The 144,179-nt window shown below is 34.2% G+C and overlaps 8 protein-coding genes and 2 non-coding genes across 15 annotated transcripts in view; 8 read left to right on the forward strand and 2 right to left on the reverse strand.

Annotated features, from left to right (window-relative positions):
- Positions 1–4,779: 4,779 nt before the first annotated feature.
- Positions 4,780–9,823, forward strand: LOC120772173 (CD63 antigen). Its single transcript, XM_040100619.1, has 4 exons — positions 4,780–5,007; positions 8,918–9,109; positions 9,190–9,354; positions 9,432–9,823. Exons 1-4 carry the CDS (start codon positions 4,948–4,950, stop codon positions 9,699–9,701), a joined length of 687 nt encoding a protein of 228 aa, XP_039956553.1. The 5' UTR covers positions 4,780–4,947; the 3' UTR covers positions 9,702–9,823.
- Positions 9,824–13,419: 3,596 nt separating this feature from the next.
- LOC120772076 (23 kDa integral membrane protein-like) lies at positions 13,420–17,467 on the forward strand. The gene is made up of 4 exons (XM_040100470.1): positions 13,420–13,488; positions 16,601–16,792; positions 16,871–17,035; positions 17,112–17,467. The coding sequence occupies exons 1-4, from the start codon at positions 13,429–13,431 to the stop codon at positions 17,382–17,384; spliced, it is 690 nt and encodes a 229-aa protein (XP_039956404.1). The 5' UTR covers positions 13,420–13,428; the 3' UTR covers positions 17,385–17,467.
- A 1,482-nt stretch (positions 17,468–18,949) lies between these two features.
- Positions 18,950–21,541, forward strand: LOC120771679 (23 kDa integral membrane protein-like). The gene is made up of 5 exons (XM_040099802.1): positions 18,950–19,102; positions 20,399–20,590; positions 20,717–20,878; positions 20,957–21,160; positions 21,239–21,541. The coding sequence occupies exons 1-5, from the start codon at positions 19,043–19,045 to the stop codon at positions 21,308–21,310; spliced, it is 690 nt and encodes a 229-aa protein (XP_039955736.1). The 5' UTR covers positions 18,950–19,042; the 3' UTR covers positions 21,311–21,541.
- Positions 21,542–22,114: 573 nt separating this feature from the next.
- LOC120770951 (23 kDa integral membrane protein) lies at positions 22,115–48,245 on the forward strand. Its single transcript, XM_040098664.1, has 5 exons — positions 22,115–22,233; positions 24,915–25,027; positions 46,523–46,882; positions 46,947–47,141; positions 47,206–48,245. The coding sequence occupies exons 2-5, from the start codon at positions 24,968–24,970 to the stop codon at positions 47,275–47,277; spliced, it is 687 nt and encodes a 228-aa protein (XP_039954598.1). The 5' UTR covers positions 22,115–22,233; positions 24,915–24,967; the 3' UTR covers positions 47,278–48,245.
- A 4,038-nt stretch (positions 48,246–52,283) lies between these two features.
- On the forward strand, positions 52,284–83,104 carry LOC120772088 (23 kDa integral membrane protein). Of its 5 annotated transcripts, none has more exons than XM_040100487.1 (6): positions 52,284–52,345; positions 54,472–54,592; positions 79,592–79,765; positions 79,910–80,071; positions 81,560–81,757; positions 81,863–83,104. In XM_040100487.1, the coding sequence occupies exons 2-6, from the start codon at positions 54,536–54,538 to the stop codon at positions 81,932–81,934; spliced, it is 663 nt and encodes a 220-aa protein (XP_039956421.1). In that variant the 5' UTR covers positions 52,284–52,345; positions 54,472–54,535; the 3' UTR covers positions 81,935–83,104. The 5 variants fall into 5 exon arrangements, with proteins under 5 accessions (XP_039956421.1, XP_039956424.1, XP_039956425.1 ...); XM_040100490.1 differs by having other exon boundaries at positions 52,290–52,615; XM_040100491.1 differs by having other exon boundaries at positions 52,294–52,345; positions 54,457–54,592.
- Positions 83,105–92,440: 9,336 nt separating this feature from the next.
- LOC120772679 (protein late bloomer) lies at positions 92,441–121,530 on the forward strand. Of its 2 annotated transcripts, none has more exons than XM_040101416.1 (6): positions 92,441–92,509; positions 93,157–93,246; positions 119,818–119,982; positions 120,132–120,308; positions 120,576–120,749; positions 120,873–121,530. In XM_040101416.1, the coding sequence occupies exons 2-6, from the start codon at positions 93,187–93,189 to the stop codon at positions 120,951–120,953; spliced, it is 657 nt and encodes a 218-aa protein (XP_039957350.1). In that variant the 5' UTR covers positions 92,441–92,509; positions 93,157–93,186; the 3' UTR covers positions 120,954–121,530. The 2 variants fall into 2 exon arrangements, with proteins under 2 accessions (XP_039957350.1, XP_039957351.1); XM_040101417.1 differs by lacking the exon at positions 92,441–92,509 and adding an exon at positions 92,528–93,034.
- A 5,701-nt stretch (positions 121,531–127,231) lies between these two features.
- LOC120771463 (protein late bloomer) lies at positions 127,232–135,250 on the forward strand. The gene is made up of 5 exons (XM_040099474.1): positions 127,232–127,294; positions 133,255–133,437; positions 134,399–134,566; positions 134,707–134,904; positions 134,968–135,250. The coding sequence occupies exons 1-5, from the start codon at positions 127,232–127,234 to the stop codon at positions 135,043–135,045; spliced, it is 690 nt and encodes a 229-aa protein (XP_039955408.1). The 3' UTR covers positions 135,046–135,250.
- Positions 131,746–131,818, reverse strand: Trnar-ucu. The gene has a single exon. It is a non-coding gene; the product is annotated as a tRNA-Arg (tRNA).
- Positions 133,565–133,637, reverse strand: Trnar-ucu. The gene has a single exon. It is a non-coding gene; the product is annotated as a tRNA-Arg (tRNA).
- A 5,372-nt stretch (positions 135,251–140,622) lies between the features above and the next one.
- Positions 140,623–144,179, forward strand: part of LOC120772693 (tetraspanin-9) — a 4,576-nt gene continuing 1,019 nt past the window's right edge. Inside the window, exons 1-2 of the mRNA XM_040101432.1 lie at positions 140,623–141,148; positions 143,930–144,112. Of these exons, the coding sequence (XP_039957366.1) occupies positions 141,089–141,148; positions 143,930–144,112 (243 nt within the window). The 5' untranslated portion in view covers positions 140,623–141,088. The remainder of the gene's footprint in view (positions 141,149–143,929; positions 144,113–144,179) is intronic.

The following is a 144,179-nucleotide window of genomic DNA, read 5'->3' on the forward strand; positions in this document are numbered from 1 at the left end:
ATGCTACAAGTATATCGAGTACATATGCATATAGTATATAGAGTGAGTCATAACACTTCATTATCACTGCATTATCGTTTACTTTTCTGCGACAACAACCTCTTGATAGTACAGGCATTAACACACCTTTCTCGTTTACTTCATAAACATTGAGTTAAAAATACAATGTACCGATACTTGCGTCAACTAATGCATGGGAACACGCTGGCAAAAAAGAGCAGTGTGATAATATAACTTGTAAAAGTAAATACTCAAGTATATGGAACCTTGCCGAACTAGTTTAAGTACATTTAAAGACATTTTTGGTACAATCGAGCTTCATCATTACAACTCCTTGGGTCCATGAAGGTCGTTAAGAGGCGCATTTGGCGTAGAACAAAAAGAAAATCGCCTACCCCCGCGGGTACTGCTTCAAATACTCTCAGGGCTGGAGTGTTTTTATCAATTCGGACGACATGACCTAGCCAAGGTAGCCGCTGTCTCTTAATTCGCTGAACTATGTCAATGTCGCCGTATAACTTGTACATCGTGCCATCGAATGCGGTATTCGCCTTTGTCTATGCGCAGAGGACCATAAATCTTCTGCAGAACCTTTCTCTAGAAAACTCGTTACGCCGACTCATCAGATGTTTCTATCGTCCATGACTCTGCAACATGTTACAACACGGGCGAGAATAATGAGTGACTTATAGAGTTTGGTCTTTGTCCGTTGAGAGAGGACTTTACTTCTCAATTGCCTGCTCAGTCCAAAGTAGCAAAAGCTATTCTGAGTTGGATTTCGAGATTGACATTGTTGTTGGTGTTAAAACTGGTTTCAATATAGACGAAATTATCTAGAACTTCAAAGTTATTACTGTGAACAGTGATGTGGGAGCCTAGACGTGCGATGACTGTTTTTTTTTGATGACAGGAGATATTTCTTTTTGCCCACGTTCACTACCAGACCCATTAGTTTTGCGTGGATACCAGATTCAGACATAGCGGCATAATTTCTCCTTTTCGTGCTGTTGAAAGCAGCTTTAAAATCGACAAAGGGGTGAAGTTTGTCGATCCTCTTTTCGCGGTTTGTTGTTTTTTTTTTGATTTAGAGTAGGAGGAAGCATCGAAAGTGGGGGACTTTAATCCGCTAAACCTAGCCACTGAACAATCTGTTGTAAATGTCTCAATTTTGTCGCACATAAGTGCAGACAAATGTTCAACCGTGAGACTACTTCCAAGTGTGGTTTTCAGCTTTTCCCTCATATATGAAAACCGAGGGCAATGATAGAGTACGTGTTCGGAGTCTTCTATACAATCTGTACACGTCGGACAATATGGACTGAAGTCTTGACGATATTTGTATTAGCTTCTAAAGCATCCATGGACGGTGGAAATCCAATCCTCATGTTGTCTATCTATCCACGGAATCAATCTGTGAGACCACCGTCCCTTGGACGAAGTTGGCCACCGTCGCTGCCACATTGGAATACTTTTGATTTTCTCCTCTCTTTTTGCTGCGTTAGAAGTCTCTAATTAGTTATATATTCGCGCTAGTTCGCCTTCCTGGATGTCAATCGGTGCCATACTGGCTAAGTCAATGGGCGCCATACTGGCATACTGGTCTGCCTCTTTTCACGGGTCTTTTACAAGATTTGACGCATGGTGCATATCTGGTCAGTTGTTGATTTTCCAGGCCTGAAGCCATACTGATAAGGTCCAATCAGTTTGTTGACGGTGGACTTTAATCTTTCACGCAATACGCTCGATAGAACCTTATACATTTTTTTTTAGGTATCATCCACTTACGACACCGGCGTCACTGTAGATTTGTTGAGCCCCGCTTCCACGCTAATTATTGTGAAAAGAGTTAGAATTGAAAAGAGAAAAAATTGAAAGTTTGTTCACGATATGCTAATTTAAGGCGGAGGAACTTTGCGCGAACATATAGTAGAACTTAAAAAAGTATGATTTTTATGGAAGAAACTACATCAACATCTAACCGGAAGAAATATTTAAAATTGACTTCATAATCGTCCTTTCAGTGGTTTATATGAACATTGGTAAGAAACTAAATTACCTTGCGAGTGCATATATTTCAAAATAAGCTAATTGCTTTAACTAATCTTACTTAAGAATCTCTTCCGGTATCCTAAATTTACCATTAATTATTACTACAGCTACACATACGGCAACTTTTTATTGCTCATAATAAAGATATTGCGACCTCTCCCAAAATATTATGTGAAATTATATAACTACTTATCGGAGGCTATAGCAATAGAGCTTGAATAACATATTAGAAATAAATAAGGCAAATTAGTTATTTCAATGGAAGACTTTTAAGATTTCAAGTGCCTTGTAACCGCTTGCAATTGGGTTTTTTGGTTATCATAAATAAACAAAATACATTGGGACTGATAACAAAAGTTTATATTGATAATATTAAATTAAAATTAACTCCATTTGGTACTCGCAAGAAGTGATTTTTAATAATAGCGATAAATGAAAATCTTACAAAAAAGAGAGAAGAATAATGACACAGTACCGGTTTCGGAGTAATATTTTGAGAAAGACCTTACTTAAAAAAAATTGTTTTTGAAAACATTTTTCATCATTGATAGGAAGTTGACAGTTTATTCTGGAAAAAAATTTGTATACCCTTTTCAGGGAATAAAAAGCGAAAATGTAAGCGTTCTATTGAACAGAAGGAAGTTTGGAGTGTCATCAACAAGGCTAAATCATCCAAGTCCATAGGCCCAGGTGTGATAAAAATGTTGATGCTAAAACATCTAGGCTCGACAGAAGTAACCTACAATACCAAGGTCTTTAACCTTAAATCAAAAGCCACCCCGTGAGAGGACAATCCTCGTAGCGTTGGAATAGTCAAAAGCTTTTGACACAGTTAATCATACAACGCTTCTTGAGGACAGAGAGCAATCCACGCTACCTCCTGCGCTGAAAAAGTGGACCACGAGCGAGCTGGCAACCACCCGTACTGCTTCGTTTTCCAAACTTTAAATTAAGAAGATTAAACAGCGGATTCCGCAGAATGGTGTTCTCTCTCCGTAACTGTTTAACCTCTATAGTTCGAAACTCCCTCAACTACCAGAGAGAATTTCCATCACCTCGTCCGCTGATGACTGCATGATATTGACTTTGTATAATGGAATCGATTGGATGTGCTTTTTCTTTTTTATTCTTCTCTGCAAGGCACTGAACACTTTCCCCAAATAAATCCACAGCGACCATATTTACGAACTGAACGAAGGAGTACAGACTGGATCTTAACATCACTGTTTATGACGTTAGAATTCCGATTGTCAATAACCTTACAATTTTAGATCTTATATTCGGCAGCGTGTGCTCCTTCATTCCTCATACGACCGCGATAACTGTCAAAGTCCAGAGCCGCAACAAAATCATGAAGTCGCTGGCTGCAGCTCATGGAAAAAAGACAAAAAACCGTTGCTCGCAACATACAAGACAAAGGTGAAACGCAGACGAGGAAGCTTCAGACGTGTCAAAATACTGCACACGGGACTATTACAGGATGTTTCTTGATCTCTCCTGTTGAACATTTGCACAGCAAGGCCCGCATGTTTCCGGTTAAGGAACATAATGAGTTTCTTTGCAAACAGTTTCTGCTGAGATGTTTTCGCAGAAACCATCCTTGCTGCTATCTGCTTGATGCGGGGCAGCTTCCTAAGAACATCAAAAGGCCTTACCTTGATTACGTCGACGACATAGATCAGTATGCCGACTAGATTTTGAACGCAACTAACTTTAGACACGCACCTCCACCGACTTTGTCTCTGTGAATGGCATAATTGGAGGTAAACCCCCACCAATTGCATATGGAGAGCTCGAGTTGCCACGAGAATCTAGAGTGACACTTGCGCAACTTCGTTTTGGATATTGTAGCATGTTAAACTCCAACTTATCCAGAAACGATCTCGACATATAGTATATACTATGACCAGCGTGCCCTTCATGTCTCTAAACACTTTTTTGCATGTCCAGCGAAGCCCTCCGACCCCGTTTCTTGGGCCTACCGTTAGATGACTTCGATGACAACCAAGATTAGATAACCGCTACAACAACAACAGAACTGATTTGAAATTTATTATAAGTGTTAATTAGATTCTTCCACTTTCTGTTTATCACATAAAGTACAATAAAAAGTAAAAAAAGTAATGATACTAAGGGAATTTACATACATATGAATAGATGTCATCCATTTCCGGAAACAAACCATAAATTGTTATACGTAATGAGACGAAAAGGAAGGAAGTCGTCAAAATTAAGATTAGGTGTATGATTCAATTTCGCCTATTTTCGGTGGTTACCTTAATATAATGTTCTCTACATATGTTCCATCTAGGCACTATGGGAAAATATATACCTTGATGTAATATCATTACATTTTTTTCACATTTATTCTGTGGAGCGTATTTCGTTTCATTACGATCTCATTATGAGCAATCTTAGTTTTCCTTTCATATATTTTCTTGATAAAAACATACAACGAAGGCAACAAATTATTTATCATACTGATAGAAGCATAATACTTGGTCCATAAATTACTGATAAAATATACATACATATGTATGTATGTAGTTATGTAGTACTTTCAAGATAATTACAATATCTCTCGCTTATTACCAATGCGGGAGCGCAAAAGACTTATCAGCAGTTAGCCCGTCTGACACTTTTGGCCTATATGTAACCAGTCTGTGCATACCTAATGTAGAGTACCCACGCTGGAGCTGGAGCAAGTGACACTTAAAAGAACACAACAACCGCTCTGGTGTGATTAATTCGACAAGAGAGCTCGACGCGTTTAGAACATTTGCAGCGACGTTGCAAGGAAGAAACGCGATACACAAGTGTTAAACGATAAATTAAAAAATAAATAATTTTATAATATTTTAAGTGAACAACGAGACTAGTAAAAAGAGGCATTCCAAAATGAATTTCTTTGCATCGATTGTTAAATATTTAATCTATATCGCCAATATAGTATTTTTGGTGAGTTGAGAATGTGTAATAGAAAAAACAACAAAAAAAAAATTTTTAAATGCAGTTGTGTAAAAAATTTACAAATATTAAGTCAACGTGTTCAGTTTATTACCTGAAATTATTTCCGTTAGGAATTTGTTAATTTTTTACATTTACAAGTATTTATTAGCTTTGTGCAAGTGTCCGTGTATTTTCGTATTTGTAGTAGGTGGGAAAACATGACATGAAAGTGTTTTTAACTTAATGACTTTAATACGCGCGAGCGATATTTTTGCTCCCCCTTATAATTACAGTGTAATTAACTTAAGTAAAAATATGCATACCGTGTAACATTTCTGAACTTGAACTTTATTATTACATCGTCCAACGTGAAAAGGATTTTAAAAAGACCTCAGTGTAAAATAAAAAATGTTGTTTTTTGGTTTTTTGTCATAATAAATGTGGCCCCTAATTCCTCAATCCTTGGACAGTAACTCAAAAAAATAAATTCAAAAAATAATTCCCTAAAAATCAAGTTTTAGCTAAACAGGAGGATTAGCTAAAACTTGACTTTGAAAAATAATTTTCAAATATTAAATTAAAAATAAATTATATAATAATTAAAAGAAATAAAAATAATTACTTCTCATTACGCATAACGTCTCAAAGTCATATGAGAGCAAAGCAGCTATCGAAGTGTTTACTCATTACTGAGATGTTATCAACAGTCATAGATTATTTTTTTGCCTGAAACTGGGCACAAATTTTAGTTTTGCAATTAATAATGTACATACTTTAAGAAGTGTTTATTGTGAGAAAATACTCTTTTTCAATCAAGATAAATTATTAGTAAAAAAACTCTATTTCCTCTCTCTATTATTTTTCAATAAAGTGTAGAACTGGAAAGTTGATTTTCATAAGATTCTCTAGAGGCGAACTTTTCACTAGCAAAATCAGTGGAAAGTAAATCCCCCCCAAAACCCAGTTGTTGCAGTATCAGGACCATAAACTCTAAAAGACTACTCACATTTTCCGCCGACTGGGTTGGGTTTTCGCATTTATGGAATAAAAACCGTAAAACATTTCTTTTTTTCTGCTTCCTATATTGGAGATATTCTCCTGACAAAAATTCATTTGTGAAAATTCTACTTTTGATAAATATTCTATATTTATTTGTTCTTAAAAAATATATAATAATAGTTGTTTGTTCGATTTTTCACTCAAGTGTTAAGGAGTTTACTATAGCTTTTATAACATTATTCAATTATTTAGGAATCGCTATACGTTCGTACTCATTCGAGGCTGTTTTGTACTTTTCATTAAGGGTGTTTTTTTTATGTGGCGGGTCCCAAAACCAGCGTACAACCCTGGGGAGGGATAGGATATTTCGCCTTCTTACTTTGACTCGCCTTCAAACTAATGTTAGGATACTTGGTCTTATACCGGAAGTTGTGAGCCACTTGAGCCATATGTAAAAGAATAGTTTCTGACCACTCACAGGTGAATGGTGCTCAGAGAACTTTCCGCACTTGCGTGAACACACGGCACTGTTAGGCTACCTAACTTAGAAGAAGAACATAATTTGTCTGCAAAGCTCATTTCATCCTGTAATTTCAGTTGAAGAACAATTAATCATTTAAAGCAACATTACTGCTTTGCGGAACCGGGATTCGCTCCAAACTACCAACTAAACTTAAAAAGTAGTATCTATAGTATTCCGTAGGCGATTGCCAACATCCGACTAAATTTCTGTCCTAAAAAGTTTGTCATACGTTAAAATCTAACAGATGTTTGAAGAACGATGCTCTCTGCGGTATAACTATATCGAACTGCAATAATATCCATCAACATTTGTATATCGGCCACTTTATATAAATATATAAGCATGTGTATTATCATGCATTTTTCGTACATTTTCCCTATATCTTTTACACTCATTTGTCGGCATTTAAGTGTCTATTATAATTGGCATGGCAGTTAATAATTGCTCACTCAGCCCAGACCACTCAGAATATCGGTGAACACCTCTGCTGCCGATTCGATAAAATTTAAATGTTTTTGCGAGCAGGAAATGTTTGACATATGTACACTAAAATAAATAGTGTTGGTAGAGATTAGATATGGGAACTGATTTGTAAGTAGAAGCTGGGTGTTATAGAAATATGAACATATGTACGTTGTACAAAATGGCGTTGGTAACTGCGTAATTTAAGCGTGTAATTTACATGCGGCAATTCATTTTGTATGTATGTATGTATGTACATATCTCTCTTGTGCTAGTGCCGCGAAAATCCCCTTTATAATAGGTTAAATCTAAGTTTTAATGACCTTGGAGCACGAGAGTAAGTCATGACTAAATTTACTGGTATTTTTGTACAGGAAAGTACTTTGGCCTCGGTCGGTCAGGGGTTCGGACCTAGATGATTCAAATTTCAAAGAACTCAAAAAAAAAATCCGATCAAATTTGACCCGGACTGACAAAAATATATTTATTTAAACTGACATATGTGCAATATATACATACATATTTTTGACAATGGTCATCTGTCTACTAATCATTATATATATGTACGAACAAACATTAATTTGCAAAGACTACAATATGGCTCGAAGCTCGTTTAATACATGATACGTAGGTTGCCTTTTATATTTTGGGATTAGAGAACAACAAAAATTTTATTCATCGAAAATCGCTTTATTGTTTTTCATAATATTCTCCATTAAGATCTATATACTTTTGCATACCAATTTTCGTAGCACTGTTGCCATTCCGACTGAGGTATCTCCAAAACATACTTTTTGAACGCTTATATCAACCGCTTCTTCAGATGACGAAAAACCTTGACATTTTAGTTTATTTTTTACGAACGGGAATAAAAAGAAGTCTTTCGGTGCCAAGTCAGGACTATACGGAGGATGACTCATAAAATCGATGTTTCCAATGTTTAAAAATGCAGTTGTTTCAGTCGATTTTCGATCTTCGAGACCACGCTCATCGTGGAGTGAAGTGATCCGTCGTCGGTTGGTTAACCTGATTTCTTGAGAGACAGCTGGCATACAAATGATTATGTACCACACAGATTTAACTGGTTCGTGTTATTCTAGTGGTAATGTTGAGATAAGTCCAGTTGTTCCAAGAATTTCGCATTTTGTTAACACTTCTCACGACCAAGCGGCACGTGCCTCTTTTTTCCGCGATCGTCAAATTATACAAATATTTTTTACCCTCAAATGTGGATGCAATATTGAATCTATGCTGGTCCTATTAATTCCTGTAGTTGTCTCTATCTCACGATAAGTCACATGACGATTGGACACTGTGCACAGCATCAATAGTTTTCGAAGCAGCGACTGGTTTTGGACGACCTCCACGAAATTTCTCGGTCGGAGTGATCTGCCACCTCGATTGAATTCAACAGACCATGGCTAAAAACTGGTCTTTGATGAAGCTTCATCGCTAAAAATTTATTTCAGTTCATCGATGAACTCTTGATGAGTTAGTCCACGCAAAAAGTTGTAAAAAATAATGTTCGCGACTCAATTCCATATTTTGACCAAGATGAATATTTCAAGTTACTGTAAACAACATAAATAGCGCTCGTATGTCAAAAAGTTTTGAGTTGTCAGTCACCATATTGCAACACTAGGATTGCCAAGTCCCGGAATATAAAAAATAGCCTACGTAACTCTTAGTTAAATATAACCTATAAATAGGAGTGCAGCTCCCACAATAATAAAGATTAGAAAGATTTAAGTGTATCAGAGTTTTATTTTTGCATACCTACATACGTTTATATATTTGTTAACTGATAACAGCTACAGTTTGTAATAGAAAGGTCAAAAGACTTTAGTCACGTATGCAACTCACCTACAAACTAATGGATATCATATAAATGTTCATACTATATTCTTATGTGCTTCATTATTTCTTTATTCATAGGTATGTGGCGTACTCATCATCGTGCTCGGCTCATTTATGGTGGGCAATCTTGGCGATATCTCGTCATTCGATGAGGCTATTAACGTTGATACACTGCCCATCCTAATAATTATACTGGGTTGTATAATATTTGTGATATCATTCGTTGGCTGCTGCGGAGCGATACGCGAGAATTCTTGTTTAATGACTACGGTAGGTTATAATATTATATAGATATACAATATAATCTTAGATAGATGTCAAAATTATTAACCCTTTTCTGTCTCCCACAGTACGCCGTCTTCATGTTCATTCTGTTCGTTCTGCAAGTGGTTTTAGTGGTTTGGGTATTTATAAAGCGTGACGAGTTCTTGAAAACTATGACAGATCTGGTTAGCACGGCATGGAATGAGAATGATTCCGCTAAAGGTTTCCCAATGGACGCGTTACAGCTTAGCGTAAGCATGCTATACTATAATTCTTACTTTTTACTACAAGAAGTTTCTAATCGTTTAATTTTTCTCTTCAAAAATAGTTCAAGTGCTGCGGCAAAACTAGTTATAACGATTATATAAGTGCCGGCAAGGATGTGCCAGTTTCATGCTGTGGCTCGCTCGACGCTACGGTGTGCACCGCAGATGTATACCAGACTAAGCCGGGCTGTACTGCTGAATTCGTTGGATTCTGGCAGACAAATACGAATATTATTCGTTTCGCGGGCATTGCTGTTGCGGCCATTGAATTGGCGGTATTCACAATAGCTTGTTGTCTGGCGAGCAGCATGCGCAGATCGCGCAGACAATAAGTGGACCAAATAGAATGAGAGTGTGTGTACAGCATGCGGTTTTGTAAATAAAGTACAGAGATATACATTGAATTCATTTTATTTGAAGTACAAATAATAATTGTGAATCGTGTATGTATGTATTAAAGAATGTAGAAGGCATTGCATAGGTTAAGTAAACTTAGTTAGTTATTTTATATTGTTAATCAATTATTATATATATTTTTAATATTTGTTGATGCATTTTATTTATTATGAATACACACAATTAAAAAAATTAAAGTTATAATTGTGTTCTTCATCGCTTTACTTATTGAAAATGAGTCTAAATCGCCGAAAATTATGTACCTGTAGGATCATAGCGACTTGAACCATGTGCTCCACGCTGACCTCGAAATTGTTTGATATGATTGAGGAAGCTTTAGTCGCAAATTAGGACCAATATACAGATGCGTGCAACTAATTAACAACGACTTGTCCCTATAAATTAAATGACGATTTGTAAAAAATTTTTAAGGGTACAAATATAATTTTATTTTGAATTATCCTCTATGAAAGTATGGCCAGGTTTAGCTGACAATTTTTTTTGCAAAAAATCCCGTTATTCTGAAATAGTTGAGGACTTTTATGCAATAGTGAGTAAAATGGTCGTGCATATAATTAGCAACGCGTGTAGAATTCTTAAGATTTCTTAGAAATTAGTTATGTTCAGGTAACTAAATCTTAATATTTCTATTGAAATATATTACTATTAAGAAATTAAATAATTTTAGTGAATAAAAATGAGTAAGCACAGGTCTTGTTATAAGGACACTAGGGATGTTATCGTACAGATGTACCAGGATGGGAAATCTTACGGAGACATTGAAAAAACCCTAAATTTCCCCAAGCGGTTGGTTTTATTTAATGCAGTTAGGTATTTCAACAGGAATAAAATGACAAAACAAGTTCCAAGAAAAAAGAGAGATCGAAAATCTACTCTTCGGAAGGACGAGTTAATTATCCGCGATTCTAAAAAGGATCCCCACAAGACGGCAAAACAAATTCGAGTTGCAATTTTTAGTGAAAACTCAGATGCACTATCTGTAGTTATCGTAAAAAGACGATTACGCGAGGCAGGACTCTTTGAAAGAATTTCAAGGATGAAGCCATTACTCTCTGAACGCAATCAAAGGAGTCGCTTAGAGTTTGCAAAGAAATACCGCCATTGGACAGCAAAAGAGTGGAAAATAGTATTATTTTTCGATGAAAGCAAGATAAATAAGATTTCTTCAGATGGAAAATCTTATGCCCGCAGGCCTCGAGGCAAGGAGTTGGACTCCAAATACACTAGGCTAACTTTAAAACATGGTGGTGGCTGCATAATGACTATGGCACCCCAAGTCATCGTGGTTAGGTGTTGGGCCTATTTGTAAAATAAATGAGCGCATGGACCAGTTCAAATACGTTTCAATCATGGACAATGAAATGTTACCATATCCTGATGACAATATGCCCGTAACGTGAATTTACCAGTAAGATAACGACTTGAAACATACTGCCCGTGGTACAACACAATGGTTTCAGGAAAACATGGTGCTTCTATTAGACGGGCTTTCGTGCATCCCGGACTTAAACTTAATCGAAAATCTTTGGACACATTTGAAGAAAAAAATTTGTTCCCATAAAGTTGGAAATTTCCAGGAATTATACTAAATGGTTAAACAATAGTGGAATAATACTCCAAAGGACATCTTACCAAAGTTTAGTAGAGTCAATGCCTCTTAGATATCAAGCCGTGATTGACAGTAATGGATTTGCAACCAAATATTAACTTTAAACCCGAAAAAAAATAATTCTTCCAAAAAAAAAGGAAAACGTTGTTAATTAGTTGCACGACCTAGTTCTGGCTTTGAAGTCATAAAATGCCTTTATTTTATAAAAGCTTTTTTATAACAAAAAAAAATAGCTAATTTACAATAACTAAATATGTACAATTTATCTTTAAGACATACAGTTGAAATTTTTTTTTCGAAAATGAAAATATCAACCGATTTAGATTTTTCCTACTAGCGTTGTTAATTAGTTGCACGCATCTGTATAATGGTTAATCCAACCGATTCTGGTATTTTCGAGCGCTTTATCAAAATTGTACGACTCTCATCTGAAAAAAATCATTCAGCGGACAGGCGTTTTCGGCTCAGCTGTCATGAAAAAATGGTCTTATTACATCTGATCAATTATGACTCGGACTGACAAAAAATACACTTTCATTTATTTTAATCAGAATCTTTGTTATCGCCTTCAAAATAGCCTGCTGAGCCATTACAAGCTTAACAAAATTAAATTCAAAAATGCACGATACCATTAATAATGTTTATAAGAGTTGTTGTGATCTTTCTGATCCTAAGACGACGATTTCCAAGCACTGTTTCTTGAACTTAAATTTCACGTTTTGGTCCGGTCGATTGGCCACTAAGATCGTGTGATATAACAACTTTAGACTTTTTGCCAAATAATGATCTTTCGACTGTTAATAAATGTTCCCCATTAAATTTAAACTTTCTGTGTTTTTTCTTTAAAAAAGTAGGGAACCTCGAAACCTTTTTTAAACAACACACAAATAAAGGCCGATTATTTCACTATAGTTTTTTTTATCTTCTCGATTTTTTTCTCGAGATAATATTTAGATAATTTCAATTAAATCGATTATTTCAATTATTTAAAAATGATTTGAGTTTTGTTAAATCTATTTAGAGGAAAACATTTTAATATCTAAACTATCGAAATATGTAAAAAAAATGTTATTTTTTTGTTTTTATCCAAAGCTCCACGCTGATTTTTCTTGATTTTTTCACTTTTCGATCTAAGTAGTGTGTACTTGTCAAGGAATTAAAACATTATATAGAATCTTTCTCAGCCAACATGATCTTGCGTTTGTTGTGGGCAAGTACGAATTCGTCTAAGCTGTGCCGAACATTAATGTAACGGGTGTCCCAATATTAATGCAAGATTTAAATTTGCCGCAATTTCCAAATCTCTTCACAGTTGACGAAGTTAAAAGATTATTCCGACCACATAAATAGCGGCAAATTTAAAACTTGCGTTAATTTTGGGACTCCCTGTATTTAAATTCAATCTTTCATTAATTTTAGGATACCCTTTAATACCAAAAAACAAAAAAAACTTGCTATCAAAATTATGTGTGTAGTGGTCATAATCAAGGTTTTACTGTGTTCCTCATTTATTATCGATAGGCCAAAATACTTTGAGCCCTGCATAATGTTTGAATTGGAAAAATTGTGCATATATATGTATACTATACATATTTGTACACATTTTTACATGGTTACGTGGTATGATAGATACCCCTGTGCCATATTTATCTAGTCGATTAATGCACAAAAAAATAATCAAAGATAAATAAGGAGTGATTTTTCGATATTTTATATATGCTTGGAGCCACAACAAAAAAATATTATAATTAGTTTTCTTAAAAAGCAAATATTCGGCCTAGAGTTCAGTCATTCGAACGAAAGTTACGCGAACAAACGAAATTGATTTTCGAAAGCAAACCGATTAAACATTTCTTTAAACTGTGAAAAGTTGTACAATATAAATTTATAATAATAATAAATTAAATAATAACAAATTAAATAATAGTAAATTAAATAATAATAAATTAAATAATAATAAATTAATTAATAATAAATTACATACATTAAGATACAAAATAAAATAATCGATTAAAAACAAAAAATATAGAAAAATGGGTTGGTGCGAATTTCTTGTAAAATGGCTACTATATTTTTTTAACCTGCTCGCAGTGGTAAGCTGATTATATTCTTACTTGTAGCAGTTACATATGTATATGTGATGTGAAAATATTTGGAAATCATTAAAAAAAAAGTCCTGCTGAAGTAATGCGCTTCAATTGCAAGATGTGTGAAATAAAATATTTTGGAAACAGATAATGTTGAGAACGAAAGGGCTACGGACTGCTTTTTGGATTACTGCGCTTCATGTAGATCGTTAGAGGTTCTTGATAAGGACTAGTTATATTGCCTTTTACTTGCATGTGCTTACTTTTTTGTTTCTTTTTTTATAAGTATGGTGCTAGACATGTTATTAAGAGGGCTAATGACGTTTGAAAATTAAAAAAAATTCTCAAAGTGCTGATGACAGTTAAATTCTTAAAATATAAAAGAAAACGTGTTTGAAGATCAGAAGTACATTTTGAGTTTATGCAGTGGAGCTTGGACAGTTTTTTTCTCTCAGAACACTTAGGCTCCAGAGTTGTTAACAAATAACTGCATTTAGACGAAACATCAGCTTAAGTCCTTTGTGAGTTCTTGATATCTAAACGATAGATGGAGAGGAGTCTTCTGCTATTAAAGTAATATAAGAGCAATCAGATCATAAGATCTTGGTCATAATTATAATCAGAATGACTGTCATGTCATTAGAATGTCAACGTCATGTTTGGTATGCGAGCCAACGTCAGCTAAGTGGGAATGAATGACGGTTATGCTGTTAGTTTAAGTGAATCTTAGAGAACCTAGAGCCGCTTGATGTTGTTGGGAATCCAACGAGATGTGGCGTGAGCACTACTGCTCTATACTTTTAAAAAGAACACAATAATTAAAGTCAAACGTCACTTTTTTAAGGCGGTTACCGTAGGTATGCTCCTTAAAAGCGTCAGCGTAGGGTAATCAGCACAGATAATATATTTTTTTTTTACTTTACGTCTATGTCTTTTCTTATATAATACTTTGTGAACAAGACACATGTCTGTCGAAAAAATTCCAATCAAGTTGAAAACTTTTGAGTTCACGCCTAAAAATTATAAAAAAAAATCTAGTTAGAAATCTCAGTCTACAAATTTCACTATACCTTGCCTTGCAAAATTGTATATATATATGTATGTATGTATATTATATACATAGCTTATATTTGCTATACGTATGTATGTTTGTTTGTATATTAGCCAATTCTGTTTGTGTTAAAATAGACGCCTTGAGTTATCAGTTCTTTTCGGAGTTGCGATAACAATATGGATGACTGTAATTACTTTTGACACATCATTTACACTTTTCCTGATTGAAATAGATATTCGCCATAAATATCATATACATATTCTATGCATGTATGTATGTAGTATGCACTGGGTACGACTTCGGAACGGAATGATTCATTCCGTTTTAAGTACACTCATTTATTTAAATGAATATCAATGTTCGATAATCAAGGAATTCACTTGAACTAATTAACGAACTAACAGTTGTAAGCATCTAAAATGCGGTTTTAGCGCTATAAATCTATTAATAATAGCAAAATATTACCACTTCATGATAAATCACAAGTTAAATCTAGGTTAGATTAGGCTAAACCGGCTGGCAGTCACGCCATTCGTAGCCCTACTGGTTCTTTGTTATACCAGAAATGGAGTTCAGTTTAATTCAGGACGTCAACGCTTTTTGCGAACCTTTAATATCTATTATTGATACTTCACCTAGTTCCTTGAACTGCGAAACTCCTATATTTGTAAGACGAGTTCTAGATAAGACCGGATAGTAGCAAAGGTGGTGTTTTAACGTCTCACTCGTGTCTACTTCTCTGCACTTCCAGCATGTGTAATCCTTACTAATGCCCTTCCGACTCGCATGTGATGCCAGTAAGTTGTGATCTATCACGAGACCAATAGTCGTCCGCAGACTTTTCGAGATCGTGTGGGTATAAAGCATGCCCGTTTTCCTTCGGTACTTTTACACATGATCTTGGCGATCCTACATTTGCTTAAGTCATTTCATCTTATTCTGATCCCTCTGTCAGCCCTTTCGGAAATTTCATTGTATATTGTTTTTAGTAACTCGCGTATTTCCTGTACTAGTTTGATAGCCCGACGGATGACACTTTTGGCGGTCTCAGTAGCTATTTACTGCATATTTTCAACAAATACCCTGTAGTTCATTAGATCTGTTTCTTTTAGCTCTCCTACTCTAGATATTCGATTGGCCTTAACTGGATTTCATAATTTTGGATTTATCTTGAAATTTTAGGTAGGTAGGTAAGTAGGTCGGAACGCAGCCCTGTTGTATTTCGGGCTCAATTAGCACTAGCTGTGTCATTTTGGTGCACTATTCGTAAACCTATGTTATTGCTATCACGTTTCACCTTCTCTTTCAAACCATTTTGTGGTTTCGATGAAGCTACTAATATCCGACATGCTCTTTGTAGACATCAATTCAAGGTTTGGTGCTTGATGGATTCCAAATGTTCGGTGTCGGATGTGGGTTAGGGCTGGGCATTCACAGAGAAAGTGTTAAATTGTTACCTTATTCCCTACTAGTTTGCAGCCTTGGTAGATGTTGTTGTAGGGCATACCAATTTTGGACGCATGTTCTCCAAATGGCCACTGCCACTTATTAAATAGGTCCAGGAAAAGTATCTACAGATACTTTAGTTCTTTTCTTGTCATATATTGGCCATATCTGTTTAGTTATATTGCATTTCGTTATATTCTTCCATCTGTTATTTGCTAATTGTTGAAATTGTATATTGAGCTCTCTCCTGATCGATCCGGGCTTGGTATCAACTCTGCCTTGGATCCGTTTAGGAAAGCTCCTGCCTTTGCCAGCTCGTCTGCTTTTCCGTTGCCGAAAATGTTCTTATGGCCAGGAACCCAGATGAAGTCTAAGTGGAGCTTGACTTCTAGTCTTGTAATTTTAGTCCTTAGACAAATGAATTACTACATTACCCCTAGGTTTTGATAATATCCCGAAATTATATCAGACAACTAAAGTTTTTTATATTTTACTGGACTTTTCGTCTCTTTCTTATATTGAATATTTCTATCAGATTTCGATTTCTAAAACATTAGAGACTTTCGTATTTGAATTATATATGTACGTATGTATATTTTTTTAAAAATAATTTTTTAGATAGTTGGCATCCTACTGATCATACTCGGCAGTCTTGTTCTGGATGGCATGGGTGATCTAAAATCGGACAGTAATATGGATTATACCAATGTCGTACCCATTATTGTTATAGTACTGGGTGGTGTCATATTTATTGTGTCCTTCTTCGGCTGCTGCGGCGCACTTAGGGAGATCAATTGGTGCATCCTATTGGTAAGTTTGAAAACATTTTTTTTTATTTTTACATACTTCGGTAATAAATAACAATATTTTGTCTTCCAACTTCTGCAGTACTCGCTTTTCATGTTCATACTGATGTGCCTGCAGATTGCACTTGTCGTTTGGTCTTTTGTGGAGAAGACAGATTTCCTCAACTCTATGAATAACATTGTTCATAATGCGTTTGAGAATAGAAATGATGATGCTGACAACCCTATGAACATACTACAGATTACAGTAAGTCGCAAATATGTTCGGGAAAAATGTAAAATTTTTTAATCATCTTTTTATGCTTTCTCCCTTTAAAATGTAGTTCAGCTGCTGTGGCTATAATAATTACACCGATTACACCAGCACCGTGCCACCGTCTTGCTGTGGTTTTGTGGAGACGGATGCTCCGTGTCCAGCGGTCATTTATGATACCAAACCGGGTTGCGAATCGGTGTTTTATAACTTCTGGTCCGATAATTTAGGTTATGTGCGAATTGGTGGCATTGTGGTGGTTGCTATAGAATTCTTGGCATTGATATCAGGTTGTGGTTTGGCGGGATGCGTACGAAAAGCGGAACGTAGAAACATGGCTTAGAGAATTGGCTCTACATCAATAGTTAATTATTTATTTTAAATGTTTCGTTGTTTGTAAAATAGAAGTTTGTTTTAAGCGCAGAATATTATAGGTTTTTTGGAAATAAAGTTTTATTTATAATAAATATGCTATTAATATATTTATAATTAGTTAAATAAATTATACACAAATCGGCTGAGATATATATATGTATGTATATGTCTATAGCCAGAGGGCAATTAAGGCAATAATGTCACTTCGCACTACGTCAGAGAATGTCCTTAGAAGCAGCGAGGCTGTAGATGGGATGGTACTGGGTTCAAGGTCACAAAGGAGTTCGGAGCAACGAAATAGCTGATGAGGTTGCCAAAGTACCATTCGTATTTTTACCGAACCAGAACAGGAAATACGGATGTCACAAAAAAAAAACAATGTATGTACAATGAAATTTCCGAAAGGGCTGACACATGGATCTAGCCGAGACGGAATGGCAGAATCGCCAAAACAATATGTAAGAATCCCGAAGGAAAACAACTTTTTACTCACATGGTTTCGAAAGAACTGCATTACGATTGCTGTTCTAATGACTGGTTACAACTTACTGGCATCACATGCGAGTCGGATGGTCATTAGTAACGACGATACGGGAAGTGCAAGAAAGTAGGAACGGGAGAGACGCTGGAACACCTCCTAAGCTTCTGTCCAGAATTATCTAGAACTCAGCTTTAATATCTAGGAACTTCCTAGTCCAAGAGACAAGATATCACATCGCTCTTAAAGTTCGCAAAAAGTCTTGACAACCCGTATGACGAATACTTGCGCTCCAATTAAACTGTACCTCCATCTGGCATTACTAAGGACCAGCAGATCCCGGTATGGCGTTGCAGTCAGGCAATATAACCAAACCTAACCTATATAAAACCGATGAAATCTCAAAATATTGGGTCTATAACTATTTTCGCCAAGCGATGGCGTAGCTTGTTTATTACTATTTTTCCAAAATTCCGAACATTCGATGACAAGCCACTGTCTTTTTCAGTAAATGCCATTACTTTGAATCCTAAACAACAATAAAAATAAAGTAAGAGTGCTATAAATCTGCAAATAAATGCGCCATAATCCATATCTCGGGACCTACACGACCGTTTTCAACTAAATTCGACCTCTTCACTATATCGAATAATTTTTCTTTCACTTATAATTCAGAAATTAAGTTTAGGATCCAACTTTTCATAGAAAAGATAAAATAATAAGTTAAAGGAGACTCTTGTGGACTATATGTATACATATATTGAGAAAACTTGGTAAAGAAGCCTGGGTGATTATAGAGCTCTTCAGCTCAAAATTATCGAGTACTACGAAGCTTAAAATCCAATGAAAAGTAACGAATTTCCGAATACCACTGCGCACTTCATATTCAACTGTTTTTATCTCCCAAAAATATACTACACATTTTTGTACAACAACCTTTCCACTGGAAGAAGCCTTAATGGGCTTATAGCGATAAGGCCTTGTGGCCTGGAAAAATTGTGCACTATATAAAATATACTATTAGATAGCGAATGGCAGTAATACGGGTGAGGTCTGCTGGAAAACGTGCATAGCAATAACGCATTACCGTTAAAAACAAATAAAGGAGATAAAGAGGAGGAAGGAAAAAAAGTTAATTATACGAAAATATGGATTGCGGTGGTGTTTTAGTTAAATATATACTTTTCATATTCAACATACTCTTCGTAGTAAGTAAAGACAAGAAAATATAACCTCAAAATGAGCAATATAAACAAGTGAAATATGAGTGGAATTTCGTCGGTTAATTTTAGACGGAATTTTAATTGAAAAAAGCGAAGTTGTGAGAACTGATATCACAAGGTACTGATAATAGCATTTTTTTTGCATCAGACGAGCACTCAATAACGGTTTAGATAGCTAGACAACGGGTTAGTCATTGAAATTTAATTTGCAGTTCTCAAATATTGAGTCACGGTGCGCGAACACAGCTTGCAAATTAGTTGCAGCCCATTTAGTAAGTTAATTTATTTTTTGTATTAGGTGATTACACGAAAACGAAACGATAAAAGGAAGAGAATAATTAATATTTAAGTTTCACACTTAAGCACAAGCTTTCAAACATGTGTCTTTGGCAAACAATATCACAAAGCAGAAGCCTTTTATCTACATGAAATAAAGCTGATTCGCTTTATCGATAGTAAAACGCTTCTATCTTATCATAAATGCCGACAAATTTACACAAAAATTAATTGAAACTATTTTTTTTCGGAGTTGAGGCTTTTTGGATTTTTTTGTGTTTTGTTTATACAGGTATAAAACGAAAAAACGTTAATTGCACCGAAGTTATGATATAAAAATTAGCTACTCATGTGTTGAGTATAAGTAAATACGTTTACTTTTAACTTGTTGTTGCTAATATAAATAATATTCTTGTATAGAAGTGACATATAAATCCATTTGCACTTCTTCATGATAGCGCTATCAATAAACTCATAATAGATCTTAAAATTTTGCTTTGACCACCCTGTATTGCTGCAATTTTTCTTCTACTTTTAGCAAATAACTACAGTGTCTACGCTTTCACCATAAAATAATTGAGAAATAATCCTTATTACGTCATGATCTGGTAGATATTGTTACTGTTGTTTGATACATTTCTCATTGAAAGAAATCGCGTTAGTTTTTGTCAATAAAATAAATCTAAAATTTTGAAAGGTTATTTATGCCTTGCGAGGTTATATCCACGTATGATGATCAAACTATTTTCTTTTGAATTTACATATTTAAAATGTACATATTGTATATATATTAGAGAATATTTTATGTATATATGTATTATATTTTGATATATTTAAAAAAAATCACAAGAGACGCGTGTTTTCTGACTTGCAAGTGGATATAAACCTTTAAGTGTCGTGCAAATCGAATTTCGTTCAAACTAAATTTACTCCTTTACTCAATTAACATTTACAAAAACAATATGATTTTGTATTTATAATAGTTAATAATATACATCTCTACAGGTATGCGGTATATTGCTAATTGTCTTCGGCTTTATATTAGTGTCACACATACAGCAAGTGGGTAGCTTTGCGCAAACGTTTGAAGCTAACAGCGTTCCCATAGCAATTCTTATACTGGGATGTGTGATATTCATAATTTCGTTTTTGGGTTGCTGTGGCGCAATACGCGAGGACACATGTTGCACAATGACGGTAGGTCACATAGTAATTATGTGCATATGTACATATACATGAACAAATATATAGTATGTATCTACTAATATATTAATTTAAATTAATATTATTACTTACACAAATTCGCACATCTTCATCTTGTAGTACTCCGTCATTATGCTCGTCCTCTTGCTGGTTCAGATTGCTCTGGTGATACTTGTTTGGACACAACGTGCCAAGTTCCTCAATTATGTAGATCAAATTGTGGAAACAATTTGGAAGCAGCACAAAACAGATCAGAAAGTAATGGACGCTTTACAATTGACGGTAAGTTTCTCACTAATCGGTTAGCGCTTAACCACAACTACATTAGCAACGTATATTAATAATATTTATTTCACTTAGTTTAATTGTTGTGGCGTGAATGGCTCAACTGATTACACCTTAAATCTCGAGTCGATCCCAAATTCCTGTTGTGGCACAAACGCCGTATCTTGTAGTGTGTTAGATGCTTTGAAGAAACCTGGTTGCGAAGAAGCTTTCCATTCATTTTGGGATAAAAGCATAAATATTGTACGTTATGCTGGCCTCGGTGTAGCAGCTATTGAAGTGAGTCGTTTAAAAGCACTTTACGCTATTAATTTACTTACTTAACTTAAACCGTAAATTTGTATTACGTATTTTCAGTTAGTTGCATTTATTTTCGCCTGCTGCTTAGCGAATCAAGTGCGCAACAACATAAGGAGAGCAAACTACTGATTTCAAAATGGAGGTCATGTGAAATGATGTGTTTACAAGTTTTAGCATTCCAACGATTATAGTTTGCTTGTCACCAATATTAGTAGCAAATATTTTATATATAAGAAATAACTATTTAACTTTTATAAAAAGTTTACGAAATCGATGTATGTTATAAAATGATTTGAATTCAAAACGATTAAATAAAACTTAACAATTTGGTGTGGAAACGGAAGCAGCGCCGAAACTAAACTCTTTGAGTATTTTTGACACTTTATTTAGATTCCACAAAGACAAATTAGGGCAGCACTGTAAAAAAAACAGTTCTGCTGTAAGGTTGTTGCCAGTTGTAAAAGATACTTTAATAGCACAAATTGGTAGGGCTTTCTGGTAAATAATGTAAATAATATATGATGTAATCCATAGTTAGTGTAACAAAATTATTAACAAATTTGTAAATATATGTTTGAAATTAAAACTAAGGGGATGACATGGGTCCTTGTTCTCCATATACACTTGTTTGGAATTCGATGTATTAAAATTATTCGATATTATTCTTTTTCTATTTTAATAATGTCATTAAATCACTCTTTCCTTGAAGTGAATGAGAATAATATTTCTTTGAAGTATAAAATTAAATATATAGTGGAGTTTAAATTTTTATGTTAATTATTTAATTAGAGCAAGATTGGTAGAAGTAGTGGAGGCAAGCCTAGATTTACCAGTACTTACCATCACGCGTACAATGTGCAACTTGGCAGTACTCGTATTTTTTTGTTGCCTCCACAATAGCATAGACATGTTGTTGGTTGGCAGCACATTGGCATTAAAATTTTGAAAGCGGTACGCATCGGTCAAGTTTACTGTTGGTTCGCGCGGTATATCGTGTGCTGCTGTTTAAATATTTTACCAAATTGAATTGAAAAGGCAACAAGTGATAAAAGGTATAATTAGTGAATAAATTTATGTTTGAATAAATAAATGTAAATAATGCATATTTGAAATTTTATATATATACTGTTCAAGTGTGTAGTGGCTGTAACATATCTTTATTTCGTGAATAAAGTTAAAAGTGGTGGGGGGCTGGGCGAAAATACTGCTCAGGATGCTGGGATCTCCCACCCTATCGTATTGTGGAACTGCGACGCTAAAGATAAATTAAGATAATTTAGACAATAATTAAATCAAGATAGATTTATTCCTGGCGACGCAATTAAAACAATATGCGTAAAAATGCTAAAGTATATTCAATAAAGCTTTATTTTAATTATTGCGATATTATTTATTTAAAAAAATGTGCACGATAGTAAATTTAAAGACTAGTTATTCATATTAACTGAAAAAATAAATACAAAGAGGGAATGCTAGATGTGCCAAATCACGTAGGTACTCTGTATATGAGACAAAGGACAAAGGCAAAACAAATAAGAGGGCATACATGCGCCTTTATTAACAAACAAGTGTCAATGAACGCATGAGAAGATGTGGTGCATCACCGTGTGAAATGATGTAAGTGAGAGACAGCACAAGGCCACAATAATTGGAGAGGAGAAAATGTATATATCTGTACATACTATGTTTGCAAGTAAATACTCAGTGGTAGCATTGGACCTTTAGCTGCGCATATTCATGTGCATATTAAGTGATTACCAGTGACCCATAATTACTTGAAGGTCGCCAATATATTTAATAATATTAATGGCACGGTAAACAAATATGCAATTATGTAAATATTCAAAAATCTACCAAAGGAAGATCAACAAAAACTAATGAAATCTTCAGAGCTTTTTTTGTTTATAAGTATTTACCAATTCGAATAGGCTACATACATATGTACATGTAATATGTGCTTATCGTACCTACAAATTAATATAGTTCAATTGTGCGGCAGCAAGTTATACCGGTTTTGCGAATATGAACAAAGAGTGAGGCTATAATATACCCATGTGTAAATATACACATATATTTAAATCGTTTTTATGGTTGATACGGAATGTTTTGCAACATGCATCTGTAATATTATAACATTACCGGTATATAATAAGGCATGTGGAGTGATGTAACTTAATCTGCATCGACATGGACTTAAAAATATTTCAAAATAATAATCTGAAATGATCAGCAGTAATCTGCTCTGTATTTAATTATATATCGGGTGATTTTTTAAGAGCTTGATAACTTTTTTAAAAAAAAAAACGCATAAAATTTGCAAAATCTCATCGGTTCTTTATTTGAAACGTTAGATTGGTTCATGACATTTACTTTTTGAAGATAATTTCATTTAAATGTTGACCGCGGCTGCGTCTTAGGTGGTCCATTCGGAAAGTCCAATTTTGGGCAACTTTTTCGAGCATTTCGGCCGGAATAGCCCGAATTTCTTCGGAAATGTTGTCTTCCAAAGCTGGAATAGTTGCTGGCTTATTTCTGTAGACTTTAGACTTGACGTAGCCCCACAAAAAATAGTCTAAAGGCGTTAAATCGCATGATCTTGGTGGCCAACTTACGGGTCCATTTCTTGAGATGAATTGTTCTCCGAAGTTTTCCCTCAAAATGGCCATAGAATCGCGTGCTGTGTGGCATGTAGCGCCATCTTGTTGAAACCACATGTCAACCAAGTTCAGTTCTTCCATTTTTGGCAACAAAAAGTTTGTTAGCATCGAACGATAGCGATCGCCATTCACCGTAACGTTGCGTCCAACAGCATCTTTGAAAAAATACGGTCCAATGATTCCACCAGCGTACAAACCACACCAAACAGTGCACTTTTCGGGATGCATGGGCAGTTGGCCACCAAGATCATGCGATTTAACGCCTTTAGACTATTTTTTGTGGGGCTACGTCAAGTCTAAAGTCTACAGAAATAAGCCAGCAACTATTCCAGCTTTGGAAGACAACATTTCCGAAGAAATTCGGGCTATTCCGGCCGAAATGCTCGAAAAAGTTGCCCAAAATTGGACTTTCCGAATGGACCACCTAAGACGCAGCCGCGGTCAACATTTAAATGAAATTATCTTCAAAAAGTAAATGTCATGAACCAATCTAACGTTTCAAATAAAGAACCGATGAGATTTTGCAAATTTTATGCGTTTTTTTTTAAAAAAAAGTTATCAAGCTCTTAAAAAATCACCCGATAGTATGATGAATCATCGGTAGAATGAAAATAATCTATTGGAAGTTATGAGTGTACTTCCTTTTAGTTGCAGCTGAAGATAAAAAGGTTTTAAAATAACTCTTATTTTGTTAGGTAGGAATCTGAGTCAGCATTAAGTAAACAACAACCCAGACTGAAAGTTTCTATATATCAACCAGTAGCCGCGAAATTGCTTACAAATGAGATATGTTTTGAGTTTAACTATTATATAAAATCTCAACTTGAGAAAGCCAGCTAAGATATTATAAATATTAAATTATTAGCTCATGCTGTGATATTTCATATTAAGCCAATTGTATTGAAGCTCTACTGAATTATTATTAAGCACTTCCGTATGTTGGTACAAAAACAAGCCTTTGCATACACATCTAAATATATGTATGTACTATGTGTTATTATACATATATTCTTATTTTTTATAAGGATTTGCAAAAGTGACTTCAATCAATTTTTAATACTTGTTCTCTATTTCAGATTGAATTTTATACGTTTGTTTCGACGAAAGATATAACGATAAAGTTACCACAATGGATTGTGGCACATCAACGGCTAAATATGTGCTGTTTGCATTCAACACTGTAGTTGTGGTAAGTACTTGTGTAAATATAATACATGAATTTATAGTAACGAAGCAGAGAAATGAATAGAATTGTTTCATACCTTTTTAACAAGAAATTGACAGACACGGTTATATCTTAATGACAACTACTTTTTGAGCTGACACGACATATAAAGTAAAATAATATTCTACACGTTTAATTTTGAAAATTAGAAATAAGAAATAATAAATAAGCATAATTTGATTATATGGTTCTTTAAATAATATTTTTTTGTGCATTATTGTGCTTGCTTTTGATATCCTGAACAGGGTACAATAAGTTTGTCGCTATGTTTGTAACACCAAGAATATGTATTATTTCGATAAGCAAAGCCGAATTTTAAGCAAAAATCGCAAAAAAATTAGTTTGCCGGAACTCATAAACATACATATTCACATTATAATAATAGCAGCTGATAACTTGTTTAATGCCGACTTCATTTTTTGTGTTGTTGCTACGTTTACTACATTGCCTTCCCATGCCAACACGATTGTGAAGACAAACCGGCTCAGTTTTGAATGGAATATTTAAGTATGTGTAAGTGTATGTTTACAAATATAATCATACATATGAATATACAAGTATGCACATAGATATAATAAACCTAAAAACAGCAGCGCTTCGTTGATATTTTTGTTGTTGACTTAAAAATTCAGCCCAGTTGTTTGTGCGAACGTTTCAAGAAGAAATTCGTCAAATCTACCAAAATACATAAGATTTTTCGGTAATACCCAAATATTTTTCTACTATGGTGACATCATCAGCAGCCAGCAGCTCGGAGCCAGATATTGAATAAACCTAGTAGATAAATACTCATTACATACTTTTATGTGCATAAGCTTGTAGAAAACTGCGTAGAACAGCGTGCATAAAATATAAAATTGCGATAAAATTATGTGCAGATAATGAGAGTAAATGCTGGAGTCAGTTTACCATAATAAAGAAAGGAAACATACATAAGAATATTAAATGAAATAGACGTTACAAACTTTCTACGAAGAATTTTTTTTTATTGGTTTTAGAAAAAATCATATTAAATTTGAATTTTGCACTTTGCGTCTGTTCATTCTTAACACATACTTATGTATGGATTTTTCTTATGAAAATGCAAATAAGTTCAAATCGGAATTAGTGCTTTTCAATTTAAATTCTATTAGCGCGTTAAGTGACTGATTTGTCAACAAAAGCATTCCTGTAAGTAAGAAAGTGATTAATTTTCGCTGATAATTGCGTTTCACGTGATCGGAACATATTATTTTATTATAATTCAACTTTTCTACGGAAAATGTCGATTTGAACAGATTGATAGTGAGCAATGCATCCATATACATATAACTATAATGAACTATATTAATAAAATACATACATACATACATACATACATTTGACCGCATAAGTATGCGTACAGCACTAGAAAATGTGAACTGTGAATTGGTGGCTAGATGATTAGAATTTTTTTGTTTTAAATAATTTTTGTAGGGAAATACAATTCAAGCTAAATCGTAAGATGAATATTTACCCGGTCTTATAAGGGAAACTATATCTGATTGCTCAGTTTTTACGGCAGCTATGGCATTTATAGTGGTCCGATATCGATGGTTCCGACAAATGAGCAGTTCTTTGGAGAGAAACTGGAGTGAAAGAGGACCGGGGCAAATTTTCAGATCTATATCTCTAAAACTGAGGGGTTAGATCGCGTATATACAGACAGACAGACAAACTTAATATAACCTGCACTGGGTATAATTATAAATAACAAACGTAAAATATTTTTTCTAAATATAACAAAGTAAAGTGAAAAAAACCTACTAAAAGTTGCTAGCTCAACTCTTTTTTTAGAATAGTGGAATGAGATAATTGAAAATGAAAATTACCATTAAGCATTGAGGGAACTAAAAAAGCCAACAGTGAAGTGCAAAGTAAAAATATTATTGCAAAAAAATAATAAAACGGAAGCGGCAAAAGAAAAAAAAAAACAACAGAATTTAGAGACTTTTTAATTATTTGTAAAAACGTTGGCACAAGTGTATTGGGGCCAACGGAGATTACCTTGGGGGGTCGTCAAAGATTTTGAAAAATAAATTACGAATTTTAGAATTATGAACAAAGTCTTACTATTTTTTGCTTATAATAGTAGTTGTTTGACCCAACGCCTTTTGTCAATTGCCAATGCCGAATTTAATATATATTCTCATGCTGTTTCGCAAATGTTTTTATGTATGTATGAATGTATAGTATGTGTATGCGTAGACTAAATTGCAAACCATGCAAACATTATATAAATCTGAAAATCTTGTTTACTTGGAACGATTCAATTACGCGCGTAATAAATGAAGGAAGTACATCCATATATACAAATACACAGAATACATCCATACATACACACACATATTATTGAGGGTCTTATATCGCTTTATACACGTACTGCTAACAAAAAGCATAGAATAAATAAAAGCTTATGTAGAACGCTTCAGGGGCAGTACTAAAGTTACTGCAATGCACTCAAAGATAAAAAATCCACGTTATATATTATATTTTTACATCTGTATTTAATAATAATTGCATGTGAAAGTCACGAATATGAGAGCACAAGTAATTTTTGTATGCTATACATACATATGTATGTATGTATGTATGAATGTATACTTATGACGCACTCGAAGCGAACAATACAATCAATTTAACAATTATTCTCCTACTTCCATCTTCCATATACTTACATACACCATTATTTATGAATACATATACGCTCGTTACAAAGTGCTCGGAGAAAAGCTACAATTGTCAGATTGGCTAATCCACATTATTATGGATGTACTATATTGTACAGGGCGCTTAGCTTGTATGTAAAATCAAGTTAGAAGGCGGCAGTGTAGTTGCTCGATCATTTTTATGTGGATTTTTATATACAGCTTTACTATAGATATGTATTAAAAAGTTGCACACTTTGACTTACACCTTGTTTGAAGTCAATTGTTTGTTAAACTTAATACTGGTATATTTTCAAACCTCACAAATGAACAACAAACTATTCTATAACGCTTTAATATTTCATGTATGCCAATCTAATATATTTATGACAGTTGCTTGTTCCATGTATGGCGGTATAATCACCTGCTAGTTGTCTTCGAATCGCCAAGCGTTACCTTTCAGCATATCGAGCAAACTATACCGGAGGCTCAAACGAATGGGCGGCTCTGGAGGTGCGCAATATAGCTATGATTCTTTCTTAGAGAAGAAATTCTGATTGATAATTGATTTTTTTTAAGAAAATTTTATAATTTATTTGTCATTGCAACCATTCACAATAGTAAATGTGAGCTAAAATATACAAAACAAAAATTGGCAGCATTGAAGATAGAAGTTATACCACTTTAATGAGGTATTCGGATAATATTCGCTTGATCAGTTCAACTCGAAAACTTTGTTGTTGCTTTCACCTGTATATTTTTGACGAGTGAACAGACAGACCAATCGAAGACTGTTTGCTATGAATGGATTATTCTTTAAATATATTCGCTTACTATTTCATCCCGACACAGAATCAGTGCCCATGAACCGGGCATCTTCCATGTGGAAGGGCACAATATCAGAGGCAATAATTTATTTTTTTTTCCTACTCACTGCTAGTCGTCACCTCCCCCCTCTCATTGTCAACTTAACCAGGCAATCGCGGTTTACGATTATTCATTGTTGCTTTAGTTCGTCATTTGTATATTTATTTACCCATTTATTTATTTGTGGAATATTTTTTGTGGAATAAAGATGTGTTGTTTGGTATACTTACACCATATAGGCTTTTTTATGAGTACCTAAATCTACAATGAATGTATGTACATATGTAAGCTTGTATATTAATTACGATGATGATACATATATTATACATACATATACTATAATTGGCCTTATTTCTTGCTTTTCCTTTTAGAAGCTTGTACTCATTAATATTGGTGGATGAGTTTATTTTAAAAATAAATACAAATGTTAAGAAAAGCTATTTCTAATTTCATGGGAAGCTAATCGCTTTTACTCTCATATGTGTTTGCATGTGTATCTCGTTAATTGGTTACCCGCTAATTGTGAAGATAATTAATAACTACCTAATGACAAAAACTAGTTTTAAAGGGTTTTTAAATAGTTAAAAAAACAACTGCCATTTTTTAAAAATTCCAACGAAAACAGCAATTTTCAGTCGATAATGCTTTAAAACCAAATAATCGGGTTTCATTTACGCACAGAAATTGCTCACTATTTATACTAAATATATTTTTTCGTTCAGCTTCTCATAAGCAAACAGTTAGCTCCATTAATTGCGAATCCACTAATCAGGAAAATGACTTTAATTCCGTTTCCGTTCGCTGTGAAATTAAATGTTTTGATTTCAAGAAATACTTCAAACTGATCAAAATCTCCAAATTGCTTTAACTTCATTTAAGCAATTAACGGTCATTACCAAAAAAAGTGTAGAGTAAATATTTGAGTAGTTAGAAATCTAAAAGAACCGCTATTTCAATGAATGAAGGCATTGGATTAATTCTAAACACGACACAATGTGTTCAATGTGGCTTTGTCAGATAAACTGCGGTCATTCCTTCGAGTACTTGAAAACCGATTAGACTTTGACTTACATAAACAAGCGGTCACTTTTAATCATTAATATGGTAGGTTTCGTAGTTGTTTCTTTGTAATGGCTACGGTTTTTTATGTTTAAATGTGGTTTTGATAAAAAAGTACTTAAACTGCGAATTATTGCCCTAACTCGTTTTGTATTTGTTCAATTTGGTGTTAAAAAATGTAATGTTTTTTCTTTTCAAAGTTAGAATTAAATTTTTTAATTTGTTAATTACTCACTGATTTTACACCCAAGCCCTATCCTTGCTAACCTTAATGAATCCTGTGTTGAACACTGAGATTCAAAAGATTGTTTAGTGCCTTAACTTGCGGAAATTATAACCGATGAATTAAAACAGCAAAATAAAAGAATGACTTAATTTTGACCGGTCAGTTTATTAGATTATATGCATAATAAATAAGTTTTCCATACCAGAATATGATTTTGATTGTTCGGCTATGCTATGCCAACAGGTGCTACTACGAATCAAGAGACAGTGGCTGTCCGATGGAAGAGAACATCTCAGCTTTGAAGGTTTGCGACTCGGAACCCGTCGGCGGATGCAGGGGAAGAAGAAGACCATCACTCTGTTCGAGAGATCAGGTGGAGAAGGACCTGGCTTCGCTAGAATCTCGAATTGCGGCGAAATAGCGAAAAGAAGAAGCGACTGGCACGCTGTTGTTAACTCGGTTATAAACGCGTTAGCGGTGTCTACGGCAGTAAAGAAGTCCAATCTGAACAATTTCTTCACATATCATATCGGTTCGATGCCGAATTTAGTGAAGAGCTTTCTATACAAGGAATTGAATTTGATCTTCAGCTATATGCTATAGCAGCTGCTTGGGGAAAAGAGAACGTGTACAAAATTTCAGATCGATATCTGAAAAACTAAGGGACTATTTGCATATATACAGACTGACGGACAGTGACTCAGCTCGTCACGCCGATTATATTATACATATGTATGTATATAAAACGAACTGCAAGTAAATATAAATACGGTTTGTTACTATGTACTGTTTACCCCTTAAATTTCGAATATATGTACATAAGCAAGTACAGATGTACATTAATAGCAGCTGCTGTGTATCCAATGCAGTGTTCTACATAAAATTTGGGGCAATAAAGAAGCCGCTGGTTCAGTGCACCTCAACAAAAGCGAGCGTGAGCGCTTCTCGATCGATTTTCGCTGAAAAAAGAGCAAACAAATTACAGGAACTTTATTAGTGTATTTAGAAAATAAATTTTATGAGAGTATTTAAAATCTTATCCTTATAAAATTTAAGCTATTTAATCTAGAACATATCGAATGAAAGTGATTAGATAATTTCTGAGATGAATTCCACAATTAAATTTTGGTTGTGTACCCTCCTTTCCCCGCGCTTTAAACGGCTTCCACTTTTTTGATATGTTTGTGGTTTTTGTGGTTTTTGATGGCTATAGCCATCCAGTATGTTTTGAATGAGTTTGTGTTGTAGTCTCTTTAAGGTCGCGTGAAATTCGGAAGAAGCCTTATATGATGACTAATGCAGCTGACGCACATAATGTGCCCAAATTCATACATACATTCATCGCTAGTGATTTATTGCCGCCATTCATAAAAGTGGAGCGAGAACCGTCTCCCAATTACGCTATAAAGTAAAGTAAGGGTATCAAAAGGCTACTCTGTCATATGGTATACTGCAAATGAATGAACGTGAGCTAAATTAGTCTGAGATTAAAAGCAGTCAGTTTCATTCAAAAAGTTTACTACGTAAATTATTGAGAATAATTGAATTGGAGAACGTGGCGAAAAGTTATAGTTGAGGTTAAGTTTGTGCATTCGCTAGAACTTTTAATAAGCTTGAAGTATTTCGTAAATATAAAAATTATATTGGCAGAACTGAAATATTTTCTGCATAGCGGACTTCAACTGGTCAGTCGGAGCTGGTTAAAGAGTATAGACATGACAACGCTGATGAGCTTGCAAGAAAAGGCACCCATACCCAAATCCCTTGACGTCGTACACTCTGGCGCTGGACTCGCCCGTGCTCAGTAATCATTGGTCAGCAAAAAACACCCGTGGGGTTGTGAAAGCCTCCTGGTCCATGGTGCAACGCAAAAGGTCCATGTTCATGCTCTTAGCAAGGTTAACATGGCCGCAACTATAGGTGTCCTAACTGGACACTGTTCCATTGGCAATCAGGCGATGAGGCTAAAGATTTTAGAGGACACTCTCTGGCAAAGTTGCAGGGAGGAAGGTTAGGTGGAAACATCTAGACACTTTCTCCTTCACTGTCCAGCTTTCGCTAAACTAATTTTGAAGAATCTTGGTTGCCATACTTTCTACAAACCCTGCGGGTTGGCTGGAGTCCTTATTGGCCAGTTTAATACATTTGTGGCTGGGTCTAGGCGCTTTATAGATATACGACAGTCTTTTTGATCCCTACATAGGAGTTCTGGGAATCACAACGGACAAGTGTCTCTAGCAATCCAACTGTGATTATTCGTGGTCACATGAATATCAGCCTTTTACCTAATCTTCCATAACGAAAAATGGTCTGATGCAATCAAATCAGATGATTAGATGAACTAGGCTGACTTTTTTCTTGATTCGTTCGCAAAAAGTTCCATCGAAGATCTGTTTGATTTAATTGATTTTGATATGGTCAGTCAAAAAGATTAGTTAGAGCGCTCGCTATTATCGCCAATATTGTCTTACAGATAAAGCATTTCTTCTGGATGCTAGGGAACCTTGAAGACTCTTTCGGAAGCGCACTACAAACACCGAAATTTGTAAGCTGGAAACTTCTCATCTAAAAAAGCACCCTGTATTTGAGCAATTGCAATCAATGCTAGACATGCAGTCTTAATAATTCAATCTGGCAACACTGTAGACCCGAATAATAAAGGCATAAACGCTTGACTGCCGACGAGCAACAATGACTCTGCCGCAGCATCAGCAAAAACAAGTGTGTGTGTACTTATGTATGTATGCACATTGGTGGAGAGGCATAAACACCATAATTCAAAAGTACTGTGTTGACGTTGTTTTGCGCTTTGCTGGCGATCACAGCGGCAATTGCCAAAAAAGGGGGATAGAAGCAAAAAAATATCGGGCACAAAAAGGCTTCAGACAAACTTAACTGTCTGGAACTCCGCGTACATGTCGGTTTTAATATTTTCTTGTTTTTGTTATGGCGCATTATTTCGTCCTTTCCGCATACATTGCTACGCTGTGACGTCATTCTACTGAATGCCCAAACCTCTTGCCATTAGCTATTCTCCCAAAGCTCGCTAAATGTATTTCTATAAAAAAGGAATTATGGGACAACAAAAATGTAAATAACGCAAAAAGTGGGTAAGAGAGATACGTGAAAAAACGCTTGCTGTGAGTTCTAACCATGGAATGAAAAAATACCAAACCGAACCCAATGGTGGCTGGTCAATGTTTTTAAAAGCAAACGGCTGATGTCAGTCTTTGGCGCCAAAAACGCTGATAGCAACAGAAGATTTGGCAATCACATCACGCGGATTTAGATATACATATGAACTTATATATAAGTATATACAAATATATACAAATACATACAGACATATGTAGGTATATATATAACCATATATCCATATGTATGTATGTGCAGTCAACAAAAGCGTCGTTGGCGGCAAACGAAGGCGTCATTTTACCCAGCTATGTATATAAATATGGGGAATTGGTTCTTGTTAGTAGTATTGTTTTCCCATATACATACATATATGTATGTATGTATGTATCTTATGTTTTGCTGCTTTTGCCGCCATTGTTTCAATTACACTTGAGCGTAATTTGTAAACATTTTGGGTATGCGATAAATGTCTCCCAAAGCACGCTCGAGAAACCCTAGGAAGCATTGGCGTCGTCGAATTTCCATTCAATGTTGTCATCATTTCCCCCACCTACTCTCTGAGGACAAAATGCATAGTTGCGCAAAATAATAGTAATTTATTATACTTATGCGGGAAATGTTGCTATATATGTATGTGCATATGTATGTTTGTATGTAATATTTATTTTAACGATTAAGTAAGCCGCGTCTGATCTCATTGGAGAGACCGAAAGTAATACGAGTTCAAAGCAAGAACGAAAATTAGGTTTTCTAATTACTAAATGTCCTCGAGTCAACCAGACACAATTCCGTGTTTAGTCCAGTTAAGTAGGTCCGAGTGTCGTGGGAACAATTTTTATGTTCGTCGCACAAAAGAGCCTTTAACAGATTGAGCTTGTTTCTATTTTCACCAGGTAATAGTACACCAAACTATAAATCGTAATAAATATTTTCAACTGCCGAAACACTGAAATTTCTTAATATTTGCCAAGACTAATTTTTAAGCAACCATTTGCTTGGAAGTGCTTCGTGTTCGAACAACTTTTGTTGGATTCGACTTATCTTGAAACACCCATGCGTTCGACTGTTTCTTACTTTCGGGCACATACGTATAAATATACGATTCATCACCTGTCACGTTGTCACAGACGTGTTTCGAATCACCGATATCGTATTTTGTTAACATTTCTCTCGACCAATTGACTTAGCCTTATTTTGAGTATAGAGAACAATGTGTGGGATTCAACGTGAACAAATATTTTTTACAGTCGAATGTCCATGCCCAATGTTGAATGTATGCTGGTCCCACTAATATCCATAGTTATCTCAATCTCACGATAGGTCACAGGACGAACTTGCAATATCAGTTTGTTGACAGCATCAGCAGTTTCCGGAACAACAACTGATTTTGGACGACCTTTTCAAAATTCTTCCTTTACGATCTCGATTGAATTCACCAAACCATCGATAAACACGGTTCCTTGATGGAGCTTCATCATCAAAAATGGAATTAAATTCATCTATGCACTCTTGATGAGTTATCTACGTCGAAAGTTGTAAAAATAATCGCGCGAAAATGTTCGAAATTTTTGGCCGAGAAAAATATTTTAAGTTACTGTAGACAGTTCAAATAGCACTCGTATCTCAAAAAGTTTTGAGCATGCATACAGCAGGTGCATCATAGCTATATGCTATAGTATTCCGCTCTAAACAGTATTCATGGAGATTGTACCTTTGCCTCGGAGAAAAATGCACGCAAAATTTTATGAAAATATCTTCTAAAACAAAAAAGTTTGTCATGCAAGAACTTGATTTGGATCGGTCAGTTTGCATGTCAGCTATGTATACTATATACTATAATGGTCTGACCTACGTTCTGAAATTTCAACACTGTCTTTGATAATAATCTGAGTACAATTTCATGAAGATATCTTGTCAATTATAAAAGTTTTCAGTAGAAGGACTTGATTCTGATAGATCAGTTTTTAAGACAGCTATATGCTATAATTATCCGATATCGGCGATTCCGACAAATGATGAGCTGCTTGAGGAGAAAAGGGCGTTTGCAAAATTTCAGATTGATATCTCCAGAATTGAGCGTCTAATTCACATATTTACATACAGGTAGGCAGCCGGACATGGCTAAATCGACTCAGCTCGTCTCCCTAATTGCTTATATACATACATACGTACACATGTACATATGTATGTATATACTCTTTAAAATTTCCGACTTTTCCTTTTTGAATGTTACAAACTTTATAGCCCTGTTAAGTCGTTGCAAGAAGGGCGAACTAGGTCTTACCATATACGAAAACCAAGACGAGTGAAGCCAAGCTGCCTATAAGCTCGCTGCCAGTCAGTGTGATAAAACTAGCAAGAGATAATAGCCTAAAGGCAGATATACAGTATGTTGACACCAAAAAATGTGATTGTCAACGAAAGTGTCAGTGATGGTAGCACAGAAATAACATCAACAACAGCAACAAGCATAATCACATCAGCATGTGGCTGGCGTGCAAGAATCTACTGCTGTCTGTCCCCCCTAAAGTAGGTCATAACTTGACTTGTCACTATGACGAAGCAAACACACACTTATGTATTTGCATGTCCATAGCTATACGCTAAAGCGGCAACATCCTTCCGTTTCGAGTAGTTGTTGCACACAAAACATTTGCTTTGTTGATTTGGCAGCTTGTGGCTTCGAAAAAAGTGGAAATAAAACAAAATATATAGAGCGGGCATCCTTCGGCATCTTATATGTGTGTGAATCTGCTTTTAGTACAACAACTTTTTGCAACTACTGTCAGCGTGTGTGGTATTGGCTTGCGGCATGATGAAACGGCGAGTGACAGTGGCATCACGTCATCATCTCAATACACAAATACAACAACAAAAAGCCAAAGGAAGTGAAAGTGTTCAGTGAGACGATTTTATAAGGATTCAGATGTTGTATGCGACGATGAATCAGACAATAGCGGAGCGGGTTTTTTCATATAGACAGTCGATCATAATGGGATGTGTCCATATTCTTCTAGGAAATATGTATGTGCATATATAAGATTATATAGAGTGAATACTGTCAAGCAACAACCAACGCATATCTTTGGTCGATTCTGCACAGGATGCTAGCGCTTAACGTTGATGCAAAAGGTTATTTGCAGCTAAGAAAGTGGATCTATGAAGTAATGTGAGACATGTCTATTATATAAATCCAATCTTGAGTTAATTTTGGGACACTCTTTAAATATATGTATGTAGTGATATATGATCCTTACAGTATGTCCGTCAATCGTCGCAGACTTGTTGGCATATACCATAGACTTGACGTAGCCCCACAGGCAATAGTCTAACGGTTTCAAATCGCTTGATCAATTGACTGGGCCATTTCGAGAGATAACGCGTTCACCAAATTTGGTTTTCAATAAATCGCTTGTAACATTCGCTGTGTGGCTTGTGGCGCCGTCCTGTTGGAACCACATATTGGCCAAGCCGATATCTTCCAATTCGGACCAAAAATATTCGGTTGCCAATGAGCGGCAGTGATTCCCATTCACAGTAACGTGCCGGTCTTGATCATCACGGAAGAAGTACGGCTCAATGACGCTGTCGGCTCATAAACCGCCCAAACCGTAACTTTTTAGGGATGCAATGGAGACTCATGGAATACCTGTGGATTGCTGCCTGACCAATAACGTATATTTTGCTTACTGACGAAGCGATTCAGCAGAAATATGCCTCATCGCTGAATCGCATTTTCAAGTTATTGGTCAGACCAATTCACGAACATACGACGATTCAAGTAGTCAAGCGGCTACAGTTCTTGCGTCAATTTGATCTTGTAAGGATGTACAGTGCATCACTAAAGTAAGTATGCAGCAATGGTATCACCATGGTACAAAAGAAATAAAATTCAAAAGTAACAATACGAAAAGAAAATAAAATTTTATTTATTTTTCAAAGTCTTATCTACATATTTACAACAAAAAATAATACAAAAGTAATTCTGTTTTTAGCCAAATCGGCTTAATATCAAAAAAGTCTTAAAATTACATCACAAAAATAAGTATGCATTTAATCAAAAACCGAATTCAAGAAAAAAATGTAATATTATGATGAACTGTTAATATTTCGTTGGATAGCCTTTACTCTTTTTGACAGCTTTTAACCGCGATGGCATAGAGTTTACCAGGTTCTGAGTCAGAGAAATTGGAATCTTCCCCCATTCCTCCATAAGCGCTTTCTTTAAGTCATCTTTGCCTTTTATTTCATGTTTCCTTATTTGTCTGTCAAGATGTTCCCACAAATGTTCAATAACATTAATATCTGGCGATTGAGGTGGTGTTTTTAGCTGCTTTGGTGTGTTATACAACAGCCATTCTCTGACAACTAGAGCTGTATGCTTGGGGTCATTGTCCTGTTGGAAGACAAATGATCGCTCAAGCCCCAATTTTAATGCACTTTGCTTTAAATTATCCTTCAAAATGTTAAGATAAACCATTTTATCCATTATTCTTTCAATCACAACCAAATTTCCTACACCAGAAGCCGCCATACAACCCCACACCATTATTGAGCCACCACCATGTTTAACAGTACCGGTCATGTTTTGAGGATCGAGCTCTGAATTTGCTTTTCTCCATACTTTTCCACGTCCGTCGGAACCAAAAATATTAAATTTACTCTCGTCAGAGAAAATAACGGTATTCCAAAAGTTTTCGTCTTTGGTTTCGTGAAGTTTTACAAATTCAAGTCTTTTCTTTCTGTTAGTACTATTTACAAATGGCTTTTTACGGATGTTCCGACCATGGAAACCAGCAGTATACAAAGCACGACGAATGGTTTGGGGTTAGAAGTCTTGCCAGTTTCTTTTTCTATTTCGGCCTGTATTTTAGGGGCACTTATTTTGGGGTTTTTCTGTACCTTTCGTACAATTATTCTGCGTTCCTGCTCCGTGAAAATTTTCGGGCGCCCAGTTCTTGGTTGATTCTTGGTATTACCATCTCTTTTAAATTTTTCAATAATTTTTTGTACTGTGGCGTTGCTTTTGTTAACGTCTTTTGCAATTTGGCGTTGGCTTTTTTTATCTTTGTACAATTTTATTATTAAATCCTTCATATCTTGTGAAAGTTCTTTGCCTCGAGGAGCCATGACCAAATTTTTAACTAAAATTCACTTTATAACTTTAAAAAAGGTTCGTGCCTACACAACGAAACAAATTTGTAGGTCTTTCTCGCAAATAAATCACATAAAGACTAACGAAATACATAAATTTGCGAACTGCATACATACTTTTGTTATATGATTTTTACCGTTTCCTATGAATTGACGCCAGACAAGATAACGGGAATATTTGTAGTCATCGCGTCTTTTATATTCTTGGAAGAAATCTTGCATAGCACTTGCATACATATTTTGACAAAAAAATTTCCAATTATTTTGGAAATAAATTCACATATTCGGCTGTTAATCATGGTGCATACTTACTTTAGTGATGCACTGTAGGTCAAGATCTTTTCGCAAAATTTGTCACAATGGCGTCACGGAGATGCCCAGCGTTTGAGAACGACGTGTGAGTGACTGATTTGGGTCTTTCTCAATTGATGCGCTAGCGGCAGCAATATTCTCGACACTTCGAGCACTTCTTTGTCTCACTGGCACGGGAACATTTTGTACTATGTTTGTGGATTCAAATTTTTCCATTAGACGTTCTGACAGAAAGATTATGACGACCATAAATTGGACGTAGTGCTCTTAAAGTTAAGGCCACTGACTCCATATTTCGGTAGTAAATTTTAATAATTTCGACTCCTTGTTGGATCGTATACCTCTCCATGATGAAATGGCAAACCATTCTGAAGAGAAATGGCAAACCATACTGAAGAGAAATGTCAAAAGAGCTTGGAAAAGATATGGCGTCTTTTGCTGTCCATCAGTCTACTTTTGTAGCTTCCCTATTGAAGAGCCAGTTATTTCGCTCACAGAACTCGATTGCTTAGTGTCAACTATTGCATAAAAAAACACATTTCGTTTGACTGCTAAATTTGACACATCGTTTTGTAATTTTTGCAATAAAATATTTTTTTTTTTGCGCTCAGTTTCATGTCTCCACCAAGGTGAGGGTTAAAGGTGTGACTTTTCAAATAAACCTTCAACGATTTTTTTTATTTTGTTTTATTTTTTAGTTTTAAAACCTTTAAGTTTTTATGAAAACTTAAACTTACTCATCAGCTTACCTAACCCCCCGCCGTTGTTGCAACGAGCTTCGAGTTCACAACGCCAAGCGTCAAGCGTTTTAGTTAAACTATCTCTCTAGCGAGAGCATACTATGTGTTCATGTGCATGCGTGTGTGTGTGTTTGTGTGTGTGGCAATTAAGAGACGCCTATTAACATTTGTTTAATTAATCTCAAAGCGTTCATTTACACTTCTGCAAAGCGTTGGCGTGTCGGCAGAGTTAGCGACAGCGGCGCTGCATGAATTAAATACACTTAGTTGGCGCTCCACAAACAATCATTGGCTCGTCAACTTACATGTAAGTATGTAAATACATACTTACATGTACATATACATACGTATACATTTATGAGCGCTGATGAAAGATAGATGCTTTGACCGCAGGTGGCTTCTGCGTGCGGTGGGGCAGACCAATGTGTGTGGGTGTTTGTGTGCGTGTGTGAAATCATGACTATATTTCCGTAAAGTTACAAATGTCGTTGAAGTTTTATACATACTTATGTAAGTAAATGTAAATATATACATAATGTAGATATGTGTATTTTTACATATTAACATGCATTCGTCGCGCCAGTTGTGCTTGGCACACTCATTTACCTACAAAACTGCTCGCTAACGAATTGTGAGCGATGCCAGTTACTAGCTGTAATTAAATAAATTTGTGTGTTGCACGAGAACAACAACAAAGTGAGTGCGTGAGTGTGTTTTGATGGCGCTATGTCATTGGGGTTTAAACACATTCCATGGTGGGCACAGCCGCGACGGCAACGGCGACGGCGACTGCAAGCGCAGCGGTGACAGGGCGCAAATTTGGCATATTTGGAGCCAAGGCGGGCGGTTGCGTTAAACTAAAATACGCACACATATGTATACAAAAACATTTGTATTACAACTGCAATCTGCACATACTATATAACGCTAGATATCCCCCCCGGATATGCGTTAAATTTTCCATTCAGAAAAATGTTTATAAAAAATGCTAGAGCTTGGTGCGAGTAACAGTTTCGGAGATACAGCCTTGAGAACTTGTGCGCTCGAGGCTAGCTAGGAGGATTTTTTTCGATTACAACTATTTGAAAAAAAGTCGCGAAATTTTCACTGAAATTAAATTTTTTTTTTGTAAAAATGTCTGCCAAAAATCCGATTTTCAGTTTTTTCACTTCGTACAAGTTCTAAGTTAGGGTTTTAACTAAAACATGTATTTTTTCACTCTAGTTGATCCTGTAAAGAGTTATCCTGCTAACGCGGACGCATCTTTTTTCCGAGGGGTCACCGGAAATAGCGTCGCAATGGCCGAGATTAAAATATTTTTTCTTTCCAAAAATTTCACAATTTCTTTGTTAATTGTAGTAAAATATTTTATTTTTTATAGAAGATGAAAATTAGTTTAAAAAAAGTTCAATTTTATCCATAATTACGGTTTTTGAACAGATCACAAAACTGGTAAGGCTTTGATTGGTTCATTTGTCTTAAGATTTTGTCAATTGAGTTTCCGAATTCATAGAAAACATTTAAAACATCGGACGTCTAACTAAAATAGTTTCTCGAAGCAAATCTCTCATTCTGCCATTGGAAGACAGCTTCAAACTTAAGAACCCAAAGGTTTGTGGGACAATTTTTGTTTCTCAAGTAGGAACCAATGTGCTAGAGCTCTTCGATATGGCATTTTGCATGGTATTTTGAAAGCGTTGCCAGATTGAAAGAATACCAAAGAACAAAACGCTTTCTCTTGATTTTTTATTTTTTCTATTTTTGTATTACGAAGTTTTATTAATTTTAATTCCGTCCGCGGTATTAAGAATATATTTGGAAGGGATTTCTGCTTGATAATATGCTTCGTTTTCCATCCCGATCATTGCAGTCTGTTGTCAAATGAGAGTAAGAAAGGATTTTATGCGTTCGTATACCAATTTGTAGAGTCAGAAATTCTATACGATTTGCTGGTTGAATCAAACAGCATTATTGTTATTGTTCTTATGACAGAGAGATCTAATTTGGCGCAGATTCCATAGAAAGAAGTGCCGTGAAGAGGTCAAAATCTCATTTTGATGTTCCTCGGTATGCTGGAGCTGCCCTTAACGAGTGATATTCCTTAATGGTCAATTGCGGTGTTTATTAGTTGTACAGCATTCCTTTCTTCGTTTTTTTTTGCGCCAACCAGCAATATTCATATGTATGCGTACGTATGTATGCCTTAGTTTTCCCAAGGTCTTATCATTTAATTGTTGCTGCATTTTGTTGCTAGTTTCTAGTTTTCGCTCCACAAATTAACATACTCGTAGTTTATTACACCCGGTCGGTGCATTAGTTTTGGCGGTTGGTTTACTTCATTTCAATTTCAACATTCTCGAATTCGTTATTACCCACTGGTGGCACTTTTTTATGCTGACCTCATTACTCCCGGCTATACGGAAGGTGGGGAGGGTAGGCGTTGTTCTAGCAAGCAAAATTATAACACTTTGCATTTTTCATTTGGTCCGTTGCGACGCGCCAACAATGGCGGGTATGAGTAATCAAAGAGCGATATGTACATACATACGTACATATGTAAACGTATTTATGTAGGTATGAATGTATGTACATGGATACGTAGCTTCGTAGCGAGTACATGAAAAGCTTGCAGCTTGTTGCTTCACAAGGCAGCGTGACTGGTGTCAATCTGCCTGATCGGTGGCAAGTACGTGTGAATGTATACACATACACATAAATATACAAACAGTAGCACGCACTCAATTATACCCTAAGTGCGTTGTTTCTTTATCATTTTAGAATTGTGCTTTAATGTTGTTGTATTTTTAGATATATACATATGTACGTGTACTTCTATCTTTCGTGTATTTGCTACTCTTATTATGCTGGCATTATGCTTCTGGCTTTGCGTGCGCAAAGTTCATTAGCACTAAATACACTAGTTGTTGGTTGTTTGTGAAAGTACAAAAAATATAAGCTAAAAAAATTATAACCTCAAAAAAAAATGTAACCTAAAAAAGAAAAAAAAAAATTATGTAACCAGCTGTGCACAATCATTATGCTATAACTCTGCATTTATCTTTTTCTTACTTGCCGCTATGCCACCCAAGCGTCTGCGGTTCACTTCAAATGACACCTCAAAGTTCGCATTTCTTTCACAGTCCCACAGACGCCAGTCGCCAACCGAAAAGACCAAGTGAAGTCAATCGGGTCTGCTGGCTTTTCAACTTTTCCGTGAAGCGCTGAAGTATGACTCCCATTAGGCAACTAATTTTCTCCATTTCTGTTACTTCTCATTTATTCATTTATTTGTATTATTTTCTTCTAACTTTTTTAGCACCGTAGAGTCTGTATACATGTGTATGTATATATGTATGTAAATGATCAGCGTGACTGGCTGAGACGATATATCCGTCTGCATATAATTAGTTTTTGAAAAATCGAAAATTTTGCACGCTTCAAGCAACCGATATAGCTGCCATATAAACCTTAAAGTTCCAATTCATGTTTTTGTATGTAAAACTTTTTCATTTATGAAGGGTATGAACTTTTTTCTGGTTTTTTTCCAACTTGTGTTCGTTAGTTTTTTCCTACTTAAGCGCACCTAATTAATTGGTTATGCCTTTTTTTACTTTCGGTATTCACTTATCGGTTTGTTATTTCACAGGAAAAATATTAAATAACAAATTTCTTTAGGTCTACATGATCACGATTTGTAATTTGAGCTGTTTTTTCCGCAATTTTGAAAATCTTATACAGTATATCACTCAAGCACGTTCTTGCTGAATCGGCATGAACAAATGAAATTCTTATTAAACATCATAGCGCATTAGATCTAATGATGTAATTATCATGTTATGACTGGAAAGCATGCCCGATAATTGGTATTTAAGTGTGCTCTGTCCAATCCACAAAAAGGGAAACCCCACAGTCTGCGCCAACTACCGTGGGATCAGCCTCCTCAACAACGCATATAAGATTCTATCAAGCGTATTGTGTGAAAGATTAAAGCCCACCGTTAACAAACTGATTGGACCTTTTAAGTGTGGCTTCAGGCCTGGAAAATAAACATTTGAGCAGATATTCACCATACGCCAAATATTGGAAAACAGTCTGAATGTCTGTATTTGCTATCCTCGCAAAAGGAATACGAAGTTGACTTCGAGCAATATCAAAAGTTCCGTCGGGATCGGGAAGGACCTCTCCGAGCCGTTCGTTACCAATTGATGTTTCAGACAAGGCGACTCCCTATCGTGCGACTTCTTCAAACTACTGCTATATAAAATAATTCGAGCTGCAGAGCTGAATAGAGAAGGTACAATCTTCTACAAGAGTAGAGTATTTGCTGCTGTTGCTGCTTCTTCAATTAAGACAAAGAAACTAAGACCTGGTGGTGAACGAGAACAAGACGAAATATCTCCGGCATCAAACAAACAGTCGTCGCACTCGCGACTTGGCTCCCACGTCACTGTTGACAGTCATATCTTAGAAGCCATAGATAATTTCGTCTACCTTGGAACCATCATTAACACCAACAACTACGTCAGACTCGAAATCCAACGCAGAATATCTCTTGCCAACAGACGCTTCTTCGGACAAGGAGTAGGCAATTGAGAAGTAAAGTCCTCTATCAACTACCAAACTCTGCAATAGCAACAGCGAATATCGCAGTCAATGGAACGATGAGCTGTACGAGTTATATGATGAAATTGACATAGTGCAGCGAATTAAGAGACAGCGACTAGGCTGGCTAAGTCATGTCGTCTGAATGGATGAAAGCGCTGCAGGTCTGAGAGTATTCGACGCAGTACCCGCCGTGGAAGCAGAGGTGGAGACGATCTGCACTCCCGTTCCCATGACAGTCGGCCACGGCCACGGAATTCAACTCGGCAGAATTCTGCCGCTACAACAACAACAACAACTTCAGATCTTCACTCCGTTGGTCAGGTGGAGAAGGACCTGGCAACACTTGGATTTTCCAATTCGCGATCCAGCGAAAATGAAAGTGGACTGGCGCGTTGTAACCGCGTACTCGGTGTCTACGCCATGAAAGAAAAAGAAGAAGGTTTGGTGGAAAGGATACGGTTTTGAAAATAATTTCGATTTTTTCAAGATGCTCTGATGTAAATTTTGTAAACAAACGTCTTTTATGTTAGGGTAGTCGGTGTTTTGCAAAAACACAGAATTTTGACAAGTCTTTCGAGCATTACCCGAATTCTTATTGCAATAATGATTTGTTTATAGTTTTTGGACTTGTGTTAATTGTAAGCCGAAAAATCCGCCTCACAGCCAGACACTTTTATCGGCGTCCACGTGAAATTCGGCTATGGAATCACGGGATTCTATTTTTTTAATTAATCACAAATTTCAAAACGGATTTAAATCCTATAAAATTTATTAAATAAAAAGCTTCTCAAAAAGTTTTTTAGAAACACGTTTTTTGAATTGCAAGTGTATATAACCCCTAAACTATTAATCAATTAAAATGATTCACTTCCTCTTATTTATTTTTCATTTTACTATAACCATTTGTTTATGACTTTAGCTTTACATACTGTTGAATAGCAAAGGGCAGCATTGTGTTAACTTTGTTATAGCAAATATTTGTTTTATAACTCATTGTGGGTCAAGTGTTGTCTGCCTTATTTGCACGTACTTCAAACATACACACATGCACACATACACACATACTTATATGACTGCATTTGCATGTGTGTACGCTCATGTGATGTTTACCTCTCCGCCCGAAAATATTTACAAAACGCGTCAATAAGTGGGACTTTTATTCGCGTTTACTTGAAGAAACACCTCGACTTTCACATGCTGGTACATATGTTTGTATGTCCACATACATACATATAAACTTGTTTATACATACATTGTATGTACCCATATACATACATATGTAAATATGTCTATATGCGTGCTTATACAAGGGAATCATTTTGCAAATGAACAATCGCAGGTGTTTTACGCCCGACATGGTTGATGCATACGTGTACACCACACACACCTACTTACATAAATATGTACATATGTCTGTTAACTTCTGGAAAAGGTGTTTCCCTTAAACAGCCCAATGAAATAATGTCATCAAGTGCAATTTGTTTAATATTTTTCATTTTGCATTCATTTTGCATGCATCCGCGGCCTTTTCTCGCTTGCTTTTTTGAGTACATGCATTTTTTCGTTGTTTTTATTTTGTTTATTTTTTTTATTTTTTTATATTTTTTTTTATTTTTTATATTTTTTTTTTTTTTATATATTTTTTTTAATTTTTTGTTGTTTGTTTATTACATACATATGTACATAGTTCACCCCCATAAAGCAAATTGAGTAATACAATTGAATGATTTTGTTTTTTGAGTTTGCCACATGTATCAAATTTAAATTGATAGAAAAAATAAACTATACTTTTATACAAATCAAACTAAGCAGCTTTCAGGCGTGTTATCGGTGCAAATATTTTTTAAAGAGAGTTGCCACGTCGTGAAAAAATGTATATCATAAGGGAAACGTGCTCTCGCAATAACCCCGAAAATTTGAAGTGGATCCGACAAACTAGTTTTTACGTGTATGTACATATGTACATACATACATATGTACATTGTGTGTACATAAGCGTATTTTTACCCTCTTGGGTATACTTATTAGGTACTGATCGGATTTTTGAATTTTTGAAAGAAATTTCCGTTTTTGAGTCACTCCGAAGTGTAAATTTGTTCACAAAAAAGTTGCCTTTTTAAATTTAAGAAAAAAGTTTTTTTTGGAAGTAAAAGAATTAAAAAAAATTTTTTTTGAAAACAAAAAATATTTTTAAAAAAATATTTAAAAAAGTATTTAAAAAAAATATTAAAAAAAAATATTTTGAAAAAAAAAATATTTTGAAAAAAAAATATTTTGAAAAAAAAAATATTAAAAAAAAAAAACATTTTGAAAAAAAAAAATATTAAAAAAATATTTTGACTACTTCTTCAGTCATTGCCTGTATTCGTCTATAGCAATATTAGTTTTTGTTGGAACCCGAAGTTGCGATAATTTTGAGCAGAAAATTTTTACACCGCGTTACCCCTTTTTCGAATGTCCTCCGGGGACTCCCTTGACCCCTCCAAGGGAATTCAATTTTTTTTAATTAATCGTCGTTTATTAAAGAATATTAATTTTTTAAAATGAAATTTTTTTTTTATTTATTTTTATTAAAAAATGCTTCTAAAAAGATTTACTAAAAAGCGCATTTTTCCAACTTGTACAAGTATATAACCCCTTAAATCACGCATATTTCAATACTACTTAAAATACCATTTTACCGCTCTACTTACAGATTGTCGGTCTTTTGGGCATCGTCTTTGGCGCGCTCATACTCAACAGTATCGGTGTAATCGAGGTTGATGGCCATGTCGGTTTCCCGATACAGGCAGTTTTGCCAATTATGCTCATAACACTCGGTTCGATTGTGGTATTCATCGCATTCTTGGGCTGTTGTGGTGCCATACGTGAATCGGTCTGCATGACTATGTGCTATGCCGTCTTCCTGTTGGTGCTGCTCATTATACAGCTAACAATTGTTGTACTACTATGGACCAATAAGGATAAGTTCAACAGTGCCATGGGCGAGGTCATCGATAAAGCATGGGATAGTCGTAGCAAGGAACCGGCCGTCTTCGAGGCTATACAAGTTTCAGTAAGTGTGTTTAATTATAGGTATGAGTTCATTGGTTTTAACATATCTCCTTTCTTTCGTTTAGTTGAAATGTTGCGGCAAGAATGGCATCTCCGATTATGTGTTATTGCTACAAACGCCACCCGCAAGCTGTTGTGAGCACAATGATTGCTTGAATCCATTAAACATTTATGGTGGTTGCCGTAGCAAATTCCAAGAATTCATGTCCTTCAGCACTGACACAGCCAAATACGTTGGCTTGGGATTGATCGCTGTGGAGGTGTGTACAATTTTTCCAATAATTGTTGTTTTTTCTTTATTAAATTGTTTTGTTTATTTAACAGTTGGTTGGTTTCATCTTCGCCTGCTGCCTGGCCAATAACGTGCGCAACTACAAGCGCCGAAACGCCTACTAAGCGCGACTCAAGCCCACTCCACTCGCAAATGTTCCACAAATTTTTTTATTTTCTGCTTCTTGATGTCGTGATGTCGTCATAAAACGCACATTTATTTCGAAATATAAAATAATATGCAATTGTGTTTGAAGTAAACCTTTGATTTATGAGTACGTATGTATATTTTTTGTTATGAGAAACATACAATATACACTCTGAATATAATTTTCTATGCATGTCTTATGAAAAGTTAAGCTGATATGAACAATTGAAAGTCAAAAATTGATCTAAATTCACACCTTTAATGAATTTAAGTAAAAAGTTGAAACCAAAATTCTCTTTAAAAACCATAAAATGGATATAAATACTTACGTTTCTAAGAAATCTTACCGAATATGCCTGAAATGAACAATATGAGGCCATGAATAAACCACTTTTAATATACAAATACATATATACCATATGTACATACATACGCTGTACCAAAAAAGGAAGTCAAAAAGTTGAAAAATATGGCGTATATAAGCAACAAAGAAATCTCAAGAGAATTTAAGACAAGTTGTATTGTTCCAAGTGAATTGAATATATGTCTTTATTATAAATGTAAACAATAATGTTATCGACTTGAATTAAACTCTACGCGAGATAATATGCATTCACAGTTTATTATTATTATATGTATTCTATTGGATATAAATAAAAGTATATATATACAGATATAGATATATATGTAAATGTTAGTTACATTATCTACAAGTTATGTTGAATTAATGTATATTTGATTTTATGCCTTTTTACATGTTAAACTAAAGCGAGTCCGTAGCTTGCAAATTATTTACCATATATGTACATATATATGTATGCATGTACACTTTTAAAAATATATATATGTATATAATATACACATTTACGAAACGACTATGCGTTTGCATGCAACGAGCGTTAATGGTTCGTCTGTCCTAAATACATTCATACATATATATATGTAATCAATCACCTTTTGTACCATTTTTTTGAAAATCCACTTACCCAAAAGTAATTATAAAACTTTTTTCAACTTGAAATTCCATACAAAACACGAATATTTAAATAAAAACGACAAAAAACCGAAATGTACAATTTTTTATTTATCAAGTATGTTAAGTAAAATGGAAAATTGATACTGTGATCCTCGAGAAATCTTGCCAACCGACTTCAAAAACACAGTTTCGAGAAAAACGCGTTTAAAGACAGCACCTTAGCCAAGCTAGCCTCGAGCGCACAAGTTCTCAAGGCTGTAACTCCGAAACTAATACTCGTATCAACTTGAAAATTTATCACAAGGACATTTAGAAGTGCTATATTGAATTCTTTTATAAAAACTTTCTTATTTGTGAAGGGTATTACAGCTTCAGGACCGAAGCTAAAATTTTTATTCTTGTTTTCTTTCATATTTGAGACCAAATACGTCGAGACTCGAATTAGTAAAACAGCTTTTGCTGATTGCATTAGAATTAGAATTTAATTATATTACGTGGACCTAATAGGTGCTCAAACAATAACAATTAATCAAAAATTAATTAATTAAAATTATGACCTATCACAATACTATTTACATATGCATATTCTTTCGTTAGTTTGATAATTATAGCTTATGTCTCACTATTTATTAAGAATTCAATTGATTACAGACAAACAACCTATAATAAACGAACACAATTTACACCAACACTATCTTCAGTTGCTTTGGCATTAGCAATCGAAAGTGAAAGCACCGACAACAACTCTTACTTCTACTTTTACGCATTCGGAACTTTTCGTTGTTTACTGAAATACAATATATCGTGTACTTATGTATGTATGTATGTATGTATAAAAGGAAATCCGAGTAGTGTAGATTATTTTGTAAATATTTTATTTTGTTGGTGTTAGATTTTCTTAAAGCAGCTTTTGTCAATTTAAGTTACTGCGGATAATTTTTGATTTTTAAACCAGTTGATTCGAGACTCGAACTTTTTATTTTCTTTTAAGCAACCCATATCATCACAAAATATAAGTTGCGTTGAAATAAGTAGTACGAATATGCGCTGATTTTTACACGGTTGATATAACATCTAAAAAAGATTAAATCGACTTAAACTATTTTCTATTTTAACATATTGTCGCAGCTACAGTAGTTGCAATCAACCCTTAAACTACAACTATTGTGGATATGTATGCATGTAAGTGCCATAAATCTTACCAACAACAACATACTGATGGCAATAAGGTCATTCATTGCCTTGGTGATGGAAAAGCAATGCAAGCACGCCAAACATTTGCATCGATTGGCCTAATTTTACATTTTAAAGTTGCAATAAAGTTTGTCGTCGAATATGCTTATTTTAGGATAACATGCGGCAAGGGGTGTATTTCAGTTTCTGTATCACCTAAAACAGCGTCTAGTTACTAATCATACATAAAAAATAATTTTTTTGTCATTTAGGAATTAATTTCCGAATAAAATTGATTTTCTTGACGATTTCGATTATAAAAAAGTTGAGATCCTATAATATACATAAATATATTTATATATAATATAAATTAATTTCAAAATAAAATTGAAAAATTGAAAAAAAAAAAAATAAAATTGATTTCTGAGCCAATTTCGATTATCAAAATGTTTAGATCCAAAATATCTACCAAATCTTCTTTGTGTGAAAAAATGCAATATAGAATGTCATACAGCACTACACACTTTTTCACCTGCCCTCTTAAACAAAATTTTCTGTCTTCACAATATTCGGCACGTCAAAAGTCATAGAGACCATATTACGCTATATAATCTAATACTTTTAAGATACTCCCTCAATAAACCGGTAATTGATGTTGAAAGTCAGCTAATTTCTTAATTTTTTGACACCATATTGACCTATATAGACGTTATGAAGTGAAGGTGAAGATCGGATACTCTCTTATACGACAATGCAATGATTCGGGGGTTCGTATAGTCATTTCCATCACACATAGAAATCCAGGTAAACCTAGGAATAAAGAGACGCCCAACTACGGTCAATATTTGTATGTCAAAAATGGGTTGAATCGAACCAATACATCCCCATATACTTAATATAAAGATTTTCGAACTTTCGGTTGATTTTGTACATGTATATCAGCCAATATGTGAGTTATTCCAATGAAAATACGAGGGCGTGTTTTACTCATAAGAATGTATCTTTGTGCCTAAAATAGATAAATTTGAGCGAAAATTTCACCTAGCCCCTATATAACTAATAGCAGGATTTTCGAACATCCCGCTGACTTTACTTTATATGATTGGTTTTATACTTTAAAGTATTTCCCTGTTTGTGATTCTTGCAAGTTGCAAGAGTATAAAATGTGCGGTTACACCCGAACTTAGCCCTTTCTTACTTGTTGATTACTAATCTTGAGCGGTGGCAGCAAATCCCTCCGTTCACATATACTTTTGGTAGAATTTCAATTTGGCCGTTCCAGTCCTTCCAATTAATAAATGTCAAAACCTAACCGATCCAATCAACTGTCAAAGTCGGGTAGTTGAGTTGCTCTCTCGTTTCCAATGACAGGAGAGTTGGCATCTTTTGTCCTGCTTAATGCAATGTTAAAAGTTACATTCGCGGCTACACGCAGACTCCAGTCTTCCAATAACAATAAACATCGAAATCCGCAAACGTAAGTTTCACTGTTATCGATTTATCGACATATCGATAGTGAGTCAATACGTATCGGAAACGGATTTTAAACAAAACAAAGATTCTTAACACAACTTTTTCTTAACGCTTGCTTAAAATTAGTTATATTTATTTAAGCATTTTACTTAAAATATGTCGTCTACAAATGCAATACGTTCTCATAAACCTATCTGATTTGGAGTACACCCTTTATGCATGTTGAGCTTTTTTCGTTCAAAAGCTCCAGCATATTTTGTAATAGAAGTAGAAGCTTCGCGCTGACGAACAGAGAGAGAGTTAAATGTTTGTGCAGCACATGTTCTCAATTAAAATTGTATTAACATACCATACATACATACAATATACATAACTAATTTATCAAACAAGTAAGGTTGCCTTTAGTTCTGGCGCAACGCACTTTGCACTAATTGTTTGAGAAGAATTCTTGAAGCTTCTTATCAGTACTGACAAAGAATCTAAGCGATTTCAGCTTAATATCGCTTGAGATAAGTACAAGCATCTAATATATACATATGTATAAGTAACTAAACTTAGCTAGCTTTATAGAATATTTATTTTTTTAATTAGCTGGTTAGTACATATGTATGTATGTATATCAAAAGAGTAGTAAGTATCAAATCGTCTTTGAAAAATTCGTGTAATTTTATAATTTTTGAAGTTTCCGGAGAGGGATGATTTTATTTTTGAAATTTTTTTGGAACTCAGTATAAGATAAATTCTTTGTTGCTACCCTGTTTTTGCAGCTTGCTAATGTGTGTATAGATTTTGCACTGCCGAATTGCCGCCAAATGTCGGTGGTGAGAATATTGGTCTGCTGTGAGAGCGAACATTGTTTGCCTACTCATATCAGGTAATCATTTAATCGACCACTTTGCCAGATGTATTCAAACATGCATATGGTATACAACTTTTCGTTCGAAAATAATGCAATGCAACTGAATTTTATGGAGACATAACTGTTAAATCAGCTGTCAAATTAGATACAAATTACATAGTGTTTGATTTTACTTCGGCAAATGAACACATTCATGCATAAATTTACACCGATTGGAGCAAAATTGACGAAGTTAGGTTACCTGTCTTCTTTTACCAGAACTGACTCTACTCCCCCTTAATCGAAAGTTGCGCTAAGTTAACTTTTTGATAGCTTACCTTTAATCCACAAAAATTTGGGAGCATAAAAATCAACATTTCAAGACACATCATCAAAAAACTATCATAATACTAACATACTTGCACTACACATCATTGTCGTACAATGGCAACGCTGAATTTTGCGCTCTCTCAATTGTCTTTAGGTGAAAAGCAGAAATGTAGCTCAACATTTTTTAGTTTGCGGTTAAAATTAAGCGGTGAAAGAGTGAAACGTTTCGTGCACGCGGCATTACTTAATTTAAAAAGTATGAAAAAATATTCCATACGCATAAGTTAACTCAAAGATTTTAAATCAAAATTGACTTACCTTAAATAATGAGATAAATCAAAAGTGAACAGTAAACCTTGCCTATCTATTTACATAACTGAAAATAGTGCACTACCATATCTAGATGCTATAAACATCGGCTTTAAATAAAAATAAAATAACTTTCTCGCCTTACTTCCAATTTGCAGTTGTAGAAAAACAGTTGAAATATTACGTTTTCAAATACATATCTACATATATAATATATGTAATTAATACTTGAACAATAAATATAATTAATATGCTAAGCTAAATGAAATTCCAGCTTATATGGTACATAGAATTCATAAAAATACTAAAGAGCAGCGACTTGCTGTTGTTGCAGCCGCATGACTTGTTTACAAATTAGTTAAAGAAAAAATGTTAAATACATACATACTTGTATTTGTATTTGTTATTGGTGGCAGTGTTAGATAGCGCGTTGTAAAGAAGAAGACACCAAACACAGTCAAACACGGTTTGAATATGTACATACATATGTTCATATGTATGTATGTATATGGAATGCCGCAAAGAGTGTTTACCTGAAATTTGGAACTCACACCAATAAAAACCACCTTAACAAATTTCAGCATAATCGTCCGCTTTCTATGTTCTCAACTTTTTCGAAGTTGTGTGAGAGAGATAATGTGTATAATAAGTAGTGAAAATGCAGTGAGCATATGTGTACATATGTATGTAATTTGAAATTATTTGAGCGTTCTGCAAAATTTGTGTATTATATGTATGTAAAGCAAATCAGCTGCTATTTTTGCGTTCGTTTCCGGCAGATGACCCGTGTGAGGGTGGGCTCTCCTGCTGGTTCTTAAATGAACCACTAAGCTACCTCTAAGAGATGTCGGGGGCGTGAGATGTTCGAGTCACCTGGGTATTGAAATGCTGTGCATTGGCTCCACCGCATGCGTGAAAAGTTCTTCTGACACGTCGGGCATTTCACGACAACCAGGCCAAGGTCATTTACTGGGATGTTCTCGTAGAATGATACTCGTATGTACGAGTACGCGTGTCGAGTTTCGCTCGATGAAAATTCTTTACACCTGGTGTAGAAGCCTTGCAAGCCGAGTTCTCAGGGAACCTATAACCTGAGGTTGCCACAGATTGCTCTCTCTGCACAGAGAGCATCTCCATGAAAGGGTGCTCTTATACACGTCTAGGACTCACGCTATTAGATCGATGTATCATATTCGTTGAGAGCTCATGACAGTTCCACAAGGAACAGGAGGAACAAGAATGCACCGTTGTGACGTCTGAAATTATGGCAAATGGCCGGTAAATTGTATACTGGCATATGTACATTGTACATTCACCTAAACTGAAAGTTTGGTGTGGTTTTTGGTCTGGTGGAATCATCGGTCCGTATTTCATTCGAAACGATGCTGCCGACAGTGTTACTCTTAATGGAGAGCGTCGTCCGCAATTGGATGAAGTTGATCATGACAACATCTGGTTCCATCAAGAAGGGGCTACGTGCCACCCAACACGTGCAACAATTGAATTATTGTGAGAAAAGTTGGGTGATTTGATTATTTAAAGAAATTGCAACATTGAATGGCCTCTAAAAAGTTGTGATTTACGCCATTTGACTGCTTCTTGTGAGGATATTTGAACTCATTGATCTTTAGCAATAAACCAGACTCTCTTCAAGCTTTAGAAGTCAATATTGAACAACTGATTATCTTCAATAGTAATGTCATAAATTAATCTCTTGAAGAGAGAGCATAGCTTAAGCGCAAAGCGTAAGAAATTTATGAATTAAATTAAAAATTCATAAATACATAACATTGACCATTTACCGGGTTTGACTGTGTTTTGTAGTCAGTATTAAATTACCTAAGTCTTAGTATTACATAACATTAAACATAATGAAGTAATGCTGTTATTATTCAACTAAAACAACCAACTAAAGTTTGTCATATTTATGACAGGCCCAGCCATTGTGACAAAACCGCAAAATAATTATACAGTACCAATACTTATGCAACGCACTGTAGTATAATAAATGCATCTACAAAATATCAAACAATAATTAACTCAAAATATAATTACAAGTTTTTTCAAAAATAGGAATAGCCGGATAATAATTACAAACTAAAAACAAGAAAAGTACAAAAACAAAAACGAAAACACAATGACATCAACGTCAACGATTAAAAAATTTACAATCGTATTTGGCTTCATATGCTCGGTAAGTGAAGTTAAATTTTTATGAAAAACTAATATTTATAATTTAACAGATATTCTTGAATATAGAGGAAGAAGTGATCAAAAATTAACAATTAATAATGCTCTTCACAAGTAAAACATATTTCTAACAAAAACTTTGGTTGGCCGGTTTATAAGACAGTTATATGTATGCTATAGAGATTTGATCTGAACAATTTATTCGGAAATTGCACCGTTGCCTTTGACAATAACCCAAGCCAAATTTTATGAAGACATCTCGTCAAATGAAATAAGTTTTCACTTAAAGCATTTGATGCCGATCGTTCAGTTTGTATGAGAGCTGTATGCTAAAGTAATCTCATCAAAACCGTTTCTTATTTATAAAAACACCGAGTAACCTAGCACTTTTGGTGTTTGATTACCTACGATTTGACTACCTACTAGAAAAATATGCTTTTATGTGGTAGAACCACCACCAAATATGAGCTTAGTCCCGAACTTTTCAAAAGCAAACTAATAAAAATATTTTATTATCTAAAAATTTTTTGGTTAACACTGTCAAGATCTTGTAGAGAGCGTAAGAGAGAGCCAGCACCTAATTTACTATGTCAGTAGTGTTTTCTTGGACAACTACAAGAATGATAAAGATAGTGATTATGCCAAAATTGAACCGTTACTTTTTCGGTTTAGGCTGTGACAGCTGTAACCAAGAATGTGGCAAGAAAATAGCGCTGACGTAATGAATTTAATAATGAGATTTTGTTTAAAATGTAAAGGCCATTTGGCATTTTTTCTACACTGTCGCAATCTTGCTTCTATCACTCTTCCGCTAGTTTTAATAGTAAAAGAATGAGGACAGCATTTTTTGTTTAATTAATGTAGACAGTTCAACGAACAAACAGAATTATTCCTGTTTGTTCGTTGAACTGTCTACATTAATTATTTGAGAGATGTCACTTTTCAATACAACAAACACATTTTTCATGTCGCACTCAAACCGCAATACTCGCTTATTGCTTTTTGAAGCTTTTGAATAAATTTATTATATTTTGTATGTACTTATATGCGATTTTTTTAGCTAAATAAATATAAAATCGGTAATAAAAAGCATGTATTTTCACACAATTTAAAATCTGATTGGATAAATATTAATTAAATCATCGTTTGCAGTCACTGTCCAAGCACAGTCTGCACTTGTCAAGGTCAAATTTAACTCGCAGCGTACTTTAAAACCAGATTTTAATAACAAGATTTTGATGCTGATTAATTTTTTATCCATTTTTATTTTATTTTTTAATACAAGCTTTAAGATTCAAATCATAAGCGACATATTATAGTCTTTAATGCATTCAACTTATTTGGAGAATGAGATTTAAATATTCCTACATTTATACAAAGGATTTTATTGTGCATATCATCTCCTAAGGGTTAACAGTTCTACGTCAAATTTAATTTATTAAAAGCGAAAGCAATCATGTGAGCAAACAATCAACCAAAATTCCTGTTTACCAGCATTTTTAAATTTTTAACGTATCCATAGAAATACAAATTTATATGTACATATGTACATATGTATAACGTCACCTAAAATACATCACTTTTCATATGTTTACACACGAAGGAAAAATGATATAATAGAAATTGTAACAAAATTTGAGTTTTGGTTATAAAATTGGTTATATATTGGTTATTATATCTGATATCTGATTAAGGTTGTCAAATATCTCCCTCCCGTTTTTTTTGCTCTTCATTCAATGCTTTATAAAAAGTGTTACATTGATCGGATTTAGTTAAAAAATGCGTTGTTTCGTGCGATAAACTGTTTCCATCTAGACGGCAACTTCATAATACTCCTCTCGTAGAAGCCCCCTCCTTATTTGCGAAGAACTCGGACAGCTACTGTTCACACGTCTGTTTTGAGTTCAACTTTACACCAACAAGCGCGTTTGCCATGGACAGGAACAGGTGGTAATCACTTGGCGCTATGTTCGGGCCATATGGTGGATGCGATAAAACCTCCCATCCGAGCTCCCGTAGCTTCTGACGAGTCATCAACGAAATGTGTGGTCTGGCGTTGTCCTGGTGGAACACTACATCTTTTCTGTTGGCCAATTCTGGACGCTTCTGGTCGATCGCCTGCTTCAAGATGATGAAGGTAGATGGTAGAATTAAGCGCCTGGCCATATGGGAGCAGCTCATAGTGGATGATTCGCTTCCAATCCCACCAAACACATAGCAAACCTTCCTGGCCGTCAATACCGGCTTGGCCACTGTTTGGGGCAATTCTCCGGCCTTCGACCACGGCCGTTTTCGCTTGATATTGTCGTATGTAACCCATTTTTCGTCGCCAGTCACCACCCGCTTCAACAATGGGTCGAGTTCGTTCCGTTTCAGCAGCATATTGCAGGCGTTGATTCGGTCCATAAGGTTTTTTTGCATCAAATCATGCGGCACTCAAGCATTAAACTTTTTTGTGTATCCAGCCTTCTGCAGATGGTTTAAAATGGTTTGATGACTAACTCCCATCTTCTGGGCGATGTCACGAGATGCCACATGCCATTCCATTGTTTTCCATAATTTGATCGGTATTCGTCGTCACAGGTCTTCCGCTGGCTGGCTTATCCATGGTGTTGTTTTCACCCGCTCTGAATCGTCGAAACCATTCCTACGCAGTTTTAAGTGATCGAGTACCATTCACCAAAACACCATTAATCTCACGGAACGTTTCTTTAGCGGATTTGCCTTTAACGAAGGAAAACTTTAAAATAGCGCCAATTTCGGCGTTAGTGAACTCCGTGCTTACAGGTCTATAGCTGTTGAACGCATTATCCAAACTAATCATGCATAGCGTCGTTTTGTAGGTTATGTCAAGACCTTTCAAAGATGCTCTCTAGCGCTTTATTCATAGCCACGACATTCAAAAGACAAAAAGGCGGAAGGGAGATATTTGACGACCTAATATATCCGTTATTATTTTTTTGATGATACACTGTTTTGCGTTTTAGGTGACGATATGTACATATGTATGTATATTTGTATGACAATATTCCAATTTATTAAAGAAAAGCAAAAATTATTATAAATCCGCCTCCTTTCAAAAGCAATAAAATAAATAAATACAAACCATTGCAGAATTTCAATTTCTGGCTGACTGTCATAAGGCATCTGCTTTGGCAATAAATATAGTATATACATACATATGTATGTATATATACCGGTGTATATGCGCGTATGATAATATATCAAGCAAGTGGTTATGCATATAATGCCAACATATGTACATATGTATGTTTGCCTCTTGCGATTAAAAATTATTTTCGCCTAGAGTATATAAAGCCTTTTGTTGCTCACGGGCTAATAACCAAAAGGTATAAAAATAATTTGTTTGAGTGACTAAACAACACTGGGGAAATGTAGCAGCATACATATGGATAAAAAAAATTGATTTATGAACGATTCTATTTCAGTTTGTTTTATTGTATATTATTGTTTTGTAGAGTAGTAAGGAAGCACCAAAACACAGGTCGGACATTCAGCTCTCTCGTAAATTGTTGAAAGGTGGAGGGTGCCACAGAATTTCATAGTGGTAGGCAAATTTTTACTCTAACTAAACCACGAAATTATAGTAACGATTTCGGATTTCATATAACCTCGAATGCTTAACAAGTTTTTCAAGTTTCATTTTGATATTATATACTATATAAAATTATAGTCCAGATTTGCGGTATTAAATAACCTCGAATGTTTAACAAGCGTACCAAGCTTCATTTAGACCTGCTTGAAACGACTGAAAAGTTTCATTCATTCTATCTAGTATTTATACGAAATAATGTTAAGCGAAGAGCCGAAATCTGTATCTGAATTCTAGAATAATAGGTTTGGTTGCGACCTGATTTGGTTCATTTTAAATTTGCTTTAAAGCGATGTTTTCGAGTATAAAAAAATTCAATTCTAATTGTGCCACACCCACAGTCAAATTTCCCTGCTGAAACCTAAGCACTTTTGTATCATGAGGAATGGGCGGGCCGATGTTTTTTTATTCTCACACTAACAAATAAAAGTTGTTGTTTATTAGATACAACTATTTGTTACGTCATTCTGCATGTTTTGTTATCCATAGCTCCAGCTTACTATCTATATCATATTGCATTGTTATAAACATCCGTTATATAAAAGTTAATAAAAAAAGAAAAGGTCAATTAAAAATTTCATAAAATCGTTCGAAGCTAACGAGTGAGATGGCGATGTGGCCAGATGGCAATAATATTATTTTATTATAAGAAGAATTTATATTTATAAATCGACTCTGAAACAAAATTACAAAAATTATATTTTGTTTTGTATTTTAGAAGAGAAAATATTAAAATTAAAAAATAGTCGTTAATATATGATATATAAAGATAATATTATTATTTTTTTTCTACAAAGACCTAAGTAGCCAGTTCCCTTAGTTTCTTAGTCTGTCTGTAAATATATTTACACGCAATACTTAATAAAGTAAGAAAAAAAATATTTTTATTTGTTTTCTAATAGTCAATCAAGGTTGCAAATAATTTTTTAATTAAGATTTAAGTTTTTTATTTTGGAATCCCAAAATTTGTAGTTAACAATAATTTTAAAATATCTAATCCTAAATACAGGGTTGGAAAAAAGGCAAAATTTAGTGCCAAATATTAGAATGAAAAAAATAATACCTAATAATTAATAATAAAAGATATGTAAATAAAAATAACAAAAAATTAAAAACAAAGTTTTTGAGCATATATACTTTTTTAGCCTGCGTATTATTCTAAGACTAAGAATTAATTGTTAAATATTATTAATTTTTTTTTTTTAATTTTAATTTTAATTTTTTAATTTTTTAATAAATTTTAATTCTATGACTAAGAATTAATTGTTAAATATTATTAATTTTTTTTTTTAAATTTTAATTTCAATTTTTAAAATTTTTTTTAATAAATTTTATTGCGTATTATTCTAAGACTGAGGATTAGTTGTTAAATATTATTATTTTTTTTTATAAATTTTTTTAATAAATAATTATTAAAGTTCTTTTTTAAATTGAAAATGAAAAAAAAATTACATAAATTTTTAATAATTAAAATTTTTAATTACAAATTTTTTTGATTTTGAAAATTAAAATTGTGCTCTTCCGATCTAATATTTTTTTTACATTTTCAATATAAAAAAAAATTTATGCCAAAAATCGGATTAAATTTTATTTTTAATTCTTTTATTTAAAAAAAATATTTTTTTTCCCACTGACACCATTTATCCCAAAAATCGAATTCAATTTTATTTTTAATTCTTTAATTTAAAAAAAGTACCTTTTCCCCACAGACTGCATTTATTTAAATTCGATTTTTTTTATTCTTAACTTTATAAAAATTGTTAAAAAATTGAAAATGAAAAAAATCCCACAAATAGAATTTTTTTTAATCCGGATTGTGGGATTAATTTTTATTTGTTTTATTTATATTTTATTATATTTATTTTCATTTAATTTAATTAATTTTTTTTTCACATGCAACTTTGCTTTCCTCTGGCAGCACTGTTTGTGAACCGGCACACTTGCATGTTTTGCGTTATTTATAGATATAGTTTTGCTAAACAAAAAAGAAAATCGGAGCACAATTCGAAAATAAATAGTACGATCCACCTGTATGTTTGTATTATGTGCTTATGCGCACAAAATATTTCTATTTTTTGCTGGAAAGAATGTGGTTGGCGTAGTAAAAAGTTTCTAATTTTTGATTCTGCACTAACAATTTTTATGCCGGCTTCTCATTGTTTACACATCACACATTTGTCTTCATGCATATTTACATACATAACATTTTATCAAATTTGAATCGGTTTGAGAAAAATAAATTAAAAATTTTCAAATATATTAATGCAAACCATTATAATCGCCTTCAAAATAAGCTGCTTTTGAGTCCGAGTCATTTTTGATCGGATGGTTTACATATATGTATGTATATATGTACAATACTCGTTTACATATGCGCATATGGTTTATTTTGATTTTACTTAGGCCCATTAATATTTTACTATTTTTGAGATTTCAGTTTCATTGAAACAGTCACTTCTACATACATACAAACGGTTACACTTACTCAGCCTAAGTGTAAACTATGAAACATGCGTTTTCTATCTATAATTAATTGATCGTAAATTATTTAGGTTATTGCCTTGCAATAAATGAGTCTAAACATATACATATGTATATACATATGTGTGTATGTGTGTATATAAATGTGGCCATTTAAGTGCTGAAACCATGTGGCGGGAAATTGAAATACTTTGTTTGCAATTAGCCTCGCCATATTCCATAAAATAATATTTGGAAGAGAATTCTTCATTGTTTTGCAAAAACTGCAGAAATTTATGGGCGAAATGAATTAATTTCGTTTTTAATTCTTCCATTGATATTTCGTGCAATTGAAATGAAGGTCAGTGAAATTCGCAATAAATATAAACATATTTATGTGTGTATGTACATATATACGCTTATGGGAGAGTGGCTCTCGGTTTTCATGCATTAATTGGGATGTTTCAAATTATGAGCGGCTTTAAATTGTATGAGCTTATGTAAGCGAAAAATTAAAACGGCCGTTATTTGATACACTCATATACTTATTCTTATTTGCCGGAACAAAATTTGTATATATCCATATATAAAATGTAAGTATGTATATGCTTGTAGTTGATATTGCTTTGGTTTAGCGTTTCTATACTTGGGGCATAGAATAACATGAAAAGGTAAACCACAAAATGTATGCATACATACATACATACATACTTACTTACATTTGTATATACCTATATGCCAGTATGGGCGGTTGTACCAAAAAGGTTTCAAATTCGCAGAAATCAGTTTTCGATAGCCGTAAACATTGTACATCAATTTTTATAACCCAAAAATAAAGCAAAGTTTGTTTTTGTATTGACTCTTGTGAGTATATAATTGTATATGCTTGTTTAAAATACTCTTCACGACCACAAAAATATCCAAAAATGCTGAGTGAGACCAGAAACCAAAATCAAATTACGTTTTTCCCCGCTATACCCACCATTTTTTTTACAGTGGTTTTAAGCCGAGTTTTTTGGTATAAAAATTATTAATATTATTACGCAATATTAAAAAAACCTATAAAACTGCATTTAAAGAGACCTTTTTGGTTAGAAGCCAAAACTACAAATATTCATAAAATTAGTAAAACCTAACCTCTATTTACACTGGTAAATTGGCTGAAAAATGACATTGACACGATCATGCAGGACGGAAGCGCGGTTTTCCGATGAACTTCTTGAAAGTTTCAATATGGGTCAGCTGTTACCAAAATTTAACTTAAACTTGGAAGAAATAGATATAACTGTATTTATTGAATGCCTAGTTAGAAGTTTTGGGAAAATCTTGCCAGGAAGCAAAGAAATGCAAAAATCGAAGCTTAAAGCAGAAGTAGCGCTTTGGCAACAACAATGGAAGATGCAAATTACTGCTAGTGCTTTCTGCCTTAGAAACCCTCAGCGATAAGGATATTTATCCGACGATTCATACTCTTCTTCACGTGATTTGCACTTTACTACGAATCAAGACTTGGCTCACAAAAAACGATGCTACAGAAAAGATTGAACGGCTTTGCACTCCTTAACATAAACTATGACATTGCTGTGCAACCAGAAGAAGCTCAGGTCCGAATGGATAATTTTATTCCATATTTAAGTAATTAATTTGCAAAAAAACTGATTTTTTATCTTGAAAACCTTACCCCTCCTTAAAAAAAATGCCTCTTCAAAAAGCGTTTACAAAAAAAGATTTTTTTTTCTGTCTTGCAAGTGGATATAACCCCTCAAGCTTAGCGGACTCTGAACTTGTTTAGTGTTAAGCTACTTCTGGGCCGGTCATTTCATGGTAAGTTCAGTGAGCTTCAAGTGCTTAGTAAGATTCAACATTATACATTACTTGGTATTTTTTTCATAACCCGGTTAGCAGTAATACCGATTATATTGCTGATGTTGTCTGGAAAATGCAAAGGTCGCTTCCCCTCAATAGTTTATATTTGACTGTTCTGGTTTTGCGAGACCAGGATTGAAGCATCTTGATGCTAATTTCTGGGGTGAATAATCTGCTTTTGAAAATATGCATCCAAACAGATCTGTGATGTGTTCATGATTTCTTGCTGGCAAATAGAGGTTTCCTCCATTTTAGGAATTAAGGCACAACAGAGGTCATTTTAGAACTTGTCGAATGACGTTTTCTTTTTTCAACACTTTTTTAATTTCGTTTGCTATTTTGCCACTGTTGCTTTCTAACCTGAAATAACGGGTAACGGCGGCAACATTTGAAAGAGATAATCTTCGAATATAAATGCCAAAGAATGTGCTTTCGAATAATAATGAACAGACGCCATTAAATTTGATGGTTTTGTGTTTTTTTCTTTAAAAAAGTAGGGAATTTCGAAATGAATTATCCTTCTCGCACTTAAAAAGCGCATGTAGCATTTATATAACGTTGCCATATAATGAGGCAATGTTTTCATCGAGGAATGAAAATGCTGAAGGCATGACGCGGATTCCTTTAATTAATTGATCTTAGCTATTTTTTGTTATTTTAGCATTCCTTTGCCACTTGCTTATTAGCTGAAAGTGTTAGTTGAGGGGAAGCAATAAATTGATACAGTAATTAGTTCGAATATTTCAATGAAGCCACAATTCGCATAAAATTAAAATACTTACATACATATGAATCAGAGCATTTATTTGCACCTGTTACCTTTGTTACACAAAGGCAAAGAGGTGCTAAAACGACAAAAAAAAAGAATAAAACAAAAAAAGAACAAAAAAAAGGTATTACTGATCTTTTCAAACTGAAATAAATTATCGAATACAGCGATTTGTATTTTCTAAGAAACAATAAACAGATTTATCTTATCAAATAAACAACGAAAGATATTGTGACAGCATGCGCCAGCAGCATATTTCGTCGAATCATCGTCATATCAACACCTACAATTTTTGTTGCCATTTGCAAACACCTCGAAGAGAAGCAGATAAAAAGTTGACATTTCGCGTATCCAAAATTTTGAATTTCTAGCGAAAAAACTGACTGTAAGCTTATATTCTTCACCAGAATTAGTTGAGGTTTTGTCTTCCGTTGATTGAAAACAAAAAAGCAATCTAAAATGGAAAACTTGATTTTTGGTAGTCTACTTTGCGGTCACATTCCAATACACGCTTACCAGTCAGGTGAACATGAGTCAAAGTTGAAATGAGGCATAATAAAAAATAATAATATGTACTTATGTGTCATATCTTGCAGTTGATTTTCATTTAGCTGAATGCAGTATTATTAATTTAATAATTTATTATTTTGCGAACACTTTAGAAACTCACTATTTTTTATTGCACCAAATGTGATCGAATTTCACAGTAAAGCGTGATCCAATTCGAGGTTCTCTACTTTTTTTTTAAAGAAAAAACACAGAACCTCTAATTTAAAGTCAAATGTCTATTATCATTCGAAAGAACATGCCTTGCCATTTATTTTTGGAAGATTAGCTCTTTCATATTTTGGACGCGATTACGTCTCAGGCGGTTCATCCATTGAGCCCAATTTTCGATGACTCGTTTGAGTATTTCGACAGTTAACTCGCGAATGACACGCGTGATGTTTTCCTCCAAGGTCTAAATGGAAGCGGGACAATCCCGCTTAGACTTTAGAATTTTCATATCCTTACAGGAAAAAGTCTAACGGTGTGTCTTGTTGGTCAATCGATCGGCACAAAACTTGAAATTATCTGCTCACTGAAGTGTTCTCTCAATAGATCCATTGATTGATGCAATGTGTGGGAATTGGTGCCGTCTTGTTAAAACCAAATGTCGCCGAGATCACGAGCTTCTATTTCAGGCATCAAATAGTCGGTTATCATGGCTAGATAACGGTCGCCATTGACGGTTACGTTCTCACGCGCATCATTTTTGAAGAAATAAGTATGTATCGATGATTCCACCAACTCACAAATCACACCAATTCGTTGTTTTTTCTGCATGAAATGGCAGCTCTTCAGGTTGCTCTTCATCCCAAATACGGTAATTTTGTTTGTTTACATTGAGCAAGAAATGGGCCTCATCGCTAAAGAAAATTTGGCTCGAAAACGTCGGTTCTTCTTGGAACTTTTCAAGAGCGCATAGAGTGAAGCGAAGTCGCTTGGGAAGTCGATCGGTTTCAGTTCTTGCACAAGCTATATCTTGTACGCTTTTAATTTAAGAACACGACGTAAAATGTCGCCAAAGTCGTCTCATACGTCAGTCCGAGTTGCTGCAAACGGCGCCGTATCGACTCTTCATAGTCTTCGTGTACACTCTCAGCTACGGCTATTCGGACGAATATTACCCAATAATGAATGCTGAATCTCAAGATGGGTGATGGTGTTGCGAATAGTACGCTCAGTAGGTCAGTAGGATTATGTCGAACATAAGTCGAGCGTGGAGCACATTGTTTGCAGAAGATAAATTTTCGTAATAAAGTTGAACGATCTGTAAACCTTGTTCAGGTGTAAGACTTTCCATGATGAAATTACAGTTTGAAACGATTCACGCGTGATCTGTCAAGAAAAGGCTATTGAAAATAGTACCGCTACTTGGATCACCCGTTATAAAGGTATTTAACATACATATTTTACACATCCACTGTTTAATGGTAGTTTGTGATCTGCGCTAACGATGACTACAGTCCCCTCTTTTTGGTAACCACCATATATTAATATGTATGTATGTATATAATTATGTTATTTTCACATTCGTTCAAATTAGTCGGTATATAGCTGAACAGCAGCTTTCTCTAGCAGTGGATTGCTTCAAATATTTTGATGCACTCAGTGCAACCACAAACTCATGCACATGTGTAGAATATTATAGAAAGCTACTTTTCACAGGCACTGTATAAAATAAATGTTGATGAAACACGAATATTTGAGTAGAAATTCACATATTTCGCCTATGCATGAAAGCTTTACACTCTAAAAAAGCGATGAAAGCTACAACGTTTGATATTTAGGCAACTGTTGAACAAACTTATTTTTTTTTAAATACATATGAATAGTATATTGAAGTATTTTTTTAAATTAACAGTATTTTTAATATTAACAGTATTTTTAAATATATAGCATTTCTAGTTTGTGTAGTTTATGCTGATCCATTTTAACACATTTTTGTTAGTTTTGTGGCTTCAGCGTACAAAGCCATTGGTGGAATGTTAGTGCAGCGAAATTTTTGTGGTTTTGTAGCGTGGCCTCTCGCATCAAAATTCTCGGAATAAATTTATTATTTTTTTATTTGCTAGTATCTTCCCTTTCAACAATATTTCCGTATGTATAATTAAAAAACTACTTTTTATCTGTGTATTTTTATACCCTCAACAGGGTATATTAAGTTTGTCACGAAGTTTGTAACACCCAGAAGGAAGCGTTGGAGACCCTATAAAGTATATATATAAATTATCAGTATGTTGAGCTGAGTCGATTTAGCCATGTCCGTCTGTCTGTCTGTCCGTCCGTCCGTCCCTCTGTCTTTATATATACGAACTAGTCTCTCAGTTTTTAAGATATCGTTTTGAAATTTTGCAAACGTCATTTTCTCTTCAAGAAGCTGCTCATTTGTCGGAACGGCCGATATCGGACCACTATAACATATAGCTACCATACAAACTGAACGATCGGAATCGAGTTCTTGTATGGAAAACTTTCACATTTGACAGTGTATCTTTACCAAATTTGGTATAGATTATTTTCCTAGGCAACAATGTAATCTCCGAAGAAATTGTTCAGATCGGTTAACTATAGCATATAGCTACCATACAAACTGAACACATAGTTACTAAAAGAAATGCACCTGTGAAGGGTATATTAGCTTCGGTGCAACCGAAGTTAACGTTTTTTCTTGTTTTTGATTAGAATTTCGTTAGAATTTCGTGTAGGTTCTAAAAATTATAAGCATTAAATTGATTCTGTAAGCTTTTATTTTGGGTTACTTATTAAATAGAATGAATACATACATATACATGCATACATATGTGTAGATTTTGCTAAATTTCGAGGAATCGAAAACTTGCTGCTGATATGTTCGCGTATTTTTGGAATAGAGTTGCCACCAGTAAGGAAAAATTATTTACTTCAATATACATACATATGTGTAATTAAGAAAGTTTGTAAAATGTGTAGTATTTTGAGAAAAGAACATCCCGAAAAATATTTTAATTATTTTATTCGGTCTTTCATCTTCATATATTAAAATTACGTCTCACGTTGTTGGTCCGCGAATGACTCCTAAACTAATGAATTGATTTTAGCAAAATTTAGCGCACTGTGTCCATTTCGATCCAACTTAGAAGACAGAACAGTTCATAAATAAAAAATACAGTGTAAGCACTATTAAATGAATGCTCTATTAAGCGGACATATCCATTAACCATGCACATTAGCCGACCACATAATTTGTTGGTGTTTATTACGTACAATCTATTAAGCGAACAACTCGATTAACTGGAGAGAAAGGCTCGTAGCCAGACATTGAGAAAGCAGCCTTAAGGGTGAGCCTGCTTTAGAGTCAATATATATACCAATCACACACTTTTTGGACAAAGATCATTTTTTCGACGGTAGGTTATTATCCGGATAATATCTGCTAGCAGGGAATTTTTGTTTTTAAGATTCATCCACGGACCACCTTTGTTTTTCTAGCGCCGTCGGTGTAAAAATGTTTAATTTTTTCATCAAAAATTTTCCTGTGTATTCTTAAAGTATGTCTAAATATCCCCTTAAAATTTTAAGCAATTGGCGAAATTGTTTTCTTTTTCAATTTCTACAAATCGCCTTGTTTTAGGCTAGTTGGCATCAACTTCAAAATTAACTTTTTGAAAAATGATTTTAAATTATTTCGAAATTAATTTAATCGTCATTAATACAATTTCGATGATATCTGTTGTCACTAGTTCGAAAAAGAAGATTTGAATGCCAACAAACTGTCAATTCCTATTGCGCTGACTTCTCAAGTACAAATGCGTTTTTTTCAAAGGTTGGCAGCAATAAGCCAATAAGTGTTGGCATGAATAACTATAAAACCAAAACAACGGCGACATTCATTGGTGTCATTAAATTTGACGTAATGAAAACCGCTCATAATAAAAAGACAGCATGAATGAAAAAATGAGATATTTTAGTTTTTACTTCTTGAAGTTAATCTTTGACATAAATCCAGAAGCCATTTCAATATGACACGATAAGAAATTTGCCAACACTGATGACAGGGTTATGACATAACATTTCTCAAAATTTAAAAAATTGGTTTGCGTGCGTGACATAAGCCTTTCTTACTTGAGCTTGTCTAGTCACAATAAAACAATTACTGTTTTGACTCATTTCATTGTCAATAGACTACGAATGACGCTAATTGCTATATTCATACTACGTATCCCCCAGCAGAACAATAAACTAGTTAGCGATAATAACAATGCACAATCAGAATTATAAGCCGAAAACTTAACTGGACCGAAAAAAGAAACTTTTAACAATGTAATTTTGTAGCAGAAAGCATGGTTAGGTCAGGAATCAATAAATATTCAGAAACCTCAAACAAAATACAATTTGAGTTGCAACTAATCATGTATATTGAACTAGAAAGTTATACCATCCGTTCAAATTTGACCCGGACTGGGCCAATTAGACTGCGCGCCTCAAACGAATTTATAAAAGGGTTTCTTCTAGATTTGTTACGTTCTCTTTTTAATGTTCGTGTGAACTGCGATCTGAACTAGAAAGTCATACTATCCGATCAAATTTGACCCGGAGTTTTCTCCTAGATTGTTACGTTCTTTTTAATGTCCTGTGAACTTCGATCTCCATATGTCAATAAGTCCCTTCGATAACGATAACATGAAAAAAGTTAAAGAAAGTGCTTGAAAATCAATAGTTTTGGCATCAGAGATATAGCTGAAGATCTCAAAAACTCTTATGGATCGCCCCAACACATTTAGGTTATTATTTTGGTTATGAAGTGAGTCAAAGCTAAATTCATACCAAAAGACCTGCGTCTTTTGCAAAAATTGCATCGAGGAGAGATCGAAAAAGAGATGATTGACAACGTAGCTGAGGATTCCAATTCTAAATTTCGCTAAAGGCACTGAAGGCCTTTCCTACTTAGACGTAAAAAGTATCGGGATAATTGGATTAAGAGGGCGAAAAAAGCTAATTTTCCAATTTTTTTTCTGAGAAAACTTTTAAATTTATTGCTTCAAAAATTTGTACACTATGGTATCTTTTAACTGTATTTTAAGACTTGATATAATATTAGTAGAAATATTTATTTGGAAAGGAACTACAGCTGATCTTCGGGAGCTGCTCTCAAAATAGATTTTTTGCGGTTATTACAACATCTCTGAACTGGATCCTCTGAAATTAAGAAAACATACAGATTTCATTAGAGTAATGTTAAATCTAGTAATTAACCGAAAGAATATGTAAGCAAAATCATTTTTTTTTTAATTACAGTTTCTCAAAAAAATAAATTTTTGCCCAAAATTTCGGCGTTGAAAAAAAACTCATTTATCGGTGAGAAAAAATCTTCAATTAATTACTAAAAAATATATTTAAGAAGCTCGTGTCAAAATTTGAGATTGGGCGGCTAAGCCGTTTTGGAGTAATGTTGGTCACCGACTTTGAAAACATCTTTTTGAGAAAAACGTGTTTAAAGGTAAGACTTGAACTTCCAAGCACATTGAAACGCCTTTTAAAATTTTTGTATAAGTTCGAAAATATTCACCGGAACCTTATGCAATTTTCTGTGTATATTCTTTAATATATGTACCTTGAGAAAATAAAATATAAAAGAATCGATTATTAGAAAATTCTGACTATATATGTATATGTAACCTCTTAAACATTGACAAGATTATACTGGCTCACGAACCCATTTCGAAGGCGATATTAAAGATTTGTATTAATATACGTGAAAATGCATTTTTTGGTCAGTCCGAGTCAAATCCCTTTGACTGGTATATTTTTAATCAAGAATAGATTATGTGGACGATTGATCTCTCGTAGCAAATCAATACGTAACAAACGTCAATTGCTTGTATGGAAGGAAGGTAGTCTGCTAACCAGTTGGGTTTGCAATTTATGGTATGCTAGTTATACTTCTAGAGTAATTTATAACTGGTCGACTTTACTGCAGAGTATATGGATTATTCCAAATTTTTTTGAAAAATTCATAACTTTTTTGAAGTTGGACCAAAAATTTTGAAAAAATTCTCAAAAATGTTTTTCAAAGGGTAGAAAAGAATGGATAAGTTTCAGCAAAATCTAAAGGGGTCGGGTTAAAAAGTGGTCGATTTGGTATGGAATACCCCATATATTATTCAATGAACTGTATAGATATAAATATGTATATGTTTGTATGTATGTATACACTATATTGTATTATGCATATTGCTAAGATAATGTGATGATGTTACTGGCACGTTTTTTATTAAAAAATAGCTGATTTATATTGCATGTAATGCCGGTTGCTTTAGCATCTCAGTCGCATATAACACAAATAACGAGTTTTATTATTAGAATTTTGTATACTTAAAATTTATAAAATGTGCGCTTACAACGTTTGCAACAAAGCGAGCAGTTAAGTTAATGATATGTAATTTACGAAACTTCGTGAATATTTTGCTACTTTTGCGCTTTAAATTAGCAATATTTATTGCTCATAGCAACCAGCATTGATGTTGATGTCATATTGCTGTTGTGATGTTGTTGTTCAAATAAACATACAAACATGAGTGTAGCTACACAAAAACATACTCATAAATGTAAAGATCGCTCCTTGAACTTTTTGCTATTTTTTTGCTGTTTTTGCTGTCACCACCTTTATCTCGCATCATTTTATCGCGCACTTATTCACTTAAGTCAACTATGCGACGTCACTGCTGACATCAATTCGCAATTGAGTTGAGTGTTTAATTGAATGGTAAGTCATTGTGTGCACAATCATCGCCTCTGCGTCTAATCTAGGCACATGCAAACTTTTAGATTAATTTAGCGGTTAACGCTCATGCTCATTTGGGCATTTGTTCGTGACTACTAAATTATTGTAGCACTGTGCGAAAAAGGCAGAAATGAATATCTTTTTTATCTCTTTTTTTTGGAAAACATAAAGTGATAAAGATCAAGTATTAAAGTTGATCGTTAAATTTTGTAAATAACAGTTTTTATGCTAACAGCTATTCAACTGCTTAAAAAATTCTGCAGAATGCCGTGGGTCGCTCAGAACAATTTTTTCGGCTACTATACCACTAAATCTTGGACAATAATTCGTGCTGAATTACCTGAACGGGGTATTCTTGTCTAGGATTTTGTTTAGACTTTCAAAAATATGACCTTGGAAGAATTTTTCAAAATTCAACTTATTTTCGGAGATACAGCCGATTTTGTGACGTGGCGTCCGTGTTCACTAGAATTGTCTCCTAAACTTTAAACGCGTTTTTCTTAAAACTGTCTTTTTCGGAACGATACCCACGATTTCTCAGGTTCTACTGTACCGATTTACTTTCTATGGTTGGAACTAGCCCCATGCCCAATTTATTTTTATTATTTTTAAAAAATTCGAAATAGTCAGAAAAAGTGATCCAAAATAACTTTTTTTCAGGTAGTCGCCATTTTGTGAAAAAAAAATTTCCCACTTTTCCGTAGTGCCGGCCATTGCGACAATATTCTAGATTAATAATCTTTTTTTTTTTGGTTTCAGATAACTAGGAGGGTTGAAATCATGGGTATGGTCACGTGGAAATTTTTAGAGACCCCCCACTTCGTCAGCTCATAACTTTTGCGGTTTTTTACTTTTTTTAGTTTTTAATTTTTTTCTGTAGTCTTCCAAAATTAACAAATAACTAATAAAAAAATTGATAGTAAAAATATTAATTGCCTTTTTTACGACACTTTAATAATTACCTGAAATTCATGCTTCTAGACCAGAATACCCCCTGAAGATATCTTGTCAAATAAATAAGTTTCATACTAGAACTTAATTTTTATCGATCAACTTGTATGTCAGCTTAGCATATAGTGATCCGATTTTGGTAATTATACCGTTGGCTTTGAAAACAACGCCTACTAAATTTCGTCAAGATATCTCGTCAAATAAAAACAGTTTTCCATACTAGAACTTGAGTTTGATCCATCTGCTTGTATTGCAGCTACATACATATATCCTATAGCGGTCCAATATCGGCAGGTCCGAAAAGTGCACAACATCTTTGGAAGAAAAAAGAGAAAAAGTTGCCTTATAGGTGCTTCAAACTTCATGACAGAGGTAATACACCCTATTGAGACTATCAAAATTATCATTATTTGATATACGACAACCACCCTAATGCCTTGTTAAAAGTCATTTGTAGAAATTGGAGCTGATAATTTTTATCTATGATGAATTGGCATATGATGAAGGAATTTCTATTTATAAAGCAATTAAAGATGCATATATTACATATGGTTCAAGTGGCAGATCATTGAGTCGCTTGTGAAGAATTGCAATGTAAACTTATCCACATTCCAAGCGAATGGCCAGAAGTATACTCGATAAAATATACTGTACTCGCGGTCATTCCAAGAACTGAAACGTGCAGCAACTATTGGCATACAACTAATATTCGTGATCCAATCTAAGACAGAAAGTTCACAAATTTCCCATGATGGATTAAGTGAGCACTACTGTAAAATTTGTATCCAAATTGTGCTTTATTTTCTCTCCATCAACTCTAGCTTAAGACTATCAGACCACTGTAGTGTCTTTCAAGCTGGCATTAAGGTAGCAGCGTATCTACTACTCCGAGGTGCTTCGAAGCAAAGCGGCTTTAATGGCTTTGAGCTGACTGTGTCTTAGTTAAGGTGTACATGCCTCATTAGCATTATCATCATACTATTTTTTCCTCTTTAGACTTGTTTGGGAGCCCGGAAACTGCAATGACGTTAAGTTTGATAGTTTGGGCACGCTCAGTCCAATTTCAAACGATTCGAAGCGAGTCAGTTTGTCGTTGTCTTCTTGTGTCTGTGGTTCTCCCGTGAGCTTGGCAATCGCTAGTCAACAACGAGCATTTGAGATCCCAATTTCAACCGATTCGAAGCGAGTTGGTGTTCCGTTGTCTTCCTGTGCCTATGGTTCTCCAGTGAGCTCAGCAAAACGCTAGTCAGCAACGAGTATTCTGTGTGCTCCCAATTTCAACCGACACGAAGCGACTTGGTATTCTGTTGTCTTCCTGTGCCTGTGGTTCTTCTGTGAGCTCGACAATCGCTAGTCAACAACGAAAATTTGTGCGGCTGCAAGATTCTTGTGGCCCAGAGTGAACCGAAAGTCCCCTGAAATACTTTCTCGTAGCAAAGTCTATCTCAAAACCACTGTAGGTATTCTGAATAGTCCGATAGGCTTGCACGCGGTGCGATTAAATATTTTGTCGGTCGCTTTTTGCAAAAGCTGTATGGAGGAAATCGAGATGGAATCAATTAAGCATTTTCTCCGCCATTTTTCAGATTTTGTCGGACTAAGGTAGAAATATCGCGGTAGACACATTGGCGACAAACCAAGCGAAGTGGCTGCGATTGATAATTACGGCCTTAGCAAAGTAGTCGTATGCTCAAAACGTTTCGTTGATCTATGAAGAAAGGGTGATCTATTTTTAGAAGTTTTCGGGTATCACAAAGGAGCGACGTTAAAAGCTGTCCAAGTGAGATTCATCGCTACCTTTGGTGCGAGTGTCCTTACCTTACTACCTAACCTAATCTAAGACTTACAATTATATTATAAATTTGGTTATCTCCGATTAAGACTCCAGCGTGTCCTAAATCTGCTCGAACTAATATTCTCAGAAATGTTCCGACTATTCCTTCTAAGGCCCTGAAGATAAGTCGCAAAGCCATACCCGAACCAAAAAAAAAAATATAATATTCTTCGCCAAGAATTATTGGGTGCAAATTTCGTGCTTCAATTGTAGCAATTAACATCTACATAAATTTGAATGAATTGGGATTAATATTCAAGCAAAAAACGAAGAGAGTTGATGCCCCAACCACTACATGATAACAGTAAAGTGCCAAAAGAAATTGCTCACACAATAATAATACATTGTAACATAAGTGAAAATTAAATAAAACGGCGTTTACATTTGAATGATGGTTCCCCGTACTTTTATGGCCATATTTACAGCGCTTTAATGCTGACCTTGAGCGACATAAATCTCGTCAGCCACTGCCTTGGGCGTCAATAAAGCACACGCATGCATATTATTGCCTTCAAGCTCTTTGTTGCCCGCAGTAATCGACTTAATGTCGCCATGTGTTGGCCTTTTCACAGCCCGCCACCCTTCACTGACGACAATTGCCAGCTTCAAATTACACTCTAGTGTCTGCTGAACGCGTAGTTCCAGCGCCTCCATGTGGTCCTTGTATATATACGACACCCCACATAATAAACGCCTGTGCATATTTACAGAGTTATGTACATACATATGTACATATGTATGCTGTGTATGTATGTGATGTATGCATGTAACTATGTATGAAAGTATCTATGTGAGAAAGTCTCATAGAAAGTCTGCTGCGTCACAAAACAGCATACATAAGTACCTTTTGTATATTTATATACATACATACATATAAATGCGTCTTTGGCAATTTCATCGCTTCTCCTCTTCTATGGATTTCCACGGTAGTCGCCTTTAAATGGAAACTCCTACATAAGTCTTACTCACCAAAGTATTGCTTATGTCCACCGGCACACCGTACTTCTGCGTATACATAAAATGCTTGTAAATATGTAAATAGTTTCTGTGTACATATATGTAGCACATCGCCAGCTCGTCCGACACACTTAGTACTTTCAGCCAATGCCCTCGGTCTGTGTGCTCATTGTTGTCTTCGCCTCTCATTGTTGTATTTATTAATAACAGTAGTGGCGTGCGTATACAGTGTTGCCACTTGATTAAATTTTATTTGCAAAATGTATTTAACATATTAATCGAATTTTGTATTACCAAGTGAGGAAGCGCTAAGTGCGGGTATAACTGAATATTTTATCCAACTTGCAAGAATTAAAGGCGGACTTCTTAGTGATAAGAACAAGGATAAGGGCAAGTTTTCACCTGATTTTATTCATTCTAAGTACAAGTATACACCGTTATTAGCAAATCACGCTCTCTCAATTTTATTAAGATAACTCATATATTGACTGACATATGCGGAATAAAGTTCGAAAATCTATATATTAGATATATGGGGGCTAAGGGAAATATTGACCCGATTTAATTCATTTCTAATACACAGATATACTACTATCAGGACCTACCTCACAAATTGACCGATATTTTCGGTAAAAAGTCAATTGCAGGCACTGTTACCTGCATATTCGGTACTTGGGGTACAGTGTTGGTTCGATTTGAATAACTTTTGGTCAAATTGAACATTCAAAATTGACAAGACGTCTTCAGGAAATTTGGCATGAATTAGTTTCCAAACCAAGCATCTATCTACTATCTTCGAACAAATTGTTCAGATCAGATCACTATAGCATAGAAGGTAGCTGTCATGCAGAGCGATTGGGCCGAATGAAGTTCTTGTATGGAAACGTCATTATTTGTGAAAGGTACTATAGTTAACTTTTTTGCATGTTTTTTGATTTTGGAAAAAAAAAATGTGAGTTTTGGTAAACATCCATTGGCCACACGCCGCTTATAGAAATCTATAATTAAATGTGTGTTGAGTTGAGCAGTCTGTAGAGATGTTCAGATCCTCTGCTATTTCTCTTTTACTAACACAACAGATTTTCAGCAATTTTTCTTTCACTTTTTTATGCTACTCTAGATAAAACAAAACATTTTCATAATTTCAATAATTTTATAGAGGATTCTTTTAAGTGAATCACCAGACAAATAATAGTATCTATCAATATTTATGTTATAATACTCACTAATTTCAGTGGAATCTTAAGGTGTTATAGATCCAAATTATTCTTATATAAAATTTGTAGATATTTGAAAATTAATCGACCGATTATATGACGGCATATAATTTACACAACACACAACAATGGTTCGCTAGCTTCCGTTCTAGAAATTTCGATGTGAAAGATGCATCTCCCTCTGGTCCGACCTATCGTTGAAAAAGTCGATGAAATTTTGGAAAATATTGACCAGGACCATCACATAATCAGCCGTGACATCGCTATGGAACTTAACATTCATCATCAAACGGCTTTGAACCATTTAAAAAAGGCTGGCTACAAAAAGAAGCTCGCTGTTTGCGTACCCCATGAATTGTCTGTGAAAAATTTAATGGGCCGAATTAACATTCTTTGTTGAAACGAAATGAAATCGAACCATTTCTGAAGCGAATGGTAACAGGAGACGAAAAGTGGATCAAATACTATAATAATGTGTGGAAAAGATCATGGTCCAAGCGTGGTGAAGGTCAAGAAATGGTCGCAAAGCCAAGATTGACGCTTCGAAAGGTTACGCTGAGTGTTTGGTGGGATTGGAAAGGAATCATACACTATGAGCTGCTCCAGCCTGGTCGAACGATTGATTCAACATTTTACTGTCAAAAACTGATAAGATTGAAGCAAGCAATCGACAAAAACGGCTAGAACTGATCAATAGAAAGTGCTTCGTCTTCCATTAGGACAACGCTAAACCACACACATCTTTAATGACTCGGCAGAAACTGGGAGAGATTGGCTGGGAAGTTTTGATGCATCCACCATATAGCCCTGACCTTGCACCATCGGACTACCATTTGTTTCGGTCAATGCAGAACTGCCTTAATGGAGCAAAGTTAGCTTCAAGAGAAGCCTGTGAAAACTACTTGCCGCAGTTTTTCGCCGAGAAACCAGAAAAGTTTAACTCTGATGGAGTAATGTCTCTAGTGGAAATATGAAAAAAAGGTCGACGAAAGTGGTACATATTTGGTTCATTGAAGTTCATTATAAGTATAAAAAAATAAGTTGAAGTTTGATTAGAAATACGAAACGACTTTTTCGACTACCCAAGACTTATGGATATATTCATGGCATAGTGACTCAGGCACAAATCTACCGTCTAGTGAACATGAATAAAAGTTAGGCAATATTGAATGAGTGACGAACGATTTTTGGACTTTCACCGGGCATATTATTTTAAAAAGTATTTTTCCAATTGTGATGCTTATTGCTAAGCCATTGAGTTGCTTTTCAGCTTAAATAAAAGCCATTGAGTCAGCCTGTGCACTTTAGTTTTAACACAAAAACTTTAACGCTGGAGTTAATAGAAAATCACGGCAATCTTCAGATTTTCAAGAATTATCTATTCACTGATATGGTAATCACCCTAAACAAACTACAGATTAGCGAATAAAGCCTACGGTTAAAAACTGAAAACTCAGTAACATAATCAAGGGATTCGGCTACACTACAACCTCATGCATCTTATCTATACATCTGTGCATCATCCATTTATTAAAGTTTATCTGAGAGCAAGCAGCGTATTTGCAACATCGAAATTGTTTCACCATGTTGCGATGGAGAGGATGAGCACTACTTTTATGATAGTGTACGTATGTATGTATATATATGTGCGTGAATTTTTATTTCACGCCATGACATCATTAAAGCTCTAAATCAGACAACAATTGAGAGTATGATCAAAAACCGTAACAAAACAGATATATTTAAGATGAAATATATATGTATATACTATATCTAAATAAAGATATGTATATATTTATGTACATATGTATGTATGCCTACACCAGCATCACGAGCATGATTTCACTCTTAAAAAATTTCTTCCATCAATCAGCAATCAATTAGTGCATTAAAATTTTCTGCAAAATATTCAAATTGAAATATGGTGAAATTCCACGAATTGAACTTCACACTAGAATGTTCGGAAACTTCAATTAAGTAGTGATAAATTCCGATAATACCGCAGTTGAATTAATGTTTCTTAGAAAAAATTGTCAAAATTACTTTATGACAAGAAGAATCAATATTTTACTAGAGTCCACAAGATGTTTAATGAGAGAAATTAGCACGCGAGAATTCTTGAACTTAATATTTCTTGGATTTTGCTTGTTAAATCATCAAATACATACATATGTACATACTTATGTATCAAAGATGAATAAGAGAATTTCTAAGGCTAACTTTCATGACTGAGGTATATATTTTGTTTTAACACACTTTGTTAAGTTTCATCTATCCTATAACCTCTCGATGTTCTATGAGTTGAAACTATAAATAATAACATCTGAATTTGAGCCGGACTGAGAAAAACCAACATTTCAGGCCAATGCAAGCTTGCCAATGTTCAACCCGATTTTCCATAAACTTTTTGTAAGCCTCGGTTTCAGTGCCTTCAACATATGCCTTCATGAGTCTATTGAGCGCTACCTGAAGACGATTTTCAGTTATGAAAACATAAAAAAACTCGTTTCGTGTTTGGTCAAAAAGTCGTGTTAGAATATGACGGCGCATTATTGTGGGAAAAATTCATGATTTTTCCGCACACAACTCCGGTCGTTTACTATGAATTGCTAAACGTAGCCATCTCAAAGCGGCCAAGTAGTTTTGACTGTTTCTCTCTGTAGAACAAATTTATGGTGAACCACACCATGGCAATGACCTACATCTTTCGCTTCATTTCTAGCGCCCCTTACTAGATTGTTGGAGAGCTTCGACTTCATATTCTTATACGCACGTCTGCTCACCAGTAATAATGCGTTGGGTGAACGTAGGGTTCGCAGCTACGTTTTCAAGCATCTCTTTAGCGACCTCTACTCGACGTTGTTTTTGCAAAAGATTCGGGTCTTTTGGCACGAGTCTAGCATTGGCACTTTTCATAAAAAAAACATATGTTGAGTTGATTCAAAAGAGATGTTGAGATCTTCTGCCATCTCTACGACGCCAATTCGGCGATTTTCAAGCGCTGGTTCTTTAAGTTTTTTGTTGTTAGATCGTCATAAACCGAGCTGGATAGACGACATGCATGATACCAGTATTTGATGACTTCACGACCTTCACTTAATGCCGTGTGACACTTCTATACTTGAGTTCGTGATAAAATAGACTTCCGAAAACTTTTCTGCAATATCTTTAAATATTTCGCATTCGTGATTTCATTGGAAACACGGAATTTCAAGCAAGTTCGTTTTTAAAGTTTTTCCCATCGTAAAAATTGTAAGACAAACTTTTGACTAATTAAAATACATATGCAGGTCTAGACATATCCTTGTTTTTCTTCTTTATTGGCGTAGGTACCCATTACTTGGTTATAGCCGAGTTAACAAAAGCTGGATTGTTCGCTTACATCCGGGCAACATAACCTATTTAGCGCAGCTGCTGTCTTTTGATTCGCTCAAATGTCAATGACGTCGAATATCTCGTACAGCTCATCGTTCCATCGACTGCGCAAATGAACATAAACATTTCTCTCGAACACTCCTAAGGCCGGTGAATGATGAGAGAACTTGTAGAGTTTGGTCTTTGTTCGCCGGGAGAGGACTTTGCTTTTCAATTACCTACTCAGCCCAAGTTGCACCTGTTGCCAAGAGTGATTTTGTGTTGGATTTCAAGGTTTATATTGTTGTTGGTGTTGATTTGGTCTATCGATTTTGTTTTTGGCTTGTTCAGGTTAAATTTGATCAAATGATAAAATCGGGTTCTGACTGCAGTAAAGAAAGCTTATTATTTTGTTGGTTCTGTGCGATTTGGAAAAATAAATTATAGGCCAAGCGAAATCTTCAATAATGAAAAAGGGTTTTTAATGGTAGGTTTTCCTCTGCTGACAATGTCGAATTCCGAATGGATTTCATGGATGGATGGATGCAGATTTTTTATTGAATATTCTTATTATTATATATTATTATTTTTTATTAATACCGTTAGTTTTTATATACTTGATAGACACGTTTATCCTCAACACTTTTTAAAACTATTTTTCTTTGTTTACTTTTAGCTGCTTGCCTTGGTGCTAATCGCGTTCGGCATTTATGTGCTCTCCTCCTACAGAGTTAATGAAGTCGGTTCTTTGGCCGCCTATGCCTACATTTGTTTAGGTGTCGCCACAATACTTGTATCTTTGCTGGGATTCGTTGGTGCGGCCAGGGAAAGCGTTTGCTGTACAATTACAGTATGTACGCCGGAATGCCTAAATGTATTTATCACCTCATCCATTTTATTTTTTCATTTAACAAATGTCATTCATTCATTTTCACCTACGCCTATGGTATCTATATATGTATGTTTGCATTTATTAATTTCATCATATTTGCAGTTTATCACTTTTCTTTTGATTTTGTTGATCTGCCAAATCGCAATCACTTTACTTTTGGTGAAAGGTGAACAAACAGTAGCATCACATCTCTCGAATAATTTGGATGTGGCTTGGGAAGAAGAACTGAACAGCCCTGGAGCGATGTCTCTGTATGAGACTTGGGTAAGTGGGGTACTTGGGTAACGATTTTACTAAATGCATAGTACGGGGGAATATATGTATGTACATACATTCATATCCAAAACAATGAAAACCCATATCATTATAATAAGGTCGAGTGTAATCGGCCGTAATATGCATTACTTTTTTCCATATACCTTCTACATACGAATAGTTTTTGGTTGAAATTAGCATCATACTTTTATCGAGGGTGATTTGTATATAGCCAGGGGGCATATTCATATTAATGGCGAAAAATACTTTGTTATTAGGACATTGCGTTTATTCTTGAGACTTGCGAAGTAGAGGCTTCAACTCATCCTCAAGTTTTGGTTGAGCTTCCTCGAAAAGTAGATGAAAAATCCATCACTAATGAGGAAATTAAGATTCATGGGTTCCTCAAAAGGTGAGGCCCTTAGTAGGAAACCGTATTTATAGTATATATACAATATATAGTGATCTCCAGGCAAATAATTCAGACTATTTAGACTAAAATAGAGCAAATTTATTATAAAATATGTTAATTTGGGGGGTTTTGGAGTAAATGGGATGCATACGTATAGGAAATACTGAAAGAGATTACAAAGAATCTTCTTAAATAAAAACCCCGCTCCCAAGCTTTAATACCAAAGTTAAGTCAATAAAATTAACCCAAATAGCAGTAATTGACACATTTGGGGGATATTTACCTTTACTATCTGATCAAATTTGACCAGGACTGTACTGACTGTATCGACTCAACACATTTCGGTTAAGGTTTCGTACCAAAAAACCTGAATCTTTTTGAAAAACGAAGTCGAGTAGAGGTCGCAAAATGTAGGTAGCTAAAGACCCTACTTTCTTCAAACGCATTGTTACTGGTGACCAGCACAGAGTTTATAAATATGATGTCGAAACTGTGCAAGAAACTAGCGAATGACGTTCCAAAAATGAGTCGTAACCGAAAAAAAAACAAAATTCGTTGAAGACACTAAAGACCACGCCAGCCGAGGCTTATAATAAAAAATTGGTTTAACTCTTGGCATGCATGTATTGGCTAAGGAGACTTTTTTGAAGGCGATAACAACGATATGTATTATAATATATAAACATTGTCAGTCCGGTTCAAATTTGATCAAGTGGTAAAATCACTTCCACCTTCACTTTCGTTTGTTTACTACACATTGATATCAAGAAGGCAATAATAAAGATTTTTATTATAATATATAAACATTGTCAGTCCGGTTAAAATTTGATCAGGTGGTATATTCACTTCCACCTGCACTTTCCTTTGTTTACTACACATTGATTTCAAGAGAATTGCGTCTAAATATAAAATACATATTCTGTGTACGCGCCAAGTGTGCAATCTACGATTTATTGATATGGAATTCCCGATAAGGCTGATCGATGGTGCACTACCCAAAAATATTTCCACACTTATGCAATATATCTATATTTTTAATATACTAAAACATTTTCGTTTTGTTTTTTTTTTTTGTATTTCGACAGCTCGGTTGTTGCGGTCGGGCCAGCCCACACGATTATATAGTCAATGATCGCATGCCGCCAATGACGTGCTTCAAGAATGGCGATAATACGAAGAGTGAAAATCTGATCGGCACCGGCTGTCGCATAATGTTTGAGAACTACTGGCTGAGCTTGTTGCGTGCCTTCAATATAATCGCTTGTGTGATGATTGGCTTGGAGGTGGGTTCTTACATACAAACACACACACATAAATATATGTGTACTAATGTGGTTTTGGCCGTCTATTCAGAATAATAAAATTTAATTTTTTTTATGTGTTTGCAGTTATTGGTTAGCGTGATCTCGTGCTGCCTGTGCACTAGCATACGCAATGATCACCGGCGCTCCTATTATTAACCTGATGAAGCGCCCAGTGTTGCCCAGCGTTACTGTTTATACGTAGATGCTTGTTACTCTTCTATTATTATACAATAATATGGGAATAATTTTGAAATCGATGTCAGCTAAGTTGGTAATCTTTATTTTACCGACTCTTTTCGAAAATCTTTGCAGCCAAAAAGTAAAAAATTATATACATATAGTATATGCTAACGAATTTTTTGTACAGCACACAAAAATAATATACGAACAATAGTTTATAAGCCTAATTATTTCTATAATTTATTTATATAAGTTGCTTACTATTTAAGCAGTTGAATGAAAACTTTTTTCTTCTTGTATATTTCGCTCTAACTAACTGTGAATATGAATTTGGCAATTCGTTATTTATATTAAAAATCATATTAAAATTACACAACAAATCGCTATGAAGTGCATAAAGCGAAAAACAAATGTTGCAGCAGCTAAAATTTATTACATAATATTGGGTAGTCGAAAAAGTCTTTTCGTATTTTGCCAATGTCGTTGAAGTCGCATATTTGTCGAAAACAAATTATACCGCTATAAAAGTGAAATTAATTTTTACCTAAAAAGTCAAATGAATGTTAACTCAAAAACATGCTTTGAGCGTAAAAATAATTATGAAAATATTTTTATGTTTAAGCGCACTCATACATACATACATATGTAAGTACATACATATATGAAACAAAATTGTTGCTAATTTATTTTACTTTTACGAATTATCGCATAAATCCTTCGCTTGTGTGTTTAACACACACCTTTATGTATAAATAAATTGTACAAATGTGTGAAATAGTTTTCTTATTGGCTTTTTGTAAGCAGAATTTGCAAATCTGCTTGAAATTAATAGAATCTGGCATGTTCGGAACGCGCAGCAAACAACACGTTTAGGCGCACGGTGGTACCAGCTTGACTAAAATAGGAAAAATATGATTTCGAATGCAAGAACAAATAATAAATAATTTTACATATGACGCCAATAACGCAAAATTTATTTCAGATAAATTTAATAAAAATTATGCAAGAAAAATTTAATAAAGTATGAAAGAAAATTCAAAAATTGGCACTCATTTCATGCAAAAAGTACTTCGAGAGAGATGAAAAAATTTCTGTCATAGTGAGTATTTAATTTTCAGTATTTTCAGATTTTATAAAATTTATTTAAAAAATTAAAAAAAAAATTTTTTTTAAATACAATTTTTTTAATTTTTTTAGTTCGAAATAATTTTTAAATTTTTTTTAACATTTTTTATTTCGAAAATTTTTTTTATTTCTTTTTTACATTTTTAGATGGAAATAATTTTTTAAATTTTTTTTTTTAATTTTTTAAATCGAAATAATTCTAGAATTTTTTATACATATTTTTGAGTTTTTTATTCGTATATTTGGAATTGGCATTTTTAATATTTTCGTACAATAATTTTTTTGTATAGTATGAGTAAGCTTCTTGATGGTGTGACGGGAGTTTATGGCACAAATTTAATTTTAAATTTTAATTAATTATAAATTTTAATTAATATATATTAATTAATGTTAAATTAATGTTAGAGGCCGCTTCTTACTAATTTTGGGCTGCTTAAACCGAAAATGATAGTGAAAATTTTCTAACACGTTGTATGTTTTGTGTTCTGGCCAGGAGGTCTACGGGTGAAATCATTTACCAAAATGACAAAAATCGCTGTACATGATGGAAACTTTTTGAACTTAAATTCGCACTCAGGACACCTCAAATACCCCACAGACCTCTTAGCACATCAGTTGCAAATTCTTCAGATTTGTTGAGTAGTGTTATCAATGTGCAGCTATGCTTAATTTAGTATGTCCTAAAAATACTCTTTCTTGTGTTGTGCTTAGTAATGTAAAAAATATTTTAATAATATTTTGAACTTCCCAGTTGAATTTTGAAATACTTAAATATTTTTATTTTTTATTACTGAATTTTATTGTCCTATTTTTTTTAATTTTTAATTATTTATAAGATTTTGGCGTACAAAAAATTTTAATTTTTTTTTATTTTTACTAAAATACTTCGACGTTTTTTATATTTAAGTGTGACAGCCTAAAACAAGCAATTTTTAAGAGTTAAAAAAAACTGCATCAATTGTTTAAAAATTTCAAAAAAAAAAAAAATTAACAATAAATTAAAAAAAATTTAAGGTGATGTTCATACATATTTTAAGAATACATAGTAATTTTTTTAAAGAAAAAATTAAGTATTTTTCGAGTAACACGCGATGTATGAAAGCGCTGGAGAAGGCCATTAACTACACAACGACTTAAAAATCAGAAATAGGCAAAATGGCGACGTTTAAAACAATTGAATTTTATTGGTTATGGGTCTGCCAAAATTAAATTTTTATCAGATCGATAATGAAAATTACTACGAAACATTTCGTGGTCATCGTGTGACCGCAGATCACATGTTGCCTCCCTGCAATCACTCATGCAAATTTTTTAAAAATGTAGTTTTGAGAAAAACCAATTAAAGATAAACTGATGGAGCTGAGTCAGTTAAGGCGTTAAACTTTAGAATGTTGTAACTCAAAAATAATATTTTCAAAATTTTAGAATACTATTTTTAAAGTTTTTTTTTTTTAATTTCACACAAGGTGCGTAGCTCAATATGAGAAATGGAAACCTTGAAAACTAATTTAGCACGAAAAATATTTTTTTTCCATTTTCTTCAGAACGTAAGTGCTCAGTACCCCAAATGTAGTAAAGTAAATTAAGATGTACATTTCTTATTATATGTAATTTTAGCCAAATTTTAAAGTTTGCGTAACCACTGTGCGACTGAGTGAAAACCAATGAATATCGATATAATCGATAGATGCTATGCAATGTATATGTTATTTGTATGTGTTTGAGGTTATGGAAGTAAAGATTATACAAAAAAAAGTTTAGTTTAAATTTTTTTAAATTCCATAACCTCAAACAAACAACAAATAAAATTTACATTGCATATCATGCAAGCATTTAAAAAATATGTTTGGAAAATTTTTACTACTGTGTGCTTTATTTTATTCATTCGAAAAATATCGGTTCATATATGACTATAAGCGTACTACATATACATACAAAGTTAACACGTACGCAAACGCATTTAGTGCCTCTGAAGTGCCTCAGCTGGGTACAATATTTCCTTATCGTCACTGACGTAAACTTGGAAATTGTTAAAAAGTATGCAAAACGCTTTATAGGAGGTGTCTCATGTTGCTAAATATAAATACGAATAAATATGCTGGCGTTCAGAAATAATAGAAAATATATTGTAAAAGCACAAACTGTTGTGATTATGTAATGAGTAATATTATATAAGATATATTTATATATGTCTGCTAAAATGTTTATATGAATGTGTTTGTATCTATATATATATAACTCAACGATTTGCTAAAACCTTTTATGAAAACTACCAATGCATTTAATTGTAACGAAAAAAAATAAATTATTAAGAAAAAAACTAAATATATTGTGAGAATTTTTTTTGAAACAAATTGAAAAATTACTCAAATATTATAAATAAAAAAAAGAAAAAAATAATTTTGAGGTTATAAATTTTATTGAAGTAAAAAGGATTAAAAATTATTAAATACAAACTTTTATAAACAATTTTTACCAATTTCTTTTAACGAAGATATATTTAAAATAAAGATAAATATAAAAATATTATATTACAACAAAAAAAATTAAAAATAAGCTGAATTGTTGAACATTTACTGCTTCAATATAATAACAGGTCAATTGACCATAGTCCGGCCTACACATTTCCACAAGCCGATTCATGAAGTTTTGCCATCGTTTTCACTGACTTGTGAAACGGTACCTTATCTTGGAGAAATGGCTCTCCCTTTTTCCTCGAGTGCAGTTTTTAGTTTTCAAAAGCTATATAATATTCATTAGTGGTCCTTCTTTTCGCAAAGTAGTCAATAAAAATTATTCCATGCGCATCCCAAAAACAGACGTCATAACCTTGACAGCCGACAGTTGCGTTTTTCCACGCTTTTCGGATGACTCTCAATTAGACTAAAGAGTGAAATAATGCAGCCATGTTTCAGCCATTGTCACAAATCGACGAGAAAACTTTGGTTTATTACTCTTGAACATCTCCAAACACTGCTCCGGATCATCAATTCCTCGTTCTTTTTGGTCAAAAGTGAGCTCGCGTGGCACTCACTTTGCACAGAGCTTTATCATACCCGAATATTCCTGAATGTTATGAAATAAATATATTTTGAGTGTCTGCTATCGTGAACAACTTCACTTAATGGTCTTCCAAATTTATTTTTTGGGCTTTTTTGATGTTTGCGTCGGTAAAAACCTCTTTTCAACGTCTTCGGTGCTCGTCTCATCTCGTCTAAAGTTAGCATTACAATCCTTGTTGGTTGATTTTTCTAGGGCAGTGTCCGGAAACTCGTCATCAAGCCAAAGTTTTGCTTCAACTGTATTTTTTCCCTTTCAAATAGTAATGTATTATCAATACGCGAAATTCGTTTTTGTCGATTTGTTTCAGAATAGCGAAAGTTGTTTCATTTAAACTGATATAATTCACAAAAGCATATTGCGACAGCTATCAAATTTTTATGCCGCCTTTTGAAGGTTAGGGCTAACTAAAACTCATATGGATTTGATACTCGTAACACCATCTAAGTGCCAGGCCGATGACTTTTCAATTGACCTTAACCAATAATCACTGTCAAAACAAAACTAAAATAAAAATAGAAAAGAAAAATTGAAAAAGTAAATTAATTTTAATTATTTTAGCTGCAACTCACAATTAACAAACGAACTTTGAATGCCAAATATTGTTTCAAACAAAATCGCCAATGCTTGCAACTAATTAAACGATGCTAAACATATAATTATATAGAACATTGTGTGTAAAATTATGGCATTGCGTTGCAGTTTAAAGAAGTTAGTTAATCGTTGGTAAAAGTCGGAGGCAATCTCATGATATGTTCTGAGAGTCCACAAAAAAGATCTGTTGTTTGACTAGTGAGTATAACCGGAGTTGGACATTTTACCACATATAATCTACTTATATATAATAAAGTAAAGTACCAAAAGAGTTATAAACTTCATATGCTGTTGTAAAAATCTTTAATGAATAGATGTGCCTTGAAACTACGACATGACATTAATCCGCACTGCATTAAAGTGTGAAGAGACCATTGGAAATATATAAATATATATGAATTATATGAATATATTGGACAGGAATAATGACAAAACTATGACACAAATCCACTCGTTTTATAAAACATTCTGCATTATATTACAAATACTGGAAGTAATACCTTTTCGTTCTGCTCTCTAGTATTGGCGTTTGGAGGCCTAACTGCTTCCCTTTCGAACCTGAAAAAAAGTGTAAACATAGTTGTTTCCACTCAAAGAGACCTTTATAAAACATACTTATATTGTAAGTGTTGAGCAGAGAAATGAAGAAACGAACACACAATTGATTTTCTGTTTAAAGCAGAGAAGCTCTCCAGTCTAGAAGACACTGGAATGAATATGTTCAAATGAGTATTTTTTGACGACGAGCCTTGAATGCAAAAAAATTGAATTGAAGAAATCTGCAAGGTTTACTCAGATTTCGTTTTTTATAGTTTAACTGTTAAGATTATGGTACTCAAAGCTCCTAAATCAAGCAGTCATAAAAGAATAAAAGCTTGATTACTCATTTTGTAACAACAACTCCATTTTATACAACAACAACAATAGTGATTAGTATATATATATATGTGCATATTGCTTATCGACATTAAATTTAGAATATTACTGTGAATTTGCCAAACTGTATTATTATATGCATTTGTATTTATGAGCTTTCGACAGACTTTCGAAATTATAATTCGCACAAAATTGAAATTAAGTTTTATAAAATAATCGAATTGTTGCCGAATTGTTGACAGAATAGAAAAGCTACACAAATACAACTTTACATATACTATATACTCAAATAAATACAACAAATAAACAATATTAATACAAAACGCTTGCTTTTATGCTCTTAATGCGATGATAAGCTGAAAGGTAAATGACTTCTGTGTTACACTAACCTCAATTTATCATCAATTGGTGTGAATTTCCCACTTAATATCTTATAAGAAAAAATATTATCATCAATAAGATCAAAATTGCGCGCTTCAACTGATCTGGAGACTTTGTTCGAAATCAGATCACTGAACCAATTGTTGTAGGTTTTCATTATTTCGTAAAAAAGAAAAAAAAATGCATTTTTTTGGTTTGAGGAGATATTTTATTCAATTAAAAAAATGTAAATTTGCGGAGTTTTAATGCACTTAATTAATTTGGGGGTTACAGTCGTAGGGCTATACCCAGTGTGCGCGGCGAGGACGTCCTCCCCTTGCGTTCTAACTTTGCGTCCTTACGCACCGTAGAAACGTGAGCAACCCTTGTGTAAGATTTGGTAGCCAAACCGTGTGGAGCTACTAAAACGTGGAGATTCAGCGGAGCCATTCCGACATATTTGGGTAAAAGTTCGCTGAAGTCTAATTGCAGCGACGGGTGTTGGTGTTAAAAAAAGCGGCTTTCGGTATACATATGTATGTACATATGTGTGTATAAAACTTTATACAACTTGCCGAGCGAGGTTGTGCGGTGTGTTTGGGACCCAACCGCTCTAATTGAAAAAGAAACAACGGCCTCGTAATAAGAACAGTGATGTAAGGGCATTCACCTGGAATGTCCGGTCCTTAAATTGGGAATGTGCAGCTGCCCAGCTGTTTTTTTTTGTTTTTGTAAAAGTAAAGGCGGTGATGTCAATCAAGAAATACGATGGACGGGCGGCTGGAACGCGCTTATTACGGCTTTATGGGCATCTTTGGTAGAACAGTTGGAAAACTCAGCCTCCATGGCGAAACCTCCACAAACTGAACGAACGCAAGGGGTCCGAAATACTTCTTTGATTGTCTGTAGTATTTGGTAGTATTTGGCTGTCTCTGGATCGAAAGTTCAAAACCAGATCGATACTTGTATGAACGACACCAACTCGAACCATTAATCTGTTGTAGCGTGAGTACGCGCCTGCCTCTGTACAGCAAGCAACAAACACAAGGAACGTATGACGTCGAGAAGCTGCAGTCACAACCAACTGCTTAACGGTTTTCTACTCGACTTGCACTCATGCTCTCTGAGAGCACTCTTCATCAACTCGTTAAAAGGAAACTGTGGGACTAAATTTCAAGCTCATTACGTATAGTTGTAAGTGAAATCATTGGTTGACAGTTGAAGAGGGAAGCGAGACGCATTTGGAGATAAAAAAGAAGAAGCCGATATGTCTGCGTATGAAGAGTTTGGGGAGCTTTCCGATAGGTGTAATATTCGAAAAGATTTCAAGACTGGAGCATACTCTTGAAAGACCCTAAGAGGTGACCGAAGTTATGGAGGTAACATACCGAAGTTATGGAGGTAACACTCTCCAGTCTGCAGACTGAGACACTGAGATGTCATTATCTTTTTCACTTTCGTAACTAAAGTCAGAGCGAAGATGGTGTGTCCACGCCGACTTTTCTACTCTTCTCTACAGTCGATGACAATAAGGTTGCATTTGTCAATAGCTCCACAAAACTTGAAGTAAATATGTTATTTACTATAAGTCATAAAACTGTTGTTTATTTATAAATTTTATGTTGGTAAAGTAACCTACCTACACATGCGCAGATACGTAATTTTACCAACCGCCTAAAAGTATGCTTCAAATGTGTATGCAGTATTGCCTTTTTCTTCTATTTGCTCAAAAGCAACAACATTTAGACTGCTCTCTCCAGCGACTATTTGTTTTGCTAATTTTAGTTGACCTCTGATAAGTCGAAAAATCCCACGTGCACAACAAAAATCAAATTGGGAGCGGGCAAGTCTTTACATTGAATTAGTCTACGCCAAAAGTGTTTCATGCCATTTCGTTTCGACGGGTACTCAATGAATTACGCACTGGAGCATGTTTTTTGTGAGTGTGTATGTATGTACTCATATTCTAAGTTAATGTACTCTGTAGGAAAATTTATTGCTTTGCAGCTTAGATTATTTTTGGTGAAAAAATATGAAAAGTAGTAGAAACAAATATTTCTAAAGAATTAAATTAGGTGTATTTTATAGAGAAATCTTTGAAAGTGGTAAATTGAATACTTAGTATTTTTTATTATTTTAATGTTACACAAAATTTAAAAATCTTTAAGCTTATCTAGCTGAGTTGAGGGCAACAGGTAAAAACAATAAAACTTTTATTTTGATTTTAAGTTAGATTGAGGTTCAAAATAGTCATTGTAAGTTTTGTTTCTCAAAAACTTGAAATACATTTTATCTTGTGGCAGCTCAAGTAATATATGTATGTGAATATTAAATTATTGTTAAGAATATTGGGATATTATTGTTTAAATAAAATATAAATAGGGATTGTATTCTTCCACTTTTACTGTGTTACTGTTGGTTAACAATTTATTTATTTATACTTATTTTAACAACTGTTTAAGAATTTTAATAAGCAGAATCGAATATTTTAATAACTTTTGCATTAAAAAGATTGCTAAATAAATTTTAGATTATTATTCTGATTTATTTTTTCCCCCTTATAGGCGAAAGCTGAATAATTTGGAAATTGTAAAAGCGAAGAAAATTATAATGATAAAAACGCATTGAAAAAGTAAGATGAAATAAGAAAAATGAAAGGTTAGATAATTCACGGGCGATCTGGCGCGGGAAGAGAAAGTAACGGAGGAAGTTTGAGTTCTTTAAAGTTAAAAGGCTACATTTTCTATGGAAGAGGAAGTAACGGAGGAAGTTAGAGTTTTTTAAAGTTAAAAGGCTACAGTTTTTATGGAAAAAGGTTTGGTTCTTACATTCTTAAATTACATTGTTACAACGGACGAAATCGGACAACAACCGCGGCTACTTTCAATATACCACATTTTTAAGTTCCACTTGATTCGTTCAGTTTCCGCGACACAAATCAAAAAGAAATTAATATAACGATTGGTTTTACGCATTAAGGGGGGTGCCTGATTTAGAAGCTTCAAAAAATCGATCTTTTTTTGCTTAAATTTCTTTAAAAATAATCTGAGAATATGTCCTCAAAGTTTCAGATGGGAATTTGAAATATTTTGGAAGCTAGAAGGAAAATAGTGACTGAGCGTCTAGCAGATATATAAGCACTTGGGCAGAAAGCGAAAACTTTGACGCGCGATTTATCGGTTTTTCATTTTAACGATTTTTCTTAATTGGCGGGCAGGATAGAAAAAAACTAAACGTCGTATGGAATTGGGGACAAGTTTATTATCTTTGGCATTAAATTATCTTCTACTTAAACTAAAAAAAAACTAAGAAAAATCAATTTTAAACATACTTTTAAACAACATAAAGTAAAAATTTTTGGGTCGTAAACCACATTTTTTCCAATTTTTAAAAAATTTCGGAATTTTTTAGTTTAACTAGAAGATAAATTATTAGAAAATATGAATCTTTTTGAATTTTTTGTTTCCGATAGAAATTGCGACCTGCATCCTGCCCGCCATCCGACAAATACACATGCGAGATGCATCGGGCAAATGCTTCCCAAGGGCAGAATATCAAAGATTTCGTACCCAAAATTATGTGAATAATGCTTAAATATATAACTATAAACCCTAGAAATTTCGCTTTAATCACTTATTTCTTTTCTTCCCAAAAAAATCCTAAAAAAAAAATCGATTTTTTGAAGCCTCTAAAGCAGGCCCCTTAAAGTATTTTCCTGGCTTTGATTCTTGCAAGTTGCCAGAGTATAAAATGTTCGGTGGCCCCCGAACTTAGCCCTTCCTTACTTGTTATTTTTATCTTTAATAAAAATGTTTTTCCTCTCAAGAATTTTCGGATAAACTTACCATTTATGATTAAAAAGTACTGCAATTGTTTGTAACTTTTTTTTCTTAATATCGGAAAAAGGGCTCAATTTTTGATTGAAAAGGTTCATGTCAAAATATCTGTTTTTTTAAAGATCGACAGGCTTTTTAAAAAAGTAGACATCCGTAAGGTAAGTTTTATCAAAAATGATAAGAAAGATTTCCACTGCCTTTTTCGACTTTTGTATAATCTAAAAAAAAATGAAAATAGCAACAACTTAACTGAGTTAGAAATTAGCTCTAATGGTGTAGATGTTTAAAATATAACAGTAATATAATATATTAAAATTATACTTAGACAATAAAAAATTACACATGCAGTAAATTTTTCTTGCAGGGTCAACGAGCTCACTTTGAGCAGAGTTAAGAATAGTTTGCCTTTGCTCGTTTCATTCTCAATTAATTCCATGCAAAAATTTCTCAGTTAAATATTTGTTGTTACGCTCGCAAGCAGTTGGAATCGCAAATGCAAAGAATCACGCTAAAAAGTGGTAAACACAATTTTGGTTGAGGCAAAAAGCAAAAGCGAAGAATCTAAATCAAATAAGCAAAAGCAAAAGTAAAGGCAAATTATTAGCGGCGGCGGCGAAATAGTCGCGTTGGAGGTGTAGGTAGTTTCAGTCTATTCGCGTTTGGCGCCGTTGATGGTTTTCCAATTCGCTAGCATTTCACGGTAATAACGGTTAAGTGTGAGACAAATTCAAATTTTTTTTCAGTGAAATGAATTTTGCGCGCGATTTGTGTGAAATGCGATAAAAAATACTCAAAAACGTCTAGGAAAATAGTTGCAACAGTGTCTCAGTGCTTTTAGAGATAAGCGTTAAAGGGGCCATCAGGGAGGGGTTTTGAGTGCTTAAATGGAACACTGTGCGCTCTGTTAGCAAAGTGCAATGCAAATTTATGTGAATTCTAATTTCGTTTGCTAATTTTGGTTTTTGGAAATTTGCAGAATTTCAATCGAGAATCGAAGCAAGCGCGTTTCCGAAAATAAACACTGGTGGACAATGGACATTCGTATGGACTTTCGTGCATATATAGTGTAGAAGAGTGGCAGGCGTTTAAAAATATGCCGAAATGTACGAATTTTCCATTCGATTTTGTCATCTTTATTTGTGTTTTCACATTTTGCTCGCTTTTCCGCGGTGTTTACTTTGCCAACTTTGATGTGACGGTTTCTGTTTTCGCCGATTTCGAATGGGTACACATACTGTGTATATAATTGTATATACATACATATGTAGTTTTCGACGAACAAGCGCCGCGAAATTTAGAATTATTTCGACTTTACTTTCATTTCAAATTTCTTATTTTATTTTTTAGTGAATTGTAAATAAAGAAATAGCAACAAGCATGGCGTGTTCAACAAAAACTCTGAAAGTATTTTCTTTGATTTGGGATATCCTCTATGCGGTGAGTAACTGAAAGTGAATTGTTTAATTTTTTTGTAATATTTTATGTTTTGAAATATTGGTTTCACTAAACACACTTTTTACTTTCAATTGAAGATACTCTATTAAAAAGGAAGTAGTAATACCTTAAGCATAGCTAAACCTTGTTTTTATCTAATTTTGAGGTCTTGTGGTTTTTGTTCTAAGAAGTTATCTTCAGAGGTTTAAACTTCCAGACACAATAAGCTTTATGGTCGTGTGATCCATTAATGTGGCGGCTTAGCTCGAAATCTCTTCTCAGGATTTTTCAGGCAAATAGCAATATACCATCTGATCAAAATTGACCCGGCATGACAAAAAAATATCATTTTCAGGCATTTTGATACAATTCATTTTAAAAATACGTTCCTTTTGAGCAAGCATCCCAACTTTTACTTTAATTTTCCACACACTTGTTATACATATGTCAGCATCGACTGGATAGGCCTTCAGTGTCTTCAGCAAATGGCTTCTATTGGCTTCAATAGCTTAAAGCGCGTTACCTGAAGCGGTTTTTTGAGTTTCGTAAACTGAATTAAGTTAAAGACAGCCATATCTGGGAATACGATGGTTGAGCTATGAATCTCGGTTCGTGCTTTGCCAAGTCAGGCAGAATCGGGCTTGAACGCGACGGCGCATTTTCGTGGTGAAAAACTAATGAATGCCATATTGATCGTTTGACATTGTGAAACGAATTTGTGGTAAACTACAGCACGGTAATCAAAGAAAATCAAGAGCGGCACCTTGATTTTTGAGATCGACCTAATTTTTTCGATTTCGGCTCATTTTTGGAACGCATGTCGCTATATTGTTGGACAGTTCTGAAGTAGTTACCAAATCCAAACGCGCGACAGTCAAGAAGGAAGGGTTGAGTTGTTTCAACCTCATATTCTTTTAAACAGCTTCTGCAGATGGCGTCTGGTAGGATTCCCAGCCTTATTGCGTGAACGCTAATAGGGCAATGGTGCGATAAAATCCCAAAAAGAAGGGTGAGGTTAGCCTTACTAAGGGCAAAGAGATCACTTATCACTTGCAATCGATCTTCGGTCAAAAGGCTTTTGCGACAGCGCATGCACTCATACCAGTCTTATCGCAAAGACACTCGATGATATTTATAGCGAGATTAGGAACTTTTTGACCAGCCCTAAACGCATTGTTAATAAGCTCAAGACTAGTATCGTCGCTCTGCTATTTGAGTGGATGGTCACTTCTCTGAAGGAGGCTGCACTTCGGAACAGTAAATCTACTGCTATCTTAATGTCTGTAATCTCGGCTTGAAAGACACTGCAGTAGTCAGGAAGTCTGAAACTTGAGTTGATATCCCCTCTGATCCCCTCTTCTCTAACGGTTCCTTCTCACCAAGCATGAGGCAAGTTTACATGACCTTCATTTAATGCTTTTTGCCACTCAATTACTTGTATTCCTGATTAAGTAAAATTACTAAAAAACTTTTGCAATACTTCCAACCATTCCGTAGCCGTGATGCCATTGGAAACACAAAATTTCAAGTAAACTCTACATATTTCAAAAATCATTAACAGTGAAAGTTTTTGCAATTTTATTACTTTAAGACATCGTCTTTAGAACTATTCTTATATTTTGTAGCAATCAGAGACCGTTCTTTTTTGGTTTTTTTAATTTAAAGTAAATATATTTGTTGTTTTCGAAATTATTTGTGAATGAATAAAACTATTTGTATAAACAAGGTGTGATTTCCGTAACTAATTATATTAATTTACATACAAAAATAAACTTTTATAACACTCCCTTTCACAATGAATACAGCCTTACATGAAATAAACAAAAAAGGTTCTAAAGATTAATTTGCGCGGGCGTATGAGTAACGTTTGGGCCTACGCACTTACACCAACCTTAATAAAAATCATCGTTTGTGTATGTGTTGGTGTGTTTGTCTATGCAAAAGGCGCGGTTTACTGCCGGCTACAAGCATTGAAGGTGTTTTTGTAAAATAAAAAAAAGCAGCTACTTATTAAAATCTGTGAAAATAAATATATTTTTGTAAATTAAATTATTTATATTTTATATAAGCGCTGACAACCAATTAGAAACGCTTGATGAAAATCGACTTCAAAGTGCTTGAGAACAAAATATATTTACATAAAACGAACGGTAATATAACAGCGCAAACTGAAATTACTTCAATTAATTTGCATAACCGCATAAAACTCGGCGCATGTGTGTGTACGCCATGGCGTATGGGTAACTTACCTTCACTGCCAATATTAAACGGCGACTGCAAGCGCAAAGTGCAAAGCTATTAAATTGCAACAGTTGCGGTACTAAAAAAATATTGCAGTGCTATATGAAATACAACAACAATAATGATAATAATGACAACAACAATAATAATAATAGCAACAACAGCATCAATAATAACAATAACAACACCGCAGCATATTATAAGACACATGCAAAGCAGCAATAGAACGATTAAACAACAAACAACAACAAATCAACCTATGCCAAGTAGTTACAAAGCTTTTACACCACGCTGTGTGTTCATGTATGTGTGTGTCTTAAATGTGGCTTGTCATTCTAGCAGCGCGATCATTGACTCAAGCCACCATTCATTGCTGCGAGTCAAGCGCTCGCTCGTTGTTTCATTCATTTATTCAGTTGGTCTGTTGGCGCGTGCTATTTATTTTGAGTTATGTACGAGTATTTCGAATTTACACACCTTGACGTGTTAATACAACAAAAATAACAAAATAAGAGTGTTAAAAATTGAAAAACAAAAAGCAATAAATGTTAAAAACATTCGGAAAACTGCAGGCGCTCAAAGCAAAGCGTGAATAAACATAAACAAATGGGCGGCAAACAAATGCCGCTTATGAAAATTAAGTCTCAAACATACAAATATACATCCACACGTACATGTATGTGGCTGGCTTTAAATACACCGCTGTTCGCTGCGTGTGCGAGTAAGTTTAATTGCTGTTGTTGTTGCTATGTGCACTTCATTTGTTGCGATTTTTCGGTTTACTTTGCTGAGCAAATGCCGCTGATTTGTTTGACTTGCGGTTAAAATTGCTGGTTTTGGTGTTGTTGTTGTTGTAGTTGCAGAAAACTGTAAACTTACGAGGTGGGCGCAACTGCAGTGTGTGCTGAGTTCAAATTACACAACTGGATATTATGAAAAAGCGTATATATAGTATATTTGTAAAGTTGTAGATAATACTATCTACATAAATATGTATGTATATATATGTAGTTATTGAGTATGCACGTGAGCTTATGACACCCGAATACGCCATAAATTCCACTGAGGCCAAGTACTAAGGTGGCATATATGTACATATGTATATATATATATATATATGTGTGTGTGTGTGTGTGTGTGTATATGCCTAATTTTATTCGTACTTTAAATGACGCAAAATGTTAAGGGCCAATATTTGGTAAAGCTGTTTACATATATAAATAAATTACTGTAATGTGGTGTTTTTTGATTTTCAGGGCTACTTAAAAATCTAAATCGAGCGTGTTTATAAAATTATGCTGAAGCGCTTTTATTTACAATAAATTACTTTCTAATGAAGGTTTTGCAATTCGGCAGAAATAGCGTCTGATCAAAATTGACCCGGACTGACATTGTTTGTTAATGAAGCAATACAAGCATGTTAATGCGTTATTCGCTAGTGGACAGTTTCGTGGTCATATTTATAAACCAACGTCTCGTCACCAGTAACTATACATTTTTCACAAATATGCGGGTCTTTTGGTTTAGCATTGACAAGCTTCCTACTCAAAATTTTAACCAAAATATTAACTAAAATATTAACCAAAATCTGTTAAGTCGATCCATAAGAGTTGTTGAGAGCCTCTGCTATCTCTCTGATGTCAACACTATGATTTTCAAGCATTGTTTTTTTTAACTTCTTCGGTGTTATAGTCATTTTCAAAGGTAAATAAAGGATTCGCATTTTTTCGTTGATTCTTCATGACTTTTGCCGATTGCTTTGAGTCACTCAAATACTTAAATATGTTCATAATAAAGTAGACTCCCAAAAAAGTACTTTTAAAATGATTCTGTAGTCGTGATGCTATAGTGAATACAATATTTCAAACAAATTCCTGGCTGATTTCTTTTTCCATAAAAAAAATCTCTTGACCAACTTTTCGCGTTGAAAAAAAATACCTGCGAATTTTGGTTCACGTGTTCAGCTGGAACATACACTATCCTCTATTGGATAGAACTGCATAGCTTTGTTAAAGCCACACCTTGCAAGTAGCTTTTTTCGTAAACTATCGCTTTAAGCTTCTGTGATTCGCATATTTACCATAAATTGTCATTGTCTCTGCTTTCTCCTGTTAAAAAAATAGGGAAAAAAGAAAAAGGACTGCTTAGACATCACTGACCTCAGACTAACTCAATAGGAGTAGCATTTTTTTGGCTACTCATTTTGGTATGTAAGTCAAGGAAGACAAGAATTTTGTTTATTTTTTTTATCAATTACTCTGAATTTTAGTCAAAGGTCTAACCTTTTTGAGAAAATGCTTCAAATTCGATTATTGTAAATCTTCAGTTGACCTTTCTCTGGAAGAGAATTTCTATGAAAATATTTATTATTGCAAATATTATTTAATCTAAATTAATAACTATTATTTTTCTATCAATAAAGAGCATTGACTTTTGTTTGTTTTTTATAAAGATACTAAATGTGAAATCTGTTTCCGAAATGTCAATACTTTTCACATTAAGTATACGCCACGTCCTCTATTTATTCAAACTCGTTCAAGTCAGCATACTGCCATTATTGCATAATACACTCCCAATTCTTATGTTTAATTTGCAACTTTTATTGTACACAGTTTTGCACTCAATCGTATTTGCAAATCTGCCGTATCTTCATGCGTCAGTCCCCTACTTTCGAGTTGAAGTGGTTTACATATTTTGAAAGCTTAGAAAAGCAGAAATTCATTACGTCACTGCAAATATGTGTTTAAAATCATTACAAATTTCTACTAAGTGTGCTCTTTTGAAGCATCTATGCATACATATATTCGCTTGAGTATTGCTGATAGCTCTTGAATTATCTCTGCTTTTGCGAATTTATTTACTTTTGATTAAAAATTTCACTTAACTAATAATAGTTCGCTTATCTTGTAATTTTTTGTGCTTTTTTTGTTTGACCCAGATTGGATGAGTATATTATTATATATGTAATTTATAAAAGTATAACGTAATGTTCTAAAAATCGAATTTAGTATAGTAAATTGTAGTCAGACAGACTACATTTTAGAGTTTTCGGAAACAGTACCATAACAATAAATTTTCTTTTATATTCTTTTTCTTCTAGATTTGATTTTAAGGTTTATATTTTTAGTATATTACAAGTATGTGAAACATTCCATTATTTCAAATATGCACAAAAAAATAAAAAAGAAAAATATTTCTTGTGGGTTATTCGCTATTTTTCCAAGGTACTAAAAAGACTTGCTGCAGTGATTGCGGCCTACGCCATGGTTCAAAGCAATAAAAGTAAAATAGTACTATAAATATTACTTACAAGTTGATTGGTTGTAAAAAAAAATAATTTAATGAAAGGTGAACTTAAAAAAAGTTTAATAATTTGGCGAGCCAAATTACATTTTTCATAAAGCGGAAAAACGAAACGGGGATTTTACTGAAAAATTTATGCAAAAGAAAGAAATTTATCTTCGGGTTACAACTGCAGCCAATTGGAAAAATATGGTTTAGTGAAAAACTCTTTTACTTTAAAGTTAACTGATGCAGCTTAGTTGCCTAGTTAATGAATCATTGCACGCATATTAAGAATCCATGGATCAGAATTCCTATGGGCTGCTATTTAATCTGGTAACGCCACTGTAACTGGTAAACACCGCTAAGAATTGAAATATTGGTAGTGAAAAAAGTATTGTCGTACTTCTAATAAAGCTTCAACTAATATATTTTTATATTTATAATGAACCAAATATGCACCATTTTGATATACCACTTTTTGCCATTTTTTCGCTAGACACATTATTCCATTAGTGCTAAACTTTTCTGGTTTCTCGGCGAAAAACTGTGACAAGTAATTTTCACAGGCTTCTCTTGAAGCCAACTTTACTCTATTAAGGGAGTTCTGCAGTGACCGAAACAAATGATAGTCCGGTGGTGCAAGGTTAGGGCTATATGGTGCATGCATCAAAACTTCCCAGACAAGCTCTCCTAGTTTTTGCCGAGTCATCAAAGATGTGTGTGGTTTAGCGTTGTCCGAATGGAAGACGAAGCTCTTTCTGTTGATCAGTTCTGGCCAGTTTTTCCGATTGTTTCAATCTCATCAGTTGTTAACAGTAAAATACAGCATCAATCGTTTCAGAAATGATTCGATTTCATTTCGTTTCAACAAAGAATAGCAGATGTTAATTCGATCCATTGAATTTTCTCAGACAATTCATGTGGTACCCAAACATCGAGATTTTTTTTTGTATCCAGCCTTTTTTAAATGATTCAAACCCATTTGATGATGAATGTTAAGTTCCTTAGCGATGTCATGGCTGCTTATGTGACGGTTCTGATCAATCTTTTCCATAACTTCATCCACTTTTTCAACGATGGGTGGACCAGAGCGAGGTGCATCATTCATATCGAAATCAGAACGGAAGCAACCGAACCATTGTTGTGCTACACGAACTGATACAGCATCGTCTCCGTAAACTTCAAAAATTTCATTGGTGTCTTACGTGGAATTTTTCCTTTTTTTATACAAAAATTTCAAAATAATGCGAATTTCTTCATTATTTTCACTCATTTTTGAACAGCTGTAACTTTTTTTAAATTCCCCGAATTTATTTTTTTTTGCTTAAATGGAACTTAAAATTTCCTCTTTCCAACACTATATGGTATGACACGATGCGGTTGGTAGCACTGGGGATATATGACTGCAACGACATCTATTGACAAAATACGGAAAGGCTTTTTCGACTATCCAATAGTTGACTTTTTACCGAAAATATGGGTAAAAGTGTGAGATATATAATTGAAATTCAGAGAGAATCCTTTCATGATAGTGGTCTGGGTGTTACAAAAGCTGAATGTTTTCAGTAGATGATTTTTTATATAAAGTAAATGTTTATTATTTTTGGGCAGTATACTAATGGTTTAATTCGACCAGAATTTAAGATTATATTGCTCCAAAAATTTAGGAAATTATTGTAGTTACTTAATTTTAAAGATTTTTGTTATATAAATTTAATTTTGAAATTTTCGGTAAAGAGATAATAACTCTGCTTCACTCATTGTTTCCACTATTCTGAAAGCAAATCCCAGTTGATCTGGCAATATCTAGAAATATTAAACAGCTTGTACCATAAATACTTAATGTGCTCAAATTGGAACAAATTTCCATTTTTTTGGCAAACATCTGGTACAAAAGCAAAAATGTACATCAACTTGAACTAGTCTTTCCAAAATAAAACTACTCAATGCCAAAATATAATAAGCAAAACAGATAGAAATATAAAAACTAATAATTTCGAGTAAAACATCCAGCAGCTTGATAAGCCATTTGCTCCACACGAATTGGAATAGAAATGAGAAGTAATGGAAAATAGCTAAATTTCATATGTTAATCGGTACAAGTGCTAACAACTGATAATAAAACTAAAAAAAAATTAAAATATTACAACAAAAATATAATAGTAAGACTAATAATAATAAAAATAAAAAAACGAAAAGCGAAAAACTATAAAAATCATAAAAGTAAAACTCTGGCCCCACGCAATATCTCTTTTTTTTTTGTATTATTTTGGCTCACCTCTCCACTTTTTGCTGTTTTTCACGCTTTTGCCGCTGACAAATTCTAATATGCATAGCCACTTGTTTGTATATAGAAATTTATATAAACATACATACATACATATTTGTGTGGAATTATTGCTGCTTTGAGCCTACGCATTTTCTTGGCGCTACGAGCTTGAGCGCCCCCCGCGATGCGTCGTTGCCCAAATGCCGTCAAACACACACTCGCACATCCATTTGCGCACAGTTAGACGCAATGTGGCATTGTCTCAAATACTATTAACATAACAAAAACAAAAAAGCGAAAAATTTTACTCAAATTTCGTCTAAGTACAACAACAAGAAGAAAACAAAATTATTGACGTGAAAAACAAAAGCGTTTGTTGGTGTCGGCAGGTTGGTCGAAATGGAAAGCGTTGATGTCATCACTGCGGCTGTCTGTCGGTGTGTCTCGCCAGCACGTCTTAAGATTGTTAGAAGCAACATATACTATTTGTATGTATGTATATATGTATGTATGTATGTTTGCACATAATACGCGTGTAAACATGAGGGCAACATGTAATGTAATTGGCCTACGTAATAACAACAAACATTTTATTTAATGTTTATATTCATTAACTTGGCTGAGCCACCAGCAGGTTGTCAATGAATTCTTGGGCATCTGAGTCACTCTATTGAGTTTGTCAAATTCTTATCAACTTTACTTTTTCGGACAAAAAATGAACAATACATGCTTTTTATAATGTGAGGATAATAATAAAATTTTCTTCGAATGAAGTTGCCACATATTTGTAATATGTTAGTATTTAGGCATGTGATAAATGGTCAATATATAAGCATATAATAATATAATTCTTTCAATGCAGATTATAATAAAATTTTCTCCGAATGAAGTTGCCACATATTTGTAAAAAAATAAATAACTTCCGAAAAAAGCTCGAAATCAATAAAACAAATGAGAAATAAAGAATAAACAAACGAAATTAGAAAAAAAGATGGTTTCAAAATTTAATAACCGGAGTTGCCAACCTTTTTGTAATAAAAAGTTAAGGAAAGGAAAAGAAAGGAAAGGAAATTCGAGTGATTAAAATGTTAGTATTTAAGTATATGATAAATGATCATTATTAAAAAATTTATGCCAGCATTTTTTTATAATTTTAATAGGGTTGCCACTTATTTTTAACACAATACTAAATAAAATAGTGTAAATAATGTATTAAGTGAGAAAAAAATTTCGAAAGTGTATCAAATATATTTTTCGAAACTGCACTTTTCTTTGAATAGAAAACATATAAAAAAAATGTTGAGTAGTTAAGATATTATTGAATATAAAACACCTTTTGAAAATTTTTTGCAACAAAATATAGAAAAAAATCTGGAACAAACAATTTTTTAGAACAAAAATCGATACAGGGTCACCATTTATTTTTGACAAAACCTTAAAAATAAATTTCAGATACAGAGTTGCCACAATGCCAAATAAAATAAAAAATTTGGCAATTAAAGTTGGGAAATTGAAAAGCTCAGAAATTTATTCAAAAAGAATTCGGTAGGGTTGCCATTTATTTTCCATTAGCTTTTTAATAAAATGTATGTACTTATAGAAGTGATTTATGGAGCACACCCGGTCGAAAATAAAAAGAATATGTGACCTGGTCTACGGAAAGGGGGATTAATTGTCAAAAAAAAGGAGACCAATTAATGAGATAACGAGAAACAGTTTGTTTAACAGCTTTTCCCAGAAAACTAGTTTTTGCACGTTAACTCCCTTTTCGTAGACCAGGTCACATATATTAAATCATTAATATTGATATTTATATCTTAAAAAGTACCCATACTTAAATGAATATCTCAAAAGTTGTATAGTTATAGCTTCTAAAGAAGCCGCTCAGTTCAATCGGTCACAACAGCATTAACGCATTTTCCAAAACAAATGATTCGATCACTATCAAATTTTTTCAGAACAAAAATCGAGTTTTGAGTGGCCAAAAACAACTAAAATTATGGGTAAAATTCAATTTTTTTCAAACGCCGCCTTTGTTCGACGTTTTTGACTATATGTCCTTATACAAAGAATATCTTCGAGATCAGACTGTTTTGTTTGTGGTAGACCTTTTTCAACACCATCGAAGTTCACATATAACTCGAAGAATATTTAAATTTTACTTCTTAACAGATCTAGAGAGTTGCCAGCATGTATGAAATATAAGATTTTTAAATTTCAGAGTTTAAGAGTTTTATTAAAATTATAATTAATTAAACTCTCTAGTAAATATAACAAAAATTAAGAAACTGATAAGAATAATTTGTAGAACTTTAGATCATTGTGAGCAGTGTTGCCAGCCATATTTATTTTATTTAAGTATTTCAATATAAGTTACTTAATAAAATATTGTATTTTCTAAAAAACAATATCTACATATATTTCCATTTACTATAAATCCTTCATAGTTCTCTTCAACTCACAGATAAATCTTTCTCGTGTTTATGTGAGCTCCAATTTAAATATTTGGAAAAACATTTTGCAGGCCTTTCTGTGTTTTTAATGATTTTTATTATTTCGCTGTAGATATGTTTATTTTGGCTTGTTTTTGGAGTGCGAATGTTTTCGTTATTAAAACGTCGGATATATTTCTTCCACAATACATTTTCGCAAATAAAATGGCAAACGTAAATAAATAAATGTATTTAAATAAAGGAAATTGTAAAATGTGTGCTATTACAATACTTGATATATGTACATACATATACATACATGGAGCTATTTGAATACACACACTTGAAAATTTATAAAAAAGTAATAGCAGTATATAGCGGTTATGTAGAGGTTATTTGTTTCTACTTCTGAAGTTATGCGTCACGCTGTTTGCTTTGTTTTCCAACAACTATGCGCTACATATCAATAAAAATAACGGAAAAAATCTCTAAAGTAAACGGTTGCTATGCCGACCACGAGATGCTTACGAGATTTCAGGCTCCATGCAAGAGGTGGCTGTCTTTAGCAGCACACCACACAACTACACACCAATACAATTTATACTCGTATGGAGTGCGTATACGCACTGTGCGCTGTGATGGGCACAGACAATAATATTTGGGTTGGTCCCAAGGTCATTTTATTATGACTGTGCCGGAGGAAATGTGTGTTTATATTTATATATATACACTGTGTATATATTTGAACGAATTAGAGTTTAGTAAAGATCTTTTTAGTGTTTGAAATATATTTTAGAGGGCTTAACAAGCTTATCAGCCATATTCGCTGTTGTAGGCGATTAGTTAAATTAGTTTGAATGCAATTATGAATGAAATTCAGTTCCGCATTGGTGAATAGACAGTCTTGACATATGTATTTGAAAATGGTCAATTGAGAAAAGAAAACCAAATGCAAAATAAATAACTCAATAACACCTGTGGTACATATGTTGCAAGCTCTACACTTTTAAGACAACAACATGCGTAGGCGACTTTAACAGTATTTAGCGGCAATTATTTACCAATTCCATCGTCGCGTACAAGTGTTGTTTTGAAATTCAATATATCAACATAATTTTGCCATTTGTTTATCACACAATAGCGGCGCCAAATGTGACGTCTGTGCTTAAGTCCAACAATTGGAAAAAAACTTATTAACTTTCCTAAGCATTCATCAATATAAATATATGCACGCATACATACCAACACACTTTTATGCATTGATAAATGCTTGTGTCTTTAAAATGTATATTTATGGGTCCAATGTCTGTGTCAAGCCATAAATTTTGAAGCGAAACAAACGTCAACAATCAACGGGCATTTAGTCATAATTATGAAAATTAACATGAACGCTTTATGAAGTGTGTGAAGCTTAACAATGGCTTATCAGGAAGTATGTAAACAGTTATTGCTAAAAGCCATTGTTGTGCTAATACAAGTTTGCTAATAACACAGATTAGCATGATAATGGATTACAAACGACGTAAGTGGAGATGTAGTGGAGTTAAATACTAATATGTTGTTGTAAATATACAAGAAAGAAAGGTTAACATCGTTTGCACTAAGCTATAATACTCTTCACAGGTGTATTTCGCGTAGCATGAAAGTGTAAAAGAATATCGTTTTTTCGACTTTGTTAGGTCAGTTTGTGTGGCAGCTATATACTAAAGCAATCCGATCTGATCAATTTTCGCAATTAAGAAAGTTTTCCACAAAAGAAGTTGATTTTGATCGGTCAGTTTGTATGACAGCTATATGCTATAGTTTTCCGATATCGGCAGTTCCGACAAATCAGCAGTTTCTGGAAAAGACGTGTGCATAATTACAGGTCACTAAATCAATTAAAATTGAGACAGATTAAGGTGCCGAAATCGCCACAGCTCTTCACGCTGATTATTATCACTTCCACCTATGTATGATTGTGCCATAGGTTTGGAACCCGTAAAAACAGCCCCAAATAAAAAGGAAACAACAGCCTCGTATGAGAGATCCGTTTTTGATGACGACCCCGGCAAAGGCATTAAGGATTACGATTTAAGAGCATGCAACTGGAATGTCCGGTTCCTTAATTGGAACCATCTGCCCAGCTGGTTGATGTCCTCGTAAGAGTTAAGACTGACATCCTCGCCATCCAAGAAGTGCGATGGATGGAACATGGACTGAAACGAGTAAGTCCTTGTGCCATTTACTATAGTGACCATATAAAGAATCGCAGATTCGTTGTGGGATTCGTAGTGAGAGAGAGACCCCAACGCCGAGTCTTGGTATTCACCCCGGTGGATGAACGGCCGCAAGCCGCATTACAGTGAAGTTCTTCAAATATATCGGTGATTTGCGTCCACGTCTCGACGACATAGTAGGATGATATGACCAAAGATGTCTGCTATGAGCGCTTGGAGCGCACCTATGATAGCTAGATACGATGTCAAAATCCAGGGTGGACAAAGAAGGTATCTTTGGTACAACGGTCGGTAAATTCAACTTCCATGAACAAAAATTCCCAAATGGGTGGAAGCTGATCGACTTCGCTGGGCCCCGACATATGGTTATCTGTAGTACTAGATTCCAGTGTAGAAAAATTCATCAAGCAGTCTGGCTGTGTCCGGAACGAAAATCCACCAACCAGTTCGATTTAGTTGTGATAGACGGAAGACACGTCTATAGTGTTTCAGACGTGCGTACGCTCCGAGGTCCTAACAGCGATTCGCTCCACTATCTTGTTGCAGCCAAAATACGCACCCGCCTCAATGCAGCAAAAAACGCATGTCAACAAATACAACGACGGTTCGACTTCGATCAGCTGCAATTACTATAGACAGCCGAACAATCTCTATTCGAATTGCACTCCTGCTTTCTGAGAGCACTTATCAGCAACTCGGTATAAGGGAACTGTCGGACGGTATTTCAAGCTCCTACGTAAAGCTGCAAACTTATGTACCACAGATGGTTCTCGAAAATGCAAAAGAACAGCTGCTACGATGAAGAGTGCCGTGTCGCAGCGGAGAGAAAGCAGACTGGCTACCTCGCAACGTTACAATCGATCACAACACGTGCTGGATGTGATAGATGCGGAGAGTTGAAAAGAGAAGCGAGTCGCATTGGATTGATCCAAAAATCTTAACGATCGATTTTTTGCAATCACATTCTTAGTGTTATGCTACATACAGCTGCTTTTAGAGTGACGAGCAATCAGCTGTAATAAATCAAGTGTAATAAGGTTGACCTAGTATAACATATTGAGTTTTTAGCCCTTCAATTATTTATTCACACATTTTGCGGATAATGACAAAAGAGTCGAGTTTTTTGTCTGTTTTTTCTTTTTTTTCAAGTTTAAATTCTTGGACTAGAGAGTGTGAGCAAAGTTTAAATATAACTGATATAAAAAGGTGGGATATCTGAGATATCTCTATACTTTTTCCGGTTCAATCTACACTGATTTCTAACTCTTGTGGTATGAAGAAAATTGTCTATCGGGCTTGTTGGACGCATTATGTACTCCTACTTTAATATATCCATGTCAATTATTTTGAAATTATTAGAAGTAAATACTTGGATAAGTTTTTCTGTAATTTCAAGCGAAATAAGTTATGACTTACATACAAATTGTTTAATTACCACAAATTTAATTGCGACAGTAATAAAAATTTACAACTAAATGGGAGAGAAATTTGTTGTAATTAGATCTATGCGTTCGATATTTTACAAAATGCGCACAAAGTTATGTGGTTACAAATAAATTAATTAAGTAAATATAAATTTTTATAATTCCCGTTTGCATTACAGTCACGTTCGCACATGTAAATGCTAACCTAAAAGTTTACAAGTAAGGTATAAGTGAAAAACAAATGTCAGACACCCAAAAGTGATTCGGGAAATAGCTGCAATTGAAAATGCGAAATATATTTATTGTAGTAAAATATGTTGTTTATATTCGAATAATTTTGGTTTTGTAATATGGGTGGTCTCTAGAGTTACAAAATCGATTTCGGGAAACCCTTTAGCACTGGAAAGCGGCCGTATACATTGAAATCGTTGATTTTTGTAGTTTACGTGTGAAATCGGGTATGGCAACATAGTTAGTTATAGTTAGTATAAAATTCCACTGAAGATATTCTGCAAATATTGACAGTAATTCTTTAAAATCTACGATGTTTTTTATTGAAATTTGAAAATATGAAAACTCTCTATTTGCAGAGGACTCTTTGTATAGGATTTTGACTCTTACTATATGATCTCAACATCTCTTATAGATCGAACGAACACTGGTTGGTTAATATTTTGGGCACGAAGCGTCTCAATGCTAGATTCGTCCCTAAATAATTGAATCTTTTGCAAAAATGATGTCGAGTGGAAGGCGCTAAAGAAATGGTTGGCAACGTAGCTGAGGACCCTACATTAACAAACTACATTCATTCATTACTGGTGACAAGACGTTGGTTTATGAATATGACTTTGAAACGTCTCTAGCGAATGACGCTCTAAAAAGTGTGTCATATGAAGTGTATAGAAAATTGAAATAAATGTTGGTGTCTGTAGGTCAGTCCGGGTCAAATTTGATCATATGATATATCGAAAATATCGGATTGGAATAAATGTTGGTAAGCCTGTTTTGGCTGAGGAGCCTATTTTAATGGAGATAATAAATATTTTTAATAAAATAGATTAGTCCGGGTCAAATTTGATCATATGATATATCGAAAATATCAGAGTGGCATAAATCTTTATAAGCTTGTATTGGCTGAAGGGCCTATTTTGTTGCCGATAATAAAGATTTTTAATAAAATAGGTCAGTCTGGCTCAAATTTGATCATATGTTATATCGAAAATATAGGCTAATTTTTAATCATAATGAAATTATTTTATTATTAATGAACTCGTTTAATGTAATAATGTAACTTAGGGCTTAAATATGTAATGCTCCCAAATTTAGCCTTTTCTTTTTTTTGTTTGTATTTTAGGAATTTTCGAAAGCACGTTTTAAGACTGAGCTGAGAGAATTACCACATTATTGTTTGAATACTTATGTAAAGAAAAGTTTTTTATGAATTTTAAGCGATAAAATTAAAAATACCAAAAAATTTCTGGCCGGTATTGTCAACAAGCCTTAATTTATTGCACTCATTTGGGATCGACGATAAAACTCCTAGCGTTCCTATATATCCAAAAAGATTGAGTCTTGTAGTCAGAAACGCCAGACCTTCTATCCAATCAAAAATACGAGTATTCATTAATTCGAATGATTACGACTTCCCGCCTCGGATTTGCATAAAGCTTGGACAGAGATTCGCCTGACTGACCTTTAGACTTGGCAAAAAATATCATTATATTTTATTAGCAGTCAACTAATTTAGTTGGAATTTACAGCATATTTGTTTATGTTTAATCCATGAATGCACTGTGAAGTTTTGCATATCACACACAGAGGCACACCCGCGCACTTGCGCTCTCCTAGCAGACGTCTTCGTTGCGCTGTGGGCGACGCTGAGTCAATTGGTGGGTTGTTATTCAGTTGGGCACGTTTGTTTACAATTTGTTTAAATTGTTGTAATTTATTGACATTGCCGCTTTTATTTGTTGTTGTTGCATATTTGGCGTGCACTTGGAAAAGCATCGCGCATGCCAACCACACAAAACTATAAACCTAAATGCAGTGGCAACAACAACAACTAGCATTCTTTTCATATAAATCAGACGGCTGACTGACGAACTAACTGGCAAACTGGCAAACTGAGTGATTGACTGATTGGCAAGCGCATGTACATATGTAAATATTGGCAAAAATTTCAGAAGACATACACACACGTGCGCATATGTACTGGTTTGCAGCTGCTAATGTGCCTATTGGCGGCATGATTGCTGGCGCAAAACCGCTAAGCGTTCCACTGCCGCTGAAAGGTACAATATTTATACTCGTGCAACTGTGCCGATCTAATTTCGTGCTTATTTTTGCCACTTCACTGTTGTGGCATTCACCAAAGTGTGCCTGAAAGCTGCGCGTGCCTTTTCAGTGCAAAAAGCGTGCATTGCACGTACTAGGTCTGCATTAGGGTTGTTAGTTGTTTACAAGATTTCGACAAACAGTGGTTAAAACGTGACTTCAATGAAAAATGGCGAACTCGTAACGTCGACTCATCAGATTTTGTCATTGTCCATGGCTCTTATATAAGTTTTGTCTTTGTTCGTCGAGAGAGGACTTTACTTCTCAATTGTCTACTCAGTCCGAAGTGGCACCTGTTGAGGTTATGTCATTTCTATACAGCTCTACAACTATAAATTTTGCAGCAGTAAGTTGAAGAACCACTATAAATAGTCGCCTGGTGTGAAACGTCGTTTGGTATCGAACGGCTCGGAGATATCCCGATCTTGACCGAGCTTTTGGTATTTCTCGCCGTATTAGTTTAGCGGGGATACCAAATACATACATAGCATAAAGCGGCATAAAGGCAACTCCTTTTCGTGCTGTCAAAGGCAGCTTTGAAATCGCCGAAGAGGTGGTGAGTGTCGATTCTCGTTTCACGAGTCTTTTCCAAGATTTGGCACATGGTGAATATCTGGTCCGTTGTTGATTTTCCAGGCCTAAAGCAACACTGATAAGATCCAATCAGTTTATTGACGGTTGGCTTTAATCTTTCACACATTACGCTCGATTGAACTTTATATGCGATGTTGGTGAGGCTTATTCAACGGTAGTTGGCGCAGAGTGTGGGTGAGTGTCTTCCTTTTTGTGGATTGGGCAGAGTACACATAAATTCCAATCGTCGGCCATGCTTATGTTCGACCATATTCTGCCAAAAAGCTGATACATGGTGCTTAACACTACCTCGCCGCCGTGTTTGTATGGCTCGGCCTACAATTCATCGGGCCTCATCGCTTTGTTGTTCTTCAGAGGGATAATAGTCATTCGAACTTCTTCATGGTCGGCCAATGGAACGTCCGATCCATCGTCATCGATTGGATAATCGGGTTCACCATCTCCTGATACTATGCTTTCCCTGACATTCAGTAGGCTGGAGAAGTGTTGCCTCCATAATTTTAGTATGCTTTGGACTTCAGTCACTAGATCAAGAATTCCAGCTATATTCTTTTTCCCATTTTAATATTTTTGTTTTATAATTTTTAGGCAAAAAAGGTTTGGGCGCATATTTTCATTTGGCTTCATCTGCGAATTGTCGAAAAGTTCGAATAACCGATTGAAAACTAAAAGCTTTAAGATCTGTCTTTTAGTATGCCAACACTTGACTGGCATAAAATGTATGAGAAAATGCTCACCCTAGTACAATTGCACATAAAAAGTTCCTATCATTCGCGTGACTCATGGCGGCTTTGTTGCATTTATGGTTGTTGTTAATTTTAAAATATTCTGAAATCTTTTTCAAATGCGCGCATCCGTTTCACACTAATTTTCTTACATGAACACACAACTAACTAGCGAACTTCTGCAAATATACTCGCATTTGTATGCATATAGACGCGTGTGTGTGTTCGTGTCTCTTTTAATTCAGTTTTATTTCACTAGTTGCAGCGTTTAGTTTTAGTGCTCGTAAAGTAATTGAGCACAAGGATGGGTGCGCTTTTTTATCAGCCGCATAATCTTCATCACTTGTCTTTACTAAATATAAGTATATGTGTGCATGTGTGTATGTAAATTTACATATAAATGCATTCCGTGTTTACTCATAGCACAAGCTCTGTTATCTTGGAAAATGAATGCCCATACCAGCCAGCGGTGAGTTAAAAGTGCAGTGGGCAGGCCAATAGTGGAACTCAGGAGTGTTTTTAAAGTTTTGAGTGCAAATTACTGGGTTTTTATTCTCTTTGTTGCAGTCCAGATGGAGCTATGCTATTAGTCTCAAAGAGAAGGAATAACTTTTATCAGTACTTTGGTTGAAATTATGACCTAAATATGAAATACTGTACTGTCAGATTGAAAAATGAAAGATAATCAGTTGACTAGTACTTATCACAATAAAACTTTCATTGAAACCCCCGTCCATATTACTGCTTTTAATCGATTTTTTCTCTTTCGAAATCGTTTTTCTATAAGCAGGAACACGTAGTAATCGCTCGGTTGACTATTGTATTGATGCGGAAAATACTTCCAACAAAGCTTTCGGAACTTCTGGCGAGTTACTACTAGCGATGTGTGTGGCCTGGCGTCATCTAGATGGAACACAATTTCTTTCTTTTTCGCCAAAGCTGGCCACTTTCGGTCCATTCCTAGACGTCTAAATGCCCTATCAAATATACAGAAAACCAGTCCTGACAGACTATTTTGGCATATTCACCGTTTGCGTCAACTCACCGTGATTTGACCAAGACTATTTTCATTTGACGTTATCATTCGTGATCCACTTTTCATCAAAATTGAAATTTGAAAGGCTTTGAAAGCGTAGAACATGAAAAAGTCTCTTCGTGAGACGTTTAGCGTGTGAAATTATGCGGTCATTTACTAAGAAAATACTAGTGATGTTATTTTTTAAAACTATGCAGTCATGAGGAGATACCTTGAAGTATTTAACAGAGAGTATGTGTAGTTTTTCTTGAGAACTAGAAATATGCTCGTACGAACTTGTCAATCTGTCTTTCATAAAGTCATTATGACCATATTTTCGATATTTTCAGTTTCAATTCGCATAGCGGAGATTTCAAATGACAGCTGTCAAAAGCAATGAACTTATGGGAGATTAGAAATGAGATTAACTCAACAATATCTTTCAACAATATTCATTTTAAATGTGTTTCACTGTACATATTCACAAAGTACATACATAAGTATATAAGCATGTTTGTATTTAAAATTTACGTAATTTTCAGCAAAAGAGCGGAGACTACTAATAAGAATTGCACTTGACAGCCGCCGTCATCACTTATTGCTCTTATCTAATCACTATATTTTGCGCTACTCCACGCCTTTCGCTATCATGCAACGATTACTGAATCATTTCTAAATTAGACTTTGCCGCCTTTGCCATTTTCAACTTCGTACTTCGGTAATTTATTGTGCCTCTTTGCTAATTTCGATTTTTTCGTATTTTATTTGTAACTAATCAATTGGCTATCGCAAACACTTATGCCACATACCTTTTAGAAGATGTAGTAGGTGTGTGTCTGTGCGCGCATTGCATGACATGACAGCTAATAACTCATAGAACTAAGTGACCCATGATTTATGGTCATACAAAGCGTCACCGATTCTTGTTGTTCGTTGTTCTGATTTTTAATTAAATCAATTTGTTTAAGTGATTTCAGTGTCACTTGTGGTGATTAATAAGAACAAGAGCGCAAGGAATATCGGAACCGAGTAATTGAAAAGATCGACAATTTTTAATTAGAGAGCAGTTGTTAAGATGCAGATGAGCATCATCCAATCAATAGGACAAACACTTCAGTCTCCAAAATAAGTTCCTTTGCTCTAAACTCACTAAACCCTTTAATTTCAACTCAACCCCAGGTAAAAGTGTAAGTTTCCGAGTTAACAACAGCGCGCCAGTCATTTCTTATTTTCGCTACGTGGCGCCAATTGGAGATTCTAATCGAAGCCAGGTTCTTCTTCACCTGCTCTTTCCAACGGAGTGGAGGTCTTCATCTTCCTCTGCTTCCCACGATAGGTACTGATTCGAACACTTTCAGAACTGGAGTGTTTTCGTCCATACGGACGACATGGCTTAGCCACTGTCTTTTAATTCGCTAAACTATGTCAATGTCGTCTATTATCTCATATAGCTCATTGTTCCATCGCATGCGATATTCTCATTTTTGTTCGTCGATAAAGAATTTTACTTCTCAATTGCCTACTCAGTCCAAAGTACTACTTGTTGGCAAGAGATGTTCTGCGTTGGATTTCGAGGCTGTCGTTGTTGTTGGTGCTGATTCCAAAAAAGACGAAATTATCTATAACTTCGAAGCTATGACTGCCAACAGTGACGTGGGTGCCTAGTCGCGAGTGCAACGACTGTTTGCTTGGTGACAGGAGATATTTCGTCTTATCCTCGTTCACTACCAGACCCATTTGCTTCGCTTCCTTATCCATTCTGGAGAAAGCAGAACTAACGGTGCGGTTGTTGAGGCCTTTGATATCAATATGATCGGCGTACGCCAGCAGCTGTACACTTTTCTAGTAGATTGTATCTTCTCTGTTTAGTTCTGCAGCTCGAACTATTTATCTTAGGATCACCACATGTTTCCTGATCCTTATTTATAATTGTATTCAAAATCATACAATTGTTATAAGCCTAATCTGGGATGACTTTCAGTGCTTTGTGTGAATGACTTTTGATGGATTTGCCAAATCTTGAAGCTGTGCGCTGACTCTCGTTTCGAGTCTGGCCAAAAAGTCAGTCACAGTCATGATAAAATGTGACGGCGTATTATCCTGATGATAAATTAATTTTTTCTGCAAACGGAAACCAGTCGTTAGCGACGAATTGCCTCACGTAAATGCATAAAAGTGGACGCATAGAATTTCTGATTGACCGTTTGAATCTGTGAAACGAGTTCATAGTGAACCATATTACGGTATTCAAAGGCAACGATAAGCATCACTTTAATTTTTGACTTAGGTTGTTGAACTGTTCCGACGTCGTATTCATAAATTCATGTCTTGTCTTATGTACCTTATAAAATTAACTCTCCAAAACACTTCTACAACATTTTCAGCGATTCCATATCCGCCATACCATTGGAAACAAAAAAATTCAAATTCGCTTTTAAAAATTTTTTCCAAGGTAAAAATCGTTAGACAAACTTTTCACGTCGTAAAAGACTGCTGCCAAACACACACATTTGGCATATAGAGATAAAACTTCAGCCGAACATATCAAAAGGTTATACCTATCTAGGAAAAAATTGTGTCGATCGGTTTTTGCACGCAATTTAAATTGATCAATCCGGATCAAAATTTGTCATGTGGTATATAATGAGTGTTAAGAGAAAATTCTCTTTTCGCTGTAGATAAATCTTTTCTAAGTTAATCTTTGATCTATATAAAGGGTCATCCATTTCGAGGTTGCCCACTTTTTTAAAGAAAAATCACAGAAATGATGATGATTCCAACGGCCCACAAACCACAACAAATGGTTGTTTTTCTGGACAAAATGGAAGGAAAGTTATTTTTTTTTTTCAAAATAAGGATTATCTGTTACTTAAGCACACAAGCATACCTTAAAACTCTTTTCCAGATGATTAAATTTACTTAGGAGAAAAGGATATATACATTTTTGATTTACATATGTGGTTTTATGAAATAAGTTTCACGTCCTCTACTCAAGTATTTCGTGTTGATAAATTTTGTGCGACTTTTAATAAATAACTTAAGATATATGTATGTAGTATATATTTGTGCGTAGCTGCCTTACATAATCACAATAGTTCTTTGGTTATGTTCTAAGTTCTATGGTTACCATGTGATGTCAATAAATTGTTTGCTAATGTACTTTTAAGCGATTATTTGCTATCTCTCAGTACTTACGCATACAAAAATAAACGTGTTAGTAAGCATGTATGTGTGTTTACTGTATATGAGCGCTCTTATCGCTGAACTCAAAACAAACAGTGACGCGTAGATTTCACTTTTCTTATCATCACAGACAGCTTTAGCCTTAACACAGTTGCTAAAAGAAGAACCAACTCATTTACTATGTAAACATGCACATATATACATACTTATTTACCCAAGGAGTATACTCTATTTTATTACTGGAAAAAATTTGCAAAACGCTTATGACTACACTTGCCCCCGTTCTACATCGTATGAATAGTTTTAAGACCGCGTTTGTTTGCCTCCGTAGATTATATGATCAGGCGCTTTAGCTATTATGTAAGACTGCCGCATTTGTTGCTAAAATTTGCAAAAGGGAAGAGTAGACATTGCTATTTTAGCGATTACTCTCAGCATAGCTAATTTATACACAAGATTTATGGAAAACTTATGAATCTCCACCTACACCTCCACCCTGTTGAACTGGTTCTAATGCAAAATGCCTTTTTTCATTGCACTTATTTCATTTTGAAATGACATTTTCGTATTTATATTCGCTCAATGTTTCTTTGTGGTCGTAAAAATGCAAAATTGCCATAAAAGTATGAATAATTTATTGCAAATTGTCTATTTTTATTTATACCAAAAAATTTTGTTTATTTGGTTTGTTCGATTTGTATACCCAAACGCAACAAATCGATTTTGTAATAAGGTTGCCATTTGGTTGATCAACTATTGTTGGTTTTACCTTTCAAGTGTGATTGAAATGAGTTTGTCAAGTAGAAGTTTCTTGATTAAGCCCAAATGGCAACTGTTTGTTATTGAATCATAACTTCTGTTCAAAAGAATAAAATTGAGAACTTTTTAGGCAATAATTAGGAAATTGTGCCTGAGATTGATTTTTCGATAAAAGGCGAAAATATAAAAACCAATTTGAGGATACGTTCGACATCAATCTTTTGATACCATTGCAGTTCTCGATAATCAATTATGCGTGGTCTCCATTTCTAATTTTTTGGACATTTTTAACGCTTTTAGACAGTTTCTAAATACTATTAAACAGAGAAAACCCGTTCATCGAAATGTTTTTTTCTGGGTTAGTATGCCTATCAATGACATCTGTCCCAAGAGTTTATCAAAATAATCATTAGTGTTTAGTATACGCTTGGCTTGCTGAAATACATAAAGTACTTTCGTCGATTTTTACGATGAGTGAAATTATTCAACAAAGAAGTTTTGTGCTCGGAGTCAAATTTCTGATGTCAAGAGGATGAGAATGTTGGAAAAAGCCTTCAGTGATAATTGTTTGTCGGGAATAAGTGTTATTGATTGGTACAAATTGTTCAAAGGACGGCCACCAACATCAACTAATGAACTACACGCCAATAAAATAAAGGAATTTGTGCTTGAGAATCGATGAAATGGAAGGATCAGTAAAATCTATTTTGAAAGATTTGTGTCTCAGAAAAGTGAAAGCACAATTACTTCCAAAATCACTAAAATTTTTCGGAATTTAACGTCTGTGAAACAATCATTACCGACTACCAGGCTGCCATGAAACTTATTATTACTGGCGATGAGTCTTGGTTCTATGCTTACGACCCGGAAACAGACAATCAATTGGCCAAATAGCGTGGCAAAGCAGAGCCGAAGCCGAAAAACTACGTCAAAGCAGATAAAAATGAAGTTTATGCTGACAGTTTTCGTCGATTATCGAGGCATGGTGTAGTCAAACTGCCTTGCGACCGTCAACAAGGCTTACCATTTGAGTGTTATGCGTCGTTTGCGCGAAGCTATTCGTAAAAAGAGACCGGATTTATGAGCATTGATTCTTCTTGAGTTTTTCGCCAAATTTTTCATCAATATCGTGCCGCAGCCACCGTTTTCGCCTGATTTAGCTCCGTGAGACTTCTGGATATTCAGCAAACTCAAACGACCGCTCTGGGGAAACCATTTTCAGTGAATTGTTGACTTTAAACGTCAATCGCTACGCGCAACGAGGGCTATTCCGGAAAATACCTTTAACAACTGTTAACAACGAGGATTGAACAAAAAACCTTAGTACAAACAAAAGTCTTACTGTTTTTTGCCCACACAGTAATTTGCACCGACACCAATAATTTTAGGTTTTTTCATCAATTCAGGACCTATTGGCTTTTAGGCATCCTGGTCGGTTGTATAATTCTTCTTTTATTAAAATGGCTGCAACTTTAATATCTGTTATCCGATTTACCTGAAGCGAACTGTGTTTGAAAAAGGTGGAATGTATTTTTTAGTGCCGAAAATTTTCAATAGATAGCGTTCCATACGTTTATTATATGATTTAAATATAATGTTCGTTTAATTTTGGGACACGCCTCGTATATTTTCGATTCTCACTAAATATTCCCAGTCACCCAAACCGCGTTTCCCATTCCATATGAAGATTCTTTGTAAAAAGTTAGAAGTAGATTTTCTGGAAACCAAAAATTTGGATTTGCTCGTACTTCCTTATTTCATTATTTAAATTATTTTATTTTCATTTGGTTTCTATGTAGACACACTACATTTTTTTTGCATTCATAAAATATGATTTTGCATGGAAAAAAATGTCACAGTTTTAGCTTTGCACTCATTTGTTAGCCCAATTTGGGTATTACTACTCAATAAATAAAAGCACTGTCGAAAGTTATTGACTCGTTCAAGTAGGTTGACATATATCAAGTCCACTAAGTGGTGACTAATATGGTAGATTTTATTATTTCACTAATCTATTCGTGAAATGAAGTCAGTTTTTATTGGGTTGACTAATAACTTCATTGAACAGCTATGTATTTTACTATGTTTTTAAATTTATTTAAATATATCTTTGCAACTATAAGCAATTCTAAATTAAGCACTTTTTGTTGTAAATGCGAGTGAAGTTATCTCTTTGAACGCAAAGTTGTTGTTGCCAGGTGTTGTTGGTTTGCTCAATATTTGTCCTCAATATTTATTTTCTTAATGAAATATAAACGAAATTCTCATCCATTTTAATCAAGTGAGCTTCAGCATAGTAAATTCAACAAGTGGAAGCGTAACTCAAAATTGCTTCTTTCAAAGATAGAACTAGTATTTTCTGTATGACATAAGGTCTAGTAAAAAGAAATTCCAAATTTATCCAATAGGTATTAGAGAGTTAAAATTTTGTACTAAAAGCTTTTTTGATTGCCTGATTGGCTATTGCTGGACACACGTTAAATATGGATACCATACAAGAGAAAATATGTCACATTTTGAAGTTTTTCTTTGGTAGAGGCGAAAACACGTCATTTTGGTTTCATTAACTTCATTCCGGTAACTTTGATGTTAAAGATTCACCACCCTCTGGAAGGCCAGTTGTTGAAAATAACGATGAAATATATGTAGTATAAGAAATCTTTACGTCCGACCAACATCTCAGCACTTTTTCGATTGTCCAGGTGCTAGACATTGTACATAGAACCTTTTAAATAAGACTGCATACAAAACGAAACTCGATGTATGGGTGCTATGCGAGTTAACGCAAACAAAAAACGAATATCAATCTTTGATTCATTACTGGAACAACAAAATCGAATTCTTAAGCGGGTGATTACTGCATATGAAAAGTGAGTCACTTACGATAACGTCAGATTATATGGTCGAATCGTTTGGTTGGGAATAATGTACTTTGAAGTCCTTCCCTACGGTCAAACTCTTAAATCGAATTTTGTACTGTCAGTTTTACCAAATAGGAGAGGAATTGTGTTCCATTTGGACAACGCCAGGACACATTCATCGTCAAAAGCTCCGGTAGCTTGGTTGAGAGGTTTTCATGTAATCCGAACCTGGCACCAAGTGATTAGCATCAGTTTCTGTACATGGCAAATGATTTTGCGGGCTAAAAAATTCACATCAATAGAAGCTTATGAAAATTATTTGTCCTATTTTTTTGCCAATAAGGACGAAGGTTCCTATGATAGTGATATGATGAACTACTTTCAAAATAACAGCAAGTTATCGGACCAATCGGTGCATACGTCGGTTGCCTTTTATATTTCAGTATTCGAAAACGAAAACAAATTTTAATTATCGAAAACAGTTTTATTGGTTTTCAAAATATTCTTCATTATACTATATACTATCTATACTCTTGCGAGCGTTTGAACCAACTGTCGAAGCACTTTTGACACTCTGATTAAGGTACTTCTAAAACATGCCTTTTGAATGCCTCAACCGATTTCTATTGGATTCGGAACGAACGAACGAAACAACAACTGATTTTGGACGACCTTCCAAAAACTCCTCATGGAGTGATCTGCGACCTCGATTGAATTCACCACACCATCGATGAACACTGGTACATTACAATGGTGTGTTTTTCTAAAGTAACGGTACCAGTAAATGCTTTTAGAACGTTCTGTAGGCTCTTCGGTGGGCGAATGTGCGAAAGTGTCAATTGTAGTGGAAAAATATTTAAGCTTAGCCAATAGCCTTTTAGAGACCCGTAAGAGGTTTTGATATAAACGATAATACTCTACTGAAAGAGCAATAAGGCTTGGAAGCCCCCTATTTTTGAAATATATAAGTCTATAAACAACTTTTATGAAATTTCAAGTGATGTATAACTATGTACTTGGCCTTAACAATCTATTTACTTTTAATACATGTATGTAATGAGAAATTACAAAAAATGTTGATGAATTCCGATTCTCAGTTTCTATCCTAATTTGGGGAAACTTAAGTCAGCGAAGCATTATTTTGGCGTTCGCTTACAAAAGCAGTCCTATAGAACGCCTATTTCCTTGTCTTAAAAATATCCCTTATTAACAACTATATGTCTTCTGTTTCAGCTGCTCGGCTTGGTCATCATTGGCATTGGCGCATATGTAATCATCAAACTTGAATATTTCAATACCGCAGCCTTCGTAATACTCGGCTTGGGCATCGTGGTGATCTTGACCGCTGTCTTGGGTTCACTGGGTGCGGCACATGAAAGCAGCCAGATCTCCAAAACGGTAAGCAAATTTTCACATTAGTAAACAAAGTATCAATTTGTATTGTTATTTTATTGAATTTGTTTTTCACAATATTTTTTTGTACTTTTCAATGTCACTGCCCTTTTATGCCGAACTGAAACGACGTACATATATACATATGTGTGTAGTTCGCTATCATACTGCTGCTATGGGTTGTGCTGCAAACACTATCGGTTGGCTTCTTATGGATCTTCCAAACGACAATGCTGATCAACATTGATCAAACCTTCGATGAGTTGTGGGGCACGCAGACAGTGCCCATCAAGCCGGGCAACGCTAGTCATATAGCGAGCATTGAGAGATGGGTGAGCATGAGTAATGTTATAATGTGTATAGAAATGTATAGAAATGCTTATGTATGTGTGCTTATATGTATGTAGCTTTGTACTTGCGCACTTGACTTGTTTGCGCATGCGCGCAAGTCTCTTTACAAAATGCCATATATGCGTGCATAAATATGTTTATAAACTATAAATTATTTTGTGTTATTTTTGTTATTGTAATATTTCACTATTGACAATCATAATTCATAAACGTTTATTGCCATATTTGCGCCGCCATTCATGCCTTAGCTCGATTGTTGCGGCAATATCGGCTCTAGCGATTACCTGCTCCCGCCCAATAGCTGCTACAACAGCGTTACGGACAAGCTCAACCTCGACGGCTGCCGGCAGAAGTTCCTCGCGTACGCGGCCGAGCGCTGGCAGGCGTTCAATTTCTTCGCCATCGGTGTGGTGTTGGTCGAGGTGCGTATTTAAAATGTCAAAAATCAATAAATTATTGCTTTATTTTCAAATTATTAGCTACTAAATTATGCTTTGCTATATTTGTGTAATCAAATTTATTACTATTCTCTTACGTAATTCCAGCTGATTTGTGCCGCTTTCGCTTGGGTCTTGGCCAACAGCATTGTGAATCGCTGGCGCCGCTCGAAATACTATCCCAAATAAGCAGTTTAACGCGATTCATTTAAATGCGCACAAAGGCCAAAGAATTTCTACACACACATACACACAAACTTAGTAGGTGGAAAGTGTGTATGCATAGCTGATTAGATGCAGTTACATACGTACACAACTGTACATACCTATCGATGTATTTATTTTATTGTTTTTGCTTTTTTGTTTTTCTTAAAATTGTTTGATTTTTTGTTTTGTTTTTGTAAACAAAGTCAACACACAACGATATTTTGTAGAAGTGTTTGTTCTGACGCTGGAAAATATGAAATTCATTTCGCTAGTCTACCTCAACATGCTCATAAATTAGCTAAGCTACTAAAGAAAACAGTAAAAGTGCCGCTCTGAACACAGCTTAGCTGGAAAATATTTAATTACCAACACAAACGCCTACATATGTCAGCGGGAATAGACACATATTCATACATATAGACGAAATTTATAAATATGCAAGTCAAACGAAACGAAGGTGCCAAAAAGGGTGTTCAATAGGCAGTAAATTTGAAAAAAAAATTAAATAAATTTGTAAAGAAAATTAAAAGAGATTACGCGAAGTGTAAAAAAATTTGAAAAAGAAATAACTTCAAAAAAATATTTTTAAAAAATTTTGAAAGAAAAATTAAAGAAATTTGGCAGAAATTTAAAAGTGATTAAATAAGCATAAAAATATTAAAAAAAAAATTAAAAATTATTTCAAAAAAATTTGAAAAAGAAATAACTTCAGAAAAACATTTAAAAAAATTAAAAAAAAAAATTAAGAAATTTGAGCAGAAATTTAAAAGTGAATAAATAAGCATAAAAATATTAAAAAAAAATTCCAAAATTTTTTTAAAAAAATTTGGAAAAATATGAAATAAATTTGAAGAGAAAATTAAAAGAGATAAAGTAAGATGTAAAAAATATTAAAAGAAAATAACTTCAAAAAATATTTTTAAAAAAATTAAAAAAAAAATTAAGTATATAAACACCTGCATAGTGTATAAGCAGCAAATGATTAACTGATTATATTATAATAAAATTTATAATAAATTTTTCTAAGCATGATTGCGCTGTATCGCTGTTGTTAACATTAGTTTAAGTCGTTAATTAATGTATTTCTTTAAATTTATGCATGCCAAATAACAATTACAACTTTATTAAAAAAATTAAAATTTTACAATTTGCAAAAATACGAAGATATGTGTATACAAATACAAACAAATTAATTATATACAAAATGTACAAACTATTATAAAAAATAATAGATTGATTGTAAACCAATTGCATTTTTAACTAAATGTATCAATAAAATTTATATACAGTTAAAACTAAAAAAAAAATAAAATAAAGTACTGAAAACGATAAAAAAACCCTGCTTTTTTTGATAGTTCAAAATTGCATTTTTCCTTTCCTTTTTCGCTAACAGAAGTAGAGAACAGGAAATTAAGTAAATGGTAATTTGAAAAAAATAATATTATACTACATACATCGAGGTTTAAGCAAAGCTCAATTGTAGAAATTAAAAACGTTTCAGTGGAAATAAGTTGTAAAAATTGTAAAATAACTTGTAAAAATTATTAAAATAGTGTTAAAGATTAGAGAACAAAAACAAATAATAATTGTCGAAAATCGCTTTATTGCTTTTTAAAATATTCTCAATTAATATCTATACATTTTGGATGTCACATTTCCACAGAGGCGTTTCAAAGCACTACTATCGAATTTTGTAAACATTTCTCTAGACCAATCGACACGGGCCTTATTTTGAGCGATCGTCAAATTGTGTGGTATCCAACGTGAACAATTTTTTTTACATTTTACAATATTGAATGTATGCTGGTTCCGCTAATGTCTATAGTTGCCACTATCTAACGATAGACAATCTGCCAATATTAGTTTGCGCACATTATCAATGGTCTCGGGAACAAACAACTGATTTTCGATGACCTTCACGAAATTGGTTTTGGAGTGACTATGACTTCGAATGAATTCACCATACCATCGATAAACACAGGTCCTTGAAGGAGTTCATCATCAAAAATTCAATTAAGTTCATCTATGTATTGTTGTTCAGTTAATTCACCTCGAAGGATATAAAAAATAATTACGCGAAATTGTTTGCGATATAATTTAATTTTTTGGTCAAGATGAATTTTTCAAATGACTGTAAACAGTACAAGTAGTTTAAAATGTCAAACTTTACGATCAAGTTATCAGTTGCTAGACTGCAACACTACTGTTGCCAAATTCCAAAATATTGAAGGGCAACCCACATATTTTCATGTATTTGAATACAAATATTGCAAAAATTATCGTCTTTAAAATAAGCTTCTGAGACAATGCAAGCATGCTAACGCTTAATCCAATCTTCCATGCACTTGTTATAACCTCAGGTCGAATGGACTTTCGAGTCTTTAGCAAAACTTTTGTTTTTCAGTTTCGGCTCCTATTTGATTTTTTGATAGTTTTGACGGTATATTCATAAATTAATAAAAAAAAGTGTGGACTCTTCAGTTACGTTGTCGTGCATCTCCTTTGTGGCCTCTATTCAACGTTGGTTTTGCACAAGATTAAGGTACGATGATTCATAAGAGATGCTGAGATCCACTCCTATTTTTCTGCTGCCATTAACAGCCCTGGATGGACGACTCGTATACGGAAAGTGTTCGATGACTTCACGACCTTCACGGAATGCTTTGTGTCACTGAAATATTTGTGTTTGTGATAAAGTAGCCTCCCCATAATACTCTAAAATATTTTCAATGATTCTGTAACTCTAAACTCTTTTTTATATTTTTAAGGTGAAATCGTTAGACAAATCTTGCGTACCGTTAACAAACGGATGTCAAATGCCCACTAACTTACTTATAGCGATCAAATTTCCCACGAAAAATAGTCGTACCAATTTTGGAAAAAAAACTTATCAGTATTCCAATAATTCAATTCCGTGCAGTAGGCAAAATCTACGGAGAGGGTCCATAGATCTTAGAAAACTTTCAAACTTTCGAATCGAAGGGGAATTATTAATTTAAGTTCGCAACCCGATACCTAATCAGATGTGAGGATAGTTGATTGAATAAGTAAATACTACATTTTATGAGCATGTAACAATCATAGTGCGCATTAAATTAATATTTTTTTATTTTGAAACCTTATTTTGTAAAATGGTGTAAAAAAAATTTAAAAATTATATTTTACGTCAAGGTTGAACTTTGGCCTCGAATAACCGTTGAAGGAATCGATATGCAAAAATTGGCTTTGGATCTCTTTTGTGAAACAGTGAAATTCTCTGGAAAAGCAAGTTTTCATTTACACCAAATTCAATAAACTTCTAAAGAGCATAAGGAATAAGCTCTGGTCGACCTATCGTTGAAAAAGTCGATGAAATTTTGGAAAAGATTGACCAGGACCATCACATAAGCAGCCATGACATCGCTAAGGAACTTAACATTCATCATCAAACGGTCTTGAACCATTTAAAAAAGGCTGGCTACAAAAAGAAGCTCGCTGTTTGAATACCCCATGAATTGTCTGTGAAAAATTTATCGGACCGAGGTAACATTCTTCTTTGATTCTTTGTTGAAACGAAATGAAATCGAACCAATTCTGAAGCGAATGGTAACAGGAGACGAAAAGTGGATCAAATACGACAACAATGTGCGAAAAAGATCATGGTCCTAGCGTGATGAAGCTCGCAAGGCCAGGATTGACGCCTCGAAAGGTTACGCTGAGTGTTTGGTGGGATTGGAAAGGAATCATACACTATGAGCTGCTCCAGCATTGTCAAACGAATGATTTTGCATTTTACTGTCAACAACTGATGAAATTGAAGCAAGCAATCGAAAAAAACGGCCAGAACTGATCAATAGAAAGTGCTTCGTCTTCCATTAGAACAACGCTAAGCCATACACATCTTGGATGACTCGGCAAAAACTGGGAGAGCTTGGTTGGGAAGTTTTGATACGTCCACCATATAGCCCTGACCTTGCACCATCGGACTATCATTTGCTTCGGTCAATGCAGAACTCCCTTAATGGAGTAAAGTTGGCTTCACGAAAAGCCTGTGAAAATTACTTGTCGCAGTTTTTCGCCGAGAAACCAGAAAAGTTTTACACTGATGGAATAATGTCTCTAGCGGAAAAATGGCAAAAAAGGTCGACGAAAATGCTATATATTTGGTTCATTGAAGTTTATTATAAGTTTAAAAAAATAAGTTGCAGTTTGACAAGAAATACGAAAAGACTTTTTCGACTACCCTATATTAAAACAAAATATTTGATATTAATATTAAGAGCTCAAACTTTAATTGAATTTATTTGCTTGGTACTTTGAAATATTGGTTGACAAACAACTCTAAGAAAGGCTCTCCAAGTACTATAAACGCTTAATTGTAGCGGGAAGGTTCTCCGCCTTAAGGTTTTCTATTTTTTCCTATTAACAGTTAAAAAACTTTTTATTTCGCTTCCAACTTTTTGAAAAAATATTTCGATTTGTGAATTTTGTAGGAAATTGATTGCTCTTTAAAAAAGGTCTGAGCGATTTTTTCATAAAAGTAAACCGCTTAAAAAATGCGAAATATGGTTTGACCCACCTTAATATGTACATACATACATATGTACATGTATGTATATGCATTAAAATATTAAAATAAATGAAGTCAATAAATATAAAAACAAATGTCTTTTGTCCATAAAGAAGAACCTTTGAAGTGACTCACGTGAATCAAATTGTATAAAAAATTATCTGCTGTCGGATGCTATGTGATTGAAGGAATTCGTATGTGGATAAGTTCTTAATGGGTCCGATAAAACCGAAAGTAAGTAAAAAAACGAATTGGCTGATGCAAAGGAGACTGCAATTATATATTTCTTATACACATGTACATTTTGTATATATCTACGATATATAGCTACTAAGTTTGCACAATTGAAGTCATTCAAAACAGTTTTAGCTCTCGAATTAGCAAACGCACATATTTGTTTTGCTTAGAACTCACATGGTCTATAATTTTTCGAAAATCAACAACAAGCGGTGAAATAAACTTGAATGTGTTTACAAAGAGCTTTTCACTGTTACAATTTTTCACTATTACAAAGTATGTTTGTCTGTATGTATGTCTATCTTTATGTGTATGTAAGTATGTTTGCTTGCAAGTTGGCGCAATATAGAATATATGTGATCCCGTTTAAGCTTGTTGATATTGGCCTTTAAGGTCTTTCGGCCAGCAGCGATTTCCGATCATAAAATCAACGCTGCTGGCGCTGCCGTCAGCGTGTGCTAGGCGCGTAGGCGCAGCTTGTGCGGTTGACATTTAAAAATTCATAAAGATTTTCGTTTTCACTTTGATATCATGTTTTGTTGTTGTAATGTTGAGTTTTTGTTTTAATCTCTCAAATCTTTATTGCATTTTATTGGTCAGCTGTGGAGACTATGTATGCGAGTTGGCGTTCTTGGCGGAAAATCTTCGCCCAACAATGTATTTGCATAAACACAGACACACATCTACACACACACACACACACTTAAACATATGCATTATCGTAACGGTGTGTCTTCGCTGTAGAGCGCCGGAAAGACAACTGAGAGTGAAAGAAAGCAGCAGATTTTTTCTATTGCCAATGATAAAGCTGCCAACAACAATAACAATAATAACAACAACAAGGGTGTGAAAGCATAAAAACAATAGCGGAAAGCAGAAAATACCGAAGAGAATTATTAGCAATTAGTCGACAGTTTATTTTTTTCGAATTTTTGTTTTGTTTTTGTTTTGGTTTTTCAAGATTTTCTTATGACATGGCGATCGGAAATTTTGTCATCGTTGAGCTCATCGCTCCGCAAAGGTACTACAACGGTTGGCAGCGCAAAACAGAGCAGATCAGTTGAGATCGTCAGGGCCACTTTGACGTTTTGTTGCTGCTTATTGTCGATTCAGTTTAAAAAGCTACGTGAACGCGCTTCGAAAGTGACCGCGGATGCGCCGGTGACGATCACTCTTTAGTATTGTAAGAGCAGCCAGTGTCTTGTGAATTTTTTAGCGTAACGGAATTCGTTAGAATCGATTGTGTAATTGTTTTTATTTTCAATTGTTGTACATACATACATACTTACTTATATATTGTATATATTTGCGAGCAGTTAACGAGTAAATGCGAATAACAGTATTATTTTGACAACAATAAGTGTTTAATTGATTTCAAAAATATATAAACCCACTTACATCGATATATTATATAAAAAAATTGTAAGAGACTGTTGGCGGAAGGATATAGACAACAGCTGTTCAACATACGAAAATGTTTCGCTGCACCAGGAAGCGCTTGAAAGTCACGTTATTCGTATTTAATGCGATCTGTGCTGTAAGTATTTTGAAAATTGAAGAAAAAATTGTGAAATAAAACAAGTTTTAGAACTTTGGCCGTACCGAAGTTGAAATATAGGTTATTTTGGGCAATAATCTAAGCCAAGTATTCCATCAAATAAAAAAATTGTCTATATAAGCAGTTGATTTGGATCGATCAGTGTGTATGACAGCTATATGCCATAGTGATCCGACATCGACAGTTCCGACAAATGAGCAGCTCCTTGGTCAATCAAGAACAAAAGAAGATTTGCAAAATTTCAGATCGATATCTCAAAAACTGAGAGATTGGTTCGCGACAGACGGGTGTTAGGGTCTGCGAGGTTTTTTTCTGGTTGTTACAAACCGGGTATCTGTCTGATGAGCTCGACCGCTCCGCAGCAGGATCTGAACCATTCACCGCGGTGGGTCCTCGTACCATTAATGAGCTGCTCCGCAAGAGAGAAGAAGTTTGCAGAGAAAGCTATTGGAAAGATAACCCAAAATATTGGTTTACAACCTCAGCCGGTTTAAACATGTTGTGATCATTGACAAGGACAAACTCAGGCTACTTGTCGCATTCTACACTGGCCACTGTGGTCACTGAAACTCCAGAACATCTGCTAATTAACTGTATAGCAGTCTGCAAACTAAGGCTAAAGACCCTCAGATCCATGTTTTCAAATAGTGATCACATCGCTGTATATTGGAATTTATCAATATGCTGGGGCTACGGGGGTGACTTAAGGTGATTTAAGGGAGGGCACAATAGACTATGGATCGCTGTGCAATCCTCATCAATTTATCTTGTTTATCTTATCTTAGTATAAACTAACCGGAAGGAAGCTATAAAACATATCCGGTAATTGTTTGAAGCGGAAGATTTAGGGATCACATGGGTTTCCCCGGTTAAAAAACAGCTTTTTTCAAATTTTTTTTTCATATAAAAAATTAAATATTTTATTAGAATTTTTTATTGGTGCGAACATACACTACTATCGGGTGATTTTTTAAGAGCTTGATAACTTTTTTAAAAAAAAAAACGCATAAAATTTGCAAAATCTCATCGGTTCTTTATTTGAAACGTTAGATTGGTTCATGACATTTACTTTTTGAAGATAATTTCATTTAAATGTTGACCGCGGCTGCGTCTTAGGTGGTCCATTCGGAAAGTCCAATTTTGGGCAACTTTTTCGAGCATTTCGGCCGGAATAGCCCGAATTTCTTCGGAAATGTTGTCTTCCAAAGCTGGAATAGTTGCTGGCTTATTTCTGTAGACTTTAGACTTGACGTAGCCCCACAAAAAATAGTCTAAAGGCGTTAAATCGCATGATCTTGGTGGCCAACTTACGGGTCCATTTCTTGAGATGAATTGTTCTCCGAAGTTTTCCCTCAAAATGGCCATAGAATCGCGAGCTGTGTGGCATGTAGCGCCATCTTGTTGAAACCACATGAGTCAACATTTAAATGAAATTATCTTCAAAAAGTAAATGTCATGAACCAATCTAACGTTTCAAATAAAGAACCGATGAGATTTTGCAAATTTTATGCGTTTTTTTTTTAAAAAAAGTTATCAAGCTCTTAAAAAATCACCCGATATTAACAAAGAAATTCTGAAAGTTTTGGAAACAAGCATTTTAAACTCGGCCATTGCGATGCCATCTCCTGTGACCACTCGGAAAAAAGATGCGCATGCGTTGGCAGGATAACTCCATACAGGATCATCTAAAGTGAAAAAAGACTTGTTTCAGTTAAAACCTTAACTTAGAACTTGGTTGAAGAAAAAAAATGAAAATTGGATTTTTGAAAAATATTTTTACAAAAAAATAAATATTTCAGTGAAAATTTCGCGACTTTTTTATTTTTTAAATTATTGTGATCAAAAAGAGTCTTCAAGAATTTTATCTTCAAGACCTGTGCAAAATTTCATGATGATCGGTTTAGTAGTTCAGTTGAGTAGTTAAAAACACAGTTACGAGAAAAACGCGTTTAAAGACGGCGTACTTAGCCTAGCTAGCCTAGCTAGCCTCAAGCACACAAGTTATCAAGGCTGTATCTCCGAAACTATTACTCGGATCAACTTGAAAGTGTAGGAAAACATTCTAGAGGTGTTGTAGAATTTAATAAGACAATAAAAAAATTTGATTTTTTTAAACCCGTAAGCCCATGTAACTTCTTAAAAATTGTGTTTAACATTTCTTACATATGGTGATATACATACTTATATTCGGAATAAGGTGTATAGGAAGGCTGTATATGATAATTTAATTTTTTATATTATTTTAATGATATACATATATAAGTATATATAACTAACCCATTTCCACAATATGAGTCAATTGAAAGGACTTGAACTATTATATTGGATATAAGAAGTCTATGCGAAAGTTGAGTCAATTTAATCTATTTTTGATGCCAAAACATAGTGTGTGCAATAAACAAGATATTCAAAATATAGTGATATTCTCGTTAATTGGTTAAACTAAAGGTCCGAAATATATATGCTAGTCATATGGCTGCTAAGAGAAGTTAAGTCCTTAATCAATCCACTTTGGGTATCAGACCGCATCCTGCGAGTTATTGCTTATTCAAATGCTACTTAGAGCTAGTTATTGAAGGAATATGTAGTTAAAGTGAATGAAAATAGTCATGCAGTTATTAAGATGTCATATTTCATCTAAAAGTGGTTTCATGACCATTGTTAAATCATATGGAGTTTTTCATATAAATAATTTAGAAGTATATAACGCTCTCCTCTTGTTTTAATATTCCAGCCGTTATTATTTAGTCAATTATCGCTTATTTAGTATTTTCGAGTGATACCATTACATAACTATTTCACCACTGAGTCCTGCATCCATAAAATCAAGATGGTGAATCTCGAAGACTGTATATTTTACAGCAACAGCTATTCTCTAAACGTAAACATTAAAAAAAATTGCATTTCCTTACCTTAATTAATTTCTAAAATTTCTATATCCTCTTTTACTTAATTACGTCGCTTCAATGAGAAAACTTTGCTTGCAGACGCTGATGACAATAATTAGTCATATTGTGTGCGACTATTTAAAAATAAACTGCAAAGTGTGACCGTTCTTTTCGCCTTTCTCATTTTTAATGCAATCGGCCACAAACGCATACACATATTACTGTATGCGAGCCTTTTTGCTACTTTTTAAGTTTCATTTATTGTTTTCTTCAACATTTTATTTTTATATTTTGTTGTCATTTCACATTTTTGTTTGCTCTTTTCTTCCCTCTTTCTGCATCGCAAGCGTTCATGAGCAACATTTAAAAAACCGTTTGTGAAAACAATTGTGCAAACTTTAAAAGTTTGGGCGATTATGAGCTTTCAAGAGAAAGCTTTCAAAGTAGAATTGGGTACAGTGGTGGCAAATTTTATTGGGATTTGGGAAAGAAAAACGTTACTTTCAAATATAAATATAGAAAATCGTAGTCGCATAGCCTTTACTCAAATGGGTCAGAGGTGGTTTCAGGGGTTAGGAAGCAATGATTTTGTTTACTTGATTCACAATCAAAAGTATACAGAAAAAAATGCTTTTTCCGAATTTTATTTGGACCTTAGGTTAAAAAGTCGATCCCAAAAAGTATGCCACTTGGATGACAGAGACCGCCGGTCCATTGTTATACCTAAATACAACTAAGTATTGACCGAGAAGGACTCTCAGAGACCGCTTGTCCTTTGTGATACCTAAACACTCGTATGTATTGACCGGAAAAAATCTCAAAAATCGGCAAAGCGCTTTGAGTCTGTCACAATTTTCTTGAAGTTACATACATATGTACATATATCGCTTCCAGCTATTTCACCTGGTTCGTTGAATATATGACTGCCGAGATGTTTCCACCACAGTCTTGGTAATTCTGGACAATTGAAATGGAAATGCCTGGACGTTTCCATTTCATCTTCTTTTAATAATTTTGACAGTTTGCGTCAAACAATATTTCCATCCTTAACTTTCTTTTGTGTCCTCCCTTAAATTCGAAAGATTGTGCTCTCTCACTGTCTTTCGTCCCTTCGTTTACTGCCCGCCACTCAGCATTCGGTCAAGCAGAAGTTGTTCTCCAGATAAAGTCGGTAATATCTACTGAAGTTAGACATTTTATATCAAAACTTTATGGGTATTTGTGTGAGACTTGCCTCTGTTGTATCCATACTAGATAGTAATCCTTATTAGCATATTATCTCACCTCCGAGGGAAGCGTTATTCCAGCTAGTCAACATTTCGACTATTCATAAGAAGATTAGAGGTTATAAGCATGATTTCGCAGTATAAATTTAAAGCCTTGTTAACTGATTTTAAGATGGAGATTTCTTAAAGCCAAAGGGTGGAGCAAGTTTTGAAATCAGCTTCAGCTTAACAACAGACCAAGGGTCAATGATCAGGATGTCTCCCTCTTTACAATGATAAGAGATTAGATCCCTATTGGCAAAAATATAATCTTCTAGAGCCCTTGCGGGGATCGAACCCGCGACCTTTGGATTAGAAGTCCAATGTGCTATCCACTGCACCAAAGGGCCGTTAAATATTCAAAAATATGCCCAAAAATATAAAAGATTATTGACTGCTGAAAGTCAAAAATATAAAAGTAAAATTATATAAATACAGAACAGAACTACTCCACAGCTGCGTTCATTAATTTATTATTTAAACAGTTGTCTCAGTGGTCTTTAATGAAACAGTAAGAGATACAGAAGAAGCGCCGAAACTTCATTTACAGAACTGACACTGATATGCTTGATTAAAAGAAATATGTGGAGCCTGCAGTGCCAAAGCAAATGTTTACCTTTAAAATATCTTCTAATAGACATTTATTCATTACGAGTCTATCATATTTGGTTACGATTAACTGGTTTTAAGCTTGGCATAACTCACAACTGTAGTTCTTCTATAACGATGATATGCTGTACGAGTTTTTATCTTAAAATAAAAGCTTCGGTTAAAACAAATAAGGAAGAGATAGGTCCGTTTGTAACCGAACATTTCATACTCTTGCAACTTGCCAGGATTAAAGCCAGGGAAGTACCTTCAAGAACATAAGGCTTGTTAGTTGTATGGGGTCTATTATGGTTTTCACTCGAAGCAAGCACAAAGATGTACCCTTAGAAGAAAAACACGCTCTCACAATTTCATTCAGATTACCGATATATGCGATCACCTAGAAGTTCGAAAATCGTTGTATTAGTTATATGGGCGCTAAGGGAAGTATTGACCTGATGCAATCCATTATTATATTCTATTCCTAAATTTCAATTATATCTGCATCTCACGTATTGACCGTTACTTTCGGTAAACAATCAACCACAGGTACTGGGATCCACTTATTCGGTAACTAGGGCTTTAAACCGTTTTGGTTCGACCTGAACAAGTTTTGATCAAAGGGTTGCACACTTCAAAAGTACCATTTGTGCAAATTTTTATCCTGATATATTAAATGATTTTAGATTTGTATATTGGAAAGTGAAAGATTCAAATGGAGTTTAAAATTGTGTTGTATGGGAAGTAGGCGTAGATATAGTCTGATTTCGCCCATTTTCACAGTGTAACATAAAAATATGTTAAGAATGTCAGGTTTCGAATTTTGTTGAAATCGGTCGGACGGGTATCGAGATATGTGATTTTACCTAAAAGGGGGGTGCCACACCCAATGTCCATTTTTGACCACGGCTCTTTTAAAGCCCCATCTATAACCCTATATCTATCTCGCTTAGTTTTAGGTGATACATACAATCGTTAGGTGAACAAAACCATTATACTCTCCAAACTTATTTTATAGTTCAGTTAACGCCTCCAAAAAGTGTACCTTTAAAAAGCAGAATTCGGAAAACTAAAAAAAAGTTGTAATTTGAAGAGCCATCGGCTCGAAACGAATCTTACCATATGGTTATATCACATTATACATTAAAATTATATAGAATCTTTCTTTTCTTTTATCTTTCTTTCCCTTTATCCTTAGATCATGGGTGTTATACTAATGTGGTTCGGAGCTTGGCTACATAGTAATATTGGAGAAATAGATGTGGATAATAGTGAAACCCTGGTCGCCACTGTCATTGTACTCCTCGGCGCAGTGTTACTGGTGATGGCGATCTTTGGCTGTGCTGCAACCTACATGGAGTCCAAAAGCATGTTGATAAGTGTAAGTAATGATTCATTATCGAAGTATATAAATTATATCTTTCAAGAGTGAAAAGCATACTTTGAGAATTCTCTAGAGGGCTATCCAAAGACTTAGCATTCTGTTAAGCACAAAATAGAATCTTCTAGAGCCCTTGCGGGGATCGAACCCGCGACCTTTGGATTAGAAGTCCAATGTGCTATCCACTGCACCAAAGGGCCGCTTAATCTAAGCTTATAACTCTACATATCAAAAAGAAGTAAAACTATAAAACAGTTACCTTTAATTGTTTGGATAGTTTTACCGAAATAGTTTCAAAGTAACTGTTTATACAGGTGTTTTTTTGTCGAGAACTGTATTTGAAATATGTAGGTCACAAGTTTTGAGCTCACTATCACCAGCTGAATGCTTTAGAAAATGAAGTTTTCTTTTGGATAATGAATGATATTTTTTGTCTTCTTCTAATTCTTGATTTTAAACCATCAAGTTCATCAACCATCACGTTCATCAATAACACCCAAAGAGATTCAGTACTACAGATTTAGGAATATTATCTAACATTGATCTTACATCGAAAAGAATTTAGTTAACTGTCCTCTCCACATTTTTTCTTCTCAGTAGACTGAAAGTAGAGAACATACAACCCACTTCCTGATTACTTTAGGTTCTCTGGCGAGAGCATCGTGCTCTTTTCGTTAAATCTAACTGGAATGTTCGAAACCATGCGAGCCTTAGATAACTTCAAAGGAATTCTAATTCACTAAAGTCCATCATTGTATTTCTTAAAGAATCAGTTAATAATGTCTTTTTATCTGAAAATTGCGAAAAGTCTGGAGTTTGGAGAACATACATGTCTTAAAAGCAAAGTAGTCTAAATTAAAAAGCGCAGGGTTGCATTTTCTGCGAAAAACTGGTATTCTTGCCGAGCAATATCAAAGATAGATAAGTAAAAAATGTTAATATATTTCTATCTCTTCCCCAGTATGCTGTGATTTTAGTTATTTTGCTGGTCATACAAATATTCCTCGTGAGCATTAGCTACACGGCGGCTAGCGGCAGTCTCTCAAGTGGCCTACAACGAGGTTTCGACGAACTCTGGGATAGACGGAATGCGAATAAAAATACAACATTGTCTTTTTATGAAGAGTGGGTAAGATTTATAAGTGATTCATTACCTACAAACATAATCATTTTACACGCCTAGAAAGCAGTCATAAAAAGCAGTCCTCTATAACCCAAATATTTATCCACTTTCTCGCTTCTAAAATCATATTAACTCTCCCCCCACAGCTCCAGTGCTGCGGCAAGAGCAGCGCCAATGACTATTTTCTCATGGACAAAGTTCCGCCGCCCAGCTGCTGTCGCTACCAAGACTGTACGAACGTTCTAAATCTCTATGTGGATGGTTGTGAGAAGAAATTTGGCGAATATTTGACTGAGAAGACGAGCAGCTTCAACACTATTAGTTGGTGTTTGATCATCACGGAGGTAAGTGTGCTCAAAGCAGTCTTTATGTACGCGATAATTTTAAGGAAATGTTGTCTTTTGCAGTTAATTGGCTCGGTGTTCGCTTGCATTTTGCTTGATAGCATCCGAGATTATCGCGATCGCATTCGTTTCTACAACTGAGGAGTGCGGAGAGCTAGACACAAAATGCAAATACCTCGTTCCTTTGCACTGCATAGTATTGTTACACACACATATATATATATACATATGTTGAATTGATATATTATTAATATAAATTAGGAAAAATATTGTAAATTATTAGCTAATTATTGTTATGCAAGCTAAACCTAGACCTAAAAAATTTAGTTACATTCTTATATAATTTTTATAAAAAAATATTGTTGTTTAATTGTAAGTAACACAATTATATGGTAACCTTGAAATAAAATAAAGTCGAAAGCAAAAACTTTTTGGAAAGAATTTTGTACAGATTATTTTTTTTTACTCTCAAAATGTTAATCTTTCGGCATGAATCACATTTCTCTCAAAAGAATGTACAGTAAGCCTTCGCCTAACCTTCCGTTAAAGTTCTTTTTGGATACTTCTCTTGTTTTCAAACATCTGTTCGCAAATAATATGCCTGAAAATGGAATCCCTTGGTCCATTGGTTGGATAATGGACAATTTTAGGGAATTCGGTGTTAAAAAAAACAATGGGGTCTTACTGAACAAAAGAGATGTTTTATATTTAAAAACATGTTCGAAATAAAATTTTGCAACAGGTGGCAACTCATAAAAATTATTTCTTATAAAAATCTTTCCTAAAAATTTGTAGCTTAATGTACATATCATAATTTTTTATTTCTTTTAAAACTTTCAAAAAGGCGGTAACACTACTGAAGAATATATTCGATTAAAATCTTTCATAAATATGTTTAGTTCGATACTTATACTACAATATTTTATTTACTTTTGGCTTTTCAAACAAGTGCCAACTCTACCAAAAAAATAAATCCTTTTAAAATCATAGAAATTTCCTCAAGAGTATGAACGATATTACGATCTATATTCATTTGCGAAATTCTAAGAATCAACTTTTTTGCATATCTTCAATCTATACATTGTGACAAAAAATTGTCCGGAAATTGTATGTAAATAAAACGCTAAATATTTAATTATTCATCGATATTTATTTTGTCATCTTCAAAGTAAGCCTCAATAGACATAATATACTTACGCCAATGATTTTTTCAGTCTTCGAAACCTTTTCATAAGCACTTTTTGGGATGGCCTTCAACTCCTTCAGCGAATTTTGTTTTATCTCTTCGATCGACTGAAAACAGGTTCTACGTAACAGCAATTTTAGGTTAGGGAACAAGAAAAAGTTACATGGAACCAAATCTGGTGAATCCGGTGATTGATCGATGGTATTTGTTGCGTTTTGGCATTGAGCTCAGTTACAATCGTGGCTCGATGCGATGGTGCATTATCATCGTGTAAAAAGCATGAATTGTTCTCACGCAACGCCTCAATACTGCCAAATAGAACTCTTTGTTGACCGTCTGTCCCTCCGGAACAAATTCATGATGCACCAAACCACGAATATCGAAGAAAACAGTGAGCTTCACCTTGATTATTGAGCGGGTTTGGCGTGGTTTCTTTGTCTCATCGGCAGTTATAATGTTCTCCAGGAATGTGAGATCAGAATTCGAACGATCAAGCATGTCCAAAGAGACCTTTTACTGTACCTTTTTTGAAAAAAAAAATCAACTTTATCGGGACGAGTCGAACAATTTCATGCCAAACAAATCCACTAAAATCATTCGAAAGATCTCGCGAGAGATCTCGAGCTCTTTTGCCATCTCTCTAACACTTGCCTGATGATTTTCAAGCACCATATACTTTACTTTTTTAATATTTTCATCTGTTGAAGAGGTTGAAGGTCGTTTAGAATGAGGCATGGCTACAAAGATCTCTCGACCGTTTTTAAAGGCTTTGTACCACTCATATGCTTGTGTACCGACTTAAGCAACTGCTGTAAAAAAGCTGGTTGACAGATCACACTCATATTGGCAAAGTAATTAAGCACAGTCCCACCAATTTAGAAAAATATATTTTTTTGAAACATCATTCACTTCGGGAATTTAATTACAATTTCGGGGTGCTTTTGCGACACAATACATATATATTTGAGAATATTCTCCGAAGAGCTTAGAGAGATGAGTGTCGTGGTAAAATTTATTTTATTTGCTTAAACGGCTCTCAAAACTTTTATTGAGTTGTTCTCATAACGCTGTTTTCAAAATCAGTGATGAAATTTTCTCTGAAACGGCTTGAATGAACGACTTGTATTTTTAACACGACCTTCTTAGAAATAATTTCAAATAACGATAAAAAAATTAAAATTCCGATTTTTTCAACTACCCTGAAGCTTACATTTCTTCCCAGAAACGACTTTTTTTGCCGCCGTTTTATCAAAAATTTAATTTAGGCTAGACCTTCAATCATCACCTGTATTCATCTATTGTAATAATACTTTGTTTTTCAGTTTTGCGTTTGACAGATAATTTTAAACAAAAAAAAAACTCTCGCGACAAAATTTTTTCGGGAATCCTCTTGGAAATTAACTACCGGATTAAGGGATTTAAAAATTTTTCAGACAAATGTCCGATTAATACATTAAATTCTTTAAATGTTCACTTTGGTTATTTGTTTATTAAATAAAATGAATCATGAAGAAATAACGAAAAACACGTTTTTTTTCTTATTTTCAAGTAAATATAAATGTAATCATTTAATTGGATCACATTGCAAAAGCCATAGTTAAATGAAATTTGAAAAGGTTGTAGTAAAAATGAGGAACATTATTTCATTGAATTGTATGTAGAACGTAAGCATTAGAACTTAAAGCACTAGTAAAGTAAAGTACCAATGTCCAACTTCATATTCAAAAGATACTCCACGACGTATACGCAATATTTCATATCAGCAACATGGAACTTTATTGCGAATTGTCTATGGCATAAATACCACAGAGAATTGTACAATTGTTGTCAGGCTTGGCTTGGAAACATAAATTAGAAAAGCATTACACAGCTTTGCAGAGTCGTCAAGATTTCTCTCAAATTCGATGGTTTTACATGCAACAGATGTTTCTGGTTTCCGACTTCATTATTAATTAATATTCCAAAGATGTATCTACTTTGAATTTAATTGATTACTATTGGTACAATATCATAAAATATTTCATACTTTCAAAGCTACTGAAGAATGTCGCTAATCTGACATTCAAGCCATTAACTTCGTCCCGTTCCCGAGTACATTTGATCGATATACATACATATGTACATTTTATTTACTATATGTATTAAAAAAAAACTAAAGATGATTCACGCACTTCGCCTGCGTTCCCCGTGACGCAATTAAGAGAAGAAAATCACTTCACAGCGACGCAAAGCAGCTGGTGTTTGATTAATGACTAAAATACACCAAAATCCGCTGAAAACTGACCATGAAAATGAGTCGGTTCGACAAATGAATGAAAACGAAAAACATGGAAATACTACGCAAAAAAAACAAAAAAAAAATAAAAACTAAATAATAATACAAAGAAAATTAAGTAAACAAAGTTAGAATAAAAATTGAAAAAACAAATTCACAAAAATTAACGCATACGAATTAAATAAATTTACATAAAAGCCATAAAAAGTGAAACTGGAAATGCAAATGAAAAGAAAAATCACGAGAGTGAGAAGAAGCGAGAGCGCGAATGAGAACAAGTGATAAATAAATCAATGCGCAAGCAGCATTGTTTTCAGACTTATTGCTGCTCCACATTGTCACTTAATTTTAGCGAACTTTCGAAATGAAAACAAATCTAAAGGCTGCAACTAAAAGCTTAACGCAGCAAGTAGGTGTCACAAATGAGAGCTGCTAGAACACAAAACAAGAAAAAAACAACAATAAAATGAGCTAAATACAGTAAGCTAACACAAGTAGCAGCTAACATTTGAGAAGCGTCAACAGTCGGTGATCAGTGACAACAACAACGTCAAATAAAAGCCTTTAAGTTCTCTGCCTCAACCAGTCAACAATGAAGCTGAGCGGCAACAAACAACAAAGGCAAACAGCTAACGGATGAGCAGTAAAAGTGAATTGTGCACGCTGAGCGAGCGCAAGATCAACACGACCTCGCCGCCCGCTCACCGCACTAGCGCTGCCAGCGTCAAAGCAATTACATATAGAGTGGCGCTTAAGGCTATGGGCATAGTGTAAGTGATGCAGAGTTGATAGCGAAAAGCATAAAAATGTTTTAATTAATTTAATGATATTTTTTACGTATTTCTAATAAGCAATATAAGTTTTATATACTTTTATAAAATTTTAATTATTCGAAAATTTTTAGCCACTAAAAATATTTTAAAATTTAAAATTTGATTTAAATTGAAAAATATTGCAATTGTTATTAGAAAATTTTTCATGAAACTTAATTTTTTAAATTTTTTAAATTTTAAGATTTTTTTTGATTTTTGTAACTTTTTTTTTTAGAAAATTTTTAATGAAATTGCTTTTTTTATTGGAAACACAATTTTTTTTTTAGAAAATTTTTAATGAAAATCAAATTTAAATGTTTTTCATGTTATTGTAATTATTTTCCAAATTTTTACACGGTCTACTAAAGTTTGATACTTTTTGAGACAATTTTGGATTCTTTTTAGACAATTTTAATTTAATTTTGTATGGCAAATTTTAAAATTTTTTTTTAGAAAGTGTGATTTGGATGTGAATGAAAATGGCAGGAAAAATTTAAATTTCTTTTTATAATTTTCATATTGTTTTTAGAAAATGTCTAATAAATTTTTTTAAAGTTTTTTCGTATTTTTAGAACTAGTTTTTTAATATTTACTAATAAAATTTTTTAGAAAATTTAGAATTTATTAAGAAAATTTTTATAGAGCATTCAATTTTAAATTTTTTGAATTGGAAAGTTTTGAAATTGTTTTTGAAAATTTTTAAAGGAAATGCATTTCCAAATGTGTTTTTGTAATATTAAAAATATTTTTTCTAAATATTTATCTGACTTTCGAAATAAATTTTTGTTTTTATTAACAAAGTTTAGATTTTTTTTAGAAAATATAAAAAAAAAAATGGAGCAAAATTTTACTTTTTTTATGATTTTAAGAATGTTTTTTTTATTATTTTTATTATTATAGCAGATGTGAAAACAGTTTTAATGAAAACGTGTTAACGTAAGATATACATACATATACTCGCATATATTTTTTAGCGTTTTTTATAATATTAAGAATATATTTTCTAAATGTTTCACAACTTTTTTTATAAAATGTGACCGCACCGCACAAAAATTATAACATTAAAATAAATAGAAAATTAATTTTTTTTAATTTTTCTTACAAAATTTTTAATGAAAATGTTATTTAAATTCTTTTAATTATTCGAATTTTTTTCAGACTACAAATTGACAATTTTTAATTGGAAATTTTGAAATCATACCCTACACCAAGTTTAATTTTTCATCAGCAACTGATCTTCGTTCGTTCTACGCTCTCACATCACTCTTCAGTGAACTCTGTCAACCCTTCTACGCTCTGATCGTCGCTGCAGTATGCACATAGCCTTAGCCCAACAACTCATTTGCGTCGCACGATCTCCCCCACCAAGTGAATGTGCCCACACACAATTTTACATACATACACACACATGCACGCGGGCATGAGCGTTTCAAAATAAAAATATTGTTAAAGTATAAAATTCTATAGATTTCCATATAATATAGAATAAGTATGTGGGATTTTTGTTAAATTTTGAATGCAGTGTTTTCAGTCAGTTTACGAACGCGCGCTGACACCGGCGCAGTGATTGAGGCGAGTGGTGAGTGACGAAGGGTTAACAAAATTTTTTTCTCTAAAAGTGTTGTAAAAAACGTGTGGAATCTCAACGCTTCAGCTATTTTACAAGTATCTAATTGGCAGCTGTAAATTTGCCATCTAAAATAATTGCCGTCATATTGGAAAAGCGCGAAATCTGCCACAAGTGCGCGAAAAGCCTTAAGCTTCGCAAGTTGTTTTACCATTTTTGTCAGGGCAAACCAACAAAAGTGAGTTAATACGGTTACATCAGCAGCTGAATGAATTAAATTGGAAATCAACTAAGTTAACGGCGAATATTTTTTATTAAAAAATCAAAATTTCAAAGGAGACAAAATGGGCTTAGGTAAAACTACAGCAAAGCATTTGTTGTTGTTGCTAAATTTCATATTTACGGTGAGTAATAGTTAAAGTATTATGTATTTTCATTTAATTTTTTTCTTTTGTACGACCTTAATTGCAGTGGGGAGTAATACAGCGCGTACGGCATATGCATTTATAAGTATATTCGCGTACCCTGCTGGAAAAATTTGTAGTGGTGCCATATACATTACTTTCAGTACTACATTACTTTCAAAGTGTAAAGTGTTGTTATGCTAGTAACTGTGTTAGTAGAAAGGTTTTTGTCGTCACATATTTGAGATCTCAAAAAAAATTCAGTTTTCGAATTGCTAGTTTTCTTAAAGAGTGTACAAATGTAGAACTTTTAAAGACAAATATTTTACGCTGATGAGCTAAGTAAAATTCTGCAGTATTGCAAATAAAACTCCAAGAGAAACAAAACTAAAGCAGCTCAAGACCCTTATTGCTAGCGCTGCATAATATTTTTTGCTAGTAAACTAACTTTTTTGACATTTAATGCAACCCTGCTGGCATACGACAACCTATAGCTACTAACAATAACTTTCCGAAATTATTTCAATTCAAAAAGTAAGCAAAAAGAAAAATTGTTTTAATACAAAATATTCTTTTATATAATTTTTTTCTTATTTTGATAACTTCCCCAATAAAAATTTAAATATTTTTCAATTTTGTCTAAGTTCTTATCAGCCGGTGACATTTTCCATATATAGCAGAGCAACTTCGTTGGCATTTCCGCCAGAGTACTTTGATTTCCTGCAGGGTATGTTGCTATTTATAAATCTATGGTGAACGTGTTTATAACAAATTATTTTTGCTCTTTGCATCATTTGCACCTTGCTGTTTTTATTTTTGTTGTAAACACCTGCCTTTAATCAGATTTTAGCATAATTGTTTGCAGCTAATAGTGTTTTAATCTTAAGGAGTTCATTGAAAACAACATTAGAATATTTCGAAGATTCAAACTTCATAATGAATTGTCAATGAATAATGCACTTAAATAGGAGTATGACAGAAATCATGAGTGATCTTTGCAGAAAGCAAAAATTAGTGATGAGACTAGATTTAGTTGGAATACCCTTTATATTTTCTAAAAACATTAAGGGTCGTGGAACAGACTGTCGAAAGAATGCTAATCCAATTGTGTGCATTTCGTTGCTTACTAGGCATATTTATTCGTGATTTGAGTAGGAAACCATAATTAAGTGGAATACCAGTTTCTCCGTTAGATACCATATGTATTTTGAATAAGATTGCTTCAGAAATATTATTGAAATTTCAGAGTATCTATAAAAATCTTATCTTCGCACAGACATCATTCGAAAAGCATATGCCCTTTGAGGACAGCAGTAAAAATTACTCCTTAGTGGGGCCAGTAATTTGGCATATATTTACTTTGCCATTTTAATGCCAGATAATTAAAAACAAAAACTATAAAAACTCTATTAAAAAGGAATCCATAATTTTTGCATCAATATTATTACTAACGATTTCCACATGCTTTTCATGCATCGAATTTTTCAACAGCCAAGTTTTTCGCTGTAGACAGGAATAGGTAGTAATCACTCCAAACTATAAAGTTATAATCGCATGCATCAACTTAAAAAAAATCTTACCAACGCCGCTTCAATATGCCTGGATGCAATTACACGTAGTCGAGGAAGCTACAGACACAACAGAACACTGCTCTCCGGAGTACAACGAAATATCTCTTCATGTCTCCCTTTGAAGGTTAAGGAGCATGAACTCCTCTCCAAGCACTTTCTGCTGGGTGCTTTCTTAGCAATCATCCCTGCAGTCACCTACTAACAGCCGAACCGCCTATAAGGAGCATCAAGAGGTCCGTACTTAACATCGTCGGCGACATAAAACAATACGCCGACCAGACTTCGGACGCAACAGACTTCAAACATGCACTGGCCGCTATTCAGAGTGGATCCATAAACACTTTCAACGACTCTCTCTCAGTGAATGGCGTACTTGGAGTCAAAGCAACGCCCATTGCAGACGAAGAGTTCGAGTTGCCGCGAGAATTGGGAGTTACCCTTGCGAAGCCTCATTCTGGATACGGAACATCTCTTTGCAGTTCTAGCTAACCCTACGCATCTGACACCCCTCACCTTATGGTCCGACCAGTCGAAACGGTATTTTTCCTGTGCCTACCGTTGGATGGCCTCGATAACAACTTATCTGAACCTTACTATCCTAACTAGATAACCCTTACAACAACAACGTCATTCGCTTTAGAAACGTATGGAATTTGTTGTGATTTGCAGATGGAAATTCGGCCCAAAAAGTCTTATGTTTAACTCCTGGATAATCGAAACAGTGCTGTTATACGACGATCGGAATCGAGGATTTCCTTTAGTTTATCCATATTTTCGACAGTTGGTTATCCAGCGCGTGTTACATCTTCGACATCGAAATTATCGAAAAGCAGTACAGTATCAGAACTGTAAACTTTATTCATATTTTTAGCTGCTTGGCTTGTGTTTTCACCCATTTCGAAGAAAAACAGAAAATATTATGGCATATTTTCCTGTTTTGACGCGTGTTCCAAAAATACTGAGTCGAGGAATCAATGAACAGTCTTATAAGTGCTTTCAGTGTAAAATCTTATATTTTAAACGCCATATAGCGTAACCATTCTTTTTTCTACATCTAATATACTATATACAAAAGGATTTTTTGGTTGATATATGTCTATATTTTTAAGTCAGATCTTGTCACACCCTGTATTCAACTCATTATTTGTATACTCGTAGTTTTATGTATTTTTGTTAAGCTAATTGAATAATAACGGCAATTATTTTTCAGCTGCTCGGCATTGTTGTAATCGCATTTGGCATTTTTGTATTGGTCAGCGCTGCCAACAACAACATCGATCATGGTGAGAATTTAGCCGGTGGACTCATAATTACGCTGGGCATCATAATTGTGGTGATTTCGATATTCGGTTGTTTGGCGGCCATACACGAGTCACGCAAAAAACTGATTGTTGTAAGTACGATGAATGCATAAAATGCAATTCATGCTAGCGTATTTGTAGAGAAATATAAATAAAGTA

This window comes from Bactrocera tryoni, chromosome 3 (assembly GCF_016617805.1).
Source record: "Bactrocera tryoni isolate S06 chromosome 3, CSIRO_BtryS06_freeze2, whole genome shotgun sequence".
NCBI lineage: Eukaryota > Metazoa > Arthropoda > Insecta > Diptera > Tephritidae > Bactrocera > Bactrocera tryoni.

Excerpts from the sequence above, each read along its gene's own strand:
- LOC120772173 (XM_040100619.1), top strand. The coding sequence starts at position 4,948 with ATGAATTTCTTTGCATCGATTGTTAAATATTTAATCTATATCGCCAAT. Across the intron at positions 5,008-8,917 it reads TCGCCAATATAGTATTTTTG|GTATGTGGCGTACTCATCAT; the intron begins GTGAGTTGAGAA and ends CTTTATTCATAG. Across the intron at positions 9,110-9,189 it reads ATTCTTGTTTAATGACTACG|TACGCCGTCTTCATGTTCAT; the intron begins GTAGGTTATAAT and ends TGTCTCCCACAG.
- LOC120772076 (XM_040100470.1), top strand. The coding sequence starts at position 13,429 with ATGGGTTGGTGCGAATTTCTTGTAAAATGGCTACTATATTTTTTTAAC. Across the intron at positions 16,793-16,870 it reads TCAATTGGTGCATCCTATTG|TACTCGCTTTTCATGTTCAT; the intron begins GTAAGTTTGAAA and ends CAACTTCTGCAG. Across the intron at positions 17,036-17,111 it reads TGAACATACTACAGATTACA|TTCAGCTGCTGTGGCTATAA; the intron begins GTAAGTCGCAAA and ends TTTAAAATGTAG.
- LOC120771679 (XM_040099802.1), top strand. The coding sequence starts at position 19,043 with ATGGATTGCGGTGGTGTTTTAGTTAAATATATACTTTTCATATTCAAC. Across the intron at positions 20,591-20,716 it reads ACACATGTTGCACAATGACG|TACTCCGTCATTATGCTCGT; the intron begins GTAGGTCACATA and ends TTCATCTTGTAG. Across the intron at positions 20,879-20,956 it reads TGGACGCTTTACAATTGACG|TTTAATTGTTGTGGCGTGAA; the intron begins GTAAGTTTCTCA and ends TATTTCACTTAG.
- LOC120770951 (XM_040098664.1), top strand. The coding sequence starts at position 24,968 with ATGGATTGTGGCACATCAACGGCTAAATATGTGCTGTTTGCATTCAAC. Across the intron at positions 25,028-46,522 it reads CATTCAACACTGTAGTTGTG|ATTGTCGGTCTTTTGGGCAT; the intron begins GTAAGTACTTGT and ends CTCTACTTACAG. Across the intron at positions 47,142-47,205 it reads TGGGATTGATCGCTGTGGAG|TTGGTTGGTTTCATCTTCGC; the intron begins GTGTGTACAATT and ends TTTATTTAACAG.
- LOC120772088 (XM_040100487.1), top strand. The coding sequence starts at position 54,536 with ATGACATCAACGTCAACGATTAAAAAATTTACAATCGTATTTGGCTTC. Across the intron at positions 54,593-79,591 it reads TATTTGGCTTCATATGCTCG|CTGCTTGCCTTGGTGCTAAT; the intron begins GTAAGTGAAGTT and ends GTTTACTTTTAG. Across the intron at positions 80,072-81,559 it reads TGTCTCTGTATGAGACTTGG|CTCGGTTGTTGCGGTCGGGC; the intron begins GTAAGTGGGGTA and ends GTATTTCGACAG.
- LOC120772679 (XM_040101416.1), top strand. The coding sequence starts at position 93,187 with ATGGCGTGTTCAACAAAAACTCTGAAAGTATTTTCTTTGATTTGGGAT. Across the intron at positions 93,247-119,817 it reads TTTGGGATATCCTCTATGCG|CTGCTCGGCTTGGTCATCAT; the intron begins GTGAGTAACTGA and ends CTTCTGTTTCAG. Across the intron at positions 119,983-120,131 it reads GCAGCCAGATCTCCAAAACG|TTCGCTATCATACTGCTGCT; the intron begins GTAAGCAAATTT and ends ATATGTGTGTAG.
- LOC120771463 (XM_040099474.1), top strand. The coding sequence starts at position 127,232 with ATGTTTCGCTGCACCAGGAAGCGCTTGAAAGTCACGTTATTCGTATTT. Across the intron at positions 133,438-134,398 it reads CCAAAAGCATGTTGATAAGT|TATGCTGTGATTTTAGTTAT; the intron begins GTAAGTAATGAT and ends TCTCTTCCCCAG. Across the intron at positions 134,905-134,967 it reads GGTGTTTGATCATCACGGAG|TTAATTGGCTCGGTGTTCGC; the intron begins GTAAGTGTGCTC and ends TGTCTTTTGCAG.